Source organism: Xenopus laevis, chromosome 1L (assembly GCF_017654675.1).
Source record: "Xenopus laevis strain J_2021 chromosome 1L, Xenopus_laevis_v10.1, whole genome shotgun sequence".
Classification (NCBI taxonomy): domain Eukaryota; kingdom Metazoa; phylum Chordata; class Amphibia; order Anura; family Pipidae; genus Xenopus; species Xenopus laevis.
Genome location: NC_054371.1, coordinates 27,551,319 through 27,695,497, shown reverse-complemented (window position 1 = coordinate 27,695,497; position 144,179 = coordinate 27,551,319). Strand labels below are relative to the sequence as shown.

The window sequence follows — 144,179 nt, the reverse complement described above, 5'->3', positions numbered from 1 at the left end:
CCACATCAGCAATAGGAACCCAAGCACCCTCTTCTGGTACAAAATACATTTGTTAGGTATTGTTTTGCTCTTTACTTTCTTTATTCTGTCTCCGGCTATAAAACGGCATTAGCTGATAAGGCAAACACCGGCCTATTACCGAAACTCATTCATGTATTGCACCTCAAGGAATTCAAGTTTTCATTTGCAAAACTGAGAAATATCCAGTTGCTGGCGATTCTTGTGGATCAGCACAGCTGCTAGATGCAGAATGAGTTGGCTTAGATCAGTTTTGCAGAGCTGATATGTCTCTGGCCAACTAAGATGATTCCATCCCCACATCAAGGTTTTTATGTGTGATATAAGTAAATTGAACACGCAGTATTGTATTATATTAAGAGCCTAATTAGCCGGGAGCTGATCATTGAAAATTGATCTATTCCGTGGAATGAATATGGAAGTGGGAGAATCAAGTGCCTCCAATTTTCATTTACGTAATACAGTTCTGCACAAGCTCTTCATGTCTCCTGTGGTTTTGTATGAACGTGCAAACTAATTTATTCTGTTTCTCGCTGATTTTCTAAATCTGAAAATCATTCTGAGTTATTTAGCAATTCACCAGTTTATGAAGAACAGCCGCCGCCTTCACTATGGAACTAGGGTATTTTCTGACATTGTTTGCATAGAAGATGCCTGCTTCTACCCATCATTGTTGGCTAAGCCAAGCCTATTGTTTTCAGTTGAATGTTGGATCGTAAATATTCATGACATGGGACAGTAAGCTCTACAAAGTAATTCTTCCCAGTGTTCCCCATATATATATATGGTATATTTGCTGTATGCTGTTAGTATTACTCTAAAGCAGTGATCCCCAACCAGTAGCTCGTGAGTAACATGTTGTTCTCCAACCCCTTGGATGTTGCTCTCAGGGTCCTCAAATCACGTGCTTATTTTTGAATTCCAAGCTTGAAAGCAAGTTTTAATTGCATAAAAACTAAGTATACTGCCAAGTTGAGCCTCTTGTAGGCTGCCAGTCCACAAAGGGGCTACCAAATAGCCAATTATAGACTTTATTTGACACCCCAAGGGACTTTTTTCATGCTTGCGTTGCTCCCCAACTCTTTTTACATTTGAATGTGGCTCACAAGTAAAAAAGGTTTGGAACCCCTGCTCTAAAGCTTCATAGATATTTGCTGCAAGAGCTTCCAGTCCTACATACTGTATCTTGGACTATTTTTAGCCATAGCATGAGTGCCTTCTGTTCTGCATAAGGTGTGTGTATATATTCATATTGGTTGTGTCTTTAATGGGTTGTTCACCTTTAAATTAACATTTAGTATGATGTAGAGGGTGATATTCTGAGACAATTTGCAATTAGTTTGAGTTATTTAGCTTTTTATTCAGCAGCTCTCCTGTTTACTATTTCAGCAAGCTGGACGCTAGTCCAAATTACCCTAGCAACCATGCATTGATTTGAATAATATAAGAATAAGAGCCTGGGATATCAATAGGGGAGGCCCTGAATAGAAATTTGAGAAATAAAGAGTAGCCATTAAAATAAGGGGCCTATTTATCTTCTGTGTAAAAGGGGAATGAAGCATTACCGGCGATGTTGCCATTAGCAATTAGCAATTTGATTTCATTAGAAAATTAAAGCAAATATTTGAATGGTTGCTTCAAGCAACATCGCCAGTAATGCTTCACTCCACTTTTAACACAGCACAATGAATAGACCCCTAAATGTGTAACCTTAGGGCAGAGACACACGTGAAGATTCGGGTAGATTAGTCGTCCAGTGACAAATCGCCTCTTCTTCGAGTAACTAATCTCCCCGAACTGCCTTCCCACCGAGTAGAATCTAAATTGATGGTGGGATGGCACTCGCAGAGTTTCGTTTTCCTAAGTTGCCTGAAGTTTCCTCGTGAGGCAACTTCGGGCGACTTCGGAAAACAAAGCGATCCGAGTGCCATCCCGCCGGCAATTTAGATTCTAGCCGGCGGAAAGGCAGTTCGGGGAGATTAGTCACCGGGCGACTAAATCCCCCCTGAATCTCCACGTGTGTCTCTGCCCTTATAGAGCATTTCCTTTTAGATGGGGTCAGTGACCCCCCATGTGAAAGCTGGAAAGAGTCAGAAGAAAAAGGTAAATAACTCAAACACTATAAAAAATAAAAATGAAGAACAGCTGAAAAGTTGTTTAGAATTAGCCATTCTATAACATACTAAAAGTTAATTTAAAGCTGAATCATCCCTTTAAATTAAAAGCATTGGGCACAAAAAAAAAAATGACATTATCCGAAGACTGAGTCAGCTGAAAGGAGAGAAGTCAAGGAAAACATAAGGGCACATGGTGGAAATTCTTCCCCTGTGCTTCCTTCTTTCATTCTTTCTTTCTTCGGTTTGATAAGAAGGGGGTTGGAATAGTACCCAAGCATATTGTTTTAATTGAATTGTGATGATACATTTTCATTTTACTGATTATAGCCTGTGACCATGCAGTTATAGACACTACGAGGCAGAACAATGTGATTTATTCTGAGCCTTTGCTGTTGGATTTTTACATCTCCTTGTACAGTCCTGAATAATAACACAGCTACACCAAAGGATTTCAAGAATTCCCTTTAATAGTAATGTTCTATAACCTTCACTGCTAGTGGAATGTAGAGAAATCATAAAGACAAGCATTTTTTGACCGCATATTACTGCCAGCACAAATTCTTTTCACCTGTTTCACACCCTTTCCTCCCCAGTCTTTGTATGTGGAAGCAATAAAGAAATACCAAGAAGAGAAAGTGTGGTCACATCTAATTGACTCATGGCAAGCACACGCTCAACACGTTCAAGATTTTAATCAGGGATTTGACTTGACAGTGGACATCCATCAGTGGTTTAATGGCCCAACGGTTACTAAACAGGACCATGGGGATTAGTAAGTGTTCTTCTGCCGTGACAAAGATTGATATCATTCTCAAAATAACATATAATTGAACTCTGTTGATACCCTTGATATTAGGTGGGTACAGGATAATGAGATGATTCACCTCAGTGGCCTTGGATAATCAATACGTGAAACATTAAGAAGGAATGTAATACATGGCAGTAACATGAAAGGTGAGCAATGTGCAACCAAGATCTACACAGATGATAAGTCCTTATTTCTTTGAGTCTAAAGATAGGGGAACTTAGAATCACTGGTGGCCTTAGTGAACTGAAGATGTAGACCTATCCCTAAAGGCCCCCATACACGGGCCGATAAAAGCTGCTGACAGACCGAGTCGGCAGCTTATTGGCCTATTTTTATGGGGCCATCCGACAGGCTTCCCAGATCGATATCTGACCAAAAGTTGGGCAGATGTCGATCGGTTAAGAGTAAAAAATCCTGTTGGATAGTGGCCGCATCTGTTCATTGATGCGGTATCGCCTCCATTCTGATCCGAACGCGGGCCCTAGGGCATATCTGGTGACACCGCAAAACGAGCAGATCTCCCTGTGTATGGCCACCTTTATAGTCTCTGCTTGTGGGGTGTCCCTGGGAAGTTATAACTCTTTGTCACAAAGGATGAAGACCTGCTTCAAAGAAGAACAATGGCAAGATACCCTTTCATTCAGTGCCTGGGCTTTGGGCAATATCTGAATAGCCTCAGGTTGGATGTTGGGATAAATAATGGGGAATGAGAAAGTCTGTTTGTCCACATCACAAATAAAGATGGACCTGTTTGGAGTCTTCACTTTTTGTTGGGGGTAGACTTTATCAATCTTCTTCTGCAGCTTTCCAGGTTGGCTTAATTATCATAGAAACCAAACTGGGATTTGATGGCCAGGATGCAGTATGAATAGGAGAGGATTTTAATGGATAAGTAAAGCTTAATTGAAGACGTAGGCTAGAAATGTTGTATTATGTTTTGAGCTTCTGTACCAGCCCAAGGCAACCACAACCCTTTAGCAGTAAAGATCTGTGTCTCCAAAGATGCCCCAGTAGCTCCCCATCTTCTTTTCTGCTGATTCACTGCACATGCTCTGTGCTGCTGTCATTTACTGAGCTTAGGGACCCACTCACATTATACAGTACACATAGAATAGAAATGTCACAATATAAGGCTGATTAGTAATTAATACCGATAATTACTACATGGCAGCACAGAAACAAGTGCAATTAGCATCAGAATTTAATAATAAGTTTTGTATATTACAGACCAACCTCATTTTCTGCTGGATAATTTGCAACGACCCCTAAGCTTAGCTTCTCAACAGCGGCTCAGTGAGCGTCGCGGACACTTTCCAAGATGGTGACCCCCTGTGACAAGTTTGAAGTCCTGGATCATTGCTGCTATTGACAAGCTGAAACTTTAGATTGGTGCAATAAGTGCAGTATATAAAATAAGGCATTTATAGCCATATTAATTTTTAGGGTTTAGTTCTCCTTTAATAGGAATATAACTAATATCAATAACAATAGAAATCTATAAATATATCATTTCTGGTTGCTAGGCAATGTTGGCCAGATAGCAGTTAGAAAAAAAAAATATTTCAACACCACGAAAAAGAAAAAAAAAGCACCAAGTGCAAACTGCCTCGCACTATCCACATCAAGTTGATTCTATGATTCTCTTATAAAGGGACATTTCAACTTGTTGGAAAACATCTGATTTCTATTTCTCTACCCTGTTCCTTGTTTGGACAATACCAATTCCCCGGCCGCGACTACATCACCTGTATAAGAATGTCGGCTAATCAATATTTCATCTGGTGTCGGCATGTACAAAGCAGCCACTGCACTGGGTGCCCTTGACCAACAGACAAAGACGCAGAAGTGATTACGCTCTAAATGCACATTCATACATTCCTAATGTTGACTTTTCCTTTTTGCAGCTCTGCCAGTGACCATGGTAATCGCTTCTGACAGATACAGTATAAACATACTTTTCACCCACAAGAAATCCTTTGCATTATGGTTGCAGTTACCCTTGAGGAATTTTTCAGCAGAAGCTTTTTTTGTTCATCCCCAAAGACAAGAGAGAGACGTATAAACGAGTGGCTGTGATTAATACGCAGAGTGTTGGAGTCAGAGCATATCTGGTTATTTCCTATGAATACTCCATAGCTGATGTTCAGGGGAAGGTTTTCCATCTTCCTTCAGTACAGACCCCCCATCACTTGCACCCGACTTCCCCCTGCTTGCACTCTGAGCAAGTCTTGTTTTACATTAATTAATTTTCAGAGTTAACATGTTCTTACATGTAAACAGGAATTAAATATCATTTGTGGCTCTCCATGCACTTCTACATCACTGGCTACAGTGTACCCAGCAACAGTAATGCTAAGCTCTGTTTTATTATATGTGGATCTTGCTGGTACCATTGCAGGAACTTGCCGTTACACCGGCATAAATGAACACATTACGGGTAGCCTTCCCCCTCCAGTTCCAGAGGGATAGCTTTATAAATGTGTGTGTGTTTAACATGTCAGTTGCTCTCACATTCCCAGCTGTTCCCCAGAGGCACTTTCATTCAGAAACAATAAGGCAGCGGCTACAAAACACTTACAGGTGAATGGCAGCAAATGAACCAGTGTATGAAATGAGAATCAGCTAACATGCATTTTATTGCAAGAAGAGAGCGACCCATATCCCATGCGGAGACCTGTCAGCCTATTTCCATGCAAAATGGGATGAGTGGTGAGAATAGCCAGTCTCTTAGCGTGGAACAGCCCTATACACATACTGCAGATGATACTTTGCACTGGACAAGAATATGGTTAATAAGGTAAATGTCAGTAATCTTCTACAAGACCAAACCATTCTGCTGCCCATGGTTTTCCGTTTTTCATGCTAAATTTATACCGACGTGGAGGCTGTGGGAGTGCTCCAAGGCTCATTCAAGTTTAATGAAAGTGCTTCTGGTCCAGTGCAGACCATTACGGCTCTAACAGATGAGAGTTTGATCATTTGGCTCTTTTATATGTTCCCCCACAAGGCAACACTTTTCCTATAGTGTCTGTACTCGTTGTGCCGCATAGAACTATTAAACCCAGGTGGAAGGCATAAAAAAGCCACTGCAGGGGAACAACACGTATCTATAAGCCCTTAGTGGTACAGGTGTTGGGGTGCCTAGCCTACTTTCCTGCAGAGTTATTCTAAAATACAGAACTGTGGAGGACTCCAATGCTCATCCAAGTGCCAAATATCTGTCAGAACTAGCACAAACAAAAACGGATACTAAAAATTAGTACATTCCCTGGTTTACAAATGAAAAGTACACACCCCAAAATATCATAGTAAAAATATTCGTAGTGCTCTTCTGAGACCTAGACATAGAATCCAACATACTCGCTATTTTGCATTGTTTTATTTCAGGGTGTTTGGTCCCCTTAAATTCTCAGTGAATACATTTTGAAAAATGTACTACAGTTGTCCTTAATATTTATTTGGGGTAATTTCTATAAGCTCCCTGACTGTACAGGTATTCAACCTGTTATCCAGAATGCTCTGGATCTGGGGTTAATGGATCCTTCTGTAATTTGGATCGTCATACCTTAAGTCTACTAGAAAATCATGTAAACATGAAATAAACCAAATAGGCTGGTTTTGCTTCTAGTAAGCATTTATTATATCTTAGGGGCAGATTCACTAAAGGGTGAATTGTCGCCAGCGACCGCTTCACACACATCGCACCACTTTGCCAGGCGCTACCACTACGCTAATTCACTAATATGCCAAGTTGCACCCTGGGTGCCGAATGCTGGTGACTTTTTTCTAGCGTTACTTCGGCAGAGCGGGCATTTCATGGCGAAGATGCACTAGCCTTCGTTTCTGCCTAGTGAGAATTTGCTAGTGATCTTGCGCTTAGGTCGAGATCGGGTAATTTAAAGTTGTATGGACGTCTTTATTATAAATGTTGCTGCAAATACTTGAAGTCACCACTTTTTATTACACATGTCCAGGGAACCTTAATAAAGACAAGAGAGTTAATATAATGCCCTACACATGAGCCCACTGTAAAACGAATGTTCCAAATGTTATGAAATTTCTGGAGAAATCCGGTTCCCCAAAAAATGTTTGTTAGGACTTTTGCAGGCAATCCCGCTTCAAAAAAGGAAAAGTCACCAGCGTTTTTGGAACTTTAATGCATTTTTCCGCATACAGGATATGATGTAAGAGACAGAAGATTGAGGAAGATGTAGATTCTTTTTAGCACTTTACCTGGTCTGGAGTGGCAAAGTCAACTCTGGCGAGAGAGGTAACGTTCAGTAAAATCCGCACTTTACTGAATTTGCGGAGTAATCACCTTTCGCCAGAGCGAAAAGTCGCCTGGCGATAGAGTACGAACACTAGCAATGGTCTCTTTTGCTAGAAAATTGGTGCCTGCGCCTGTTATTGAATTGGCGATGTACCCGCGGGTGGCAACGCTGGTGAATTGTCTCTAGCGTTAGCCACTTCGTCCTTTAATGAATCTGCCCCTTAGTATGGATCAAGTACAATTTACTGTTTTATTATTACAGACAAAATGGAAATTCAGTCTATAGGAGATGCCTTCCTGTAATTTGGAGCTTTCTAGATAATGGGATTCTGGATAATGAATCTCATACCTGTATTGGTTGTACAGACTGATGATTCCTTGTTTTGGCTTTTTCTAGAGAAGGATCTTTGAATCCTTTTGAAAGGAGGGGGTATTCAAGAACATATGCCATTAATGATATCAGAGTACATTTTAAGTTTTGTTTGTGCTTCAAACAGATAGAAGTTTGGTCTGTCTTTAGAGGCAAATAGGGCCGCACCATATGGGGGTTACCTGGATTTGGATATGGTGACTTTTATGAACATAAACCTGTGACTAAAACCCTTTGTGTTTAAAAATGCATGTGCTTGCAGAGGATGGGAGACTGGCAGAACACAGAGATTAGGAATGCGCATTGCTCCAAGCTATGAATCAGTTTTATGGTCTCAGAAGCAATAAGGACAAGAGGGTTCATTTACAAATAGAGAGCAAAGTGCTAAGGGGGAAGTGTAATAAAATTTGCAAACAGAACAAATTTACGAATAAAGCTTTGCATGTCATAATGTATTACTCTTCATTAGGCTTTTACTGCATTGCGAATCTTAAAGGGCATGTAAAGTCTAAAATAGAATAAGGCTAGAAATGCTGTATTTTGTATACGAAATATAAACATGAACTTACTGCACCACAAGCCTAATCAAAGAAATTATTTCTGCTTTCAAAGTTGGCTACAGGGGGTCACCATCTTTTACTTTGTTAAACATCTTTGCAAGACTAAGACTGTGCACATGCTCAGTGTGGTCTGGGCTGCTTAGGGATCGTCATAAACAAAGCTGCTTGAGTTCTGCATGGCTGGGAAGTAAAGAGGGGCTCCCCCTGCTGTTCATAAGTATGATTGTTTCCCTGCTCAGCAGTTAGGGACCGTCTGACAATTCCTATCCACAGCAGTAAATGAAGGGAGAATTTCACTGCACACAGTCAGGTTTCTTATAAAAACGGGACACATTTTTTAATTAAAGTATATTGGAGAAAGGTTTCTTTTTCATTGAAGAAAGTAAAAATGGGATTTTATTTTTTTGCCTTTACATGCCCTTTAACTGCACATTGGGAACCTTTAAGACCTGCTTTACACCTTAGTGGCAGCACATGGACTAGAAAAGAGCCCCAAGGAGAATATTTCACATCTCTCCACTACATAAAGGTCCTGCCCTATACAATACAGAGGGAAATTGACTCTGTCTATCTCTCGCTGCCAGCGGTGGAGTAATTGCGAGTTAGTGAGATGTAGACGCTCTCCCGCTTGCTTCTCCATTTCCATACATTTCCCTCTTGTAGGAAACCTGGAAGCTTTCAGACTTGCTTCATTTCTCTTGACATTTTTATTGGAAAACATGCATGATGGTTCTCTGTTCACTGATGCACAGCAATCACTTGTAATACATGTGACATTCAAAACTATTGCAGGCTGCTGTATTGAAACCATAAAGAATACATATAATATGCTGGACCAGTGGAGAGAGTAAGAACAGAGACGAGAGCTTTCTGCCAGTGCTGGAATACTGATTTGCTGTTGAAAAATCTATTCCACCATAAATCTCTATAAATCTACAAAACAGGTCATAAGATCTAAGATCAAGGACCGGTAAGACCTGGGAATGAAAATGCCCTGAAATATAATGTTCACTTAATCTGCCCCTGTTGAAATTCTGCACCATTCATACACCGCAATCTATTTCATTTAACAACGCCTGCAGTTCCACGACTCAAGGCTGTGAAAGGGATAAGCCACAGATGATATATGTATTATTGAAGGTTCCATTTATCTCAACAGACCAGGTGGGGCTTTATTTAAAGAGATGGCTTGTGAGCAAACATGCTGCAAAATACAAAAAAAAATTAGGTTAAAAATTAGAAAGAAAATTTGCTCCAAAGCAAATAGTTTACATCTACAAAACAGAAGTTCATTTTAGCCCCCCATCAAATGAATAATTATTTTACTTTTGAATATGACGTAATGGTCCTTTATCAAAGCAAATATGTAGTTTCTGTGATCACAATGGTTCTTGTTCTTTTGCCTAAAATTCAGCAATTTTTCCCATAAAGCCAAGTGAGGCTGCATGAGGAGTTGCATTAGTTGCAAAGGCTCCCAGTGTGTCAAAGTGAATGTAGGAATGTAGGTGCACGTGGCAGCAAATCAAATGCGAGATGTGCCTAATGTTTTAGATTCTTTTGGCTCAGGTCTGTTGCACCTATGGATGCAAACTGATGTGGGAACCCTGGAACTAGCGCTGTGTTCAGGGTAGGGTAGCTGCAGGGTTCCATATCTGGCAATTCAGCAGAAGAGGCAGGATGGATACAATGTAAGTGCGAGGAACGTGTTTGGGTGCAGGTACCTTTAATGAATGATTTCAATAAAGGCCATATTTGCATTCATTTTGGTGTAACTGCGATTGTGGCTGCGTTCATAAATGAGACCTAAAGTGTCTTAAAACACAAGGTCAGACTGGGCCTGCGGGACACTGGGAAAAAACCTGTGGGCTCCGCCAACCCAGACCTGCTCTACACCCTAGGTGCTGCACTCGTAGCTCCCCCCAGGTCCTGATTGCAGGCACAAGATAAAATAAGGTATGCATGGGGGCGGTAGGGGGCTGCAGCTGGGGTCGGGGCCCAGAGGCTGTGGGGGGTGAGCTGGCCCCTGAGGTGGCAGCCTTAGTATGCCCAGAAACCTCAGGTACATCCTGAATATATATATATGTACACATATAACTATATATACCAATATTTATTTTAGTATCAAAATAACCTATGATATTATGCTTGTCCAAGAAATCATCCAAGCCTCTTAAAGGGCATGTAAAGGCAAAAAAATAAAATCCCATTTTTACATTCTTTAATGAAAAAGAAATGTAGCACACCCTTGAGTGTACTTTTGCTGTGTATTAAGGCTGTGTGTGACCAGGCTAACACTGCTTGTAGTGTGCCCCAGACCCCCAGTGTACCCGTGCAACTCCCTGCAACTCCCGGTACCTGGTGTGGATAAATGCAGCAGTAGATTCAGCCAGACAAGTCCTTTGCAGTAAATTATAACTGGTTTATTAACAGAACACCGGCAAGATCATAGGTTACAGTACTTTGATGTTCACTGGCAGTTATAGAGTCGCCTCCAACAACAATATTCCCTCCGGGGGGGGGGGTAGAAGATGCAACAGACGGAGTAGAAATCAATATAGATCAGTAACAATAGACTTGGGAAATAGTTACCACTCTCACTGGCACTATCCTTATGGTTGAGCACTAAGGCATGGGTTTCTCAGCCTGGGGTCTTGTATCTTGGCACCGGACTTGATCCTCACCTCACCCACTGTATTCAGCCTGGGATCTTGGGTCTTGGTATCCTATCTGGTCCTCAACTCATCCACTGTAGTCCCTGCACTAGTGGTTCAAATACCACGGGGTCCTAACCCCACTATTTCTCCTCGTTGGAGCCACGTCTGCTCTCTAGCTACCCTGGGCTAACTTTCACTCCTAGAGCGACTATTACTGTAGTACTATCCCTATCTCACGCTTAACTAACTTTTCCGGCAGATCTGGACCTGTAGTACCTCACACTGAGGCAAAGTCCCAGGACAGACCCAGACCGCATGGTGCTAAACCCTTTTATATTATCAAACAGTGCCATCTAGTGGACAATTCCCAGGTACTAGTGTGGACCCAGCTAGGGACATAGCTGCCTGAGTTAACTAAAGGACCCTTAGGTGTCCAAATACTAAAGAGGAATGCCTGAGATAACTACACCCAAATCTCAGGGTCTCTACATTCTCCCCCCACTTAGAAACGTCAACGTCCCCGTTGACAAACTAAACAGTTACTCTCAAGTGCACAATAAATCACATTTTAAATAACATTTACTATTTGTACATCACGCTTCAACAGCCTCTCCAGAGGACTGCCCATGGTACAATGGATCCTGTAAACAAAATATTGCAAACATGCATTTTTCCTGAGCACTGTATCAATACTTAAATGCAACCTCTTACTGGGTCCACGGCCGTGGCCCTAAATCCTATTACCTCGGGATTAACCCTACTATTACCAACACTGTACTTAAATCAGGTATTCACATTTCTTTTATTTATGCACTTAGGAGGGAAAAAGGGAATTGGGATTTTAGGACAAGTGTCCCTTAACTATTTACAGTCTCTGGGTTGTTTGCCAAAGTCCTCCTTCCAGGTGGGTGCGATTCACCCCGAGAGTGGCTAAAAATAAAGAACCCACTACAGAGTCCAACATGGTTTCAGTCATGCTGCAGGTCAAACCTGAGTCTCTGTTCTTTATGTGTCCTGACTCCAGGGGAAGCCTCCCCAACTTGAAGTGTCTCAAACCAGAGATGAATAACAAAAATAAAACTCCATTCCTTGAAGTCACTTGGGAAAAAAAATAAAAATGCAACAAAAGACCTCCAGTGGTCAACTTTAACTTTTTTACTGTGGGTGGTTACTTCACCCTGCCCCCCACAACAGAAAACAGCACCCTCCTGGGTGTGACTCCTAGCACGAGGCTACAAATGATAAGTCCCACAGATGCCGGCTTAAATCATGTAGGTGAACCGCATCTTAGTGTCCTCGTAACTGATATAATATTTGGGGTGCGGCTTCTCCACAGTGCCCCCTTCTGGAACGGAAACATCCACGCTGAAATAACGTGGAGTAGGGTTTCTCTTCCCACAGCTGTGGACAGCATGGTGCAAAATAGTGCGTCCCCACCACCACTCATTCTCCAGGGACCGTACAAAGCTCCAGGCAGCTGCACGCCTGGCTTGATCAGGGTGGGAAAGAGTATTTCCGATTGTCTTCTCTTTCGCCACAATCTCCTCCACCACCCACTCATCTAGATTTTCCTCCACCTGCTCGTAAACCCACAGCGGTGCGTAGGGCATATAATACCCCCATTTCCTGTACACACGGAAGTTTATGACCCGCTGTACCCGGGAAACCCTGCAGAAAATCTCAGGATTGGCTCGGCCGTGTACTACCCAGAAGTGTTTCTCTTCAGCCCGGGTAATTTTCTTAGGGGCCCAGAAACTATGGGGCAATTTGAACAGAGGCCTGTCGGTGGCTCCATCATCTTCCGCCTCATCCACTGTTCCCTCCTTGCCGCTTGACGCACCCTGAGTGACCCCTCTGCTGGGCATATCTGCTCCCTTGCGGGCCCATCCCTCTTTGCTGCTAGCCTCGGGGTATGGGGGGGGTCCTTCCCTCACGGGTGGCTCTTGGGGGCCCCGGCTGGGGATATTGACACTTACCCCCTCTGGGCGGTTGGAGCGGCGGGAAGGTGGGCATCGTTCCTCGCGGGTGGCATCCTCCCTGCTCCCTTTTGGCGCCGAATTCTGCACGTCAGATTGGCTAATACCCCACCTCCTGGTGTCAGAGGGGGTTGGGCTAAACAGGGTGGTACTGCAGACAATTAGGGCCACGTCACTCACACTTGTTTCGCGCCTTTCTCTGGCGCCAATTTACACGATCCTGATTGGTTCTTCCCACCAATCTGGAAAGGTGGGCACACAACTTTCCAGTCAGCCCTCTCCTTAAGGCAACAGTAAATTTAGGGCGGTCGGAACTCAGGCTGCTAACTGCGCTAGGCCAAGATGCCTTTTTCCTCTCTGGTCCGGCACTGCAGCGCCTGTCACACTTTTCTCTCACAGCAATGAGTTCAATAAAGATGATCCCGGACGAGCCCCCAAATGTAGCACACCCTTGAGTGTACTTTTGCTGTGTATTAAGGCTGTGTGTGACCAGGCTAACACTGCTTGTAGTGTGCCCCAGACCCCCAGTGTACCCGTGCAACTCCCTGCAACTCCCGGTACCTGGTGTGGATAAATGCAGCAGTAGATTCAGCCAGACAAGTCCTTTGCAGTAAATTATAACTGGTTTATTAACAGAACACCGGCAAGATCATAGGTTACAGTACTTTGATGTTCACTGGCAGTTATAGAGTCGCCTCCAACAACAATATTCCCTCCGGGGGGGGGTAGAAGATGCAACAGACGGAGTAGAAATCAATATAGATCAGTAACAATAGACTTGGGAAATAGTTACCACTCTCACTGGCACTATCCTTATGGTTGAGCACTAAGGCATGGGTTTCTCAGCCTGGGGTCTTGTATCTTGGCACCGGACTTGATCCTCACCTCACCCACTGTATTCAGCCTGGGATCTTGGGTCTTGGTATCCTATCTGGTCCTCAACTCATCCACTGTAGGGATGTAGCGAACGTCGGAAAAAAAGTTCGCGAACATATTCGCGAACTTGCGCAAAAACGCGAGCGGTTCGCGAACGGTTCGCGAACCCCATAGACTTCAATGGGAAGGCGAACTTTAACATCTAGAAAAGACATTTCTGGCCAGAAAAATGATTTTAAAGTTGTTTAAAGGGTGCAACGACCTGGACAGTGGCATGCCAGAGGGGGATCAAGGGCAAAAATGTATCTGAAAAATCTGCCTGTGTGTGCTTGGAAGAGATAGTGTAGGGGGAGAGCTGTTAGTGATTTCAGGGACAGATGATAGTAAGTTTGCTGGCTAGTAATCTGCTTGATACTGCTCTGTATTGGAGGGACAGAAGTCTGCAGGGATTTGAGGGACATTTTAGCTTAGGTAGCTTTGCTGGCTAGTAATCTACTGTTCTCTTTAAACAACTGCCATACGTTGACCTTGTAGGCATTGTTTGCCCAGTTTTTTTGGACGCAGCCACTGAAGCACAGTTGCCAGAAAAAATATGCCATATAAATGCTGAAAATAGTAATTTTTCGCCATACGTTGACCTTGTAGACATTGTTTGCCCAGTTTTTTTGGTTGCAGCCACTGAAGCACAGTTGCCAGAAAAAATATGCCATATAAATGCTGAAAATAGTCATTTTTTGCCATACGTTGACCTTGTAGGCATTGTTTGCCCAGTTTTTTTGGTCGCAGCCACTGAAGCACAGTTGCCAGAAAAAATATGCCATATAAATGCTGAAAATAGTCATTTTTTGCCATATACGTTGAGTCAACGTATGGCAAAAAATGACTATTTTCAGCATTTATATGGCATATTTTTTCTGGCAACTGTGCTTCAGTGGCTGCGACCAAAAAAACTGGGCAAACAATGCCTACAAGGTCAACGTATGGCAAAAAATGACTATTTTCAGCATTTATATGGCATATTTTTTCTGGCAACTGTGCTTCAGTGGCTGCAACCAAAAAAACTGGGCAAACAATGTCTACAAGGTCAACGTATGGCGAAAAATTACTATTTTCAGCATTTATATGGCATATTTTTTCTGGCAACTGTGCTTCAGTGGCTGCGTCCAAAAAAACTGGGCAAATAATGCCTACAAGGTCAACGTATACACTACTACAGCGGTGGATACGGATTACGTAAAATATATGAATGCTGCTTGAAAAAAAGTAACTCAAGTGGTTTTTCTAGAGACGATAATATTATCAATATTTAGACAAAATGTGAACAAGGTCACACAGCTCGATGGCGGGTTGAAGAAAACACTGTGCAAATAATGCCTACAAGGTCAACGTATACACTACTACAGCGGTGGATACGGATTACGTAAAATATATGAATGCTGCTTGAAAAAAGTAACTCAAGTGGTTTTTCTAGAGACGATAATATTATCAATATTTAGACAAAATGTGAACAAGGTCACACAGCTCGATGGCGGGTTGAAGAAAACAGTGTGCAAATAATGCCTACAAGGTCAACGTATACACTACTACAGCGGTGGATACGGATTACGTAAAATATATGAATGCTGCTTGAAAAAAAGTAACTCAAGTGGTTTTTCTAGAGACGATAATATTATCAATATTTAGACAAAATGTGAACAAGCTCACACAGCTCGATGGCGGGTTGAAGAAAACACTGTGCAAATAATGCCTACAAGGCCAACGTATACACTACTACAGCGGTGGATACGGATTACGTAAAATATATGAATGCTGCTTGAAAAAAGTGACTCCGGTGTTTTTTCTGGAGACGGTAATATTATGGATATTTAGACAGAATGGGAACAAGGTCACACAGCTCGATGGCGGGTTGAAGAAAACAGTGTGCAAATAATGCCTACAAGGCCAACGTATACACTACTACAGCGGTGGATACGGATTACGTAAAATATATTATGGCTGCTTGAAAAAAGTGACTCCGGTGTTTTTTCTGGAGACGGTAATATTATGGATATTTAGACAGAATGTGAACAAGGTCACACAGCTCGATGGCGGGTTGAAGAAAACAGTGTGCAAATAATGCCTACAGGGCAAATAATGCCTAAAAGGTCAACTTATACACTACTACAGCGGTAGTAAAATAAAAAAAAGTAAAATAAAAAAAAATGAATATTAAAAAAAAAAATTAAAGTTGGTGCTGCTGAACTACTAGGAGCAGCAGATTAGCACACCAGTCCCACTCCCCAACACTGCTAGACTAATAGCACTGGGCTCTTATAGTAGTAGTAGTAGTAGTAGTAGTAAAACAACAAAAAAATAAATAAAAGCAGTCCTTACAAGGACTACTGTTATTGCAGCAGTCAGCAGATGAGATCAGAAGCAGGACAGCTGCCCACTGCAGCTACATACAGAGCACTGCAGTAGAAGGTAGATTACTAGCCAGCAAAGCTACCTAAGCTTAAATGTCCCTCAAACCCCTGCAGACTTCTGTCCCTCCAATAACAGAGCAGTATCAAAACGATTACTAGCCAGCAAACTTTCAACTGTCCCTGAAATCACTAACAGGCAGCAGCTCTCTCCCTACACTATCTCTTCAGCACACACAGGCAGAGTGAAAAAACGCTGCAGGGCTTCGGTTTTTATAGGGAAGGGGAGTGGTCCAGGGGAGAGCTTCCTGATTGGCTGCCATGTACCTGCTGGTCTGGGGTGAGAGGGCAAAAAAAAGCGCCAACAATGGCGAACCCAAAATGGCGAACGTCGCTGCACTAGTGGTTCAAATACCACGGGGTCCTAACCCCACTATTTCTCCTCGTTGGAGCCACGTCTGCTCTCTAGCTACCCTGGGCTAACTTTCACTCCTAGAGCGACTATTACTGTAGTACTATCCCTATCTCACGCTTAACTAACTTTTCCGGCAGATCTGGACCTGTAGTACCTCACACTGAGGCAAAGTCCCAGGACAGACCCAGACCGCATGGTGCTAAACCCTTTTATATTATCAAACAGTGCCATCTAGTGGACAATTCCCAGGTACTAGTGTGGACCCAGCTAGGGACATAGCTGCCTGAGTTAACTAAAGGACCCTTAGGTGTCCAAATACTAAAGAGGAATGCCTGAGATAACTACACCCAAATCTCTAACTGTTTGTCCAGGGTTTCCAGGGGTATGTGCTTTAAGTATTTCCTGTAGAAATCTTCATACAGGAGGGTCACTTGAGCACCAGTATCTAGAAGGGCTTCAGCATAGATGCCTTCAATCTGTACAGGGACAATAGGTGATGGACCCACCAAGCCCTTCGGTAGCTTGGGTTCAGGCCCTCTCTTTAGCCTGTCCATATGACTTTGCTTGTGTCTGACAGGCAGGGGTTGACTTTTCACTATCTGCACAGACTTGGGCACTTTACTGCTTTTCTGGATCCGGTGTGAGCAACTCTTGAATGGGCTCTTCATTGAGGGCCCCTGAAGCTTCCCTGCTGCTTTTGGTGGTGTCTTGCTTGCTCTTCCTTTTGAGGTGCATTCTCTCTGGAAATGACCTTCCCCTCCACAGCAGTAACAAATAGCTGGGCCAGTCAACCTCCAGTCTTGGGAAACATTGGGCTGTTCAGCTGGTCCCACTGGGACTTCTATATTTAGCTCTTTTTGTACCGGAGGCATGCCCGATTGTGAGACCACCTTTGTCATTAGCTCAGCCAGCTTGTTGACTGTCTGTTCTAACTGGGCGATCCTTTGGTTGGTGTCCACAGCATTTACCAACCCAACTCCAGCGATAAGCTTGGTCACCGGGTCTGCCATAGTTCCCTTAGCTGCTAGCGTGGCTTCTTCTTCCCGAACCCACTTGATCAGATCAATGTAGCGGGTGGTCCCCCCAGCTCCTCGGGTTCTCAATTTGATCACAATAGGGTCTAGTGGCTGAGCCCCTTGGAGGATTTGCTTCACTCTCACTTGATCCACTTCTTTAGAGTCTATGCCTTTCTTTAGTAAGATTTGGTGAATAATCTTATCAAGGCGTCGGATGTAATCAGATAATTTCTCTCCCTCCCACTGGTAAGTGTGCTTCAACTGGTAGTGGAGATCCTCTACATCCTCAACTCTGCCAAACACTGTTTGAAGGGCAGCAAGGTAATCATATGCCGTGCAATCTTGCTGACTCAGCTTTAAATTCCTCACTGCTTCAGATGCAGCACCTCTTAGACACTCTGCTATTCGCTGCTTCTTTTGTGCCTCTGGTATGTCCCACTCATCAAGGGCCTGTAATGCCTGATCCATCCAGACTTCATATTCCTCTTCACCCATGGGCAATGGTTGTACCCCTGAGAAGATCTTCAGTTTTCGGTAGCCTGCACCAATATGGGCACCATTACCCTGATTACACTTAGCCATGAATTCTCCCATGGCTGTAAAGAACTCGGGCCCAATCATAGCCACAGGTGATGGGGCAGGTGGCACTTCCAGTGCAGCAGGACTTTCCACAGCTCGGTACTCAGTGTGGGCAAGTTCAGGTAGCACAATCTGAGCTTTGTTACCTTCATCACCCACCTCAACTGTGTCAGTTACAACAAGAGAAGTGACTTGGCAATCCCACTGTAGTAACACCTGGAGATGCCCCATGTGCTCCTCTCTTTGCAGCTTTACAATGCAGCATCTGTTCTGTGGTGCTAGGCGGTCTAACAGTCTGTAGATCTGCTCTGATGAGAATTTTGTGACAGGCAATAGTAAAGCAGTACAATGGGAAGGATCCACACCCGCTACCTTGCACCATTTAGTAACATCACTTGGCTCCATCTTGCTGGTTAGAGGGAGACTGGGAGTAGAAAGCTAGTAATCCCGGACGAGCCCCCAAGTGTAGCGCACCCGTAGGTGTTGGCAGTAGTCTATATGAGTCTGCTTTTCTTAACCAGGTGACACCCCAAGGCCCCAGTAACCAGGCAAACAAGATGGCAGTGCAACAGGCACAACCTGACTTTATTAAACAGCTGCAGCTGTAAGAGATGATTGGTTAGAAATAAAACAATAATATGACAATTAGTACTCTGCTAACACTGTAGTAAATATGACAATTTAACAAAGACAACCCCTGTAAGACCCTTCAAACCCTGGTGTGCACACCTAAGTCCTGAAACAGTTGTGTACCGATGGGGGGCCCCCTTACTGAGTTGAAAGAACTGGATGGGCTGCAAATAGCACAGCAGTCTAAATGAATGGCAAATTCCACCTTAGGTTGCTGCTGAACTGTGCAACTGAATTATCTCCCTGGATGTAACCACAATAAAAAAACTGGTGATGTGTCCCTTGGTAAGGGTATAGATGGTGCAATGCTGTCAGCTCTCCTTGCACAATATGTCTCACCCTCCAATGGACTAGCAGGATAATGTCTGTTTTATAACTCCCAAAGTTCCTTAAACTGGTAGCACAAGGGTTAATAACTTACAGTTGACAAGGAACCTTGCTTTTCTCCACACTGTGGCTTTCTCCTTATCAAGATGGCTGACTGTTGTACTCCTGGATCACAATGGTGCTGACAACAAAACTTCCTCCAGGGAACAGCAGCAAACAGCTTCAAGCAGGCTGCACACTGCAGTGTTCTCCCCTTGCAGGTTAATAGCAGTCTCTCTCTCTGGCTGGTCACTCAGCAGGCTGGAACACAAACCCAGTCTCTAGATCTCTCAGCACATCTCTCCATGCTGGCTGGTCTCTCCTCCTCCTGTTCCAGGCCCTGGTTCCTCTTCCTGTTCCTGGCTGAGAGGGCAGGGCACAGACTGTCTCCTTTATCATTGGCTGGAGAAAATCCCTTCCTTCCTGCAGTCTGAAGCATTAACTAGTTCCTCTGTACTGTAGTGGAAGGCACGGGGGGACTACATTACCCAGCAGTCTTACAGGTGCAAATATTAAGTGTGCTACAGAAACCTATCTCCAATATACTTTAATTAAAAAATGTGTACCGTATTTATAAGAAACCTGACTGTATGCAGTGAAATTCTCCCTTCATTTACTGCTGTGGATAGGAATTGTCAGACGGTCCCTAACTGCTCTGCAGGGAAACAATCATACTTATGAACTGCAGGGGGAGCCCCCGCCTTACTTCACAGCCATGCAGAACTCAAGCAGCTTTGTTTATGATGATCCCTAAGCAGCCCAGACCCCACTGAGCATGTGCACAGTCTTAGTCTTGCATAGATGTTTAACAAAGTTACAAGATGGTGACCCCCTGTGGCCAACTTTGAAAGCATAAATCATTTGTTTGATTAGGCTTGTGGAGCAGTAAGTTCATGTTTATATTTAGTATACAAAATACAGCATTTCTAGCCTTATTCTATTTTAGACTTTACATGTCCTTTAATTAGGGATGCACCGAAATTCAGGATTTAGTTCAATATTCAGCCAGGATTCGGCCATTTTAAGCAGAATTCGGCTCAACCAAATGATCCGAATCCGAATCCTTTAAATCATGTGACTTTTTTTCACAAAACATGGTTCTCTTTTTCCCTCCGCTTCACTGATTTGCATATGCAAATTGGGGTTCGGATTTGGCCGAAGGATTTGGGATTTTGGCCGAACTCAAAATAGGGGATTTAGTGCAGTGCATTCCACAACCTCACTGTCCTGACTGTGAAGAACCCCCTACGTTGCTTCAAATGAAAGTTCTTTTCTTCTAGTCTAAAGGGGCGGCCTCTGGTGCGGTGATACTTTCTTTTTTCCTCACTATAATGTCTTCTAATGTACATGTAAAGAGTAATCACTTCCCCTGTGCCTCTCACTGTAAATAGAACGCAAGCAAAGTGTTATGTAATAAATATTCCTCTGCAGTACATTGTTTCCTTTCTTAGCAGCACGTTATACCTGAAGTGATTGAATCCCACATACTGGGTGAGATGTATTGCCACAGCTACAGAAACAAGATGTTCTCCTGGGCTCCTGTACTTCATCTGTTTACATGCAGCTATTAATTCAGTTTATACAGTTGGCTGTTATCCATCTTGCTGAAATATTTTCTTTCTATGTATGTATGATAGAATATTCTTGAGCCTACCTTCAATTTGTTAAAATAGAGATCTAGTTGCCCTACTTTGTAATAATAATACAAACCAGAAGGCTATAGGGTACATTCAGTTTAGCAGTACAGGTATGGGATCCGTTATCCAGAATCCCGGTATCCAGACGGAAATGCCATTTCCCATAGACTCAGTTTTATCCAAATATTTAAAAATGATTTCCTTTTCCCTAATAATAAATTGGATTGGAAGCAAAACCAGCCTATTGGATTTATTTGATGTTTACATGAATTTCTAGTAGACTTAAGGTATGAAGATTAACTTTACAGAAAGATCTGTTATCCGGAAAACCCCAGGTCCCGAGCATTCTAGATAACAAATCCCACACCCGTATATACTTTGGGGGATCCAGATGAGTAGGACTGTCACAGCTTCCCAAAGATCATACAGATTTACTGGTTGTTATGCTGTAAATTCCTTGCAGATCCAACAGTATACTGCAGACAAAGTTTACTCTGATATAATACTACTCATATACAGGTATGGAATCCATCATCTGAAAACCTGTTATCCAGAAAGCTCAGAATTACAGGAAGGCCATTTCCCATAGATTCTGTTATAAGCAAATAATAAAACAGTAGCTTGTACTTGATCCCAGATAATATATAATTAATCTAAGCAAAAAATCCTATTGAGTTTATTGAATGCTTACATGATTTTTTAGTAGACTTAGGGGCAGATTTATAAAGGGTTGAATTTCGAAGTTGAAAATACTTCGAAATTCGACCATCGCATTGAATTACTTCGAATATCGAAGTCAAAGTTTTTTTTCATCTAATTTGGCCATTAGTGGTCGAAGTAAAATCATTCGATCGAACGATTAAATTGTTCGAATCGAGCGATTTGAAGGATTTCAGCGATCGATCGAACGATTTTTCTTTGACTTTAAAAAACTTGTCTAGAAGGTCCCCACAGGCTAACATAGCACTGGAAGTCAAATTGAAGTCTAAATTTTTTTAAAGAGACAGTACTTCGATTATTGAATGGTTGAATATTCAAAGTATTTTACTTCGAATCTAATTCAAAGTCGTAGTATCCTATCCGATGGTCGAAGTATCCAAAAAAATTACTTTGAATTTCACATTTTTTAACTTAGAAAATTCACTTTGACCCTTGATAAATCTGCCCCCTAAAGTATAAAGATCCACATTACAGAAATATCCCTGCCATCTCCCATAGACTCAATTTTATCCAAATCCAAATAATCACAATTTTTAAAAACGATTTCCTTTTTCTCTGTAATAATAAAACAGTACTTTGTACTTGATCTTGGTACTTTGTACATGACTTGATTAACTGGCTGTTATGCTGTGGATTCCTTGGACATCCTACAGTATACTGCAGTCAAAGTATACTCTGATTTAATACTACTCATATACAGGTATGGGATCTATTAAATAAAAACATGTTACCCAGAAAGCTCAGAATTACAGGAAGGCCATTTCCCATAGAGTCCGTGATAAGCAAATAATAAAACAGTAGCTTGTACTTGATCCCAACTAAGATATAATTAATCCTTATTGGAGGCAAAACCAGCCTATTGGGTTTATTTAATGTTTATATGATTTTGTATGGAGATCCAAATTACTAAAATATCCCTTATCTGGAAAACCAGAGGTCCTGAGCATTCTGGATGATAGGTCCCATATCTGTACAATGGCAGATGAAAGAAGGACCTTTCTTTAAGATTAGAGGGCTCATTTACAACCACAGTCCATAAATCCTGCACATCCATCCTTCCTCTTTTGGTGAATTGTGTGAACCCGGGAGCTATCGCCACTCTAAATGCTTCAATAACTCCAGGGTCCCCACAGCAGGTTGTGTCATCAGGGGCCACAGACTTTCATTTTAACACTGAATGCAGGAAGTGCCATAATCCCGTACACAATCACATTAATATTAAACATTGGTTGCACTTGGGGCAGGAGGATTATGCTTAAAAGAAAAAACATGGTGTCCTGAATCTAAAATTTCACTTTGCACACTGCACTTGCTTTTGTAAATGAGCCCACTGGTTGTTCATGACCCGGACAAATAGACTGGTGCCAGTTTGATTGTCACTTCTGGGCCTGCTGTCGCCTAATGGAGCAGACTTGATGCCACATCTACCCCTCAGACTCTTACGCCAGGTGATTGAACCGGCTCAAGAGAAGGGTGGCAGCCTTACCTTACCAACACCTTACCTAGGACTATAAGTTCTTCTGTTTTGGACATTGCTTTGCACATTCTATTTACAATCTTTCTCAATATTTAATTAGAACTATGTCATATTTCCAATTCATAATTACAGTTAAACAAGTAGGTACAGCACAGCTAGAGAGAACACAACAGGCAGTAATAGTGACAATATATGTTATTTGCTGCTAATAAATACATTTACACCCTTGACAAAAGTCAGTAAGAATGCGGAGGATGAAAAGGGTATTTGTAGTAAGAGGAAGGTGGGTGGCAAAGTGCATCATAAAGGTGCCGAAGGGGAAGCTAAATAAAATGAAAGTGAAGGTAAAGAGGCAATAATGCTAAAAACACATCACTGATATAGTGTATATAAATAGTGTATGTATGTATGTATATATATATATATATATATATATAACTTTATTTGTAAAGCTACAGTATGTTAAAGGGCACCTGTTGGGTAAAAATGTTGTCCCCAACAAAAGGTGCAGGCTAATAGAGCCCACATTCCGGTTGGGGATAACAGTAATTTTTTTTAAAAATGCCCCCCCCCCCCCGCGCCAGCACTATGCCATGTCGTCACACGCATGTGCATAATGAGCAATTCGGGGCAGCTTTTCATTATGAGCATGCGAGTGACATGGCTGCTCGCACCGGGAGCTCCCTCGCGGTACGGGTAGCGTAGCGCTGGTGGGGGGCATTTTTTTTTTAAAAAAAATGACAGTTATCCCCAACCAGAATGCAGGCACTATTAGCCCGCACCTTTGGTTGGGGATAACATTTTTACCGAACAGGTGTCCTTTAAGGAGCCACAGCGCTGTAAAGTGCATAAAAGTATTTAAAAAAATAAATATATATATATATATATATAAAAGTATACACGGGGAAGACAAATCACATAATAAATATATGCAGAATCATACTAGGACAAGGAGCTTAAGTGCTATATGGTAAGAGACATGGTGGGAAGGAGGTCCCTGCCCCGTAGAGCTTACAGTCTAAGTGGATAGGAGGCTAACATATAGGTACAAATTGGAGATAAAAAAGGGCACAAGGTAAGGCATAGTCAGTAGGCATAGGACTAGCTAGACTAATGTTCTAGTGGTCCAAAAGGTAGACTCTTAGTTTTTTCTTGAAGAGATAGAGAGAGGATTCCTTACGGAGGAATTCAGGGATGGAATTTCAGAGGTAAGGAGCAGCAATATAGAGACGAGAGGTGGCAGTGGATGTGTATAGTGTGAAGAGAAGGTGGCTCTGAGATCCATGACCTTGAGACAATTATTTGTAAATCTATCTATCTATCTATCTATCTCTCTCTCTCTCTCTCTCTCTCTCTCTCTCTCTCTCTCTCTCTCTCTCTCTCTCTCTCTCTCTCTCTCTCTCTCTCTCTCTCTCTCTCTCTCTCTCTCTCTCTCTCTCTCTCCCTCCCTCTCTCTCTCTCTCTCTCTCTCTCTCTATCTATCTATCATCAGCTACCATCTCTTGCAAGAGAGAATGGGGTTAAAGAAAAAAAATCTTCAGTATTTACATTATATTTGTTCAAACTTTGGTTCCCCATTTGATGAGCTGCCAATTCCAGTATCCAAAAAAATAAAATTAAAAAAGAGATGATATTTTGAGGAGTTGGTGGTTAGTTAAGCCTCCCAGTGGGCAGGGGTTCTGCGAAAGTCCCCTATGACATAAAATAAATCACTCTGCAAAAAACAGATCTTCAAACATTCTGGAGAATAGAATGTCTCTAATTCTTCCTTTTTTTTGGGGGGGGGGGTTAATGCAAATGCATGTAGCACATGGGTGGTTGAGAAAAGAGTTTAAAATAAAATGACATAATAATACTGAGTATGAATAACAATCACTGCACTGTTTATTATGGCTTTTATATGAAAAAAAAAAATTTGTATACATTTGCATAGACCTTGGCCAGACAAACAGTTATACAACTGTAATATCTGCTATTAGCTATAGTACATACATGGTTAGGTTGCTGGCAAGTCACAATAACTTCATCCATTCCCTGCTGGCGGGAACATCCTTATTTCCCATTTCCTAAAGTATCTGGAAAAACTCATGTGGAATAGCACTGGCACTCTGTACAGTTTGATAAAAACTTTATCAGCAAAGGCAGCGGAATGGCAAAGCATTATCTTAAACTGTATTTTTCCATGCTCACTGCTTCAGGCATAAAAATCTCCTTTTTTTAACTCCATGCTTGTTTACTTCATGAAATAAGGTCAATAAATACTTTGGTCTGCTCCATTACATTGACTTGCTGGAACGGCTCTACATTCTCTTTCCATCTAACGGAATAACAAAAGGTTTTTTTCCAAGGTTGAAACCTCTCACCCAATCACATTTCTGTAAAAAAAGAAAAAAAGCAGCAGGGACAGAAAATGACAAAGCAGGGTTGTCTGCATGGGCGGACAATATAGTTCTGGCATTTAGTCAGCCTTGGTTTTAACCTGTATAGTATAGTACAAAGCCATACATAAGTCTAAAGTTCTATATCTACTCCCCATCTACATGTTTAATAATAGAATAAGCCATGCTCTCAAAGTAGGGCTCAATTCAATTCATAAGACAAATTAGAGCAGGGGTCTCCAATCTGCTTTAAATTTACCCGTGAGCCACATTCAAATGTAAGAAGAGTTGGGGAGCAGCACAAGCATGAAAAAGTTCCTGAGGATACCAAATAAATAATAAGATTGTTTATTTTTGTATATGTATAAGATATGTGGATTGACAGCCTACCAGAGGCGCTGTTTGGGCATAAACTAAACCAAGGGGCACATTTACTAAGCTCGAGTAAAGGATTAGAACAAAAAATACTTCGAATTTCGAAGTATTTTTTTGGCTACTTCGATCCTTCGAATATGACTTTGACTTCGAAACGAACGATTCTAAAAATCGTTCGACTATTCGACCATTCGATAGTCGAAGTACTGTCTCTTTAAAAAAAACTTTGACCACCTACTTCGCCACCTAAAACCTACCGAGCACCAATGTTGGCCTATGGGGAAGGTCCCCATAGGCTTTTCTAGCAATTTCTGATCGAAGGAAAATTGTTCGTTTGTTTGATTGAACGATTTCTCCTTCAATGGTTCGATCGAACGAATTTCGGTAAATCCTTCGACTTCGATATTCGAAGTCGAAGGATTTAACTTCGATGGTCGAATATCGAGGGTTAATTAACCCTCGATATTCGACCCATAGTAAATGTGCCCCCAAATGTTGCCTCTAAGACAGGGAATTAAAAATAAGCACCTGCTTTGAGGCCGCTTGGATCAACATCCAAGGGGTTAATGAGTAACATGTTTCTCACATACCACTGGTGGGGGATCACTGAATTAGAGTCTAAGCAACAGATGCAGAAGCAATTTAACATTCAAGACCTCTATAGGAGCCAGTGGGAGCAGGTATTAACTCCTTCCCCAAAATCAAGGCAGTCACCAGAAGTCTGGCATGGTTTAATATGATACAGTTGCAATGACTACGGCTACAGTGTATAAATTCCCTAAGTGGGCTAAGGAGCACATTGACCTTCAACTCCCTGTGTCCAACTATATAATGGCAAGCATTGAATATGTAGAACTAGAACTACCCTTTGCTTCTAAATTCAGTCCCAAAATTCCTCTTTCAGCTCCATGCTGCTCTTACCTTCTGATTTCCCTTCATTAGAGCTCGTGGCCGTGCTGCTTCACTAGCAACTCCAGTTGTCCTCATCTTGCTTATTCATTATGTGCCATCGTAATTCATGTTTTCATACACCATGCGGAGAATTGCGAGAACCAACAGAAACTTTTGCCATGGGAAAGTATGAAGGAAAGCAATTTTCAAGATGGGGCATCTTTGAAGCTCATCATCGCTGCAGCTATGCTTGAAAGTGGAATTCAGAGCAATATTTAAAGGCCCTTTGGTTGTTGCATGGTCCTCCTAGAATTTCTATAACTTTTTTCTATGGCATCTTGTAATGGTCGATCCCTTGTATGCTGTAATGGCTTATTTTTACATTTGCCTGTAAAAATGTTAAATTTTTACAAAGACAAATGTCCATATAAAACATATACTAAAAGCCTTGAAATACAACTAGCAGTCTCATATTTAAAATATGTATGTATATATTTACATTTTTTTCGCATAGCCACAGTATCCCTCAAGCAACAAATATTTACGTCATAGACATAGACTTATCTGAAGCTGTGCTAGTCGTCTGTGCTCCCTATGTTCCCCGAATGCCTTCTCCCAATAAGATATTTATACCGCTCCACGTTTGCAGCAGGAAATTAGGGTCATATTGGTGTGAATAATATGTAAATGGTAATGGAATATAGATTGTATGCTGAAGCAGCTGCAATTGAGAATTTGTAGGTGTGTAATTACATAGCCAAAGTGTCAATCTTCTTTCCCTGCTCAATGAAGGATGTCAAATAAGGTTCATGAAAGTGGGAGCACCGCCGGGCTTCATTTCTAGGTGCACGAGGAAGGCTGTAATTGAGGAAATCGCAATGTTTATGGATGTGCTACTGCTCATTTGACTATGTAAAAAAAATCTTATTAGGTATTTCAACTAAAATCAGTGCATCAAGACAAATGGTCTTCACGAGTATCTGCCATTCATCTTGCCTAATTGTTCATCTGTGTTTAGCATGAGAATGTGCCTGGCAAGCTCATGAGTTCAAAAGTATCTCCCTCAAACTGTTAATAGAACAGGATCCTGACTGACAAAAAATGGAATATACAAGATTCCTCATTGTCTCCATTTCTGTCATCTGCTATCAGCTTTTCCCCTCCTCCTAAGACTTCTGCTTGGCTCTAGTTGTTACTAAGGGACATATTTATAAAGCGGTGAAGAAGGAATATTTCCAGCTTAGTCACGCTCCAGTCAATAAAGGAATTGCCTATTATAAAGCATCAAAAAGTTGCTGTCAAAAGTAAAATAGTCGACGTTTGACTGGAAACTTCATGGAGGCAGCAAAATGTTACTGAAATTCCACCGTTCAAAGACTTCAATTACAGCATTTTCGACAGGGAGGTAAATGTTTCATTCTTTTTCAGTTTTTGTAAAAGGAGATCTTTAACCTCGTGTAGTATGTTATTTCACTGAGTCATTGAAAAATACCATGTTGATCAGCTTTATCAAAGTGCATAAATGAGAAAACCAGCAAATTAAAGAAAGACTTTGATCAATTTTAACCACTACTCCAATGTGATAAATAAGGCCACAAATACCCCATTCTCATTCTTTACCAATTTCAAAACTGAGTTGAGGTGTATCAGTTTTAAAATGAGCTTAAAGTTGTTGTAATCGCCGTGAGCAGACATTCTAAACTCACAGTCATTGACAACAGCTGGAGATTTCAAAATAATTATATTATTGGTCAGTTTCTTGCCCAATCACCAACAACATAGATGGCAGTGGTCAGCTTTTATTTGTGTGCGGCAGACCAGTGGAAAAGAGTAAGAAAATATACGTTTCCGCCAAATCCATATTCTCTAGTTATTATTGGATCTTTGAGCTGTTTTAATTAAATAGCTTGTTTTAAATTATCAGGGCAGAAAAATCACCTGAAAACAAGGGTTCATAAGTCTAATCCTGAAGAGAATCCTGGATCATCAAGTCCATCTACAGTCCAAATTCTTAAAAAAGCTAAATGTGTTATTTTAGTAATGCTATAGTATTAAATACTGTAAATCTGAGCACATGGCAGAACTGAATCCGAATGCCATTTATCATATGAAATTGCCTTGCCCCTGGGCAGTTACCCACGACAACCAATCAGATTGCTGCATTCATCGTTCTACTTGCAGCTGTCTTTAAAAACCTAATCACTGATTGGTTCATATAGGTAACTGCCCATGGGCAAATTCGCCCAGTGTTAATAAATGAGCCTCAATGACTTTGAGACTAAAAGTTGACAACTTTTCTTTTGCTGAATACTATTGTGTGATTTTGATAATTAGTATATACAAATTAGGGTTCTGATTCGGTATTGGATTTTAAATCTTTTATGGTGAATTCAGTATTAGCAAAAATCCTAAAATTGTGAATTTAGTGCATGCTTATTTAAATGATTATACTTATTACTTATACTGTACATATTACTTTATACTTATTTATATGATTATCAATACTTCACATTTGGGCTAACATTTAGTATAATAATAGTAGAGAATGATATTCTGAGACAATTTGCAAATGGTTTTCATTTTTTATTATGTTTTTTAGGTGGGGTCAATGACCCCCATTTAGATATGGAAAAAGTTTCTTTGATTGGGCCATTCTATAACATACTAAAAGTTTCCTTAAAGGTAAACCACACCTTAATGAAATTAATAATATAAACTCCCATCTCATAAAAACAGATTTTTTGCACTAGCTAGTGCTAATTGGACCCTCAACAAGTGCATAGAAGTCTGTAGTATGAATGGGCTTCAAGCATCCCCCCAAAATGAAAGACTTACCCATAATTTAATCTACTAGATCAGTGCTGTCCAACTTCTGTGGTGCTGAGAGCCAGAATTTTTCTGGCCTATGTGGTGGAGGGCCGATAATGGAAGCCAGTGTTGGCCACTCCCTGTTTTTAAACACACCCACTTTAAACCACACCCACTTTAAACCACACCCATGTTACCACAAACATTTTAAGACCATATCCACATTAATGGTGGTAGCACACCCAAAAAAAATCTAAATGGTTCTTGCTCACTGCAGGGATATCACTCATCTCTCATATGTGAAAAATATAAGTCATATTTAAACATACCCATAAATCTATATGCCTTCTCCTCCCCTGTGGATAACACAGCAACCCCCAGCACATGATTAAACACATAAGGGCCCCTAACAATTTCCAAAGGCTAACAACCACCCAGAAAAAACTCTACCAGGCTCACGTCGGGCAGGCAGAGTATGGCACACATGTGGAACACAGGACAAGCAGAGTATGGCACACACAGGGAGCATAGGACAGGCAGAGTATGGCACACACAGGGAGCATTGGGCAAGCAACGTATGGCACATACAGGGAGCATAAGACAGGCAGAGTGTGGCACACACATGGAGTATAGGGCATGCAGAGTATGGCACACACAGGCAATATAGGACAGGCAGAATATGGCACACACAGGCAACATAGGATAGGCAGAGTATGGCATGCACAGGGAGCATAGGGCAAGGAGAGTATGGCACACACAGGCAGCATAGGGCAGGCAGAATATGGCACACACAAAGAGCACAGGGCAGGCAGATTATGGCACACACAGGAGGCACAGGACAAGCAGATAATGGCACACACAGGCAACATAGGGCAGACAGAGTATGGCACACACAGGGAGCATAGGGCAGGCAGAGTATGGTACACGCAGGCAACAGTATTGTACAATGCTCATAGTCTGAATTTGAGGTGTATTCAATGTAGGGCCAGTTAGTTAGTACTGATACCACACAAGGTAAGCAGTCAGAGCATGACTTTCATGTGGGGGGCCACACAAGGGGGTCTCAGGCTAGATGCTGCCCTTGGCCAGCCAGTTGGACAGCTCTGAACTAGAAAAACTTTACAGCATTTCATTACCCATTGAAAGCAGCTTCACAATGAGGTCCTGACCTGCAGAATTTACAGATTGTGTTTCTTGAAGTAATGGGAGATCTTTTGGTGCTGGTGCCTAACGAAACATGGATCTTCCATCCCAAGATAATTGCCTTGATTCAGATTATGAAACATCAAACACAAACCAATAGTAAATTGACCATTCTTCTATTTTTACAGATAATGAAACCCCGTGGAAAAGACCATGGAGCTCCTCCATGCCTTTATTATAATTAATATAAATGGGTGCCTTTTCTTTGTGTACAGTAGAACTCAACTAGCTAAACTAAGGAATGGGGTTCCCAAGGGGAAAAAAGAGAAGCAGTTACTATATATCATGTGCAGTTCATCTGATTCTGGGAACCTGCATTTTCTTAGTGCACTCGCTGGAATACTGTTCTGCAGAAGTCTAACCGACAAGTTAAGAATTACAATATTACTTTATCCCATAACCCCAGGCACTGTGTGTGTTTGCTACCGGCACACTCTCCAATGTGACTCTGTGTTCTTTAGAAAAGCCTGAAGCTGATATTTGATAATACTGAATCAGTATGGAGATGAGAGGCAGGCAAGGCAAGAGGCAGTGCAGCAAATTGTTGGATAGTTGTGGGTCTCTGCTGCCTGTTGAGATGCCTAAGGCCAGATATGGGCAGAAGGAATGGGTCCTAATACCATGAGATGCTTCCAACACTCCCTGTGGCTCTGTGGTGTCAGTTGTAATTGTGCTTTTTAAATTTCTTTCATGGATCTTTCATGGACAGGACATGCTGAGCAGACACTAATCCTCAGAATACCTTAAATATACTGTATGTATAGAGGTGTCAAGCAACAAATCCAATTAGATGAATATCTTTATTGTCATTGCCTTTCAAAGCACGCAGCTCCCAGTGGCATCACTATTGTCAAACGTTTGGAAACAGATCCGCACACACTCGAGATTATGCAGTCGGGGAGTAGACCCCTTTTATAATGCCAGCAGAAATTCAATGTTTCATCCTGATGAAGGGAGGGTGTTCCCCCCGAAATGTTGAATTTCTGGTGGCATAATAAAAGGGGTCTAATCCCAGACTACTTCATGTCGAGTGTGGGTGGATCTGTTTCCAAACGTTTGTTGTTGCTAGGGGACCCGGCCGGACCAACGGAGGACCAGCACCACCATTGCAGTATTGGTGAATTACAGGTGTGCGGCAGAAAATTACATTGCAGAACTATTGTCTGACACTCAGTCCTTAAAGGAACAGTAACACCAAAAATTAAAAAGTGTTTTTAAGGAATGACAATATAATATACTGTTACCCTGCACTGCGAAACCTGGTGTGTTTACTTCAGAAACACTACTATAGTTTATATAAACAAGCTGCTGTGTAGCCATGGGGGCAGCCATTCAAGCACAGGATACACAGTAGATAACAGATATGAAGAATCCCGCTATATACTACAGGGCTTATGTGTAGTGATGGGTGAATAAATTGACCAGGCATGGATTTGCGGCGAATGTCCAAGTTTCGCGTTGGCTAATGCTTTCCTGAAACTGCTGTGAAAAGTCCCCTGCGTCCAAAATAATTTGTTGCACGTCAGAAATAATCTGTCATGCGCCCAAAATTGACACGAGCATAAAAATTGTTGCACCTCAAAAAAATTTGGGACGCCCATTGGCTTCAATGCATTTGAATGAAGACAATAATCGCGTGTAAAATTGACACTCATGTCAAAATGGTCATGCGTCAGAATTATTTTGATGCCCATTGACTGTTCCTTAAATCATAGGCTAGAGAGTTGCCCCAAACACAACAGGCTACACGGATGCAACTTTCAAAGGTAATGCAAATAAAGATATTGATTTTACCCTGAGTTGCTTCTTGATGCTTCTCTGTATGTATTGGAGGTAGGAATGCCTCTTTTTTGACTCTACACCAGTGATGCCCAACCAGTGACTCATGAGCAACATGTTTCTCACCAACTCCTTGGATGTTGCTCCCAGTGGGCTCAAAGCAGGTGCTTGTTTTTTAATTCCTGACTTGGAGGCAAGTTTTGATTGTATAAAAAACAGGTGTACTGCCAAACAGAACCTCCTGTAGGCTGCCAGTCCACATAGGGGCTCAATTATAGCCCATATTTGGCACCCCCAGGAACTTTAAGCATGCTGCTCTCCTACTGGTTTTACATTTGAATGTGGATCAGAGGTAAAAAAAATGTTTGGGGACCTCTGCTTTACACCGTACAAAAGATGCAGATCCATTTTGGTGAGTCTACATTGCTAGATTATTGTTGATTTGTTTTCTTATTATTGCAACCATTCAACACTTTACCCTTGTCTCTCTCTCAATATATTAATCACCTATAAAGTGTTACTGAGAACTAATTATGTAGGGGAAATTAAAGCAACACAGTCAGTAATCCATAAAGCACTTACCCTTCTGCCTGACCCAGTATGATCGACAAAGCTGCCAATCCCTATTTCTGAAGGTGAAATGACAGCGGAGCAGACAATCACCCTTTCATTCCCATATACTAGGCACCTTGAGTATCTAATACTACCAACACCAGTTTATGTTGGGGAAATGATAGCAGAGTAGACAATAACGCTGTGACTTTTTTCAGCATTCTCACAAAGCAAACAAGGAACAAGGATAAGAAACAATTAGAATGAACCATAAAGTTTGTGTCAAGGTTAACGTTGAGTGAGTAAGGGGTATGTTTGGAAAAAAATATGCTACATGTGCTTTGATTATCCGAATATCTTGATATTATGACGTAGAAGGACAAGAATTCTTAACCTTTGAGTTGGGACCTAACACTGGGTCTCCATAATCCCCCTTAATAATGTAAACTTTCCTAAAATAGAAAGTACTACTAATTAGAATAAGTTGCTTGACTTGTTCTAAACCAATTTTTTGGTCATGAAACGAATTCCCTAAGTGAACATGGATACCCAGAGAAAGTCGGTTAAAGGAGAACTAAAGTTTTACTAAAGAAGTAGCTAGAAATGTTGTACATTATGTTTTGGGCTTCTGTACCAGCCCAAGGCAACCACAGCCCTTTAGCAGTAAAGATCTGTGTCTCCAAAGATGCCCCAGTAGCTCCCCATCTTCTTTTCTGCTGATTCACTGCACATGCTCTGTGCTGCTGTCACTTACTGAGCTTAGGGACCCACTCACAATATACAGTACACATAGAATAGAAATGTCACAATATAAGGCTGATTAGTAATTAATACAGATAATTACTACATGGCAGCACAGAACCAGTGCAATTAGCATCAGAATTTAATAATCAGCCCTGTAGCATCAGCTTATATTACAGACCATCCTCATTTTCTGCTGGATAATTAGTGACAAGCCCTAAGCTTAGCTTCTCAACAGCCAATCAGAGCCCACTGAGCATGTGAGTGTCACAGACACTTTCCAAGATGGTGACCCCCTGTGACAAGTTTGAAGTCCTGGATCATTGCTGCTAATGACAAGCTGAAACTTTAGGCTGGTGCAATAAGTTCATTATATAAAATATAGAGTTTTTAGCCATATTAATTTTTAGAGTTTAGTTCTCCTTTAAGCAACACCGTGTTGCTTAATTAGAATTGGAACTTGAACGTGCCAGCTACAGTCTGGTGCATAAAATGCCAGTACATAAAAAATAAATCAGGATTAAAAAATGATTGTTATAGTCAGCAATCGCCTCTCTGATTTAACAAAGTTACCTCCATGCTCTGAGGACAGTAATAATCCTGAATGAGCTGCCAGTTTCTGCTCTACAGATGCACCGTATTGTATCTCTCATCCCTTTAATACCTTATACCTAATTGTCCCCTGAGGACATCACTGCTCTAACTACAACTAAGCAGAAAGGCAACAGCCAATACTGACATTCTTTTTTTTGTGTTGCTTAATGATCCACCTTTTTTTTCTGAGATTCTTTTTATTGTGTTGCCTAATGAGCCACCTTTTTTTTTCTATCATCTCCAGTTGTCCTTTACAGGGAATTTGGCAAGCTCGGCTATTATTTTATTTCTCTATCCCTGATGTAAGAAGACACTGTGACTGAGTTATAGGAAAGTGCTGAAACATTATATTGATATTTCTGATGAATAAATGCAATATAGAGGAGAAAAATATGATAGCCTCATACGAGATATTAGAAGATGAGCTAATGACTTCTTTACATTTAATCTTAAAGTAGCCCCTGTTTCATATTTGCCCTGCTCATTTATTATGGTGTATAGTTGCGTTAATGACAATTATCTGGCAAGTGCATGGAGCTCATTTATCAATCTGTCAGACACAAGTAGGCGCAACGTTATAACCCTTAGGTCTCATCTATAGAGTACTTGCATCTGTGGAGTTTGGGGTGCAGAGCGCTGTTGGACACAGGGGGTCCTGAATTAATTCCTGCTATAGGCATGTGCAAAGTGCAAAGAAATCAGGATACTTTGCACCTAATGTTTGCACTTTCTACATTTTGCAGAACCTTTGTTCTTTCAGTTCTCCATTTCAAGTGTCATTAAGTACAGATGGTGTTTTACTATATACGAATGAAAGAGGTGCTAAAACGTCATGTACTAAATATTGGTGGAGCAACACTTCGCCAAGAGTAGATTCGACAGATCAACGCTAATTCACGAAAATCTGAAGTTGCTTCCAGGGTTCCGAACACTTGCGAAGTTGCGCTAGCGATAATATAATAAGCAGTTAGAAGTTACGCTAGCGATGCCTAATTAGCATATGGCGTGAAGTTAAAGTACAATGGACGTATATGTTGCAGTCCAGGGAACCTCAATAAAAGAAAATAAAGTTGTTATATTGCCCTACACATGTGCCCAGTATATAGTTTATGTGCCATATGTTAGGAAATGTAGGGGGGAAGGAGGGAACCCCAAAAAAATCTTCCGATCTTTTTCAGCCTATCACCCTGTAAAAAGTAAAGGACGCCAGCGTTTTTTGGGACTTAGAAAAATTTTCAACTATTTTTTGAGGAAGTCCTATCTACTCTATTGCACTTTACCTGGTCTGAGGATGTGAAGGCAAGTCTGGCGCAAGAGGTAACGTTCAGTAAAATCCGCATCTTAGTGAATTTGCGTAGTTACGTCCATTCGCCAGAGGGAAAATTAGCCAGGCATTAGAGTGTGCCAGCGTTAGTCACTTCACCCTTTAGTAAATGTGTCCCTAAGTATCATTTGTTTGCTTTACTTGGAATTCCAAAGGTCCAAAAGATTTTTTAGTAACCCCACTTCCCAAAGGACAGCAGTTAAAAGTATATTAAAAAACAAATCAGACCACTGCCGAGGCCACTATCTCCAACACTGGAATCAAGAGAACGAACAAACTCAGCATTTCATTGATAAATATGACTATGAAGATTTTAATTTTAATTCATTGATTAATGCATGCAGAAGCCCAATGAATCTCCCACCATCTAAGATTGGTGGCACAAGATTGATGGGAGAAATGTGTTGTACGCAGGGACCTTGTTTATATAGTTACTGTACAAACCAATTTATTTGCTGCCAGTCATTCACATCCTGAGAAATTGCAGTTTTTTAACAATTACGACATGTCAGATGTTAACAGCCGGTTTGACAGAAGGTCCTCCTTGTGATAACATTTACTCATAGCCATTGAGCCTACCTAGTATTATAGGTCCATGATATTAGGCCCATGGAACACCTGCCCTGCTGGTCCTGCAAATCCCAATCAGCTGCTTTAAAAATCCCTCTTATGATAATACAGGTATGGGACTTGTTATACATAATGCTCAGGACCTGGGGTTTTCCAGATAACTGATCTTTCATAATTTGGATCTTTATACTTTAAAGGGATACTGTCATGGGAAAATAATTTTTTTTCAAAATGAATCAGTTAATAGTGCTGCTCCAGCAGAATTCTGCACTGAAATCCATTTCTCAAAAGAGCAAACTGATTTTTTTATATTCAGTTTTGAAATCTGACATGGGGCTAGACATATTGTCAATTTCCCAGCTGCCCCAAGTCATGTGACTTGTGCTCTGATAAACTTCGATCACTCTTTACTGCTGTACTGCAAGTTGGAGTGATATCACCCCCCTCCCTTTTCCCCCCCAGCAGCCAAACAAAAGAACAATGGGAAGGTAACCAGATAACAGCTCCCTAAAGGTGGCCATAGACGTAACAATTACGATCTTTCTTGGAAAAGATCTTTCCAAGAAAGATCGTTCATTTCAATACACACGTGTAGAGCTGAATTGTCAGATATACAGGTAGATATATGGGAAGAAACAATAGAATTCTACTTGTATCTGACGATTCAGCACTAACAATGGGAAATGTTTGGGTCCCTTTAAAGGCACCCGATCAAAATTTTCCGTCCAGCCCGATCGGTGAGCCGACCGATATCCAAGTCTTCTGCCGATATCGGTCGGCTCTTTTTCCACCATACACGCAACAAATTTAGGTCAAAAATTCGTTTTGTACGATATTATCTGTGCGTCTATGGCCACATTAACACAAGATAACAGCTGCCTGGTAGATCTAAGAACAACACTCAATAGTAAAAACTCATGTCTCACTGAGACACATTCAGTTACATTGAGAAGGAAAAACAGCAGCCTGCCAGAAAGCATTTCTCTCCTAAAGTGCAGGCACAAGCCACATGACCAGGGGCAGCTGGGAAATTGACAAAATGTCTAGCCCCATGTCAGATTTCAAAATTGAATATAAAAAATCTGTTTGCTCTTTTGAGAAATGGATTTCAGTGCAGAATTCTGCTGGAGTAGCACTATTAACTGGTGTGTTTTGAAAAAAACATGTTTTCCGACGACAGGATCCCTTTAAGATCTACTAGAAAATCATGTAAATATTAAATAAACCCAATAGGCTGGTTTTGCTTCCAATAAGGATTAATTATATCTTAGTTGGGATCAAGTACAAGCTGGAGTGTATGGGACACGGCCTTGCTGCAATTCGGAGCTTTCTGGATAACGGGTTTCCGGATAACGAATCCCATACATTTATTTCAAATTGAGCCTGCTGTGACAGTAATGGTAAAAAGTGAATATCCCACATTTATAAGTAGGTTAACTCTGTAATTAATTTTTTCATATATAGATTGGCAGGTATGAGAGCCTAGCTTATTCTGCGCATGGGACCTTCTCACTGTGTATATTTATATTTCTGTGCGTGACTGATGGCGCCATTACTTTTATGTGCGTGATTGATGGCGCCGTTACTAGTGATGGGCGAATTTGTCCCGTTTCACGAAATTCGAGAAAAATTTGCAAAACGGGGATTTTGGTCAAAACGGGCGCCGACATCAAAATTGATGCAGACGCCCATTAAAGTCAATGGGTGTCCGTTTATTGTCGCCGACATCTAAATCAGAACGGCAGCGAAAAAACTGTGACGCCGGAGTCAAAACCGCCGCCATCTGATCCAAAGAGGGACCAGACAGGGATGCCCTCTTTCACCATTGCTTTTCAACATTGCGCTAGACCCCCTCCTAAAACATCTATTGAATAGTGATATCTTCAAAGGTATACCATTAGGCACACAAAGACTCAAACTAATAGCATATGCAGACGACATCCTTCTATTTATACACAAACCACAAACCGAACTACCCTATATTCTAAAAAAGATAGAAACATTTGGCACTATAGCAGGATTTAAAATCAACTTAGATAAATCGGAAGCACTGCGTCTACAACATACCTCCCCTGCAGACTGGAACACCTCCTTCCCATTTAAAAAAGCGAAAACACACATTAAATTTCTCGGGATCCAATTACCACAACGCCATCAGGACCTCTACAACCTAAACATTAGGCATACAATAGACCAGATAGAACAAGAAACCCGCAAATGGATTAACACAAACTTGTCATTCGCGGGCAGACTCCACTTAATAAAGATGATTGCATTTCCCAAACTTCTCTACAAACTACAACTACTACCATATAGGATACTATCCACGGATATCAGAAGATTACAACACATAATTAGAACATTCATATGGAATAAAAAAAGACCCAGAATCAATCTTTTTAAACTTCAACTACAACAACATGAAGGAGGACTTAATTTCCCAAATGTAATAGAATACAACGATGCTGCCCTTCTCCGATTTGCAGGTGACTGGCTCCACCATAGAAACGTTTTCACCACTATTTCCTTAGATGACACACTCTCAGAGGGAATATCACTTAACTGTCTACTACACACACCTCTCAAAGATATCCCAAAAAACATGAAAGATAATCCACTATTTATCCACACATACAATACCTGGCACAAAATTCGGAAAAAAATCAACATCTCTCAATTCAACTCCATACACTTGACCTGGATGGGGAATAAAAACTTCACTCCTGGTCGCTCCAATACTGTCTTTAACATATGGCAAACGCGTGGCCTACAAAACATAAAAGATATGGTCACGGACAAATTCACCTTACTAACTACCTCTAACCTAATACAAAAATACCCATTCCTGCAACCCCATCAATTCGCATTGCTACAAATAACCCACTTCGCTACTCAGCACCTGAACAAACTCACTGAAAAAGACAAAAATAATCCCCTAGACTCCCTTTGGCTGAGACAAGACGCAGTTAAATCAACATCCCAAATCTACAGACAAATCAGGATGGCCCTAGATATTGACCAATCCACTTTCAACTTTACAAAATGGAAAACGGTAATCCCACTATCAGAGAATGAAGACATCTTAAACTACCACACACACGTCATGAAAAGTCTGCCCGCCAGCACATACCAAGAGATGGCACTACAAATATTACATCAAACTTATCTCACACCTGTAAAGAGGTTCCACATCGGAACTGCCACCTCGGACAGATGCTTAAAATGTGGTGCTGACAGAGCAGATTTAATTCACTGTTTATGGTCTTGTCCACAAATCAAAATATTCTGGGAGGAAATCGCCAGCTATTGGGAATCTATATCCGGGAAAAAGATGCCCATCACAGCCGCATGGGCCATATTCAGCAAATTCCCGTCAGACATACAATCCCCCAAACCGGGAAAAATCCTAGCTGTACGCCTAGCCGCAGCAGCCAGAAAGGCCATACTCCACAACTGGCTATCTCAATCCCCCCCACCCATATCTCTAGTTTTACAAAAGCTGCAACACATTTTCCACATGGATTGGATTGAAACCCTCACGGACAAAGAAAAACACACAGAAAAATTTATTAACACATGGTCAACATACATAGACACACTACCACCAACCACCAGACAACTAACAATACAGACTTTTCAACACACTACCTGGTATGAAACTGAACTGCTATGCGGATCTGCATCTGTCCATGAGGCTGAACAACTGTTCATCACCTCAGTAAGTCAAAGCTTAACGGAACCCCCCAGGAGTCACCGTCTCAATAGAATATTATTGAGTCAACCATCAAACCTGCAAAATACCGATTTATGATTTAGTACTGCCACCTACATGGAAAAGGACTACGGTTGTATGATATGATTGCATAAGGGAACCAAAGATACAATTGTTGGTCATTCTGGTAATACCTAATATCTTTACCTAATCATGACATGTGAAGTCACAACTCTACTACCTCACTTGACTTTTATTTTGTTCTACTTGTGTTTTTTCTTTTTTTTGTTTTGTTGTTATTTACATTATTTTACCTGCAATATGCCATTTAACATGTAACGCATATAAATAAATAAAAAAACATTATTGAAAAAAAAAAAAAACCGCCGCCAGTGTCCAATTTTTTCGATGCCTGCTAATTTTCGCCAGCAAATTTTCTCAGCAAATTCACAAATTTATTCGACGGCAGCGAAACGGGCAAATTCGCTGTAAATTTGCGCCGGCCGAATATATTCGCCCATCACTAGCCATTACTACCCACTGTACATATCTGAGACAGAGACAGCAGGGCAGAGACAGCAGTAGAGAGACCGCAATCAGTTTACTACTATGGAAGAGATGACATTGGCTATATCTGCTAAAACTTGTTACTTGTTTTTAGGTCTTAAAGTAAATGTAAACCTTCAAAACCAGTTCATGTAAAATTCTAGTTTAAAGATGTTATCACTCTTGTATACCGCTAATATAATACATTTGCAACAAGATCACAACCTGCTGGTCATTTCAGCTGACGGTTTGGGATTGTATACCTCACAACTGTCGCGATTTTAGAGGGACAGTCCCTCTTTTGACAGCTCAACCTGCAGTCCCTCGTTTGTATTGGAAAGTCCAGTTTTTCTCTGCACTGAACAGCCAGAAAAAGAAACAAAGTTTCTAACTTAATTGGCTTTTGGCAGAGCCCAGAACAGCCACAGTAAGTTACTTTTGTAACAATTTCTAGATAAGCAAATTAGTAACAATATGAGATAACAGGTCCCTTGGGAGAAGTTAGACACAGCTTAAAGGGCAATTCACCTTCATTAGCAAAACTGTAATAACTGGAAAAAAACCACAGAAATATGTTCAAACTTTCATAACCTGCTAAAATTTGTAAAGTGAACATGGTAATTAGGGGGTGTGGTCACAAAAAATGGGCGTGATCAAAAAATTGACGCACTACACACGGCAACCTTTTTGTCCCTGTTTTTATTTCCAAAATGTTGGGAGGTATGGATTGTAGCACTAGTCCTGATAAAGGCCTGGAGGGCTTGAAACCTTGCCTTTTCTTGTTTATGTTTAGGGCTAAATAAACCCTTTGCGACACTTTAACTTTTGCAGTATTCTGCTGGTTTGCTTTTTACACAAGAAAGATTCCTGGGTCTGCGAGGCATTTATCAAAGGGGGTTAACCTTTAAGTTAACTTTTAGGGGCAGATTTATCAAGGGTCGAATCTCAAAGTAATGAACTTCGAAATTCAAATAAAAAAAGACAAATTAAATTTATTTTAAAAAATCTAAGTTTTTTTGCGGGTGAATAGGCTGTATTCAATCGTTCAAATCGAGGTAACATCAAATTCAATTGAATTTGATTAGAAGTATTTGCAAAAGAAAAACTTTGATGTCCACCAATTGACTCCAAATAAGTTCTAGGAGGTCCCCCATAGGCTAAAACAGCAATTCTGCAGGTTTTATATTGCAAATGATAGGCATAAGTTTTAAAGAGACAGTACATGATATATTTCGATATTCGAATTTTCGATTTTTTTTCAAATTCAAATCAAATTTGGACTATTCCGTAGTCAGAGTACACAAAAATAGCTTGAAATTCAAATTTTTTTACTTCGAGTTTTCAATAAAACTGCTCCATAGTATGTTATAGAATGGCCAATTCTAAGCAATTTCAATCGTTTTTTATTATTTCTTTTTTATAGTTTTTGTATTATTTGCTTTTTTTTTTTTTTTTACTTTTTCCAGCTTTCGAATGGGGATTCACTGATCCCATCTAAAAAAACAAATGCTCTGTAAGGCTACAAATGTAGTGTTATTGTTACTTTTAATTACTCATCTTTCTATTCAGGCCTCTCCTATTCATATTCCAGCCTCTTAATCAAATCAATGCATGGTTACTAGAGTAATTTGGGCCCTAGCAACCCAATTGCTAACTGGAGAGCTGCTGAATTAAAAGCTAAATAACTCAAAAACCACAAATAATAAAAAATGATAAAAAATGAAAACCAATTGCAAATGGTCTCAGAATATCAGTTTCTACATCATACTAAAAGTTTGTTTAAAGGTGAACAACCCCTTTAAGCAAGCATTTTTTACAGTCACCAGCCACACATAGGGTTGCCATCTGGCCGGTAAAAATGATGGTTGATCCCAATGTTATTAATAGGGAAAAAAGATAAATAGATAGGAAGGCCGGTATTTTTTTCCAAGAAAAGGTGGCAACCCTAGCCACACATTAGCATTATTTGTTTTCTTGTCACCCTTTAGTTAACTGAAGAGGCACAACTGAATATTTTTGGTGAAAGGTGGCAGCAAATAGAAAATGACTTTAGTAAATAACTTCTCAAGCTTGCCTGCATGTGGTTTTATAAATGACCCCTGCAGATGATTATCATGCCTGGATCATGCTGATATAGTAGTGTTCAGGGATATATATTGTGCCTGAGCAATGGCTCTCTCTCTGATGTTACCTTCCAGCCCCACTGAAGGAAGAGCAGCTCTGCATGTCACCTGTTCCTTCATTCATTTATTCCATGGGCTCCCGTTGGGTCCGCTTAGTATGCAGCGCACAGGGCTGGCACATCATTTCAGAAATATTTCAGATCTCATGGTGAATGAATGACTGGCATGTAGAATATTTCCCATGCACAGTACATAGTTGCTCAGTAGGTAAAGTCATCATTTTAACATTTGTATCTCTAAAAAAAAAACACGTTTTTTCACCAAGGTTTGCTTCCTTTATCTGCAGGGACAAGAACCCTGTCTTTTTGAGTTTAAAATGTGCCACGGTGCCTGACATTTGATAAAGCCCAACTCCATTCAGAACCCCAGGCCCTCCCCTTGCTTTTGAACTTATTTAATTCTTATCTTAACCTCAGTTCTATTCTGTTTACTTCCAAAAAATTTCCCAACGGCCGCAGTCTGACGGTCTATGACTAATATCTTCTGATTTTTAAGCAGCTGTGACTGAGAAAAAAAAATGGAAATACAATCAAGGCGAGGGAATACTTCAGAACTGCTTTAGAATAGTTCATTTTACTTTTGCTTAAAACAACTGCATTAGTCCAGCTAAAGGAACTCTGGAAAGCACCGATGTCTTTTCATATACAGGGGCCAAAAGCAATAAAGCTGGGCCCAAATAAATAGTTCAGCTATAGCTGAATTGTGATATATATATATATATATATATATATATATATATATATATATATATATATATATATATATATACAGGTAAGGGGTCTGTTATCCAGAATGCTTGGGACCTGGCAGTTTCTGGATACAAGGTCTTTCCATAACATGGATCTCCATACTTAGTCTACTGAAAAATAACTGAAACATTAAATAAATCCTTATTGTGGCTGTTTTTGCCACAATAAGGATTAATTATATCTATTTAATCTATTTATATATATTTAAACACACCTACATGTGTTTAAAGGAGAACTAAAGCCTAACTAAAGAAGTAGCTAGAAATGTTGTACATTATGTTTTGTACTTCTGTACCAGCCCAAGGCAACCACAGCCCTTTAGAAGTAAAGATCTGTGTCTCCAAAGATGCCCCAGTAGCTCCCCATCTTCTTTTCTTCTGATTCACTGCACATGCTCTGTGCTGCTGTCACTTACTGAGCTTAGGGACCCACTCACAATATACAGTACACATAGAATAGAAATGTCACAATATAAGGCTGATTAGTAATTAATACAGATAATTACTACATGGCAGCACAGAAACCAGTGCAATTAGCATCAGAATTTAATAATCAGCCCTGTAGCATCAGTTTATATTACAGACCAACCTCATTTTCTGCTGGATAATTAGTGACGAGCCCTAAGCTTAGCTTCTCAACAGCTGCTCAGAGCCCACTGAGCATGTGAGTGTCACAGACACTTTCCAAGATGGTGACCCCCTGTGACAAGTTTGAAGTCCTGGATCATTGCTGCTATTGACAAGCTGAAACTTTAGGCTGGTGCAATAAGTTCAGTATATGAAATATGACATTTTTAGCCATATTAATTTTTAGGGTTTAGTTCTCCTTTAAGCAGCTAGAAATGGCCCCTCTGTATAATAATATAATACATATTGATAAATGTGGGCCTATGTCAGTGATCAAGGGAGTAACTCAACTTGCAGATCTGATTAAGGTAACACATTAGGGAATTGGGAAGATTGAGGCTTTACCCTGGAGGTGGTCTTGTTTTACATCGGTATGAGAAAATGATGGTGCAGATACGTTGTAGTAAACTACTCCTGCTTGTCCATTATCTGTGCAAGAAACGGCAATTATTGGATTACGACAGAGAAAAATGTCCATGCAGGGTTGCAGTCGGGCCCCAGGCAACACAGGAATCCAGGATAATAACTGTGTAGAAGGGGTATCATACCTGTGCCCTTCCAGCTGGTATAATAAGATACAGAACTGCATCTGTTGGGGCTGGACATTTACTTTGGTCAAGTGAAATCTTGTTCATATTGAGTTTTGTACCGTTTGCCCCACAGAGGGAGCGCATGTGTATTGTAACACGACAACCTGTAATTTTGATGTGCGAGGTTTAGTCAATTGAATGAAAATGGAATTATTTCCCTGACAAGTAAATAGCTGGAGACAAACATGTCACAGCAGGGAACAGACAGGCTTCAGGCTGGTAAAACATTACAGCTCATGCTGACAAATGACTTTTATTTGTGGTATGTTTCCCTGCCGTGTAGAAGCAGCAGCCTGAGAATTCCCTACATGCGGCTCCACGCGTCACTTTCAATCTACACATTTCCCATTCTGGGTATGAGCTTTGCTGAAACTTTTCCCCAGTGCCAGGACTGTGAGGGCAGAGACACACGTGGATATTCGGGGGGTTTAGTCGCCCGGTGACAAATCGCCTCTTCTTCAGGCTACTAATCTCCCCGCAATGCCTTCCCTCAGGCTAGAATCTAAATCACCAGCGGGATGGCATCCGGAGTGCTTCGTTTTCTGAAGTCGCCCGAAGAAGCCGGCGGGAGGGCATTTATTGGAGATTAGTTGCCCGAAGAAGAGAGAATCTTATCAAACTGGAATATATTTTTAAGTAAATATTGCCCTTTTACGCCTCTCCCCTCCCTACCTCCCTCCCCTCTATCGCTCATCCCAACTTGCCTCCCTCCCCTGCTCTTACTCTTCCCCTTCATTGTCCTCCCCTCCTTCCCTCCCCTCTGTTGATGAGCACTTTCACTCGCGCACACGCAGGGGGCTGGGTTAGCTGACTGGGTTGCCTATGGCGCCCGGTCGACTTGACCCGGCCCTGAGTTCCCATGCCTGTAGAGGTGTAAGAACAGGGTTGGACTGGGCCGGAGGGACACTGGGAAAAAACCTGGTGGGTCCCCCGCTCTTGTGGGCCCTGCTGGCCCAGATCCACACCCTGTGGTTATTCTTCTTGTCATGAATGCGCTTGCGCACTTGCACACACACGCGCACTTGCACACACTCGCAGAGCGGGCAACAGAGCACAGCGGCGGGGGCCCTGAGACTGAAGCCCTGGTGAGACTCGGGCCCCCCAGTCTGACCCTGTGTAAGAACCTCTCAATAACCCTCTCAATATGGTTATAATAACGAGCGGAGCTCTTTATCGTTTCTATAGCTCAGAACTTTTTATAGCTCAGAATGTATGAGCCTCATGAAGTCTACTCTACTAGGCAAATCAATCCCAAAAGCAAGAGAAAGTTAAACGGGGAATTGTGAGAATGTCTTCCCTTACAGAAAGTCTTAATCCTACAGTAGTGGCAGCTTTGTATTGTTCCTACCTAAGTCCATCCCTCCAGCTCAGAAATAATCAATAGCCCCAAATTACCGAAACATCCATGAATTGAAATCCCTTAGACATAATGTACGTCCTAATAAGATGACTTAGTTATTTTAGTACTGCCTGTTCCCTAAGCTATTCAATTAATTCCATTTACTACATTGTTACTTATAGTATCTGATGACAGCCCTTGTCTCACAAATACGGGAGCTAATAAGAATTAATATGGGGCGTGGTATTGCAAGTATTGTTAGCGTTTCATGAGTATAATAGGAAGCAACTGTTGAAAAGATGATAAAGTTTCCATTTTATAAGCAAGAAAAACAATAATTCTGAAGAAGAAGAATTACATTGCTTCTATTATTATACATCGCCTCTAGAAGCAGGGAGTATAATTACCTCCCTAAGCAAAGGCAGTGGACCTGGGTGGGGTTGAAATAAATCTATAGTATTCCTCATACGTCCATATTTGCCATACTGACCATTAAAGGGCATGTAAAGTCTAAAATAGAATAAGGCTAGAAATGCTGTATTTTGTATACTAAATATAAACATGAACTTACTGCACCACAAGCCTAATCAAACAAATAATTTATGCTTTCAAAGTTGGCTACAGGGGGTCACCATCTTGTAACTTTGTTATACATCTTTGCAAGACTAAGACTGTGCACATGCTCAGTGTGGTCTGGGCTGCTTAGGGATCGTCATAAACAAAGCTGATTGAGTTCTGCATGGCTGGGAAGTAAGGTGGGGGCTCCCCCTGCTGTTCATAAGTATGATTGTTTCCCTGCTCAGCAGTTAGGGACGTCTGACAATTCCTATCCACAGCAGTAAATGAAGGGAGAATTTCACTGCATACAGTCAGGTTTCTTATAAAAACGGTACACATTTTTCATTAAAGAAAGTAAAAATGGGATTTTATTTTTTTGCCTTTACATGCCCTTTAAGTATTTATTAACATCTGTAGTTAACGGAGAAATCGGCGCATTCGCTTATAGTCATTATTATTTTTCAGCAACAGACGTGTTCAAGGACTTGTACTGTATATAAGAGTGACAGAGACAAGCCCAGAGATCTTTACAAGATATGACTGGAATGTTTAAAAAAATTATAATTTCAAGATAATAATAATAATGCACAGGACTTAGCTCATGCCTGTTGGTTCTTGGTGTTACACTGCTCCCTAGTGGCTGTAGAATGACAGATATGGGCAGGCAGTTACAATAAAATAAGCAAAAAGAAAAGTATAAAAAAATGTCTGCACAGAATTTTTAGATATGATTTTTGGCTCAGAATAAGATGCAAGTATGTAGGGACAACACAATAACACGAAGACATAAACACTTCATGCACTGCACTTAATGATTAAAGGGGTAGTTGATATTCAAATTAACTTTTAGTATGATGTAGACAGTGATATTCTGAGTCAATTTGCAATTGGTTTTAATTTTTTATTATTTGTGGTTTTTGAGTTATTTCACTTTTTATTCAGCAGCTCTCCAGTTTGCAGTTTCAGCAATCTGGTTGCTATTGTCCAAATTACCCTAGCAACCATGCATTGATTTGAATAAGGGACTGGAATATGAATAGGAGAGGCCTTTATAAAAAATATGAGTAATAAAAAGTAGCAATAACAATACATTTGTAACCTTACATTTGTTTTTAGATGGGGTCAGTGACCTCCATTTGAAAGCTGGAAAGGGTCAGAAGAAGAAGGCAAATAATTCAAAAACTATAGAGAAGAAAAATGAAGGCCTGTTGAAAAGTTGCTTAGAATTAGACATTCTATAACATACTAAAAGTTAACTTAAAGTTGAACCACCTCTTGCTTCTTATAGTATTTGAGTTAGTGCTGAGTGGGAGAACGAGTCACCTTGTGACTTCACTGATCAAACAAACCAAGCAGTTAGTGATATGGAATGTTCAACTGGCCAACGGTATAATGGAATTTTTTGATTTGCAAACACTATTCATTTATTATAATAAAAGTACTGTATTTGTAAAGAATCAGCATTTTATAAAACCCTGTGCAATTTAATTTATTTGCTGTCCAGTCATTTAATTGGGAAAGGTGGTCTTTGGCCTCATCTGAATTATGCTGGGAAATCTGGAATTAATTCGAGAGATCACCTTGGATTAAATCTGGCCTTGTACAGTGTGTCTTCTGACTTTGGTCAGTATTCTGAGATTCAGATTTTTCAGAACATTATACTGGCCTTCAGGTTGGGGGTGGCAATGGCTTCATTTGGGGGCAGGGCATGACATCATGGGTGGATAGGGTGGGCAGATGGGTGGATAGGGTGGGCAGATGGGTGGCCAGGGTGAGCATATGGGTGGCCAGGGTGGGCAGATGGGTGGATAGGGTGGGCAGATGGGTGGATAGGGTGGGCAGATCGGTGGCCAGGGTGAGCATATGGGTGGCCAGGGTGGGCAGATGGGTGGATAGGGTGGGCAGATGGGTGACCAGGGTGAGCAGGTGGGTGGATAGGGTGGGCAGATGGGTGGCCAGGGTGAGCATATGGGTGGCCAGATGGGTGGCCAGGGTGAGCAGATGGGTGGATAGGGTGGGTAGATGGGTGGATAGGGTGGGCAGATGGGTGGCCAGGGTGAGCAGATGGGGGGATAGGGTGGGCAGATGGGTGGATAGGGTGGGCAGATGGGTGGCCAGCGTGGATAGATGGGTGGATAGGGTGGGCAGATGGGTGGCCAGGGTGAGCATATGGGTGGCCAGGGTGGGCAGATGGGTGGATAGGGTGGGCAGATGGGTGGATAGGGTGGGCAGATGGGTGGATAGGGTGGGCAGATCGGTGGCCAGGGTGAGCATATGGGTGGCCAGGGTGGGCAGATGGGTGGATAGGGTGGGCAGATGGGTGACCAGGGTGAGCAGGTGGGTGGATAGGGTGGGCAGATGGGTGGCCAGGGTGAGCATATGGGTGGCCAGATGGGTGGCCAGGGTGAGCAGATGGGTGGATAGGGTGGGTAGATGGGTGGATAGGGTGGGCAGATGGGTGGCCAGGGTGAGCAGATGGGGGGATAGGGTGGGCAGATGGGTGGATAGGGTGGGCAGATGGGTGGCCAGCGTGGATAGATGGGTGGATAGGGTGGGCAGATGGGTGGCCAGGGTGAGCATATGGGTGGCCAGGGTGGGCAAATGGGTGGATAGGGTGGGCAGATGGGTGGATAGGGTGGGCAGATCGGTGGCCAGGGTGAGCATATGGGTGGCCAGGGTGGGCAGATGGGTGGATAGGGTGGGCAGATGGGTGGATAGGGTGGGCAGATGGGTGGATAGGGTGGGCAGATCGGTGGCCAGGGTGAGCATATGGGTGGCCAGGGTGGGCAAATGGGTGGATAGGGTGGGCAGATGGGTGGATAGGGTGGGCAGATCGGTGGCCAGGGTGAGCATATGGGTGGCCAGGGTGGGCAGATGGGTGGATAGGGTGGGCAGATGGGTGGATAGGGTGGGCAGATCGGTGGCCAGGGTGAGCATATGGGTGGCCAGGGTGGGCAGATGGGTGGATAGGGTGGGCAGATGGGTGATCAGGGTGAGCAGGTGGGTGGATAGGGTGGGCAGATGGGTGGCCAGGGTGAGCATATGGGTGGCCAGATGGGTGGCCAGGGTGAGCAGATGGGTGGATAGGGTGGGTAGATGGGTGGATAGGGTGGGCAGATGGGTGGCCAGGGTGAGCAGATGGGTGGATAGGGTGGGCAGATGGGTGGATACGGTGGGCAGATGGGTGGCCAGCGTGGATAGATGGGTGGATAGGGTGGGCAGATGGGTGGCCAGCGTGGAGAGATGGGTAACCAGGGTGGGTAAAGGGGCAGAGCAGAGTCAGTCCTTTTCTTAAAAGGGGAATTGGGCAGCGGAGAAGGTGAGAGAAGGGAGGCAGGCATTTATAGGTTATTACAAATGTACAGGCAAGTGCATTACTAGAAAATTTGTAATACTGACCCCGGTCCTAGATGTGATTTACCCACTAGGCTGGTCAAATACTGACCAGTTGGCGACACTACTTGTCTAAAGCTGGTGATACATGTGCTGATATAAGCTGCCGAGAGACCAAGTCGGCAGCATATTGGGCAGTGTATGGGGCCCTCCGATGGGCTTCCCCAATTGATATCCAAAAATGGCCCTAGGGCCCACAATCGGATCAGCCCGATATCTCCCACCTCAAGGTAGGCATACGAGCGAGCCTCTGAGTGGCATCCCAGGACTGCCCCTCTAAAGCCGTCACCCTAGGCACAAAGCCCTTCAGTTAATCAGCCATGCTTTTCATGAGCAGGAACTGTAAATCCAGTTGAGTTTATAACATGAAAACTCTTTTGAAGTCTATGGGAAAAAACTGGAACTGAATTTGGAGAAAAAGTTTTTCTCCTTGAATCCCGTCCATGATTTCATGGTTTTCACTTGATAAAACAGGAGATAACCTTTTCTTACTGAATTGAATCTGGCCCTATACTTCATTTCTTTTTATTCAGTGAAATGCCAGAATTGGTCAAGAGGCTAAATACGTTTTTCCCAACACCGTCCAGAATAACAAACCTACGTTCTTCTCAGTACATCATGCGCACTTGATACGGAACATAGGAAAACAAAGCAAAAAGGACAATTAGCTGTTTGCACTATCACGGGTTTGGTAATGTAAGATGCACAGACAACATAATGGGAGCACAGCTCGGACTTTTGTTGGCCAAAGGAAACCAGAAACTGGGAAAAAGATATCCCTCATTGTGCAAAGATTGTGCTTCCTATGTCGTGAATGTAACAGATCAGGTTACTATACATTCTTTGAGCTCATTACCTTCAAAGGATTACATGGCTCCTACCAAAACATTGGGTTATGGTATTCATTGCTGGAGAGCAGAATTCAATACCAAGTGAAATCGCTTTGCATGAAGCATTCATATTTTACCTCTGTATTTGGGCACAGCAGGTCAAGCCAGGAATGAAGGGTACTGATTAGGCTCATGCCTCTACATTTCTTGCTACCATGCTCAAAGTTCAAAAAAGATGTGAAATTCGCCATGGGTTAAATTTATAAGCTATAAGGAATCAGTATAGGACAGAGAGGAGTTTGACAGCTTCAAACACACTTTGCAGAATTGACCCATTGATTTGGTTTAATAAAATGTGTCAGTTCAATAAGCGCAGTTAATCCCTATGAAACTATTTGAACTATTTTAGTAAATCTACCCTCATCTGTGATACCCACAATACAACATTTTCTCAAGAGTAATTGTTTTCAAGGCAAACTGGCACAAAATGTGCATTAAATACTGGAGGCATAACAATTGGCAACAGTTAGGGCACAACTTGTGGCTGTGGTGTATATGGCAGTACATGGATGAGCCATGGACCAGTAGTTGCATGCCTTTTAATTGCATCTGGCTCTTCTACAAAATTCAGTGTGCACAGGCACAATAGGATGGCACAGCAGTTGATCATGTGTTTGGTACAGGACTCCCTGTCCCTGGTTGCTATGTCTTGCGCATCGTGTACAATAGAGGGCACAACCAGTAGTCTGGCCCACTGTCTGGCAGACCCATACCTAACTTGGTCCAGCTGACCCCAACCCAGACCAGCCTACCTTCATTCCCCCTACCTGCTACCTGACTCTACCTGCCACAAAATTGTGATATCACTGTGTATCATAAGGGATGTCACTCTGGGAAGCAATTAAACCAGGTCAGAAATAAATATGTTCTTCCTTTCCAAATGAGGGCCTGCGCTTTACCAAGGTATCCATGAAGTGTACCCATGTGTAGCAGCCATGTGTAGTACCCATGTGTTCAGCGGGTACCCAACCCGATGCAGGAATCCATCCCAAAGCACAAATCTATATGAACAATGGATATGTGTATCTAGAAGACCACCAGCACCTATTCCATATGAAAAAATGTTGGGAGTTTTCATAAACTGCACTCATGGAACACAGAGTTGATTGTGATAAACTGTGTAGTTGCTTTTATGACTTCATTGCTAATAACATTCTTTATTTAAATTTTGTTTCTACAGAGACAAGAAGGGATTCAGGATATATATATATATATATCATATATATATATATATATAATAAGTTGTTTCATCTCACACAGGCTTTATCATAAAGCACATCATGCTTATTCACACCTTCAGCTGCATTGCTAACATGATGATAAAAGTCATATATGCCGTCATAAAAAAGAAAGCATTAAGTGGAGAAGCAGTCAAACAGAATAGCTGATTGTCTTCCTACGCAAAATGAGATTGTTTGTTTTTATCATCATATACAGTATAACCAGAAAATGTGAACCGATCGTATTAAAATAATTCACTTTCTTTCTTTTCACTCTTACTGTTTATTAGGGATGCACCGAATCCGAATCCTTTGTGAAAGATTCGTCCGAATACCAAACCGAATCCGAATCCTTATTTGCATATGCATATTTGCTTATACAATTATGGTCGGAAAAGGAAAAAATGGGGAAATTTTTTTTACTACCTTGTTTTGTGACGAAAAGTCACATGAATTCCACCCCTAATTGACATATGCAAATTAGGATTCAGATTCGGTTCGGACAGGCACAAGAATTCGGTCGAATACAAATCCTGCTGAACAAGGCCGAATCCTGACCGAATCCCGAACTGAATACTGGATTCAGTGCATCCCTACTGTTTATTCTTATTCATTAAATTGTTTGTCCCGCTGTTTGCATTACTAGGGGCCCATTTATTAAACTGTGATTTTTTTTCTGGTGGAGGTTTTAAAAGGGAAAATTCTAATTTTTAGAGGAATAAAACATGAATTTTTAGAGATTTATTATACCCAAAAGCTGCTAAAAATCTGAATTTGAAAATACTCCATCTCAAACCTGTCGAGGTCATGTAGACGTCAATGGCTGATGTCCTGAAGTTGTTTTTTGACATTGTGATCTCCTCTGGATAGTCCGATTAAGTTGGAGTTTTTGGCAGATAATCCAAAAAAGTCGAGTTTTCAGAGCGTCAACCGTACGATATGAATTAATGCTTGATATATTTCGCTCTGACTTTTTCGAGAAAAATTATTGATAAATGAGTTCAATTCATGGAAGGGAGTTTGACCGACTTTGTTTTAAGAAAAAAATGACATTAATTTGAGTTTTAGTAAATAGGCCCCTAATGTATGAAGGTACAACACTGAATATACTCTAACATGTATGGTTTCTGTCATATGGCTCTGGGAGATAATAAATAAAAATCCACAGCACCATTGTTTGCCATGGCAAGCCAGTATAGAAGAAAGAGGAGCACATGTAAGACTACCAGCAATAGCTAAACAGAGGTCAAAAACACCCAAATCTTGAACTGTTGTAAATGGTGGTCTTGCCACATCTATTAAAACAGTAATGAAGAGACAGTTCTGCTTTAACAAATGGGTTATATCTAGATTTAAAGTCAAATAATTAAAAAAAACAATAAACAATGAACATTTAACGCTAAAAAACAAATAAACATTAAAAATAATGAAGCTAAAGATCCTAGTAGAAACCTTATGATGTAAAGGTAATCAAATACACAAAAGGGGTTATTTATTAAAGTCCGATTTTCTCTTATTGGCCTTTTAAAGGGGAAAAACACAATTGTTTTGTGAAAAAAAACTCAAATGTTTCACGATTTATTAAACCCCGAGGGTGTTCAAAGTCTGAATGAAAAAGTAGCCCAACTCAGACCTGCCGAGTTCATGTAGAAATCAATGGCAGATGTCCAGAAGATATAATGATTTGGGCTGGGTTTTCTGAAAAAGTTGTTGTATTCGGGCATCAAATCCGAAAAAGTCACAGTATTCAGGCATCAAATCTGAAAAATTGGTGGTATTCGGGCATCAAGTTGCAGTATTCTGATTTTTTCATGATTTTATTGAGTTTTTTCCCCAAACAAGAAATTTTCGGGAAATGTATTGATAAACAATGGGGAAAAATCCATGCGGATTTGGTCGGAGTAGTTTTCAGAAAATTCTAAGAAATTATCGGATTTTGATAAATAACCCCCTGTTTCTGCTCTCTCTCCCAGTCATTTAGACACAATTTAGCAAGCTCCAGTGGGCGTGGGGTGCTAAGGAGCTCTGTCTTTAGTGTCCTAATCACACCTGAGTTTTAATATATTTTCAATAATTTTTTTAATGAATTCATTTTAAATTCTTTTTGAATTAATTTATGGTTGTCTAGAATAAAGCAATCTGTAAGTAGACTTTTAAAGGTGTTACTTAAATCACAGCGGTTTCAAATATTGAAGATTACTGGAGGGTTGTGAGGCTCAATTACAAAGTGATTTTTGCTCTGCGCTTGGCAACATGGATGCAAGTTTTTGGGCTCCTTTGCTGTTAGCCCAAGCCTTAAACCTCTCTCAATGAGATCAACAAAGCAGAACTAATCCATTCTACATTATACTGCAGGTGAGTTTTTATTTATATGTCTCCACCAGTGTACCTAACCATTTATAGAATTAAAGAAAGAAAAGAAGAGTATATAAGCAGAGAACAACAAGAATCTCTATAGATATGAATAGTTCTAGTGAATAAAGACAGATTTGTAAAAAGAGTCCCTGCCATAAAGTAGCGGATTGGCTTTCAGTTATACCTGGCACACACAGTAATACTCTACGGATCTGACCTAATGCCCTATATTAGACACAGTCTTCATCACTATTCTACAGTACTGCTGTCATAACCCAAATTCCTATTTTGGCTCAGCTTTATATTTTATATTTTACAATACACGTCAAAAAGGGAGTAGACGGAATGCATTCTGTAGAATATTGAAAACGGTAGAGCAATATCAACCAAAATAATCCATGGCGAAAATCCATAAACAGATACTTCCAGTCCGTTATCATACTGGGGTCGGCATCCAAAGGCCGGGGGAATCCAAAGCTAAAAAGAAATGCAAATTTGATTATTTTGGGAACAGTGAGATGAATTTTACTTAACAGAAAAAAGGCACACATTGAGGGAAAAGGTGATAGTCTAGGAAAAATATGGTACAATTGGAGTCTCTCCAAATGTTTACAGGTTCAGTAGAAACCCCTACCCACACAGACACAACCAACCAACACATCTTAAAGGGGTTGTTCACCTTTAAGTTAAAATTTTTATGATGTAGGGGCTTATATTCTGAGACAATTTGCATTTGGTTTTAATTTTTAATAACTTGTGGTTTTTATTTAGCTTTTAATTCAGCAGCTCTTCAAAGTGCCTTTGAAAAAGCAATTTGCGAAACGCGCGTCGGCTTCTTACTTTTATACAAACGGTTCATACCATTTTAGCCAAAACCTTAGGGGGGTTCTTTTTAACTACTTTTTTGGAAAGCGATATACAGTGGTGTGAAAAACTATTTGCCCCCTTCCTGATTTCTTATTCTTTTGCATGTTTGTCACACAAAATGTTTCTGATCATCAAACACATTTAATTATTAGTCAAAGATAACACAAGTAAACACAAAATGCAGTTTTTAAATGAGGGTTTTTATTACTTAGGGAGAAAAGAAATCCAAACCTGTGTGAAAAAGTAATTGCCCCCTGAACCTAATAACTGGTTGGGCCACACTTAGCAGCAATAACTGCAATCAAGCGTTTGCGATAACTTACAGCGAGTCTTTTACAGCGCTCTGGAGGAATTTTGGCCCACTCATCTTTGCAGAATTGTTGTAATTCAGCTTTATTTGAGGGTTTTCTAGCATGAAGCGCCTTTTTAAGGTCATGCCACAACATCCCAATAGGATTCAGGTCAGGACTTTGACTAGGCCACTCCAAAGTCTTCATTTTGTTTTTCTTCAGCCATTCAGAGGTGGATTTGCTGGTGTGTTTTGGGTCATTGTCCTGCTGCAGCACCCAAGATCACTTCAGCTTGAGTTGACGAACAGATGGCCGGACATTCTCCTTCAGGATTTTTTGGTAGACAGTAGAATTCATGTAGACATCCAAAGGAAGGACGGCACTCCAATACTAGGAATAAATATTTATTCCAAACACATACAAGGATCCAACGCCCTACGCGTTTCGGGAATCACTCCCTTAATCATAGGCATGCATCTTGGACCAAACAGACAGATTATATACACAACGTCAATAGTGACCCCTACTGGGCCCAATGTAGTAATACAAGTTAAAAACATATGTGCTTTATTAACCATTAAAATCAGTCTGCTGAAGGTCAAAACCTCGTTTTCCATATTAAAAAAACTAACAATCCTTCTAAGAATGTGTGAAAATATATGAAATTAATTATCTGCTCTGGAGAATGGGTAACTGGTAATAAATACTTGATAACTTATCATCCGTAAGGAAAAGGTAAACCTTTACGGTAAAAGTGGGTTTCAGGATATATGTCTGTAGCATAATACATATGGGTGTAGAGAAACATTGTAATCAAAAAGTAATAAACAAGTGGTAAATGAGGAAAGTATAAAGAGATAGGACATAAGTTAAAGGTAGAAGGGGTGGAGAGGGATATATATTTTTATTTTTATTTTTAGGGCTAGAACCCAGTCCAGTTAATGGCCCCAGCACCCTAATATAAATATAATAAATCATGTCTGGTGTTCAGACCATTCGGTAACCTAGTCTCCATTTTTAGGATCCAAAATGCCTCTCTCAAATTTAGTAGATGCTCAGCATCTCCACCCCTAAGGGGTAGTTTCACCTGTTCAATGACTTTCACTGACAGGTCACGGATTCCTTTTTTCGAGCATATGGCAAAGTGTTTCCCCACGGGGGTCCCTTCGTCCTTATTCTCAATCGATCTAATGTGTTCACGTATCCTTTCTTTAAAACTACGGGTAGTGCGGCCCACATATTGCTTATTGCAACTCAAACATTCCAATAGATAAACTACGTTCTTGGTGTTGCAATTAAAAAAGCCGTTGCTTTGGAACACACTACCCGTTGCACTAGATCTGAAAGTTGTCCCCGTGGAGATAACTTTACAGGTTTTACAGATGTTGGCCCCGCACCTATAGCTGCCCTTAGTAGACAGCCAATTACCTCTGTGGCTTTTGCGACCTGTAGCCACTAGACTCGGCGCCAGCATTCTCCCTAGAGTGGGTGCTTTCCTTGAAACGCATTTGACATTGGTGGCAGATAGAACGCCTGACAATTTTTCATCATTAAGCAGTACTGGAAGATATCTTCTAACAACATTACAGATTTTCCCAAACTCCTCACTGTACTCTGTAATAAAGAATATATCATTATCGTTCCCTTTAGCATTCAGTGCCCGATTTGAACTAGCCAAGGTATATGAGCCTTCATTCATGCCAATTTTGCTCGCTTTGTCACATGATGTTTTTATCATCTCCTTGGTATATCCGCGCCTCAGTAATCTATGTCCCAAAAGCTTCGACTGTTCGTTAAAGGTGGTATCCTTACTGCAATTCCTCCTATATCTAACAAACTGACTATAAGGTATACCCCGTATAGTGTGTTTCGGGTGACAGCTATTAGCCCTTAAAATCGTGTTCCCCGCTGTGGGTTTCCTAAAAATATTTGATTCAATTTTTCCTGTGGAAGCATCACCTTCCAGTGTGAGGTCCAAAAAATGGATCTCTGATTTGTTGTGATCAAGTGAAAATTGGAGATTGTGTGAATTAGTGTTCAGGTGGACGTGAAAATCATTGATCAACTCCTCCGGTCCATTCCAGATGAACAGGAGGTCGTCAATGTAGCGACCATACCAAATTATGTGCTCACGATAGGGATTTTAGGGATAGTAGAATTCATGGTTCCATCTATCACAGCAAGTCTTCCAGGTCCTGAAGCAGCAAAACAACCCCAGACCATCACACTACCACTAACATATTTTACTGTTGGTATGATGTTCTTTTTCTGAAATGCTGTGTTACTTTTACGCCAGATGTAACGGGACGCGCACCTTCCAAAAAGTTCAACTTTTGTCTCGTCGGTCCACAAGGTATTTTCCCAAAAGTCTTGGCAATCATTGAGATGTTTTTTAGCAAAATTGAGACGAGCCTTAATGTTCTTTTTGCTTAAAAGTGGTTTGCACCTTGGAAATCTGCCATGCAGGCCGTTTTTGCCCAGTCTCTTTCTTATGGTGGAGTCGTGAACACTGACCTTAATTGAGGCAAGTGAGGCCTGCAGTTCTTTAGATGTTGTCCTGGGGTCTTTTGTGGCCTCTCGGATGAGTTGTCTCTGGGGTAATTTTGGTCGGCCGGCCACTCCTGGGAAGGTTCACCACTGTTCCATGTTTTTGCCATTTGTGGATAATGGCTCTCACTGTGGTTCGCTGGAGTCCCAAAGCTTTAGAAATGGCTTTATAACCTTTGAAATTGAACTCAGGTGTGATAAACCACAGTTAAGTTATTTTTTAACAAGGGGGGCAATCACTTTTTCACACAGGCCCATGTAGATTTGGAGTTTTTTTTCTCCCTTAATAACGTAAACCTTCATTTAAAAACTGCATTTTGTGTTCAATTATGTTATCTTTGACTAATAGTTAACGGTTTTTGATGAGCAGAAACATTTAAGTGTGACAAACATGCAAAAGAATAAGAAATCAGGAAGGGGGCAAATAGTTTTTCACACCACTGTAGCTGCTCCTTCTTTTTAGCCCTGACTAAGGAGATCTTATCTTTACTCTTACAACCTGTTCTCACTATAAGTGCTCTGGGATTTGTGGTTTTATAGAAAGTTAGCTCTCAACTACCGCTAGATAAGGTTAAATTTGAGACCACAGTCCCAGAAGCACTGACTTCTCCCTCTTTGTGGGGTCCCGTAGTTAGCCTAATGATCAGTTAGATTACACGGGACTTCTCCACCCATCTTTATTTCCTTTTCTTACTTTTCTCACAAAATCAGAGCTACCAAATTCCTGTTTTTATAAAAATTGATGAATTGGGCATCTTAATTAACTTTTTTTGGCACTGTAGCACTCCGTTATTGGAATATCAATTATTTATTAACTCCTTATTGTTCACAATTGAATTAAGAACTGGGAATGACTTACAAATGAATGTATATAGCAATTAATTGTAAATCTATTTTATTTATTTATTCACCAATCAATTTAGCACTGAATCACTTTATAAAAATCCGTATACTTAATTGTTTAAAAGCCTCAACAGAGGTTAATTAATTAATTTTAGCACTTTATAGAAGTAATTATTTGGTGAGAATAAGGAATACAGAAGGAGCCAACTGATTTAAGTGTTAAGCACAATACATACATTTGGATTTTAGTAAATAACCCCCTAAAAGTTAACTTAAAGGTAAACCACCCCTTTAACAGTAACATCAGCAAAATGCTTCCACCTCATAATTGTACCCTAGAGACCCATTATAGTCACTCATACAAAAAAAGCAGGTAATAACACCAGAACATTTTATGGTCTCTATCACTCTATTTCTGGAGGGGAAATGACAGCAGAGCAGAGAGTTACACTTCCAGGGTTTGAAAGCAATTTGGTTGCTATAGATAACTTGACCGGAAGCAAAATTTCCCCATTATCACTTGACCCCCTAGCGCAGTGGTTATCAGACATTTTTATGCCCCCTTGAAGGTCAAGAATTTGGTACAGTTCCCCCATAAAAAGGTCACATCTATTGCAAAATATTGGTGTATCAGTCATTCAATCACAGTTCAAACACCCCAAATATCACCAAACTGGACTTCAAGCTGAGATTTTTAGGTGCATCAAGGAGAGCAAATCATAACCCTAACTGGAAATAGAGGGGGAACCTCAGAGTTTGAGCACCACTGCCTTTGGGTACATCTGTAGCTGATCTTCCACATGAGTTTTATAAAAAGTAGCAATAAAAATACACACGTCATATGATAAAGCCACGTGTTATAACTGAATTGTATTTCTGGGAGCCCTAAAAGACAGACTACTAAATATCCCTGTATTTGCTAACAGCCTTTAATCAGAAACTCCTATGAATATAATCTGTGCACATTTCCAGCATTCTCCTATGTACACACTCTGCAATCTACCCAGGTAGATAAACTGGCATTTGCATGCAATACTTACGGAAACATTGCAGAGAAACAAGAAGATTGTAAGGTTTTTCAGTATCACTTTCCTGAATCTTGGCGAGTCTTGCAGTTTGTTGCTGCTTGTTGGGTTATCTGGTGGCTGAAGTGACTTTGTCTTGTCTTTTTCATTGCCATTATCAGTAGGGTTATTCTTGGCATTGTATTCTGAAGAATTCTTCTCTACAATGTTGTCCTCTAATATATTTCCAATATATCCATCTTTGTCTTTTTCCTCCTTGACTTCTTCAGTAAAGGCTTCTATGGCTGTGTGGTTTTCAAATAACATGGCTTCACTCGGAAATATGGGTATGGGTATCTCTATGTCATCCAATATATGGTGCTCATCCTCACAGTAAAGATAGTCAATGATAAAAATGTTCTGAACATACTTTTGTATGATCACCAAAACCGAGTATGGCAGATTAAACCAAGTGTACATCTGATAGCTTCCAGCAAACATTAATGCCAAGATGGCTCCCCATGATGTAATCCAAGATCCAGAAGCAGCACATACTAGAAGATTGGCATCCAGCTTTATAGAAGGGCTGTGGCCTTGCACTGTAGGCTTATTTTCCATTTTATAAAGTATCAGGCCAATGACTGAAGCTAAACTCATTGCAAAGAGCACAATGATTGAGTACCAATAGTAAATCGTTAGAGCGGATTCACTGCTAGTTTTTGAGCGTCCGATCCGGGAAATATATATAAAAGCTGCTCCAATTGTCACTGCTAGCACAACAAGTCCCAAAATAGTACCAATGGCCACGCCATGTAGATTGAAGCTTCTTTTATTCCCATGATGCTTCATATGGTTCCCAACATTCTTCCACAGAACATAGAGCATTGCAGATGCTAAAATATGGTACTCAATGTTGAATGGGTAAATGTAATATATTCCTTTGGAGAATTCATGGCATATTCCAGTGGTGCAGTTGCACAATGGTTTTATCTCATCTGTAAAATAAATTTAAAAAACATACTTTAGACCAACAAATTGGTTAGTAGTTTACTAACCCATAGCAACCAATCAAACGTTTACTTTCAACCAGCAATTTCTACATACTGACTAGTGCTAGGACTGGTGCAAACTTTGCATTATTTGTTACATTATCATAAAGTATACAACTCTTATTTCACTACCAACACCCATGGATCTATATTCATCAAGTATTCTTATTAATAATCAGGGTTACGATCACTAATAGTGCAAAGACACTAGGGCAGATTCACTAAAGTATGAAGTGGCGGAAGCTAGAGACAATTTGCCAGAAATCCCATCCACAGGGACATCGCCAATTTACTAACAGGCGTAGAGTACAATTCGCTAGCGAACGAGATCGTTGCAAATTCACTAAGATGCAAATTTTACTGAATGTTACCTCTTTCGCCACCTCAGACCAAGCGAACTGATAAAGCCAAGCTTAATCTTCCTCAATCTTATGTCAGTGACATCATACCTGTATGCCGGAAATGCATTAAAGTTGTAAAAAACGCTGGCGACTTTTACTTTTTTTAAGCAGGATTGCCTTCAAAAATCCGAACTATTTTTTTTACAAATATTTGAGGGGCATGCCACATTTGTATTCAGTTGTGCTCATGTCTAGGGCATTAGAGGATCTCTTTTATCTTTATTTTGCTTCCTTGGAGATTTGTAATAAAAAGTGGCCACTTAAAGCATTTGCACCAACATCTCTAATAAAGTCATATTTATGACCTATAAGTACCCGCCCTATTCAAATCGACCTAAGCGTAAGAGTACTTATGACGTTTCGCTAGGCAGAAATGAACGTTAGCGAAAATTCTCTATAAAATGCTCGTTAGCGAAAATTCACTTTCGGGGGTTGAGACGCAACCGCATTTTAGTGAATAAGCGTAGAGGTGGGAAGCGTGGCGAAGTGGTCACTGGCGAAAATTCAACCTTTAGTGAATTTGCCCTACTGTTCCTTTATACAGGAGTTAGTCCAGCTTCAATAGAGACATTGCATTATTCCTAGCTGCTAGACACAAGCATTATGTCACTCTACAGTAATGGATCTACTCATGGGGTAAGGATCACCTTACAGGAGCGGTTTCATCATCATGTCTGTATGGCAGAAGGGATGGTTGACCTCAAACTGCAATGAGGAATGGCCATACAAATAATGTTTTTTAAAACAACCGGTGACTTCCAACGAAAACAGTTTAATGCTCCCAGGTGATAAAGAACTTTTTTTCTTTTTGCTTAAGGATAAACTCATAAACAAATGGACACATCTATAGATATCTTCTTAGTCTATCACATCAGAACTTCAGCTTTATGCATCATCATCTTTTTGTGTGCTCTGTACAAAGGATTACTCGTATTCTATTCATTGACTTGAAGGTTTGTTTTCACCTATTCATATGGTTTGTATGGCGGATTTATTCTACCATAATAGGTGTTCGGTGATATCTTGATTATATCCTGTTACTCCAGTCAATGGTCATCGCTCTGAAAACCTTGTGACTAAGTGGCACTGACCAAATGTGAGTTTATCCAAATATTCTTCCATTGTGAGAGGCCGCTGTTTCAAATTGCAGATGACGGGGGCTAATTTAAAATTAGGCAAGGATCTAAATACAAAAAAAATGGTTGGTTTCTTAAAGGGGTTGATCACCTTTAAGTTAACTTTATAGAATGGCTAATTCTAATCAACTTTACAATTGGCCTTCATTTTTTCTTTTTTGATATTTTTGAATTATTTGCCTGCTTCTTTTGACTCTTTCCAGCTTTCAGATGGGGGTCGCTGACCCCATGTAAAAACCAAATGCTCTGTAAGGCTACACATGAATTATTATTGCTACTTTTTATTACTCATCTTTCTAATCAGGCCTCACCTATTCATATTCCAGTTTCTTATTCAAATTAATGCATGGTTGCTAGGGTAATCTGGACCCTAGCAACCAGATAGCTGAAACGGCAAACTGGAAAGCTGATGAATAGAAAGTTAAATAACTCAAAGTCCACAAATAATAAACAATTAAAACCAATTGAAAATTGTCTCAGAATATCACTCTCTACACCAGTGATCCCCAACCAGTAGCTCGTGAGAAACATGTTACTCACCAACCCCTTGGATGTTGCTCCCAGTGGCCTCAAAACAGGTGCTTATTTTTGAATTCCAGGCTTGGACACAAGTTTTGGTTGTGTAAAAAACAGATATACTGACAAACAGAGCCTCAATGTAGGTTGACAATCCACATACGGGCTATCAAATAGCCAATCACAGCCCTTATTTGGCACTCCAGGAACATTTTTCATTCTAGTGTTGCTCCCCAACTCCTTTTACTTCTGAATGTTGCTCACGGGTTTAAAAGGTTGGGGATTCCTGCTCTACATTATACTAAATGTTAATTTAACGGCGAACAGCCACCTACTTATACTATACATGGAGCTAACTCACCAACAGATATATTTACAAAACCAAGAGATGAGAGTCTTCCCAGATGCTCTATCAGTTGATGTTTTGATTCTGTTGTTACCGCACTCGCCCACAGAAGTAAATTGGTAAAGACTGAGTGAATCAGTCCAAACCTATAAAAAAACAGAGACAATTATTGACCATCACTAGAACAGAAAGCAAATATATCAAAAACATATCTGAGGATATCTGAGGCTGAGGGTGTAGCAAATATGTCATTAACTAAAAGGTTAATTGTGAAGTTACTCTGATTGCTATTTTTTTATCTTTTCACTCAATAAAAGGGAACTGATGTAGGAAAATAAAAGATATACAGGATAGCCAATTCTCTTGAGGTTGGAAGAAGGAAGAAAAGTTTAGGCTAATAGTATACAGTAAATGCTAATATGAAAAATAAAGTTGAAATTTTGAGGTGTTGCGATTGTGAATTTAATGAGAACTCAAATAAATTACAAATCATGGTTTTACATTATGTTTTAGAAAAGACCATCAAAGAGTCCATTTACTTTCTAAACTGCGTAAATTACCATAGGTTTTTAAAAAGGCTATTGCAAGTAGATATTTAAAAAATTCCAGACTGAAAGTAAAAACTTTATCCAAAGTCTAGCTCAGTGATCCCCAACCAGCCAACATGTTGCTCTCCAGCCCCTTAGATGTTGCTCCCAGTATCCTCATAGAAGGTGCTTATTTTTGAATTCCAGGCTTGGATGCAAGGTTTTAAAAACCAGGTGCACTGCCAAACAAAGCCTCAATGTAGGTTGACAATCCACATAGGGGCTACCAAATGGCCAATCGCAGCCCTTATTTGGCACCCAAGAACATTTTTCATTCTAGTGTTGCTCCCCAACTCCTTTTTCTTCTCAAAGTTGCTCACGAGTTCAAAAGGTTGGGGATCCCTGGTCTAGCTACTAAGAGTCTATGGGGCAAATTCACTAAGCACCGAAGCGCCTAACGCTAGCGTGAATTCGCTAGCGTTAGGCATTTTGGTTACTTCGCGGATTCACTAACGAACGCTGGCATAACTTCGCTAGTGTTACTTCGCACTCTTACGCCTGGCGAAGTTGCGCAACGGACGTAACTACGCAAATTCACTAACGCGCGCATTGTACTGAACGTTACCTTTTACACCCGATTCCTTCACCACCTCAGACCAGGCGAAGCGCAATAGAGTAGATAGGGATTTCTTCAAACAAAGTTAAAAAATTTTCTAAGTCCCAAAAAACGCTGGCGTGTTTTCTATATTATGGGTGATAGGCTGAAAAAGATCGAAAAAATTTTTGGGGCTCCCCTCCTTCCCCCCTACATTTCCTGACTCATGGCAACTTAACTATACAGTGGGCACATGTGTAGGGCAAAATAAAAAATTTTTTTGATGTTTTGAAGGTTTCCCAGGCATTTGTAGTGCTGATACGTATTCCTCCATTGAAATTTGAATTTGGTGCCGTATGCAAATTAACCATCGCTAACGTAACTTCGCTTCGCTTAGCGAATCAACGCTAGCGCAACTTTGCAGCCTTACGCTACCCCTGAGCGCAACTTCGGATTTTAGTGAATTTGTGGAGTGCCGGCGAAACTACGCCTGGCGAAGTGCGGCGAAGTTACGCCTGGCGCAACTACGAATCTTAGTGAATGTCCCACTATGAGCGAAAAGCATATAGCTGAAAACTTTTTTTATTTAGATTGGTAAAGATTGTTGATGTACAGGTATAGGATCTGTTATCGTGAAACCTGTTATCCAGAAAGCTCCAAATTCAGGGAAGGCTGTCTCGCATAGACTCCATTTTATCCAAATAATTCAAAATTTTTTAAAAAACATTTCCTTTTTCATTGTAATAATAAAACAGCATCTTGTACTTCATTACTTAAGTACTTAGGAGGCAGAACAATCCTTTTGATTTTAATTAATGTTTAAATGAGTTTTAGTATGGAGATCCAAATTACGGAAAGATCTACGGAAATCCCAGGACCCGAGCATTCTGCATGACAGGTCCCATACCTGTATTTCGAATGAGGCTGTGGCTGTGTCTGGATTCCAGTGGTTACCAATGATGGTTTACAAAATGTTGAATTCCAAACTTAGTTTTACCAGATCTGTAAAAAAAAATTTAAATGTAGGCTAATTGCTGTTTTAAGGATCCCTTCTCTGAAATAGTCTCATCTGCACAATTAAAAAATGGAAATTGATAGTTTACATTTGTCACTAATTCAAATTTAGTCTAAATTCTAAATTCTAGTGTCATAAAAAGCAAAAGCACAGCTTGTATAACCTGGCATACTCTATTAACCATGGGAAATGTCAAAAACTGAACCTTATTGCTGTTTTAATAAATACACAAACTGATGAAAAAAGATATATATCGGTGTATAGCTTCTTCGACTAAAAATATTTATGTTATAATTATAGAAGAAAAAGCGAAAATATGTTTTATGCACCAAGCTTGAAAGGGTACACCTTTATGAGTTAAGCAGGTATGCTGTGTATATAGTAAATAAAATTGATTTATGTATGCCCCTCCATTATAATTTTTTTATTGATAACAAGTTACCCGAGTCACTAATCACTTTCCCTCAGTTCATTATTTATTATATCTACCCCATGTGATTAAGGTACATACATAAACTAACATACCCTTTTATTATAATTTATTATATATAATAATACATTAAGGGGGTTATTTATCAAAGGTTGAATTTTGAGTTTTTTAGTCCTCGCATGAACTCACAACTCGAATGGTTTCTAATTTAAAGTAATACTGTTATGGGAAAAACAAAAATTTCAAAACGCATCAGTTAATAGTGCTGCTCCAGCAGAATTCTGCACTGAAATCCGTTTCTCAAGATTTTTTTATATTTAATTTTGAAATCTGACATGGGGCTAGACATATTGTCAGTTTCCCAGCTGCCCCAGTCATGTGACTTGTGCTCTGATAAACTTCAGTCACTCTTTACTGTACTGCAACCCCCCTCCCTCCCCCCCAGCAGCCTAACAACAGAACAATGGGAAGGTAACCAGATAGCAGCTCCCTAACACAAGATAACAGCTCCCTGGTAGATATAAGAACAGCACTCAATAGTAAAATCCTGGTCCCACTGTGAAACATTCAGTTACATTGAGTAGGAGAAACAACAGCCTGCCAGAAAGCAGTTCCATCCTAAAGTGCTGGCTCTTTCTGAAAGCACATGACCAGGCAAAATGACCTGAGATGCACCTACTCACCAATATTACAACTTAACAAAAATACACTTGTTGGTTCAGGAATAAAATTTTATATTGTAGAGTGAATTATTTGCAGTATAAACAGTGTAATTTAGAAATAAAAACTACATCATAAAATCATGACAGAATCCCTTTAAGAAAAACTTCAAAACTCAAACCTGAAAACTTGAATTAATTGAGTTTTCGGTGGGAAAAAGCTCGAATTGCTTGAATTGATTGATTATTAGATCTACCAGGCAGCTCTTATCTTTTGTTAAGGAGCTGCTATCTAGTTACCTTCCCATTGTTCTGTTGTTAGGCTGCTGGGGGGGGGGGGAAGGGAGGGGGTGATATCACTCCAACTTGCAGTACAGAAGAGTGACTGAAGTTTATCAGAGCACAAGTCACATGACTGGGGGCAGCTGGGAAACTGAAAATATGTCTATCCCCGTGTCAGATTTCAAAATTAAATATAAAGAAATCTGTTTGCTCTTTTGAGAAATGGATTCCAGTGCAGAATTCTGTTGGAGCAGCACTTTTAACTGATGCTTTTTGAAAAATATTTTTTTCCCATGACAGAATCCCTTTAATGTTGATCTTCATACCTACTACTAGACAATCATGTGAATAATAAGGCTGGTTTTGCGTCCAATAAAGATTAATTCTATCTTAGTTTGAATCAAGTACAAGGTACTGTTTTATTATTCCAGAGGAAATCATTTTTAAAAAATTGAATTATTTGGATAAAATGGAGTCTATGGGAGGCAGCCTTTCCATAATTCAGAGCTTTCTGGATAATGGGTTTCCAGATAACATGATCCAGATTTTAGGACTTAATAATGAATGCATACATACTTACAGAATATATTTTTACTTGTATGCAAGAAAGTTAGCAAATAGTATACTGGTTTAAAGAGAAATTCTAAAGGAATTATCATCTATACATTTTTTCCAGGTTTGTGTTCGATAAATTAAATCTAAATGTTATGCATTAAAATATTTCCATGGTACTTACTATTAACATTTACAGCACCCTGTTCTTAAAATTGCATTGTATTTTGAATGAAAACCACAGATCCAGAGCATTCTGGATAATAGGTCCCATACCTGTACCATATACAGTATATACTACACTTCAATGTTGTCCAGAACTCACACTAAGGGGGTTATTTACTAAACTCTGAATGTAAAAATCACGAACAAGTCGTGATTTTTTTTTACAATTGATTTTTTTTTACAATTGATTTTTTTTTACAATTTTTTGGAATTTATTTAAACCCCAAGAATGGAAAAGTCAGAATCAGAAAATCCAGCATCTCAGACCTGTTGAGGTTGCATATAAGTCAATGGGAGAAGTCCATACGAAAAGAAATTGTTGGCTCTAATCTCTCTCAATTCACAAAGCTATTATCAAAAAAGCATCGAAGTATAATCTTGCTTAAAAAACATTCTGTGACGGAAAAACAGCCACTAGGTAATTCTCACCGAGTAGAAAGAATGACCTGGGTGTCCAAACCCCAGGTCCGTCACTTAAAAGATAACCAATTAAACTTCAATATTGAAAAAGGTCAGCAGAGCTTACACTCACCAAATTGGCCAGGTGGCCCGGGTGCCGTGCCCCGAACCCGTAGCTTAGGCAATATAAATCATCCGAAATAATTGTGCACGCACTCCTGCAGCCAAGGCAATTGAGGTTAAAACTTGTTGCTTTATTCCATCATGTTAAAAGATATGCGTCCTAACGCGTTTCGTAGCAAACGATACGTAATCATAGGCACTTGTTAACAAACAGCCGTTACAGATATTTAAACTTAATTGAAGGAAATGACGTCCGAACTGACCTTACATAAGGTTCTTTCTACGGACTCAAATGTAAAACAATTAACCCTTAACAATCAGGAAATAGAAAAAGCTACCACTACAAAATATTTTTATCTTGATAATTTCGTACTTTTCAGATACATCAAATTTGCTCAAAACTGACTGGTACATGTCTGTTATAATAAAAGTTACACTTTTTACATAAATACAAATTTAATACAAATTTAATATAATATAAAATATAATGTAAAAAAACGACATGTTTTTGGTTCTCAGGATTACAAGATTCACTCGGAAAGAGTTACTATTTATACGTAAGTTACATTGTTTCCATCTAGTGTGGACTGATAAGAATGTTATGCTACTGTAGCCCTCAAAACATCAGCGTATGGGCGTAAAAATGTATTTTATGTTCTTATCTAAGCAACTCATAGATACATCAGACTGAGTCCATTGTCAGCCAGGGGAGATCAAACAATATTAATTAAAGATTCAAAATTGGAATTACTTAAAACTGTCTTAGTATCCCACTCACCTTTGTATTAATACGACTATTAAATTACTTGATAATTCACGTGTCAAGTATAGCACGCAATATCAAACCGGAGGTTTAACCCTCTCGGTTGCCTGGTATCCAGTGTAAAAATCCAGTATGCTTCTCTATACCGAAGCTTTGAGATCTTATCGCCACCTCTCGATGTTTGGTAAATCTTCTCGATTCCCTGGATCTTAAGATTGTTAATGTCACAATCGTTGCATTCTAAAAAATGCCTTGATACAGTTGTGCTGTTACTACGAGACTCAATGCTATAAATATGTTCACGCCTCCTGCATTTTAAGTTTCTAGACGTACTCCCCACATATTGAATGTTACATTTCTTGCATGTTAACAAATACACCACATAAGTGGTGTTGCAATTAATGTAACATTTGTTGTGATATATAGTAGTCGTGCTGTTGCTAACAAACTCAGAAGATTTCTCCATATGGTTACATGTTACACAGCGAGTCGCCCCACATCGATAGGTTCCAACTCTATTTAACCAAGTTCTGGGACTATTTACTTTTTCACATACATCGCTGGGTGACAAAATGTTCCCAAGTGTTCTAGCACATCGAGTTACAAACCTACACCCATTCTCCATCACTTTCCGCAATTTATCATCTCCATTCAAAACTGGTAAATATTTTTGCACTATTTTCTTAATCTTGCAAAATTGCCTACTATAGGTAGTGATGAACATGGGTGAGGTACATTGTGCAGATTTTTCAAGAGTTTTCGTTCTGTTTAACAGTGTATGTCTATTCTCTCTCAGTGCTCTAACAAAAGCTGTTTCCAGAAGTGGTAAAGAATAACCACGGGCCAAGAATCGATCTCTTAATTCTATTGATTGTGACAGAAACTCTGTTTCTGTACTACAGTTTCTTCTCAGATGCTGAAATTGCCCAATGGGTACTGCTTTGAAGACATGTCTTGGATGGCAAGAATCTGCCCTTAACAAGGAATTACCTGCAGATTCTTTCCTATATACGGTGCTAACTATTTCACAGGAACTGCTCGTGAGTTTCAAATCTAAAAAATCTATGGTGGTATGATCAAAAGAAAAAGTGAACTTTAAAATGCAATCGTTGCAATTCAAATCGTCTACAAAAATTGTGACTTAGAGCCTCTCCAGACAAACAAAAGGTCGTCCACATACCTCTTATATAATTTAACAAAGTGAACCCCTGCAATTTTTCCTCCAAACAGGTCGACCTCTTCCCACCAACCCATATATAAATTAGCATAGGTTGGCGCGAACTTCGCACCCATTGAGGTACCACATGTTTGGAGATAGAAGGTACGATCAAAAGTGAAAAAATTGTGTGCAAAGCACTTATGATAAAATCTATAATTTCAATATTATAATTACTATATCCCTGTAAATGATAATGCACTGCTTCTATTCCTTGTCCATGTGGTATATTGGAATATAAATGGGAGAAGTCCCAATGATTTTTTGATATGCGCTGGGTTTTGTGCAATACCCCAACGTTTTTGGAGTTTTCAGGCAAAAATCTGAGTTTTCGGATGAAAAATCTGAAAAAATCATGAAAATCAGATAAAGAATCCAAAAAAATCGTGAAAATCAGATTTTTTTTCACGCAAAGCAAATTTTTGCGGAAAATTTAATAATAAATAAGTGTAAAAAACCCGAGGGGATATGATAGGAGATTGTAGCAGAAAATATTGAGATAAATTCGGACTTTGATAAATAACCCCCGAAGAGAAAATGCATCATCTACCATGAGGGATGTTAGAACAGATGTGTAAGTTAACAATACAAAAATATCCTCGGACACATTGTTAGGTTTTATGGTATTGTATTGAAGCATCTTTATGATTAACTTTATTTTTTTTAATACATGTAGATCGTATTACATTGATCATATTGAATTATTTATAGATTTATTATATTTTTTAAGACAAGGATATACCCCGTATAATAAACTTGTCATAGAATCATAAAATTATTATTAAAAAATGAAAATGTTTTCACTAAAAAGATAGTATTCTTTAAAAGAACTGCAGCTGGTTCTAAAGGATATGTTCATAGGTAAATAGGACTTTCTGTTTTTGGAATCATGCTAGTTTTTAGAATGCAGAATGCTGTTTGTCTCTGAAATACAGTACATTTCTTTCCTAGAATATGTTTGCTAGAAGAAGAATTGAAAGATTTCTTTATTTTATTCATAGCTTTATTCATAGCCATCATTGCTTCAGGTAGGAATGTTTCCAAATTTTGGGAATTCAATTGAATTTTAAGATTGTGTCTTCTAGAATTACATTTATGCAATGGGTATGGGATTCTTTTTCCATAAACCCATTATCCAGAAATTACGGAAAGGCTGTCTCCTATAGACACCATTTTATCCAAATAATCCAAATTTGGAAAAATGATTTCCTTTTTCTCTGTAATAATAAAACAGTAGCTTGTACTTGATCCCAACTAAGATATAATTAATCCTTATTGGAAGCAACACCAGCCTATTGGGTTTATTTAATTTTTAATTATGAAAAGATCCATTATCTGGAAAACCCCAGGTCCCGAGCATACTAGATAACAGGTCCCATACCTGTATCTTTTCACATATGGTCATCAGTATTGTTTGTGTTATGCTTTTCTTTTTTTAACAGACCAAACAATCAGGGGGTTATTTACTAAAACTTGATTTTTTCTGGTCTGGCTTTTTGGGGCAAAAACTGAAAAATTTGTGACTTTCAGGTGACAACCTGAAAAAATTGAGCGACTCGGGAGTAAAGTCTGAAAAATGCATATGATTCAAGTTTTCTCTCGATTTCATTGAATTTTTTCCTGACCTGAGTTTTTCCAGTTGTTTTATTGATAAATAAGATAAAATCATGGATGGGAGTTGGTTGAGCTTGGTTTATAAAAATATGAGATAAATTCGGGTTTTAGTAAATAACTCCCTCAAAGTCATGGAGTATCCCAGTGTATCTCTACCACAAAAAAAACATATAAAATTATTTAGGGGCAGATTTATCAAAGGTCGAATTTCGAAGTGAAATATACTTCGGAATTCGACCATCGAATGGCTATACTTTGACTTCGAATATCGAAGTCGAAGTTTTTTTTACCGAATTTGACCGTTTTGCGGTCGAAGTAAAATCGTTCGAAACGAACGATTCGAACGATTTCATCGATCGATCTAACGATTTTACTTTGACTACAAAAAACTTAGAAAAATGCATTAGAAGGCCCCCATAGGCTAACTTCGGCAGGTTTAATTTGGCGAACTATTGAAGTCAAAGTTTTTTTAAAGAGACAGTACTTCGACTATCGAATATTCGAATATTCAAACTATTTTACTTCGAATCGAATTCGAAGTAAAGTCGAAGCCGTAGTATCCTATTCGATGGTCAAGTATCCAAAAAATTACTTCGAATTTCGAATTTTTTTAATTTGAAAATTCCCTCGAATTCACTTCAACCCTTCATAAATCTGCCCCTTATTTTTCTAAAACAAACAAAAGTCAAACAGGTATAAAAAATAAAAAAGTCTAGTTTTTTTCACGTAAAATTCAAGTTTTTGCCCCAAAAAGCAAGATCAGAAAAATATTGAGTTTTAGTAACTCACCCCCCCAATGTATGACCTAAATAAAAAAGTATTATTTACAAGAACTGTAGTTGGCTGTTAAAGATATGTAAAGGTAAACGAGACTTTCTATTTATGGAATCACACCAGTGTTCAATTCAGAGTACTGCCATTGTCTCAGACAGACAGTACGTTCTCAGATGGTGGATCTCTTTTCACTGACGTTTCTTAAAAAAATCATTCAAAAGCTTTCCCTTTGCATTCACTAGTTTAAGAATTTTCCATTCGTCATTACTTACTTCGAGTGGGAAGGTGTCTGAATTTCATAAACAGAACTGAATATAAAAGGCTGCATCTTCTAGAATTACATGGAGGCAGCGGCACAATCACTCGGAACAAACTATCGTTTTACATATCGCCATGCATCCGTTTAAAACAGGGGTGTCCAAACTTTTGGCTCGCAGGGCCACATTGGAAAAAGAAAAATTGTCTGGGGCCACATATGAAATACACAGACACGTTTGATTTGTAAAAGTAAAGGAAATACACAGAAAAGAACTACAATGCCAGTTGGATAACCAGATGGAGCATATATGACACCTGGATATTAAATAGACTTATTATTATATTATTATTGCTAACTGGACAATGGGCAGAGCCCCCCCTCCTCCTATATCCTTTGTGACATGACGTTTCCTCGGGAACCAAGTTGGGCCGCATTTGGCCCTCGGGCCGCAGTTTGGACACCCCTGGTTTAAAAAGAAAAAAGGTACTCGAATTCACGGAGAATAGAGACTGAAGCATTGCAGCCTCCTTCATAATGCAGGTTTGGGACCTGTAATACAGAATGCTCAGGGCCTGGATTCTTACGGATAAGGGATCTATCTGTAATCTGGATCTCCAACAATTTGCCATGCGGATCGCGGCAACATTTTTTGGACCACGCCAATTTTAGTGGCCACACCCCCTAATGACTATGTCCATTTTACAAAATTTGGCAGGGTATGAAAGTTTGAACACATTTCTGTGGTTTTTATGTGTTATTACAGTTTTGATAATGAAGGTGAATTGCCCTTTAAGCTGCAAGTCACAGAAAGTCAGGACATTTCAGGTGGTTCACCTTTAACGTAACTTTAAGTACATTATAGAATGGCCAATTCTAAGCAACTTTTCATTTAGTCTTCATTATTTACTTTTTATAGTTATTTAATTATTTGCCGTCTTTTTCTGACTCTTTGCAGCTTTCAAATGGGGGTCACTGACATGTATAGTTATTGCTTTTTTTTTATTACTCATCTTTCTATTGAGTCTCTCTATAATTTTATTCCAGTCTCTTATTCAAATCAATACATGGTTGCTAGGGTCATTTGGGCTGAAACTGCAAACTGGAGAGATGCTGAATAAAAATCGAAATAACTCAAAAACCACAAATAAAAAAATGAAAACCAATTGCAAATTGTCTCAGAATATCACACTCTACATCATACTAAAAGTTAACTGAAAGGGGAACAACCCCTTTAAGGGATCTAAAACTTTTCAAAAAATGTTAAAAACAAACCCTGAAAACTCTTGAATAAAAAAAAAAACGGCTTGAATTTTACCTAGGTCAACTCTCACGCAAAAAATGTGAATTGCTGCAAAAATTTGAACGTTCATATATATATATAAAAGTGTTTTTATTATTAAAAATGATTTGTGCGGAATCTCTTCGAGATTTTAGTTAAAAATGTACTTGCAACACTACTGAGCTTGACTGAGGAAGACGTGCTCCTTATTCTACTGGGATAAGAATTTCGTATGCAAAGTAAGCACAGACCAATTATCTGGACATTCAGCGACTATCCATAATGGACCCTTATTCAACTTTTTATTCAGCCGCTCTCCAGTTTGCAATTTCAGCATTCTGGTTGTTAGGGTCCAAATGACCCTAGCAACCATGCATGAAATTGAATAAGAGACTGGAATATGAATAGGAGAGGCCTGAATAGAAAGATGAATAATAAAAAGTAACAATAACAATACATTTGTAGCCTTACAGAGCATTTGTTTTTTAGATGGGGTCAGTGACCCCCATTTGAAAGTTGGAAAGAGTCAGAAGAAGAAGGGAAATAACTGAAAGATGAACTACCCCTTTAAAGCTCTAGGGGGCAGATTTATCAAGGGTCGAAGTGAATTCGAGGGAATTTTCTAAGTAAAAAATTCGAAATTTGAAGTAATTTTTTTGAAACTTTGACCATCGAATAGGATACTACGACTTCGAATTTGAATCGTTCGAATATTCGACCATTCGATAATCGAAGTACTGGCTCTTTAAAAAAACTTTGATTTCAATACTTCGCCAAATTAAACCTGCCGAAGTGCTATGTTAGCCTATGGGGACCTTCTAGAGCAGTTTTCTACTTTTTTTAAGTCTAAGTAAAATCGCTCGATCGATTGCTAAAATCCTTCGAATCTAAGGATTTAATCATTCCATCGTTCGATTTTACTTCGACCGCAGAATAGCCAAATTTGATGAAAAAAAGTTCGATTCGATATTCAAAGTATTTTAATTTGATGGTCGAATTTCGAAGTATTTTTAACTTCGAAATTCGACCCTTGATAAATCTGCCCCTAGGTGTACTATGCAATTAATTCAGTAGGCCAGAGGCAAATGGGTATTAACCTGAGTAGAAATCAGCATATTTAGTTAAAAAAAATATGAAATCATGAGCTGATCTTTTGTTTTCCCAAGTGTGAGCAGATCAGGGTTTTCAGTGCATTTGGTCCTTGGGCTCATGGACAGGGGACCATTAATAGTGTTTGCATACGGTAAGAATGGAACTCGCTGCAGAATTTGGGTGTTTAAACCATATACTGTAGATAGACCAAATATTTTTCTACCTTGAACACCCTTTAGTATTGTTTATGATTTCTGATTCGGCTTAGGGTGGGAATAAGTGGCAACTCCGGTGCTCAGATGGATTCCCTATTTTCCCAAGGACCCGGGGGTGGCATCTTCCACAATGGCACAGGGCAGAATAAACTATAAATACATGCTTGTGACCTCAGTCAATGTTACTTGCTGCCTTATAAATAATTAATTGAGCACTTATGAGATATTGACCAGGAAAGGAGAGGTGTAAATAATTCACTTGTCACCTTTGTGTATCTGTTTCAACTGGGGTTGTGGCAGGTTCCATTGGTATTATGGGAATATTCATCTTGCACTTTTTTTTTACAGCTGCTTGACTCAAATATTGGGGTTGTTTATGTTCTGTTGCCCTTAACAACAAAATGAAGGTGCGTTCTATTGTTTTTATTTTCTTTTAGCGAAGCATCCTCTAGGGACCTTGCCTGGTTTATCCTATTAGATTGCATACTGTACTTGTCCTTAGCATGTATCAATTCAATTCATGAGTTTGTCCAACAGTGGACTCAAGAGAACCAAGATAAAGATTCACATTACTGAGAATGCAGGCGTGGTTAGTTACATATGACAGGGTTAGGGTTTCCTCTTTAGGCAGTTCTCTATTCATGTTTTGGACCTTTTCCCATTGCAGAAACAATACAAATTCACAAATTCACAACAATACAAATTTAAAAAGTCGTCTAGTTGAGCTATTACTTTAGTTACATAGTTAAATCAGGTTGAAAAAGGACAAAGTTCATCAAGTTCAACCCCTCCAAATGAAAACCCAGCATCCATACACACACCCCTCCATATCTTCACATAAATTCTATATACCCATATCTATACTAACTATAGAGCTTAGTATCACAATAGCCTTTGATATTATGTCTATCCAACAAATCATCCAAGCCATTCTTAAAGGCATTAACTGAATCAGCCATCACTAATGATAGGTGAATCTGCCTCATTTCTCTTCACCGAACAATTTGTGAAACGGCGAAAAAAATTTGCGAAATGGTGAACAAAAATTTGCGAAACGGTGAAAATTCGCACATTGAAGTCAATGGCCCTCAAAATAATTTTGCGGCGCGGCAATTATGATGCAACTATTTTGTCCGAATGCAGTAAAGTCGAGCGCCGAACCATGGAAATTTACCGCAAATCCATGCCTAGCAAATTTATTCGCCCATCACTAGCCATCCCAAAATCAACCGGCAGCGCATTCAACCAACCTCACTGTCCTCACTGTTAAGAACCCCCTACGCTGCTTTGTTGCTAGTTGTTTTAATACACCGTAGTAAAAATAAAATATGTAGTCATTTTAAAAACAGTGCACAGCCTGGATGGAAGACAAGCTATAGAGCAGACCTACTAACTTACAAAAGATGTGTTTCCATGGCTTTCTCTTTCTTCACCAGGCCAACAATTTCATTTTTCCTTTTCATTTTAATTTTACTAATACTGGTGTCAAATTTTTCTCATGCAATCAAATGCAATCAAATGCAATCAAAATGTTTTCTCGCAAAGCTCAAGTTTTTCAGAAAAACTGGCTAAATTTGTATATACCTAATATACCAGGGGGCAAACAGGCAACAATTTTAGTCATAGATTATAGTGGTTAACCTTAAAGTGATGCTGAAATTTTTCAGTGAAGTGAAGCGCCCCAAATTCGCCCATCACTAGTGGATAGACCTATTCTTGAAAACTTTTTACCTGGTCATCACTTTTTTTATTTCTTATGTTTTTCTTAACTATTACGTTTTTATTTTGCTTCTCATCACTTTTTTATTTCTTATGTTTTATGTAATTAATACGTGTTTTTATTTTGCTTCTCCTTCTAGCCCAAACCACCTGGTTCCACAGACTGAACAAGTTTCTATTTGTGTTATCCTTTGTGTATATAAATATACATTAGAGAATGTTAGATCATTAATGACAGTCCCATCCCCACTGAAGCTTACAGGTCCCTATCACATTCACACACAAAAAAGGGTAATTTTCATCAGGATCTGGATGTTTTTGGAGGTATTCCATAAGAGTACAGAGACATACCTCCCAACTGTCCCTTTTTCGGAGGGACAGTCCCTCTTTTGACAGCTCAACCCGCAGTCCCTCATTTGTACTGGAAAGTCCCTCTTTTCTCTGCACTGAACAGCCAGAAAAAGAAACAAAGTTTCTCACTTAATTGGCTTTTAGCAGAGAGCCAAGAACAGGTAACAGGTGCAAATAAGATACTTTGTAACAATTTTGAGACACAAAAACACAGTTTAGATAAGGAGAAATATTTTCAAACTTTCATAACCTGCCAAATTTTGTAAAACAAACATGGTAAGTAGGGGGTGTGGCCACAGAAAGGGGTGTGGTCAAAAAATTGCTGTGCTACGTGCGGGAAAAAAATTTTTGTCCCTCTTTTTACTTCCAAAATGTTGGGAGGTATGCAGAGATATAGTTTATATAAACAAGCTGCTGTGTAGCAATGGCTGAAATTGAAAAAAGTCTATATGGCACAGGTTAAATAGTGGATAACAAATAACACCATTATGTTCTACAGAGATAATCTGCTGTGTAACCTGAGCCTTTTCTCCTTTGAATGGTACACAGCTGCTTATTTATATAAACTATAGTAATGTTTCTGAAGCAAACACACCAGTTTTACTAGTGCAGGGCAACACTGCATTATATTTATATTACTTTAAAACACTTTAATTTTTTGATGTTACTGTTCATTTCAGGTTGTCTTAGCATAACTGCGCCTATATTGCACTATTTAACATGATGTGGTCTAGCAGTTGGATAGTTTTACAATGTCAAGAACTCAAACAATAGTATTTGCTAATTCCCCATCCCACATAATAATAGCTACATAATAACAACATTGTTGAAAAGTTTTAAAATGATTAAAAATTTTTTAAAAAAGATTTAAAAACTCCAAAGGACAAAAATAATATCTAACATAAATATTTATATAAAACAGACTCTGTTCTAAGGTACTGTATTACAAGGGAAAACAACTCTTTTTGGAGGTTGCTAGGTAGGGTCCTAGGACACCAGGAAGTAACAACACATTACATATTACATATTTTACTACAGGGTTGGGACATTTTATGCAGAATGCTTGGGACCTGTGGTTTTCCAGATAAGGGGTCTTACCATAATGTGGATCTCCATTCCTGTCCAGTGCTGTCCAATGGGTGGCCCGCGACCCCCCACATGAAATTCTGCCTGCTGTGACTACTTGTGTAAGATTTAAAAGGTATCAGTACTGAGATTAACTGGGCCCTGCATTGTTTACACCTCAAATAACTCCTCCCCCTGCAGTGTTTATAACTGCAACACCTCTATTGTTCACACCCTTAAAGCCATTACTGTTAACTTGGTCACACTCAGACAAAGACCAGACTGAAAGTGCCCACATTGTTCACCTGGTCACACCTCATACAAACTGCTGGAGGGACACCAGCATTGCGTCACTGTATATAGCACAATATGAACTATTCATATCCTGATAGGTCCTGATAGGTTTCCCAGTCTCCTGCTGTGTTCTGCCGGCTGTATACTCCCTATGTGTGCCATACTCTGCCTGCCCTATGCTCCCTGTGTGTGTGCCATACTCTGCCTGCCCTATGCTCCCTGTGTGTGCCATACTCTGCCTGCCCATTGCTCCCTGTGTGTGCCATACTCTGCCTGCCCTATGCTCCCTGTGTGTGCCATACTCTGCCTGCCCTATGCTCCCTGTGTGTGCCATACTTTGCCTGCCCTATGCTCCTTGTATGTGCCCTACTCTGCCTGCCCTACACTCCCTGTTGGACTTGAGCCTGGTTGTTCTGGGAGTTTGTTAGCATTTGGAAATTGTTGTTAGGGCCCCTAAGGTGTTTAGTCATGTGCTGGGGGGCTGTGTTATTCACAGGGGAGGAGGAGGCATATGGATTTTTGAGTATGTTTTAATATGATGATTTAATATTTCACATATGAGTGATGCATGAGCACCAACCATTTGGTTTTTTGGTGTGCTACCACCATTTATACGGTCTTACAAGTTCTTGGTAACTTAAGTGTGGTTTAAAGTGGGTGTGGTTTAAAAACAGGGAGTGGTCAACACTGGCTTCCATTATCGGCCCTCCACCACATAGGCCAGAAAAATTCCGTCCCACAATACTATGGAAGTTGGACAGCACTGCCTTAAGTCTACTAGAAATCATTTAAATATTAAATAAACCCAATAGGGTTGTTTTTCCTGCAATAAGAATTAATTAAATCATAGGTGGGATAAAGTACAAGGTTTTGTTTTTTTATTGCAAAGTCAAAGGCAATCATTTTTTAAACATGTGAATTTTTTAAAATGGGGTCTGTGGGAGAAGGCCTTCCTGTAATTAGTAGCTTTCTGGATAATGGATTTCCGAATAATGGATCTCATACCTGTATATAAAATAGGGCAGCGTTTTCCTTATTGTGTTTTGTCCTAGAAAGTGGACAATATCTGAATGTCTAGTAAGGTTTGCATTAAAGAGGTTGGCATATACCTCTTGCCATATGTTATACAGCTCTTTTATATTCAAAAGTTATTGAAAATAAATTTGGCAGTGCAAAGTTTTCTAAAGGTCTGATCACACTGTACCAACCAATCAGAAGGTAGCTTTTACTGATCCCTTTTTATTATATTTCCCCAAAAGCATATCAAATGCAATACTACTTTTTACCAGATCGGAGACTACAATGAAATATTATCATACGATTTGAATAAATGTGTTGCTAAGATTTTTAGATTTATATGGAATAATAAGACTCCTAGGGTTAGCCGAACAGTGTTGTATAGATCCACGTCACAGGGAGGGTTGGGCTTACCTAATCTTAGGTGGTATTATTTAGCAGCTCCACTCTCCCAACTTCCAGATTTACATAATACTATTTCACCCCCCCCCCATACGATGCATCCAATTACTTATGGCTATCTAAAGCTCATAGGCCGAAACAAATTAGCTCCTGTCTTCGGCATTCTCTGTCGCTGTGGGATAACTCCCTAGCTCAACATGCCCTATTGACATTATATACTCCAGCAGCTTCAATATTAGGAAACCCATTATTTCCACTAGGGACTTCTAAAAATCAGTTCTCATGGTGGATCCATAAAAATTTTATTACGGTGAAGTCCCTAATTACACCTAGAGGACCTTACACCTTGGAAGGTCTTAAAGATAATTTTAATCTGCCGGAATCTGAGAGCTTTCGTGCGCTTCAAATTCTCCATTTTATAAGCACATGTTGGAAAATAGACCCACCCTATGAGAAACTTAATTCCTTTTATGAAAAATGGTGTATAGGGGGAACGTCACAGAGAGGAGCTATTTCTCACTTATATAGGCAATTTAATACTCCACCCGACTCCTAGAAGTGAAATATATAAAGGCATGGGAAACAGATATTGGGCGTTCTCTCACTGAGCAGGAATGGTTGAATACATGGGATAATAATTGGAGAAGTTCCATCAATACAGTTATGTTGGAAGCAGGATACAAAGTATTGTTTAGATGGTACATGACTCCTGCTCGGATAGCTAGGATTTACCCACATGCCAATGGCAATTGTTATAGAGGTTGCAACCTCATAGGCACTATGTACCACATTTGGTGGACTTGTCCGAGGGCAGTGAGGTATTGGATTAGGATCTTTACCATGATCTTCTCAGTTTTAGGCATCAATTTGAAAAGGGACCCATATGTTGCTCTTCTCGGAGTGGTCCCTGATGGGATATCTAAGTTCCAAAATTGCTTGTTAAATAATATCTTACTAGCATCCAAGCAAATTATTGCTAAATCATGGAAATTACCATACTTAAAAGTGGAATGGGTTAAAGCTAAATTAGATTGGATTTTTACTAATGAGAAGTTGACTAGCATTCATTTAGATAAGTATCATTCCTTCTGCTTAACTTGGCAACCTTGGATAGATTATCAGTATAATGGATCTTTTCACAATTACCTCTTACCTTTATAATATCTCGTGGATGGGGGTGCGTTCTGGGTGATCTGGGTGATCTGGGCTGTTGGACGATTAATGTGGTCCAAGCTTTATTAGCTTTTCTTTTCCTTGGAAGTGGGCTTAAAGGGCATGTAAAGTCTAAAATAGAATAAGGCTAGAAATGCTGTATTTTGTATACTAAATATAAACATGAACTTACTGCACCACAAGCCTAATCAAACAAATAATTTATGCTTTCAAAGTTGGCTACAGGGGGTCACCATCTTGGAACTTTGTTAAACATCTTTGCAAGACTAAGACTGTGCACATGCTCAGTGTGGTCTGGGCTGCTTAGGGATCATCATAAACAAAGCTGCTTGAGTTCTGCATGGCTGGGAAGTAAGGCGGGGGCTCCCCCTGCTGTTCATAAGTATGATTGTTTCCATCTGACAATTCCTATCCACAACATTAAATGAAGGGAGAATTTCACTGCATACAGTCAGGTTTCTTATAAAAACAGTACACATTTTTTAATTAAAGTATATTGGAGATAGGTTTCTTTTTCATTAAAGAAAGTAAAAATGGGATTTTATTTTTTGCCTTTACATGCCCTTTAATGGGTAAAAATTTAGGACTAGGTCAATTCTGTCCATATAGCTGGCAATATGATACCAGGAGTCTCAGGGTTTTTACTTTTTTTTTTCTTTGTATTTGTTTTTCTTTTTCTTATTTTTTTTAGATTTAGCTTATGGTTATTGTTTTTTTGTTATTTTAATTTCCTGAAAAATTGTGTCAAGAGATTGTTAACAAATCATAATGTGATATGATATTGCCTATGCCTTGTGAATTTTGTACTGTATTTTCTTGCTGAAACATTAATAAAAATATTGAGAAAGAAATATTATCATACACTCATATGTGCTTCTGATAAGACCCTGAAATGAAATGGAATAATGTTTGAACAAAGCAACCTCATGATGCAGATTTGAGTTCTACAAGAAATGGTTTTTCATGAAAAAGTTGATGCAAACCCTCGAAGGCCATATGTATGAAACAAATGATCAGCGGCAAAATAAAACTACATTTAGGATCAATATTTAAAAAATGCTGCTTTTACCTCTCAAGAGTTTTGTAGGACTTGATGACATCTTGTGAATGGAACCAAAGGAAATACACCTGCAAGAGAACAAACTTTGTAAGAATTTTCTTCTTATGAGCATTGGAGGAGTTATTTGTTTCCTGATTTAAATCACATTATATAGTTCATCAAATCTCTATAATACATGGAGTGATATGTGTTGGACAATTTGTGCATGGGTAGAGAGAGCATCAAAGAAGTGAAGCTCAGGCCAACTAAAGCTGATCATACATGAGAAGATAAAAGTCACCTCCAGATCAATTTGACAGCTCATGCTGGGGGCCCTCTGAGAGGCCAACCAAATTTAAAAAAAAACATTGAGTGAGGTCCACTTTGTAGAAATTGGTTCCAATGAAACAATAAACTACAAAAAGGGATGGTGCGCAAGGCCAGTATGAGTACAACCAAAATAAATACAATTTCAAAGGTTGCAGAAAAAGTGATATAAACAGGAGGGCATACTCACAGTTCACCCCAGTCCAAGGGTGCATGCATATAGTAACACAACCATTAATGTGAGTTCCTCCAAAAAGTAAGGCAGCAAATAAAAAAATACAAAATATTTATTGGGACATATTAGGAAAAGGCCTTACTTTTTGGAGGAACTCACATTTATGGTTGTGTTCCATTGAAACAGGCCTTATTTGGCCCATCATATTGGTAGCCAAATCTTTGCCAAACAAGCAGAATTTCAATGTATGACCACTTTAAGGCTTCCCTTTATATCCTGGGAATAGTAGACCTGAAAAAAACACCTGAAAGATACAGGGGCCACCCAACTGCATTTTACTATTCATTCAAGGCTAAATCTCACGTGATCCATAAGCTTCGCCTTGTATTTTACCTATACATTTGAAGTCATTTTCAACTGCAGTTAAGCAGAAACATTTAGGAAAAAGAGTCCTCTCTTAAATCACTGAATTTATTGATTGAATTTATTAATTTCCAGTTACAGTAACTATCCCCACTTGATATCCAAAAATATTAGAAGAAAGAACGTTTGAAATATTTTGCTATTGTTTTGCAATGTAACATTGTTTTGCTTATGTTCTCTTTATTACATTGTCCCCAAAAATCTATATATATTAGTACATTTGTCTTCATACACTGCTGCGCAAGTCAGGCAATCAAAGTAAGCAAGATTAGAGGAGACAATGAGGAGAATAGAGGCAGACAGGGAATGACCCTTGGGGCAGGGGATTCATCTGGTAGCTTCTAGCGATGAATCTAACTTTAATGTCTTGTTATATTATATAAAATACATATTTAACCAACCAACTGCCAGCTGCCACAGCTGTCAGTTTGCAGCACAAACTGCAACATACAGTATGTTGCTGTCAAAGTATTTACAGAATTCTATAAAAAAAGAAGGGTCAAAAAGAGTCAACCAAAAGTAAACAACACATCACATCACTCTGTTTAATAGTCATTTTGGAATTAATCTGGTGACATGCAAGACCCCTTAAAAACAAAGATGGAAACGTGCTTATTTAGGTGGTTGAGTGAACTACCAATATTGTGGGTGCCATTGATACCTATTCAGCAAGTAATAATAGAAATGGACAATACAGATCCAGAGTAGCTGAAATAAATCACATGCAAAGCAGCTTTCACAATCATTGTCATCATAATATTCTCTTGGGTTTTATAAACTAGCCTCTAAGAGACTGAATTAGACCAGTTTGGTTTTAATCCCCATCCTGGTGTTCAGCCCAACTTGAAACTGATTGGAGGGCTGTACTCATGTCTTAAAAATCTCTCCAGGAAATTATTTATCCTGCAAGGTAGATAACGCATCTCCTACTGTCTAACGTAGAGGTTGTCAAACTATGGGGCTGAACCACCTAGGAAGCCCAGGTTAAAACCAACTAGGTTAATGTTTGGGCCAGTAATTATTTGCTCTTGTTGATATACCTGAAACTATAGCTGAATGATTACTGTATATATGTAAGTTAAACAGAGGCTAAGCAAATTTTAGATGGAATAATCACGTTGCCCCTTCTTTCTGAGAACCTCAAATCTAGAGGTAACTGAGATAGAAGATACAGATTAGGTGAGGATGATTCTTACTACATACCTAGACACACCTGCCTACACAAATAAATATTAATAAACATACACACATATATATGTTCACTTTTACAACAGCTTTTAGTATGCTATAAAAAGTGATATTCTGAGACAATTGCAATTGGTTTTCGTGTTTTATTAATTGTGGTTTTTGAGTTATTTAGCTTTTTATTCAGCAGCTCTCCAGTTTACATCTGGTGTATGAGACTGGAATATGAATAGGAGAGGGACTGAATAGAAAGATGAGTAATGAAAAGTAGCAATAACAATACAGTAAATGCCTTACAGAGTATTTGTTTTTTAGATGGAATCAGTGACCCCCATTTGAAAGCTGAAAGAAAAAAAAAAATAACTATAAACTATAAAAAAGAAAAAAATGGCAGCCAATTGAAAAGTTTATTAAAATTAGCCATTCTATATTTTAATGTCTTCTCTTAACTGTGGACAACAGTCTTTGCTAAGCCTGTATCTGTCATTTTTGGATTTTTGGATTTTATCCAAGTTAAAAAGATTCTGTGACTAAAGGTTTACAGTTCCATTGTACTTAACTTATTCATTGGGTTCCTAGCAGACCCTTCCCCTTTCTCAGCTTTAATAATGGCTTCAGTTCAAATTCTATGTATGCTGAACACAATACCAGACCAGAACAGAAGAGGCATGCATTGACATTCACAAAGGTGTATTGTCATTATTTTCCTATTCTATTTGTTTGCCAAGTGAAATGCAATCACTTACACAAGTTCTCTGTTGCCAAGTGGACAACACCTCTCCCACCAGACACTGGGGCGGCTGGATCAACATAGATTTTATTTATAGTAAATCCTGAAATTGTTGTGAGAAACAAGGTGCATGCATGGACCCTTATTATCCTCCATATTTATAGCAATGCTGTATTCTACAGAGAAGATAATCATTCATATGAGTCTTTGCTTCAGTTTGGGATACAATCCGAGGGTACTGGCCCATGGAATGTTTGTCACCTGAGCTTAATCTCCCTCAGTGCGGGCAACAAAGCATCCAAAGTTTTCTTTCTACCGGCATTAAAGTAAATCGCATTGTTTAGTGAGGACCTCAAAATGTCCCAATGTACAATTATACTAAATCTGGCAATATACCTTAAGGTCTAATTGTTTGGAGAGCTCTCCAAACAACCAACCCTCTCACCAGTTTAGCTACCCATGCCAAATCAAGTTGATCTGATAGTTGGTCAGTGATCAGATTATACTGAAGGCTGGTCATACATACCTGTTTTGTGAGGTCCTCAAATAACTGGATATCTGCCCGATTTAGGCAGCCATGCACTGGGTCATATTGGGCGATCTGATTGTTTGTCTTGGGGCTATTAATTGAATCATACTGTGGGCATAGACAAGTCAGGCAAGCACCACATCAACCCACTGATGCAGCCTTCTTCTGATGGGATTTTCAAACTTGTCCAGTTTTTGGCTAGATATTGCTTAGGCAGGTCATCAGGAGGGCCTAATACACAGGCCAATAAGATGCAGATTTAGCGTGGACAGGCCAAATCAGCCTATGTATGCCCACCTTAATTTCTCTGTAACTGTCCCATTAACACTATATTCAATATCACAAGTAGTGATGGGCGAATTTCTCCAGTTTCGCTTCGTTGAAAAATTCACAAATTTCCTGCGAAATTCGTGAAATGGAGAGAAATTTGTGAAAGTCGAAAATTGATGCCTGCGTCAATTCTGGATGCGCGTCCAAACAGTCGCTCGCGTCAATTTTGCTGCCGGCATTAAAGTCAGTGGGCATCCGAATAGTATTGACACATGGCGATTTTGACGTAGGCGACTTTTCAGGCGCGCGTTCAAAATTTTTTGACGCATGCGAATTTTCGCATTCAAGGCCTTTTCAAGGCCTTTTCAAATTCAAGGCCTTCAATGCTAGGACTCATGGACACACATATATATAGGAGTAGAAGAATATTGCTGGGATATCAGAGTGGTGTCACTCAGGATGGAGGAACTGCCATAATGGGCAGGAGACCCTACCAAATAGAAAGGAGTTTGGAGTCCCATCAGTGGAACCTTGCACTGTGAATTATGGGTTTCTTCCTCTGATCGGGCATATTGATTTTAGCACTCTCAACTTACAGAAAGCCTTAGTTCTAAAAGTAGGGCTGTGTAAAATTCTTTAGGAAAAAACTAAATATATTTATACATAGAATATTCCCAATTTCCCTGTAAATACCTGAAAAGATGTGTGAATAAAATGAGCTACTGGATAAACAGCATCGGCCAATGGCATACAGTCTCGATAGCCAACAAAGTAGCCCAGATTCAAGGCGTCCATTGCAGTTGTGGTCAGGGCAAAGAAAGAAATACCACCTGCAAAAAATAAAGAACATCAATGTGTGCTTCGAATTAATGCCTAGGTCATCCAAATTAATATCTGTTAAAAGTAACAAATGGGATTCCGATTAGAGAGTGCGCCAAGCAAGAGGGCCCTTAGAATGAGGAATATAATTTTTTATGCTATTCCTCATCATAGGCCTATCAAAGATACAATGTATACTATTTAGACAGACTTCTTCCAGTTTTAGCTTGCAGCTAAAATCTGTGCCAGTGGCGTAACTAGATATTTCTGGGCCCCATAGCAATCTTTCAGCAATCTTTCAGTTTTGGGCCCCAAAATATTGGTAAGTTGACCGATTCTTACAAGATATATTACATTTGCAACCACAGAGTTTGCTTCCTCTGTAGTTAGGACACTGCCCTGTGTTGTAAATCTACATTTAAAGGGCATGTAAAGGCAAAAAATAAGATTTTTACTTTCTTTAATGAAAAAGAAACCTATCTCCAATATATTTTAATTAAAAAATGTGTACCGTTTTTATAAGAAACCTGACTGTATGCAGTGAAATTCTCCCTTCATTTACTGCTGTGGATAGGAATTGTCAGACGGTCCCTAACTGCTGAGCAGGGAAACAATCATACTTATGAACAGCAGGGGGAGCCCCGCCTTACTTCCCAGCCATGCAGAACTCAAGCAGCTTTGTTTATGACGATCCCTAAGCAGCTCAGACCACACTGAGCATGTGCACAGTCTTAGTCTTGCAAAGGTGTTTAATACAGAAAAAGAAATTTTTATCAGCTCAGGTAGTCCTATATCTAATTATTGAAAACGGGAAAAAGAAAGGAACAAAAAGTTCTCTAAATGTGCATTGAATGAAGATTCAAAGAAAGGTGAGAACAATCTTTTGACTCATTTGAGCTCACCCTTAAACTCTTTTGACCCAGGTGTATAAAGAACCCCGGGTCCTGCACATGAATTCAATCCCGCAATTGACTCAATCACGGCTTAATATGGAAAAAGCACTCACCGAACGTGCAGGGTGGCCCGGGTGCATCGCCCCGAACCCGTAGCTGGGGTGAGTGAGGAAATATGCAGAAAAACGGCAAGCACTCCTGGAGCCACTCGTAGGTAAAAACAGCTTTTATTCAGTCGGTTAAAACATGGAATCCTGACGCGTTTCGTATCTTACCGATACGTAGTCATAGGCATAATGAACAGAGCAACATATCGGCTTATTTAAGTTACTAAACCGGAAATGACATGTAAGATGACACTATATTTAAATCTCCATAGGTTTCTTTAGGTTTCTTTAACCATTTCACACGAAATGGTTAAAGAAACCTATGGAGATTTAAATATAGTGTCATCTTACATGTCATTTCCGGTTTAGTAACTTAAATAAGCCGATATGTTACTCTGTTCATTATGCCTATGACTACGTATCGGTAAGATACGAAACGCGTCAGGATTCCATGTTTTAACCGACTGAATAAAAGCTGTTTTTACCTACGAGTGGCTCCAGGAGTGCTTGCCGTTTTTCTGCATATTGCAAAGATGTTTAACAAAGTTACAAAATGGTGACCCCCTGTAGCCAACTTTGAAAGCATAAATTATTTGTTTGATTAGGCTTGTGGTGCAGTAAGTTCATGTTTATATTTAGTATACAAAATACAGCATTTCTAGCCTTATTCTATTTTAGACTTTACATGCCCTTTAATGGAAACTTTAGTTCTCATATAAAGCAAACAAAATGTGGTTGGAAGCTACATAAATATACTTGTAGTTCCTTTATGAGTCTGCAGGTCTCTCCTCACTGATATTAATATGGACAAAAAGATATGAATAAATATCCACTAATTTGCCCAGGTCATGTTGTCAAGTGGTGGACCCAACTGTGGTCCCTCAAATATGGTCTGTCCATGACCCAAAGCTGCCCATAGTCACCAAAAAATCCACAGGTGGCTGCTAGTACTACATGGCTAACTTCACCAGATAGTAAATGATCAAACTTTAAGCCTTTTAAGCAAATTAGTCCAATTTTTCTGTAAGAACATACTGTATAGATTTGCAGACAAAGAAGGTTATTTATCAAAGTCCGAATGCCAAAAACTTGAAAAATTCAAATTTTTCATGATTTATTAAACCCCAAGACTGCAAAAAGTCTGTATACGAAAATCCAGCATCTCAGAGCTGCTAATATATGCTATATAAGATATGAGAGGTCCCTATCCTACTTGGAAGTTTGTGTGGTCTGAGCTGGAATTAGCCCGAAAATCTGGCTATTTCAGACTTTTCAGGCAAAATTCCAAAAGATTCAGGCTTTTCGGGAAAAAGCCTGAAAAAAATCAAACGATTAGGGAAACAATTCCGAAAAAAAACTATGATTTGGATTTTTTTCTCTATTTTTTCCGTGTTTGTCCTATTAAATGGTGCTTTTTAAATAATAAATAAGGTCCAATTGTTGATTCTAGTTTGGTCGGACTTTTTTTATTTAAATAGTCAGAAAAATTCAGATTTTGATAAATAAGACCCCCAAGTTAGTTAATGCTGAGCACTGTATTCTCGGTTGGTCTCTGAATTTAGTCTTAGAGGAAATGCTTGAAACACAAAACACATCAGATTTATTGCTCCTGTTATACCAGGCTGAACTGCAACCTAGTAGAATAATACAGTAAGGGGCACATTTACTAAAGATCGAATATCGAGGGTTAATTAACCCTCGATATTCTATAGTCGATTTAAAATCCTTCGACTTCGAATATCGATTTTATGCAAATACTTCGATAGATCGATCGAAGTAAAAATCGTTCGATCGAACGATTAAATCCTTCGAATCGAACGATTCGAAGGATTTTAATTCATCGATCGAACAATTTTTATTCGATCCAAAATTGCTAGGAAAGCCTATGGGGACCTTCCCCATAGGCTAACATTGAATTCGGTAGGTTTTAGGTGGCGAACTAGGGGGTCGAAGTTTTTTTTAAAGAGACAGTACTTCGATTATCGAATGGTCGAATAGTCGAATGATTTTTAGTTTGAATCGTTCGAATCGAAGTCGAAGTCATAGTCGAAGGTCGAAGTAGCCCATTCGATGGTCGAAGTAGCCAAAAAAATCATTCGAAATTCGAAGTTTTTTTTTATTCGAATCCTTCACTCGAACTTAGTAAATGGGCCCCTAAGTAACGAATGGATAGGATGTATCTGCTTCCCGAATAATGAGCAACATCTATGATGGATTATGGGTTCTCTAAGCTTATCTACAGGCATCAGGCGCCGGGGACAAAGCTTTCCCAGATCAGAAAGATAAGAAATAACAGAGACATATATCTTCTCAGTAATATTGTCACTCTATTTCTGTGCTGGCATTCCTTATGGAATTGTCTCCCTGAATCAGTGGTACAGGCTGATACATTAGATAGCTTTAAGAAGGGGTTGGATGGTGTTTAGCAAGTGAGGGAATACAGGGATATGGGAGATAGCTCATAGCACAAGTTGATCCAGGGACTGGTCCCATTGCCATTTTGGAGTCAAGAAGGAATTTTTCCCCCTCTGAGGCAAATTGGAGAGGCTTCAAATGGGTTTTTGCCTTCCTCTGGATCAACTGGCAGTTAGGCAGGTTATATACAGACTTAAGGTTGAACTTGATGGACGTGTGTCTTTTTTCAACCTAAATTACTATGTTACTATGTATGCCAGGACACATCCCTCTGAACCTGAAATTTTGAAAAAAGAAAACACTAATATATTTTAATATTTCATCGCAATGTGCTGTTTTATGTCAAAATGGTCCAATATTGCACGTAGTTTGGGCCATATTCCTTCAAATAAAAAATGAATTGGAAAAAAACACATGCCCACAAATGACATTAGAATAAGATTCACATAGCCCTGTTGCTTAGCAAATGAGTTGCAAATGTAATTCTCAGCCCCTTGAGACGTTATTGTGTTAATCTTGATGCTGTTAATAATGTCCCAGTGTGTGCAATGATAAAGCTCTTGAATGTATCTCTTTATTGAAAGGTCAGATGAACTTATGTTCCATCAGGTGGTTTCTTTCCATTTCTCTCCGACTGAACTCAAGGCTTCATTTCAACTGCCCTAGTATCCATCCATAGATCTTTAAGTAATGGGATTCTAACGCAAACCATTTGAAGTAGAGCTTAAAGGGGAACTATCGCGAAGATGAAAATTTGATTTTCCGCTTATACTGTATCAGGACTAAAAATGAATAACATGGTCACTCTTCCATTAATTTCCCATTACTCCCCCATTGTTCCAAGGATTTCATAGAAACTAATAAGCATTCACTTCTTCAGCTTAAAGGGGGACTATAGCGAAAATGAGAATTTAATATAAGCTTCATCATACCGAAATAAGAAACTTTCTAAATACAATCAATTAAATATTCTGTGCCATTTCTGAAATAATCACTTTGGGGCACATTTACTAACCTCGAGTGAAGAATTCGAATGATAAAAAATTCGAATTTCGAAGTATTTTTTTGGGTACTTTGACCATCGAATGGGCCAAATTCGATCGAACTCGTTCGAATCGAATGATTCGAAAGATTCGAAGTAAAAATCGTTCAACTATTCGACCATTCGATAGTCGAAGTACTGTCTCTTTAAAAAATACTTCGACTTCATACTTTGCCACTTTAAACCTACCGAGCTGCAATGTTAGCCTATCGGGACCTTCCCAGCACATTTCTACGTTTTTTTTGATCGAATAAAAATCATTCGATCGATCGATTAAAATCCTTCAAATCGTTTGATTCGAAGGATTTAATCGTTCAAACGATTTTTATTCGATCGATCGAAGTATTTGCGCTAAATCCTTCGAATTCGAATATCGAATTCGAAGGATTTTTACTTCGAGGGTCGAATTCGAGGGTTTATTAACCCTCGAAATTCGACCCTTGATAAATCTGCCCCTCAATGATCAAACAACTGGTTGATCTGGCAAAGGGGTATGTAGCGTATGTCTTTCTCTAGATCAGTTTGCAGAAGATGAACTTCATAGGCTTGTGTTTTATTTATAGATCTCTTTCTGGCATATATACGACTAATTCACTTTTATAAACACTATACTTAAAGGGGTTGTTCACCTTTAAATTAACTTTGGTATGATGTAGAGAGTGATATTCTGAGTCAATTTGCAATTGGTTTTTATTTTTATAATTTGTGGTTTTTGAGTTATTTAGCTTTTTATTCAGCAGCTCTCCAGTTTGCAATTTCAAGCAAGCTGGTTGCTAGGGTCCAAATTTGAATAGGAGACTGGAATATGAATAGGAGAGGCCTGAATAGAAAGATGAGTAATAAAAAGTAACAATACATTTGACAGAGCATTTGTTTTTTATGTGGGGACCCTCCCATCCCCCCCCCATTTAAAAATTGTAAAGAGTTAGAAGCAAAAAGGCAAATGATCCAAAAAAACTATAAAGAGAAAAAATGAAGGGCAATTGAAAAGTTGCTAGGAATAGGGCATTCTTCTATAACACACTAAGGGGCGGATTTATCAAGGGTCGAATTTTAAAGTAATGGGAGATTTTTTTTTACTCCAATAACTTCTAAATTCGAATAAAAAAATGACCAACCGAAATTTATAAAAAAAAATCTGTTTTTTTTTTTGCTGGTGAATAGGCTGTCTTCCATCGTTCGAATCGAAGTAAGATCATATGCGATCCAATTAGATTCGAAGTATTTTCCTAAAAAAACGATTTTTCAAAGTCCACCAATTGAATTGGATTTTCTAATTTTTTTCACATTCGAATCTAATTTGGCCTATTCCCTAGTCAATGTACACAAAAATAGCTCGAATTTCTATTTTTTTTTTTTAATTCGAATTTTCAATTCAACCCTTGATAAATCAGCTCCTAAAAGTTAACTTAAAGTCAACATTATAAAAAAAAATTACTATTAGTTCTCAATTGAACAAGCTATTTTATTTAAGATATTATATATGCTCTCTCGATCTTAAAGTGGCAGTATAATTTTAAATTTAAAGCTGCCTATATGAAAGTGTAATGCAGCCTTCATATGAATAATGTAGAATGTAGAATATAGTAATTTTGTTTTTTTTACCACCTTCTCTTTTGCAACAAATCACTAATCATTTGAGCTGCCCCCCCCCTGTAAATAAGCAGGAGCTTTAACAGAGACAAATAAAGATAATGCAATAATAGAAACTACTTAGCCTTTAATTGTATATCTAACAACAAGATACTTACACCTTAACCACCGGGCTCCGGCGTGCACATCTTTCTCCTTCTGACCGGACTTCTTGGTGGAATTCCTGAGGATGTACCAGAGCATCCACAAGACCTGGATCAGCATTGGGATGATCAGGAATATCTTCAGGTCCTTTTCACTCACCCCAACAACTTGGATGGAACAAGCCAGCAGCAGGAAAAGGCCAATGATAAAAAAATTGATGCCATACTGACTACTGGAAACTTCGGAATGTTTGTAAATTTCTTCCAGAATCTCTTGTTCCATTTCCAGTTCTAGCTCCGGGGGCAAAGGCAGGTCACATACGGATCCCAGGGATTTTTCTTGCGGAATGGATTCTACTGTATTCTGCATTTTGGCAATCTTGATCACATACAGGAGAAACACCTGCAATATAGAGAGGCATTATGACATTTTTAGCGTTTTTCTTTTTGCAGCCCGTCCCTAAAAATCACAGTAATACATGGACATGAAATGAAAAATTAGTTTACAGTCAGAAAAGGCTCATGTCTTCAATTAAAAGCTGAAAACATGGACAGCTCCCGACAACTCTGCATAAATTACATAAAAAAAGACTCATTTATTAAAAATAGAAGAAATGTTTAAAAAAGACACCTACAGACTGTGCTTTGCCCTAGAAGAAATGAGACACTATTTCTCCAGAGTCTTTGCAGTTATGACAAGTCTGACTTACGCTTGATTTGCAATTGATGTTAAATAGGAGTGCTGGGAAACGTCAGCCGGGTGACTTCACTTGCAGGGGATAGGGTTGCACTCACACACTTCCATGCCTCGTCGTGAGAAGAGAATCTTTTTTTTTTCATTTGCTTTGTGAGTGTAATTAGCATACACAGGACTAGATAGAATTGCTGCAATCTGTTCTATAGAATGGGTGTCTCCATCCGCTAGGTTCCCCTTTTATTTCTGACAAATATAGAAAAGTAAAAAAGGTGGTTCACCTTTAAATTAACATTTAGTATATTATAGAATGGGCAGTTATAAGCAACTTTTCAATTGGTCTTCATAATTTATTCTTTATAGCTTTTCAATTATTTGCCTTCTTCTTCTGACTCTTTCCAGCTTTCTAATGGGGGGGGGTCACTGACCCCATCTAAAAACAAATGCTCTGTAAGGCTACAAATGTATTGTTATTGCTACTTTTTAATTGCTCGTCTTTCTAGTCAGACCCTCTCCTATTCATATTCCAGTCTCTTATTCAAATCAGTGCATGGTTGCTAGGAAAATTTGGACTCTTAAAGGAGAACTAAAGCTTAACTAAAGAAGAAGCTGGAAATGTTGTACATTATGTTTTGAGCTTCTGTACCAACCCAAGGAAACCACAGCCCTTTAGCAGTAAAGATCTGTGTCTCCAAAGATGCCCCAGTAGCTCCCCATCTTCTTTTCTGCTGATTCACTGCACATGCTCTGTGCTGCTGTCACTTACTGAGCTTAGGGACCCACTCACAATATACAGTACACATAGAATAGAAATGTCACAATATAAGGCTGATTAGTAATTAATACAGATAATTACTACATGGCAGCACAGAAACCAGTGCAATTAGCATCAGAATTTAATAATCAGCCCTGTAGCATCAGTTTATATTACAGACCAACCTCATTTTCTGCTTGATAATTAGTGACGACCCCTAAGCTTAGCTTCTCAACAGCTGCTCAGAGCCCACTGAGCATGTGAGTGTCACAGACACTTTCCAAGATGGTGACCCCCTGTGACAAGTTTGAAGTCCTGGATCATTGCTGCTATTGAGAAGCTGAAACTTTAGGCTGGTGCAATAAGTTCATTATATAAAATATGGCATTTTTAGCCATATTAATTTTTAGGGTTTAGTTCTCCTTTAATGCTCACTCCCTGGCAGGGGCAGTACTGCACTTACCCAGCATGCATTCTGTATTTTGGAGTACAGAGACCTGCTGCTAGGTTTCAAGGTGCAGTTTGCAAATGAACAAGGGTTGCACCAGATTTTTTCACTTTGCACCTTGCTGGGCTTGATTAATGACCTCCAATCCTGCATGTTGGGAGACCAAAGGCTAAAACTTGGAGTCTGTAGATCCTCAGATTTAATATAGATGAGTTATAAAAAGTAGCAATAACAATCATTTTGTATCAAACATTGCAAAAATTGGTGCACAATGCCAGTAATTGTACCATTATTAATCAAAAAAGAAGTGTCCAAAGCAAATAATAAAAGGGGGGGGGGGAATACTCACAGTTCACCCCAGTCCATGGGTGCAAAAAATCTGAAATAGCAAAACAATCACAATCATTTTGTAGCCTTACAGATCATTTGTTTTTAAGATTGGGTCAGTGACCCCCATTTGAAAGCTGGAAAGAAAAAGAAGTTAAATCATTAAAAAAGTATAAAAAAGAAAAATATTAAAACCAATTGAAAAGTTGCTTAGACTTAGCCATTCTATAACATACGAAAAATTAACTTAAAGGGGTTGTCCACTTTTAAATTAAATATTAATATGATGTAGAGAGTGATATTCTGAGACAATTTGCAATTGGTTTTCATTTTTTATTATATGTAGTTTTTGAGTTATTTAGCTTTTTATTCAGCAGCTCTCCATTTGGCAATTTCAAAAAGTTGCTTAGAACTGTCCATTCTATAAAATACTAAAAGTTCCCTTAAAGGTGAACCACCCCTTTAAGTGACACATTGACCAGTGGGCTGATTGGTAGGATTACTAGGCGGATATGTGGGCCCATGCAGTTCTGTATAAAAAACCTTTAACTCTTTAACTGCACCAGTTATCGACTGCTTGAGGTTGATCTGCCAATTGGGTGCAGTCAATGCTCAGATGATCATACTTTTTGGTCAGAAATGTAATCGCAGAACCCAAGTAAAATCTCCTTCTCTTGCAAAATTCCCTCTTCTCAGAAAAGCCTGCGTGGGAAGCACAGATAATCCCTCCAGGGATAATGTAGTAATGATAAGCCAGTATAAGAAGCCATGACCATGGTTAATTACTTGTCTCTTAGCACATTAGAATATGTCTTTGTACAAAGGGTTTTTTAATTTCTTAAAGGGATACTGTCATGGGAAAACATGTTTTTTTTTCAAAAATGCATCAGTTAATAGTGCTGCTCCAGCAGAATTCTGCACTGAAATCCATTTTTCAAAAGAGCAAACTGATTTTTTTTATATTTAACTTTGAAATCTGACATGGGGCTAGACATATTGTCAGTTTCCAAGCTGCCCCAGTCATGTAACTTGTGCTCTGATAAACTTTAGTCTCTCTTTACTGCTGTACTGCAAATTTGAGTTATATAACCCCCTTATAGGGTTGCCACCTTTTCTGCCAGTGCGGAGGCGGGGGGGCGGGCTGTGACATCAGGGGCATGGCCATGACACAGCGATCGGCGATTGGTCGATCGTCATGTCAATCATGCGGAATGCGGAAGTTTTGACCCGGACAGCCCGGTAATTTGAAGGGCAGGTGGCAACCCTACCCCCTCACTCCCCCCCCAGCAGCCTAACAACAGAACAATGGGAAGGTAACCTGATAGCAGCTCCCTAACACAAGATAACAGCTGCCTGATAGATAGATAGATAGATAGATAGATAGATAGATAGATAGATAGATAGATAGATAGATAGATAGAAGAACAGCACTCAATAGTAAAATTCAGGTCCCACTGCAACATATTCAGTTACATTGAGTAGGAGAAACAACAGCCTGCCAGAAAGCAGTTCCATCCTAAAGTGCTGGCTCTTTCTGAAAGCACATGACCAGGCAAAATGACCTGAGATGCACCTACTCACCAATATTACAACTAAAAGGAATGACATTGTACATGTTAGAGTGAATTATTTGCAGTGTAAACAGTGTAATTTAGAAATAAAAACTATACCATAAAAATCATGACAGAATCCCTTTAAGCTTTTTGAAGGGATAGTTTACCTTTATATTACCTTTTGGCACAATATTAAGATAATTTACAATTAGTCTTCCTTTTTCAATTCTTACTGTAATTTTATTGCTTAGCTTTTTTATTCCGCAGCTGAACAGTTTGGAGCAGCATTTTAGTTACCAGGGTCCAGTTTACCCCAGTGACCAGGCAGTGTTTTGAATGCAAAACTGGAATATGAATAAAAAGGAACCTGATACAATAACAATACAATTGTTGCTTCAGAAAGCATTGGTTTTCTTTGTCTGCCGAGCTCAGTGACCTCCCATTTGAAAGCTGGAAATAGGCAGAAGAGGATGACAAATATTTCATTGAGATCAAAATCAAGTCTCTATGAATAGAGTTATTGCAATACAGGTGAATTGTGTTTTATAGTTATTTAGGCATCTTGGGTTCCTTTACCATGGAGCTTACAATCTAAACATGATGCAAGAGTCATAGTGACTTATCCAAGGCCAATGTATTTCAATTTATTAGAGGTCGACCATTTAGTTATGGGTATTTGCAGATCTAACTTAGGTTTTATTTACTGGTACATATACATTTAGATTTGGGTCTTATGAAGCCTGGAAGCTTCCACCCTCTATATTAATTAATTAATAACCATCACTGTCTGTTATATCCATGCCCATCACTCATATTGGTGCTATAATCGAATGTCTGTCTGTGCTGTCATATTTCTGGTGTGAACAAAGACCAGGAACTAGTAAATAAGAATTTGTTGCATAGGGATGCTGTGGAAGTTTGCCCTAATAACACACAAATCTTATTTGGATAAACCAGAAATAGCCAACCAACGGCACTCCAGCTGCATACCTCCCAACATTATGGAAATAAAAAGAGGGACAAAAAAAATTGCTGCTCGTTGCAATTGACCATTTTTGTGGCCACACCCCCTAATTACCATGTTCATTTTACAAAATTTGGCAGGTTATGAAAGTTTGAACATATTTCTGTGCTTTTTTTCAGTTATTACAGTTTTGCTAATGAAGGTGAATTCCCCTTTAGGGCAGAGACAGACAGTCAGATTGGGGGAGATTAGTCTCCCAGCGACAAATCTAATCTCCCCGAACTGCCTTCGACTGTAAATCGCCGGCGGGATGGCACTCAGCGCACTTCGTTTTCCGAATTTGCCCGAAGTTGCCTTAGAAGGAAACTTTGGCGACTTCGGAAAACTTAGTGCTCCGAGCGCCATCCCCCGGCGATTTACATTCTAGCCAGCGGGAAGGCAGGAGAAGGCAGTTCAAGGAGATTAGTCGCTCTGATGAAGAGGAGATTTGTCGCTGGGCGACTAATCTCCCCAAATCTGAACGTGTGTCTCTCTGATGTGAGAGTCTAACTTTTCCCAAGGGACCTCCTTATCTAAATTACTTATTTGCTTATCTCAAAATTGTTACAAAGTATCTTATTTCCACCTGTTAGCTGTTCTGGGCTCTCTGCCAAAAGCCAATTAAATTAGAAACTTTGTTTCTTTTTCTGTCTGTTCAGTGCAGAGAAAGTCAGGACTTTCCAGTACAAGCACGGGACTGCGGTTTGAGCTGTCAGAAACGGGACTGTCCCACTGAAACAGGACAGTTGGGAGGTATGCTGCTGCTGATGCTGCGCTACAGACCATTGTGCTACATGTATTTCTGAGCATATATTGCCACCAAGTGGCTCTCACAGTGAAATGTAATTTCAAGGAATATGACTGTACTCAAAATGTATGTAGACAGTGGGGATAATTAACTAAGTGCAGTGCAAAAAAATGGTGCAAGTTAGCACTCTGCCCTTCCTATTGCTGATCTCTGTTCTGCAGTATGGAGCAGAGAGACATGCATTCCCACTATGAATACACTATGAATACATTGCTGCCTGCATTCTGCACTGATGGATTTATGATTCCCTTTAGGCTCCGTTTGCCCCTGCTGCAAGTTCATAGTGAATAAGCCCATGACTAAGTGCCCCTGGGGCACGAAACACATAGGGGCAGATTTACTAAAGGGCAAAATGGGCATCTCTTAAATTCGCCAGAAATCTAATCCGCAGGGACATCACTAATTTACTAACAGGTGTAGAGGACAAACCGCTAGCAAAAGAGTACATGAGTAACGATTCGCCACGTGAATTTTAGTTACTGGGAATGATTGTTACTAAAGTGCGAATTTTCCATAACGTTACCCCTTTCGCCAGAGTTTCCTTCGCCACCTTAGACCTGGCGAACTGATACGATGAAGCTTCATCCTCCTCATTCTTCTGACATCATATCCTGTATGCCGAAGTCATAGAAAAAAAGAAAAAAACCCTGGTTTTTTTTCATATTTTAAAGTGGAATCGTGTTCGAAAGTTTTAACTGTTGAATGTATTTTTTTAATATTTTTTTTTTTAACAATTTGAGGGACATGCCACATTTGTTTAGGGTGGGCTCATGTCTAGGGGATCTCTTTTGCCTTTATTTTGCTTCCTTGGACATTTGAAATAGGAAGTGGCCACTTCAAGCATTTGCACCAACATCTCTAATAGACATATATACGACCTATAAGTACCCACCCTATTCAAATTGACCTAAGCGTAAGTGTACTAACGATACTTGATAGTGCAGGTGCAGACTGTGATTTGAAATTGGCCCAAAATATATTCTATTATTATTATTGTGTGATTCATGCGAGCAACAGGGTGTGGCAATATATAGACTATAGGGGTTTACAACTTTAAAGGCAGTGTGCAAAGAAATGGGCACAATGCCCTCAGTTGCAGACAAGGAGGCTCATTTATTAACGCAGCGCAGCGCTAAAAAGAGCGCAGAGGTCTGATATGTGCCCAGAGCATGCGAGTATTTATTAATGTTACGCACAACCCTGCAAGATACCTTAAAAAGTGCGATTGTGCGCTGTTGTAGACGCAGGCAGTTGAGATGGCGCGGAACTGCGTCTCAGTTGTCGCAATGCTTATAATAAATTGTGCGCTCTTGAAATCCGCAAAGGTAAGGCTTAGTTGTGCGCATGTATGAACGCACATCTTATATGTGTTGCGCTACCTATCGCGCACATTGCGTTCAATGTGCCCCACCTGCGTTTATTTTTACGCAAATATTTCTTTGCTTCCAAAGGTTTTTCGGCATCCTGGAACTCTTAAAGGAACCTTGGTCTCTTTTAAAATGTTGGGGGCGAGACCTGGTTGCTCGTTCTCCTTTGAGTTATCTTTTAGTTTAACATTTGGTTAGTGGTTATCATTTTCCATTAGTTGTAGAGTTTGTTTTAATTAGCTTTTTATTTAGCAGTTCTCTTGTTTGCAGTTTTAGCAATGTGTTTGCTAGGGTCCAAATTACCCTAGCAAACATGCATTGATTTCAGTAATAGATTCACATATGAAAAGGTTAGGCTTTCAATAGAAACTGGAGTAATAGACACAGCACCATTTGTCATCTGAAAAACAAACATCCCCACCAACAGGCAGCAGACACTAATTGCCAGAACCCAATTTAGCAGTATTGCCCTGCACACATAAGTAAAATTGACATTCAATCAACATTAATCGCAAAAATGCGAACAAACTAGCGCAGCTATTTTGAAGAGCGTTACTATTACGCCACCAAGAGGCTGTCGTAAAAATTGTGGTGCTGTTGTGTGTGGGCGCAAATGTGCGAATATATAGACGCAACTCTGTGACGGACGCAGTACAAGCGCATTGTAGCCACGCCCCCAGACACGCCCCTCTCAAACACGGCATAGTTTGCGACATAAATGCCCAATCTTTTGCGCAAAGCGCATAAAAAAAGCCATCGCAAAAGCTAAGTGATAAGCGCAATAACACGCAAATATATTTGCGGTGTCGCTTGTGATGGCGCAGTCAAATTTTGCGTCCAATTATGCGCTGCGCTGCGTTAATAAATGAGCCTCAATGTCTTCATTCAACAGGGGGAGGCACATTTCTCCCAAGTATAAGGATGTCTTATACTTTGTCATTTTTTATTTTGGGTGGATTTTGGCCCTTCATTTCTTGATTTATTTTGGAGTTGAGTAAGGATAAAGGTTCTCCTGTATCCCCCAGTTTTCTCTCCCTTCTTGACATGGGTTACTAGACCTGGGCAAAATTGTGCCTTTTATTTCATTAAATAAAAGTTTCTGAGTAGTGAGATCCCCTGTAATTCTCTGCTATACTGATTCGTTTCTTCTTTAATTACATTGAAGGCACAGGTCAGTGTAAAAATAGAAACTGTGTAAATAAATAGGCTGTGCAAAATCAACAATGTTTCTAATATAATTAGTTAGCCAAAAATGTAATGTATAAAGGCTGGAGTGACTGGATGTGTAACATAATAGCCAGAACACTACTTCCTGCTTAGTCAGTTAGTCAGTGGGGAACATTTGGGACATAACTGTCCATTGAGTTTGCAATTGATCATTGGCAAGAAGCTCAGATTCAAAAGCAAACGGTTATGACCCTCAAGTCACTAATTGGTTACTGCCTGGTACCCAATCAGTGCACACCAAGGGGCACATTTACTAAGGGTCGAATTTCGAAGTTAAAAAACTTCGAAATTCGACCATCGAATTTGAGACTTCGATAGTCCAAGTATTTTTTCGATCGAAATGGCCATTTTCGATCTAAGTAAAAATCGTTCGATTAAATCATTCGAATCGAACCATTCGAACGATTTTACAAAAAAATACTTTGACTACTCAAAACTTAGCCAAACACTCAGAAAGGTTAAAGGAGGTCCTCCATAGGCAAAACAGCAATTCGGCAGGTTTAAGGTGGCGAAGTGTCGAAGTCAAAGTTTATTTAAAGAGACAGTACTTCGATTTTCGAATGGTCGAATTTGAGAAGTATTTGCAATTCGAATCGAATTTTGGCCTATTCGATGGTCAAAGTACCCAAAAATTACTTCTTTTATGAATTCGAAAATTCACTTTGACCGTTAGTAAATGGGCCCCCAAGAGAGCAGCAAAGTAGGAAGTAGTGTTCTGGCTATTATGTTACACATCCAGTCACTCCAGCCTTTATACATTACATTTTTGGCTAACTATATTGAAAACAAGTTTTATTTTGCACAGCCTATCTATTTACCCGGTTTTTATTTTTATACTGAACAATTCCTTTAACTGAGTCAGTTTGTTTAAAAACCAGGCCCAGGGCTCACCAAGGCAGATAGGCCACCAGTTGCCCTCTCATTGACTATAACTTTTCAGTGAAGCATCTCCAAGAAATGGCAGACCCCTTAATATGAAAAGCTCTGCATTATTTCATTTTTAATAAGTAATTATATACAAGGCTCCCCACCATACACATTTGTCAAGTGTGAAGGCTGGCTACAGGAACATACTAAAGGAAATATTGTCCAAGCCCACCACTGCCTTATAGCAGCCTGCATTCCCATGTATACATAAAGGAGAAACAATGTCAGTGAATGGTTTTCCTTTTATAATAATTGTTACAAAGAAAGAGATGTTAGTACCACACTCTGGCCAAAATATGTAAGCTCATGCTCATTACATTTCCTTGTGCAGTATATATATTGTATAAAGTGGAGCTGTGTGTGTTATTTAGGGGCACAGCTAGCTTCACAAGTGTAAATGAAACATCCTCCACAGATATGTGAAAACATTTTTATGTGAGCCATTTAGTACTGGTTCCACAAATAATGCAGAAACAAGTGTGCACCCCACTCCACAGCCCATATGACTTCCAAACTGTGGGCAGCCTCACTGTTTACTTTAATAAGGTTAAATTGGCATCCAGGAAAGGGGATCATGTAGATGTCATGCATTTTGTTAGTGTTGGTTTAATGGGTCAAACAATAAGAATGAAGAACTGTCTTCTTCCTCACAGCAGCCAAACAATTCTATTAGTGTTGTAAAAAGCCTTGCGACACCCTAAATAAAAATATAGGGAAAGGGTCAGGAGGGGTTGACCAAACCTGGGTCAGAAGGGCATATATATATATCAGGGGGTGAAAGTGAGAGATTCCCTCAGCTGAAATGTGGAGAGTAGTGATGTGTGGGTCAGGAAAAACTCAACCCTCTCCCAACCCTAACCTGCAAAATGTTGTCGTTTTAGGACCTGCACCCAACCCGTACCCATGTCATCTTGCTCTGTATGCTACTTCTGTGGGCGCCTCTGGTTCCAAGACAGGGAATCTTCGGGAGACGTGTACTTTTCCAGTCTGACCCACTACCAACCCTAACCCACGTTTGACCAAATTAGACCCAAACCCACCCAACCAGCAGTCAACTCGTAATTCACCATGGGTTTCGGTTCAACCCACACATCGCTAGTGGAGAGCTCTATTGCAGACACCTATACACTTTCTCAATAACTGAAATTCCCCAAAAGGAAACTTTCAGGTTAGTAACAACGAATAAGTGTAAATATCAGTGATATGCATACAGTGGGCACAATGGACTTGTTCTATGATTTATTGGCACCCTGTCAGTACTCGGTTACATTTATATAAAGATACATCTGTACAGTAAATCCACAGCCGTGCCAGGCATACTGCTTATACACACAGTATCATTACAAGCAAGAACAAACAAGTGCCAGGAACTGCAATGACAAGACATCAGACAAACTGCCGTAACATCAGACCAGCTGTCTGCTGCTACACCCATATAGGCACTGTACATTTTAGTTGCGGTTATTATTACATTTATATATATTATATATATATCACCAACATTTTATGCAGCGTTGTACATTAGATTATTGATTGACTGCACAATTCATCAACATACTATATATAAGTGTATATTTACATTTGTGTATGGATATGCTGAAATGTGATATATACATGTATACTGTATATATATATATATATATATATATATATATATATATATATATATATATATATATATATATATATATATATATATATGTAGGTATATTTACATACATGTGTATAAATATGCTGAATCTCAAATCATGAATATAACTGGATTAAATCAAACCTATCAAATAAAACCTGAAAATCAAACATAAATTCAAGAAAATTCAAGTTTTACACCAAATCTGCTGCTTCAGAACCACAATTGCAGAAAGTCTCAAATATCAGTGGATCTATAGTTTTTTCAGTGCCTGGGGTCTATTTCCAGCCAGAGGGGAGGAATTGCTGCTGTGAGAGCACAGGAATCGCTGCAGGATCTTAAGGTAATGGGAAGATCACCTGTAACACCAGTGATCCCCAGCCAGTGGCTCATGAGCAACATGTTGGTCACCAACCCCTTGGATGTTGCTTTCAGTGGCCTCAAAACAGTTGCTTATTTTTGTATTCCAGGCTTGGAGGCAAGTTTGGTTGCATGAAAAGCAGATGTACTGCCAAACAGAGTCTCCTGTAGGCTGTCAGTCCACATAGGGACTACCAAATAGCCAATCGAAACCCTTAGGGGTATATTTATCAAAGAGTGAAGTTAATAGTGAAGTTCCGCCAGTAGAGTGAAATTCCACCACTCTCCATTCATTTCTATGGGATTTTTAAAGGCGTATTTATCAAAGGGTGAACTTTCACCCATTGATAAATACGTCTTTCAAAATCCCATAGAAATGATTTCAGAGCTGTGGAATTTCACTCTAATGGCGGAACTTCCCTCTTTGATAAATTTACCCCTTATTTGGTATCACTAGGAACGTTTTGCATGCATTTGTTGCTCTCCAACTCTTTTTACATTTGAATGTAGCTCATGGGTAAAAAAGGTTGGGGATCCCCATGCAGCACTGAAGTCTGCCCAGGTCTGTCCAGGTGTTACCATAAAAGCTTGAAAGGCTAGAAGATGCTCAGTCGCAGACTATTTCAGGACCTTTGGAGTGGGTTGATCCATAGTCAACTCAGAAGCTAATACCTGCCTGAACATCAGTGATCTCTAATAAGGCCTAATCTGGAGTATGCAGTGCAGTTTTGGGCACAGGTCCTTAAGAGAGATATAAATGAGCTGGAGAGAGTGCAGAGATTAAGGGGCACATTTACAAAGCTCGAGTGAAGGATTCGAATTAAAAAAACTTCGAATTTCGAAGTGTTTTTTGGGCTACTTCGACCATCGAATGGGCTACTTCGACTTCGAATCGAACGATTCGAACTAAAAATCGTTCGACTATTCGACCATTCGATAGTCGAAGTACTGTCTCTTTAAGAAAAACTTCAACCCCCTACTTCGGCAGCTAAAAGCTACCGAAGTCAATGTTAGCCTATGGGGAAAGTCCCCATAGGCTTGCCTGAGATTTTTTGATCGAAGGATATTCCTTCGATCGTTGGATTAAAATCCTTCGAATCGTTCGATTTTAGTTCCTAGTCGAATATCGAGGGTTAATTAACCCTCGATATTCGACCCTTCATACATCTGCCCCTAAGTGCAACTAAATTGGTTAGAGGGACGGAAGACTTAAATTATGAGGGTAGTATGTCAAGGTTGGGGTTGTCTCTCCTGGAAAAAAGGCGCTTGCGAGGGGACATGATTACACTTTACAAGTACATTAGAGGACATTATAGACAAATAGCAGGGGACCTTTTTACCCATAAAGTGGATCACCGTACCAGAGGCCTCCCCTTTAGACTAGAAGAAAATAACTTTCATTTGAAGCAACGTAGGGGGTTCTTCACAGTGAGGACAGTGAGATTGCGGAATGCACTGCTGGGTGATGGCTGATTCTATCACAATTTGGGTGACTTCTTGGACAAGCATAATATCTCTGACTATACGGATCTCAAGATCTACACATTGTTTTGTACACAATGGGGTAGATTCATAGAACCTCAATATGGGGAATCCTAAATGATCACCAACAATTCCAATTTTATCTTATTTACTAAACACTTTAAGTGCTCTATAAGTTCATAAATGTATCAAAGCAAATCAGTGTGTTTATAGGGCGCCCAAACACTGGAATGATTTACACACTGGAAATCGTAGGTCTAGTATTTAGATACTAAGGGGCATATTTATCAAAGAGTGAAGTTCCGCCACTAGAGTGAAATTCCGCCACTCTCCATTCATTTCTATGGGATTTTTATAGGCGTATTTATCAAAGGGTGAACTTTCACTTCACCCATTGATAAATATGCCTTTCAAAATCCCATAGAAATGAATGGAGAGCTGCGGAATTTCACTCTAGTGGCGGAACTTCACTCTTTGATAAATTTACCCCTATGGGTTACTGGAGAGAGTGGAAAATGTTTGCCCCATTACTACAACTCCCTTAGATTAGATAAGTGGCACACACACATTATAATGTTTGGCAGCAGATGGAGAAAGCCGGACACAAAATAATCCCTCCTAAGGAATAACACTTTGCTTGTCCTTTCACCTTTGTCTTAAATATTCCATCTGAAGATTCCAAGTGGACAATAATGAAAGAAAGATACGATTACAATCTCTTTTATGCAGAGAAAATGCATTTACAATTCACTAGCAGATTAATAAATACAAATAGCAAACAATAAATATTTGTTGAAAGTAGCATCTATTAGCTTCCATTGTGTTCAATTGTGGCATCACTTATTTTAACAGGTGACCACTGCCCCAGGTGTAGAAAAAAAATAAATCCCGGATGTTCAATATATGCCCTCTAGTGGCTGTTGACCAAAAATCTACTGGTTTCCCATAATGCCATGCCTGCAGGACACCGTACAGATAACTGAACAGAGACTGATCTGCTGGATCTGATTGAAAGCGGGCTGTTATACACAATAACTATTATATGTCAATGGCTGTCATTGTAAAAAGATTAAAATGAATTTATTATAATATGCATATCATTAAAAATAATATGGGGGCGCACTGTACACTAGCCAATATAATGACATACGATATGGTGGAATTGTCTTCATTATTAAAGTATTATCTGGAATGTAATTTAGAAACATAACATACATTGTGATTGGGAACATGTGAGGCCTACTAATGACTGCATTCAGGCAGCAAAAACCCAGGTATCGGAAAGCACCTTTCAACACACCATTAAGCGTCTGCAGGTAAATGTTACACCACATTAATATTATTAACAAGTAACCATCAATAAGGTCCAAAAATCCTTTTTTTCCTCTCTCTTCATTTATTGTTGGTATTAGGCTTTGCAATAAACCTCAAACAGGGAAGATGCAGAATGCATGCGGTAGAAGATGGAGAAAGGCATGGCAAGATTGACAACGGTAATCCAGGGTTCGAAACCAAAAACAATTTCCTCCAATCCATTGTCATACTGAGGCCGGCATCCAAAGGCTGGAGGGATCCAGAGCTAGGAACAAAAGGGACAAGTAAGGAATCAGTTCAGTTTTCATTTCTCATGGGTCACACCTATGATAAAGTAACCTAAATACTAGTCAAATAGTAATAATTAATAAGCATTGCTGAACAGCGATGACAAAAGAAATCAACAGCCCTAGTATAATAATGTGATATTTACCCAGGATGCACCAATTTGCCAGTGACTTTTCTCTGTCTAACATTACAACTATTTAAAAAGAAAACTCCCTTTGGCAACGGTTGAAACTCCTACGTTCCATTTACAATGCATAGCCTTCAGATATGAACATTATCTTGGTCACGAGTCAAACTATATATATCTATATAGGATTCGCTTTGGTCATAGGAATAAAAGGAATAAAAACTTAAAGGAACTACTATCACCTACTGAACCGGTAAGTAAATATAATAGCTTGCCGAAGGGAATACAGAAAATGCGATCATTTAAATGCGGAAATTGTGTAATGTGCAACACACTCATCATAGGGGATAGATTCTCTCATCCACATACAGGAAGGACTTACTCTATAAGACATAGACTCAGTTGTACATCACGCAATGTTGTCTGTATAATTTTAAGTGTCCTCGTGGACTCGTTTATTGTGGCAAACGAAAAAGACAGTTAAGAAAAATAATAAGTATGCATTGATCGACAATCAGAGCCGCATTGGACCTAAGCAAAATGAAAAGGATATATCGAAGCAGCCTGTGGCGCAACATTGGTTGCAGGTTTAACATCCGGCATCATCCTTCAAGTGTATCCCTATTGACTGTATTCCAGGTCAATATCAATATTGATCGCATGTTATTACAATGAGAGGCCTTTTGGACTTTTGAATTAAATTGTGTGGCCCCTAGGGGTCTGAATAGTGCCTTAGAATTTAATTGCTTAATATCTACAGGTTGAAGTATACAATACACTAGTGGGGAGGGATGATGTGTATACCCTTTTTGTAAGCTTGCTCTATATCTGAACCCTATGGGGTAAATAAACTAACCTCCAAAAATTCGCCAGTTATGGCTTCGCTCACAGTGCAACACTTCGCCATGCGTAGATTCGCCATGACAACACTAATTCGCTAAAATCCAAAGTTGCGTCCAGGGTGCCGAACGCTGGTAAAGTTGCACTAGCGTTACTGTCCCAAGCGAAGTTGCGCTAGCGTTGCCTAATTTGCATACGCGGGAAGTTAAAATTGAATGGACGTATATGTTGCAGCAAATACATTACACTACACAAGCCCGGGAAATCTTAATAAAAGAATAATGTTGTTATATTGCCCTACACGTGTGCCCAGTGTATAGTTCCTGTGCCATAAAGGAAATGTAGAGGGGAAGCCGGTTACCCCAAAAAAATTTACGCTCTTTTTCAGCCTTTCACCCTGAAAAAGAAAAAGACGCCAGTGTTTTTTGGGACTTAGAAAAATTGTCAACTATTTTTTGAGGAACTCTGAGGTGGCGAAGGCAAGTCTGGCGCAAGAGGTAACGTTCTACTTTAAGTTAACTTTTACTATGTCGTACAATGCCCTATTGCCTGTTACTTTTTATTCTCTCTCTTTCTATGTAGGTCCTCTCCTTTTAATATTACCGATTTTGCCACTGCCTGGTTGGTAGGTTAAATAAGATAGCAACCAGATAGCTGCTGAAATACCAGACTGGCGAGCTGAGGAACAAAAACCTAAATAACTGACAAGTATAAAAAAATAAAATGACGGCCACTTACAAATTATCTCAGAATATTAATTCCTATATAATTTCAAAAGTTAATTTAAAGGTGAACAACCCCATTTAAATGTAGCATTGGCGAGGGGGGCCTGTGGGGTGTTGGGCCTGGGAGGGCAGACCCCTGATGGACCCTACCATTCCGATGCTGCCCACGCAGCACAGGTAGATTTTTGGTTGTAAAATGCCTTTGTGCCCCTTAGTGCACTTTTGAATCTTCTTTCACATGAACTACTATGCTTAACTAGTCTATAGATCGTTTGGTTTATTGGCATGGATGTATTTATAACAACTACATCTCATTTGCAGCCTTTGAACCAGCAAAAGATATTTTTAGGCACCTAAAAGTAAACTGCTTGTGTGACAGTGATCTGTATAAATGTATTGAACCCAACTGCAGTTACAAGCTTGGCTCCTCCATGGATGTATAAATACTATGGTACTAGGCAAGGGTGACCTGAACTCCACTTTTGTTTGCACTTGTGCAGGAAATCTATGTCCCGACACATAAGACAGGATATGCTCGTAGCTGAATCTGAAATGAAATTTACTGTAGAAACACTGATGTCAGCAATACTCTTGCTACACATAATCCATGGCAAGGCTGCCTAATCTCTTCCCAGCAGTTAAGAGATTCTCTGGATTCTTTGACTTAAAATAGATAGACTGTAGATAAATGTGAGATTTCACATCCTACAATATTTAGAATTGCCCCCTGCAATTATACCTAATGTAGGCAATTAAATTACATTTTTATTATAATACACCTAACACTTGAGTATATTACTGTTAATATATTTCTGGAAAGAAAGTACATAATTATCTTTCAGGTGTACAGTGTTACTGGATGTTTTGTTGCAGCACTTACTATATAACAGAGGCCTGAAAATCTCTTATTAGTAGGCTGTCACTGCTGTGCATGACATGGGAGAAAGAGTGAAGATTAAGGGGCTGATTCATTAAGGGTCGAATATCGAGGGTTAATTAACCCTCGATATTCGACTAGGAATTGAAATCCTTCAACTTCGAATATCGAAGTCGAAGGATTTAGCGCAAATTCTGCGATCGTACGATCGAAGGATTATTCCTTCGATCGAACGATTAAATCCTTTGAATCGAACGATTCGAAGGATTTTAATCCAACGATCGAAGGAATATCCTTCGATCAAAAAAACTTAGGAAAGCCTATGGGGACGTTCCCCATAGGCTAACATTGACTTCGGTAGCTTTTAGCTGGCCAACTAGGGGGTCGAAGTTTTTTTTAAAAAGACAGTACTTCGACTATCGAATGGTCGAATAGTCGAACGATTTTTAGTTTGAATCCTTCGATTCGAAGTCGTAGTCGTAGTCGAAGGTCGAAGTAGCCCATTCGATGGTTGAAGTAGCCCAAAAAATACTCCGAAATTCAACGTTTTTTTACTTCGAATCCTTCACTCGAATTTAGTGAATCGGCCCCTAAGGGTTAGCACCTTTATTTTGAACCTTGCACCAATGTACTGAGTGTACAAACAAAGAAGAATTAAGCGGCCCTCAAAGAAACGCTGCTTTATTGTGTACAGCAAAACAGGAATCTATCAACCTGATGCTTTTCAGGATACCAACAAAACACACATATAAGAAGACTATGTTTTTTTTTATATACTTACTGAAATATTGCAGAGGAACAAAAATGCTGCAATGTTTTTCAAGACTCTTCTCTTTTTGTTGAGTTTTTCCTGTCTGGTGGTGTGAATTGAAACCTTACATGGCGTTAGTCTAATGGAGTTATTATTGTCTTGATTCCTCTGTTCCTCTGCGCGGTCTTCAGCAATGGGCACGTCTGAATTGGAAATATAAGGAAACTCTTTGTTGCAGATGGTCACAGAGTCGCTGAAAACGTCATACGAAGAGGAGGCAAGGGAAAGAGTGCTTCGTGTGGATACAGTAAAGATTCTTTCAATAGATCTGTCATCTGTTGGTTCTTCCTCTTTGCGATGTATGCATTCGATTATGAATAAATTCTGAATGTATTTTTCTATTATGACCAGTATGGAGTAGGGCAAATTATACCACGTGTATTCTGGATGGGTCTCTGCACAGATGATGGCTAATATGGATCCCCAAGATATAAGCCAAGAGCCACATGCAGAGCCAACTAAAAGATCCGAGTCCAGTTTCTTAGCAGGACTCTCGCTGTCATCCAGTGACTTATTTTCCAGTCGGTATATAATAAGGCCAATGATAGCCGACGTGCACATAAGAGTTAACACTGTAATAGCATAAAGGTAAAACATATTAAGCGCTAGCTCACTCTTCCTCTTTGAACGTCCAATTTGGATGAGGTATACCACCAGAACTGCAACTGTTGTGGTTAGAACAATCAGACCCAAAATTGTACCAATGGTTATGCCATGGAATTTAAAATGGATTTTCTGCTGTTGATGGTGCTTCACTGTACGCCCGATATTCTTCCACAAGACATATAGCATGGTGGAGGCCAGAATATGGTACTCTATTGTAAATGGATAGAGGTAGTAAATTCCTTGTGAAAATATGGAACATACACTGGAGGTGCAGTTGCATTCAGGAGTATGGTGGTCTACAAAAGAGAGGTATTATAAACCAGTTAGGAAAATGATATAATTACATAGCCCAGATCAAGTAAAAATAGTTGCATGTGGCAAAGGTTCAAATACAAGAAAGTTATACTAATAGTAAAACAAGTCAACATACAGGGAAATTGTGCTGGGTAGACTTCCTATCACATTATCATTGTATCTTATTTCATCAATGACACTTTTTGGTGTCCCTCCCTGTCTAACTTCCTCCACTTAAATCTGTTCACTTTTGGAGTCCTTTGGAGTTTGAGGAGGACTCTCTGACTTTCTGAATCTCGCACTCTTTGAGCACCCATTAAATGTATCCACACTTATTCAGTCCCTCCTTAAATACTCTAAAAGTAACTGTAGATCTGCCTCTCTAACATCTCATTCCCAATCCCAAAACAAGATTATTAACATGAAGTTGCTCTTTCCTTTGCTCTCAACTATTATGGGTAGAGTTTCAAGATTTTGGAACATTCTTAGTGGGATTTGCTTCCATTCAGCCAAAAGAACATTTAGTGAGGTTGGATCAAGTCTGACTTGCACATGGTGATGTTAGGTTTGTTTGCCATAGATATCCCACAGTCCATACAAATCGTTCTGCTTACTTTGCTTCCAGAGACTGGAATTCAGTAGTAGGTGTTCGAACTGAAGGCAGAGGACAAAGTTGTGAGGCTACGTTTGGCTGTGTAGTTTCCATCTAACTGCAAAAAGTAATCTACCTGAACTGACCAGATGAAAGTAACATTGTGTCCTAGATGTTGCCATTCTCCTCTAATATTTACACCTCGATGCAATGCAACTCAACCCAACACTTAGCAAATTGCTATTCCCTAGCTGACTCCATCCACCCACCTACATACTGTACATCTTATAACTTTCCAGGAAGCTACCACTATGGAATGATTACAGAAACAAAGTGCACTGTGCAGACTGATAAAAACGATGGGCCTGGGATCCTCCATGAAGTTTCCATAAAGTTCAATATATACCAAAACACATTTTTCTTCGGCACACCACTTACTTTCTTTCCATAGGGTGCATTCAACTCCTCAGGCTAATTCTAAGCCAATTTCTCATACATGAATTCCCATAGGGAGGAAGCACACCAGACACTTGGCTTTGCCTTTTAGAACATTTATTCCAGCAGAGTAGGCACAAGCTTTTGGGGTCAACCCCTTCCTCAGGTCCAATCTGAGGAAGGGGTTGACCACGAAAGCTTGTGCCTACTCTGCTGGAATAAATGTTCCCTATGGGAATTCCTGTTTCCAGAAAGTTACCACAAGGGGGAGCAACAAAGGCAAAAAAAAACAACCTAAAACCATAGTGAAAACTAATGAAAATAAGTGAATAGACCAGAACAGCAAGTGGAGCATAAAAATTAGACCATGAAAGCAAAAAAGAGAATGGAGAAGAGGAGAGCAAAAGAAAATGGAACAGTGAAAAAAGTGAAGAAGATGGAGAATAACATTAGAAAAATGGGAAGAGGGTTGATAATAAAAGGGCACAGGGACAATATACATCTGTCTCCCTGTTCTACAAATGGAGCACAATTACTAGTAATCCCTCAATTGCCATTCATACCTATTGTGATGTTGGAAAATCCAAGGGTGATCAGCCTCTCCTTGTGTTCATTTAGCTCGTGCTTTGATTCCGTTAGAATTCCGTTTGACCAGAGGAGGAGATTTGTAAACACAGCATGGATCAAACCAAACCTGAAACACAGATCATGGGCTGCATGGTCATATTAGGAACCCATTAAGACAAATAATAACTAGAATATGATGTTCCTATTATATGGATGTGCAAAGTTTGTGACCATAGTCTGCTATGTAAATTAGTAGACATCTTCATATATCACATATATTTATAAGCAGACATACATTATCTTTAATAGAATATATACTACATATACAGGTATAGGATCCATTATCCGGAAACCCATTATCCAGAAACTTCCAAATTACGGAATTAACATCTCCCATAGACTCCATTATAATCAAATAATCCAAATTTTAAAAATTATTTCCCTTTTCACTGTAATAATAAAACAGTAGCTTGTACTTGATCCCAACTAAGATATAATTGAACCTTATTGGAAGCAAAAACAGTCTATTGGGTTTATTAAATGTTTATATAATTTTCTAGTAGACTTAAGGTATGAAGATCCAAATTACAGAAAGATCCGTTATCCGGAAAGCCCCAGGTCCCGAGCACTCTGGATAACAGGTCCCATACCTGTACTGTATTGCAATGACATTCTGAATTTGTAGATATTTCTACAGTGCAACCTATATATGTATTACATAAAGGGGCACATTTACTTAGCACGAGTGAAGGATTAGAATAAAAAATACTTCGAATTTGGAAGTATTTTTTTCGCTACTTCGACCATCGAATTGGCTACTTCGACCTTCGACTACGATTTCGAATCAAATGATTTGAACTTAAAATCGTTCGACTATTCCACCATTCGATAGTCGAAGTACTGTATCTTTAAAAAAAACTTCGACCACCTACTTTGCGACCTAAAATCTACCGAACATCAATGTTAGCCTATGGGGAAGTTCCCCATAGGCTTTCCAGCCAATTTCTCTTCGAAGAAAAATCATTCAAAGGATTTAATTTTTCCTTCAATCGTTCGATCGTACTAAATGCGGTAAATCCTTCGACTTCGATATTCGAAGTCGAAGTCGAATGTTTTACTTCGACGGTCGAATATCCAGGGTTAATTAACCCTCGATATTTGACCCTAAGTATATGTGCCCCATAGTGTATGTTTAACAGGATCTATACTTGACAGGTAAGAGGTATAAATGTGCTTTCAAGTTCAACCCCATATTATGCCAACCCAAATCCATCCATCTAACTGAACCGGTTTGTAATAGTCTTTTAATCTTCTGTCATTACAAAGCTTATATAGTAAAACTGACGTAGGCATTTTTGTGCTTATATTGGCTAAGATTAGAATCTAAATGATTCATAGTGGTAATTTACACCTGATTTATATTGATCCTGGTTGATCTGATAATCTCTAAAGCAAGATGTGTAACAGTAGAAATGAGAAATGAGAAATAGAAATCAGCAGGGAGAACAGAACAATTGCTGGCGTATGAAGGCAGAAAAACTGCAAATAATAAGGGTTTTTTTCAAGGTGATCAGTTTATAGTGCAACACAGTCATGGTAAGAGGAAGATGATACAGATATGGGATCCTTTATCCGGAAACACGTTATCCAGAAAGCTCCGAATTACGGAAAGGCCGTCTCCCATAGACTCCATTATAATGAAATAATCCAAAATTTTAAAAATGATTTCCTTTTTCTTTGTGATGATAAAACAGTACCTTGTACTTGATTCAAACTAAGATATAATGAATCCTTATTGGAAGCAAAACCAGCCTGTTGGGTTTATTTAATGTCTACATGATTTTCTAGTAGACTTAAGGTATGAAGATCAAATTTACGGAAAGATCCAGGTCCAGACCTGGATAAAAGGTCCCATACCTGTATCAGAATGGACTGCATGTCTGCTGCAGGAATAACTACACAACACCTAAAAATTGAAGGTCATTAGTCTGTAGGAAGGGCTTCTCTATGCTGTACCTCAGATTGAGTGATGCCATTGATGGATTGTTTTGCAAACTAACAACAAAAATCCAGATAAGTGGCCTGTTGGCTGTTACGTGCATGAAAATCTGGCATTGTGCAATTTCTTACAACACACAACCCATCCTAAAGATGCAATCCTGTGCATTAGACAATTGATCCACAGAGCTTTCATTTTAGCAAGGTAACCATGAAATACTTGGTCTCACTCCCTGTTTAAATTGCTCTGACTCCATGTATTGAGTGATAATCAGTTGCCAGGGAGACAATAACACTAGCCATCTACAGAGATTAATTATACATCTAGAAAAAAAGTTTAGCTTGCATTTTCACTAGAAATATAGAGGCTAAATTGCACTTGCTGTTGTCAGCAGCCAACATTCAGCAATTACTTTTCAAAAGTCTACTGACTTGACCGGCCCAGGGGTTATGCAAGTCAGTTAAGTTGTTCCACTTCCATTTGTCCCATTCTGTACATGGGGGCATTAATGTCCTGAAAGAGAGCCTTCCCCAAACGATTCCCCAAATCATGGAATGGTCAAGAATGGCATTGTACTCTGTAGCTTTAAAGAAGAACTAAACCCTAAACATGAATATGGCTAAAAATGCCATGTTTTATATGGTGAACTTATTGCACCAGTCTAAAGTTTGTCAATAGCAGCAATGATCCAGGACTTCAAACTTGTCACAGGGGGTCACCATCTTTGAAAGTGTCTGTGACACTCACATGCTCAGTGGGCTCAGCCTTATATTGTGACATTTCTATTCTATGTGTACTGTATATTGTGAGTGGGTCCCTAAGCTCAGTAAGTAACAGCAGCACAGAGCATGTGCAGTGAATCAGCAGAAACAGTGTCGGACTTGTTCCCCCGACCTGTTCCCCCGCCATCCCAGACCTGTTCCCCCAATGCCCTATACAGAAATAATTCTGCGCAGCCTGACCGCACATTCTGCACATGTGCTTGCAGCACGCAGAGTCCGCGCATGCACAAATATCGCAGTGCACGCGCCAGGCCAGGGAGTCAGAGGTCTGGAGGGGGTCGCTGGGGACTGTCAAGAGGGCCCTTCCTTTGCAGCCCTGGTGGGCCCCCAAGGCTCCAGTCCGATCCTGAGCAGAAAAGAAGATGAGGAGCTACTGGGGCATCTTTGGAGACATAGATCTTCCCTGCTAAAGTGATATGGTTTCAACTGCCCTTTATCAGCTGACCATGTTAAACAGAGTAATCTTCTTCTAAACTCTGACAATTAATATGACAGGGTACAAGGTGGTCATTTCATAAGTCCGTAGCACTTATTAATGATAAGGAACTTGGTCTGACTATCACATTCATCATTTTCTTTACCTCACTCTTCTTGATTATCCAGATTATGGAAAGACCCTTTATTCCGAAGACCCAATGTTTTAAACATTCAAGACAATAATTTTTGGTTAGGACTAACCTTTAAAGGAGAAGGAAAGGCTTTGTACCCTTGGGGGTGCCAGTGTTAGGCATCCCCAAGTGATTGTATTGACTTACCTGGAAGCCCAGGCCGGTGCTCCTATCAGCAGAAAACTGCACCGGCCCGGGGTTATACCAGTGAGCACCACGGAGCGATCCTCCTCCAGCTTCCTCTTTCCTTCACACGGCTGCGCAATCTCAGTACAATAGAAAGCCGAAATTTAACTAAAAAGTCGGCTACTTCATTTAACTGCACGTGCATCTGCCCCGCGGAAATTTGAAGAAAGAAGACACCGGAAGAGGATGGCTCCGTGGTGCTCACTGGTATAACCCTGGGCCGGTGCAGTTTTCTGCTGATAGGAGCACCGGCCTGGGGTTTCAGGTAAGTAAATACATTCACTTGGGGGTGACTAACATTTGGCACCCCCAGGTGTACGAAGCCTTTCCTTCTCCTTTTAAATATGATTAGAAAACGGAGGGACAATGAGCAGAGATGTCTTAACCAACTGGGTCATAATTAAACGTGGAGAACCAAAGGGATCATCACCCACCAAAGATGTATAGATGATAAGACACTGATAAATTAGATTTCACTGTACCTTTCAAGTGTTTTAAATGACTGAATGATGTCCTTGGCATGAAACCACAAGAAGTAAACCTAGAATAAAAGAAAAGAGCAAAGGGCTATGTTATATGAAAAGATACAAATGATATTTTGGGTAATCAAACAACAATACTATAAATCAACAAATGTCCAGCCCACTTACAGTACCTGTCCATTGCTCACTCGCCTGTAGTTTTGATGGTGTCATTTTTGAAAATTGAGTGAGTAGAATCCATTGCAAATGCCTAAAGTTGTTTTTTTTAATCATTTTTATTTTTCAATAAAAACAGAAGGTGCACAAATGTGTTTCTGAAAAGATGATTGCATATAGACACTCACGTCAAGACTTCCGAAACATTCAGCATGCAGAGAATAAATGGAAATAAGGAAAAGCAGATAAAGTAACATGTTCTGTGACAGCACATACAATACAGTCAGGGAAAGTAAAAATACAGACAACAAAATGAAATGGTAATTTCACAAACAGTCTCAGGTAAGGGCCCCATATTTTTCTAAAGAATCTGACCCAGTATCTGACTATTAACTAAAAGGGTACATTATAGAAAACTTTTCAATTTGATTTCAATTATGTTTTGGTAAATAAGTTAAAGCATGCCCACTTGGATCTCCATATGTTGCAAAGTCCCACATTTCTTAGGGGCCGATTCACTAAGGGTCGAATATCGAGGGTTAGTTAACCCTCGATATTCGACTAGAAATTAAAATCCTTCGACTTCGAATATCGAAGTCGAAGGATTTAGCGCAGATAGTACGATCGAACGATCGAAGGATTATTCCTTCGATCGAACGATAAAATCCTTCGAATCGAACGATTTAAATCCAACGATCATAGGAATATCCTTCGATCAAAAAAAGTTAGGCAAGCCTATGGGGACCTTCCCCATAGGCTAACATTGACTTCAGTAGCTTTTAGATGGCGAACTAGGGGGTCGAAGTTTTTTTTAAAGAGACAGTACTTCGACTATCGAATGGTCGAATATTCGAACGATTTTTACTTCGAATCCTTCGATTCGAAGTCTTAGTCGAAGGTCGAAGTAGCCCATTCGATGGTCGAAGTAGCCCAAAAAAAACTTAGAAATTCGACGTTTTTTTACTTCGAATCCTTCACTCAAAGTTAGTGAATCGGCCCATTAATGTCTCCATCTGTGTTTTAATGGGTGCATAAGTCACTTGTCTTCTTCCAAGTTGATTATTTGATCTAAGATAATGATCTAGATCAGTAGAATGTGTATCTGTGACAGTTTCCATGTGTTGGGATTAAGTCACACTGAGCAATTTTGATGATTAAACACAAAGAAAAGAGACTCAAAGCCAGCCAAATCATTAGCGTTAAATACTAGTATGTGTCAGCCTATAGGTAAATGCAACTGTCGGGATCATCAGTTTTAGAGAGGAGGTGTCTAATTGGCATATGATTCAAACTGGGTATAGGTGTCTTTCTGTCAATATCGAAAATATATATATGCAAATGCCGCTTCTTGGTATATAGAGGGCATAATCAAATGAAGAAATAAGAGTACCGGTGATTACTTTTTTCTTTAACTCCTACTAACTCAAGCTATGGAATCTTGCACTTTTTTTTTTGCACTTTGCACTGCGTTTTTGTAAATCAGCTCAGATGTCAAGTAGTGAAAGTTTGCCTTGAAACTATATAACCATGCATAGCTAAACGTGTGTTTAAAGGAGAACTAAAGCCTAACTAAAGAAGTAGGCTAGAAATGTTGTACATTATATTTGAGGTTTCTGTACCAGCCCAAGGCAACCACAGCCCTTTAGCAGTAAAGATCTGTGTCTCCAAAGATGCCCCAGTAGCTCCCCATCTTCTTTTCTGCTGATTCACTGCACATGCTCTGTGCTGCTGTTACTTACTGAGCTTAGGGACCCACTCACAATATACAGTACACATAGAATAGAAATGTCACAATATAAGGCTGATTAGTAATTAATACAGATAATTACTACATGACAGCACAGAAACCAGTGCAATTAGCATCAGAATTTATTAATCAGCCCTGTAGCATCAGCTTATATTACAGACCAACCTCATTTTCTGCTGGATAATTAGTGACGACCCCTAAGCTTAGCTTCTCAACAGCTGCTCAGAGCCCACTGAGCATGTGAGTGTCACAGTCACTTTCCAAGATGGTGACCCCCTGTGACAAGTCTGAAGTCCTGGATCATTGCTGCTATTGACAAGCTGAAACTTTAGCCTCGTGCAATAAGTTCAGTATATAAAATATAGCATTTTTAGTCATATTCATTTTTAGGGTTTAGTTCTCCTATAAGCATGGGAGCTGATAAAACTGCACCAGTCAAGCCCATGTTTAAGTGTCTGTGGGTACAGACCCATATTGTGTATTCTCAAGAAAACTATGCATTTAAGTGCTTTAAAGGTGGCTATACACTGCTGTGACAAATAAAAAAAAATAAAGGCTGATCAGAAGGATACTGTACAATCATAATTGATCAGATCTGCAATTTACATCCATTATGGAGCTACCAACAATGTGTACTGGCAAATAAAATGTTCCCTTTGGACTGTGATCAACAGGAATGCAAGATGGTCTGCTTTCAGCAATACCTGCTCAATTAAAACTGTCTAAAAATGTCCAATCTTAGCATATAAAGCCAATTTAACAGATTCACAGCACCATCTTAAAGGAGAAGGAAAGCTACGAAGACATTTTATTGCCAATAGATTAGCTGCAGTAGTGCAAGCTAGAATGCTATATTTATTCTGTAGAATGTTTTACCTTACCTGAGTAAAAATCTCTAGAAACTCTCTGTTTGTTTAGGATAGGAGATGCAGTATTAACGTGGTGTGACATCACTTCCTGCCTGAGTCTCTCCCTGCTCTGGGCTCAGATTACAGTAGAGAAAGGAGGGGGGGAGGAAGAGGAGCAAACTGAGCATGCTCATGCCCAGGGCAATGAGGTTTAAACTGAAGGCAGGAAGTCTGATACAGAAGCCCATGTGTACACAATAGAAGGAAAGAAATGCAGTGTTTCTTTTGACAGGGGACTCAGAGCAGCACTACTTTGGGGGTTTACTGGTATATTTAGATGGACCTTTCTGATAAGGCTTACTTAGTTTTAAACTTTCCTTCTCCTTTAATATCCCTGCAAATAATCTGGGAGTAATTACAAATGTGCTCATGTTTTTTAGGTTTTACATTACTGGAGTGATTATATACAGTAGCTCATGTGGCCTTTGCCTATAGGAAGGTGCCCCAGCTCTGTCAGGAAAAAAACCAGGCAGGTAAATGTTAGAAAAACAGCTTTAATTGCCCTCTAATTAGCAGATATCTTGATAACATTTCAAAACTATTCGAAACTGGAAAAGATATTGAACGAAAGTCGAGATAAGACTAGCTCTTGTGCCAAACACCAAAAACATGTGCTGAACTCAAGGATGTGTTTCTATAAGGGGCACTTTAGTTCATTAGCTCCAAAACAATTATAAACAAACCAATCTTAGATTCCTCTGCAAAGAGTGGCTTTCATACTGTGCAACTTTCCCATTTCCCAAAGTATGCCTAAACTTTTACATCAACTGTAATCTTGACAGAAGTTGAAGTCTGAAAGTCAGCTTAAAGGATATCAATCGATATCAATTTTACATTCACTTATTTTTAAGGTTTAGATATTCTTTAAATCTGTTTGGAAGCTGATTGATGCCCTTTTCTGCATGATTTTTATTTTCTTGCGTTCATGTCTTGGAAGATTGGCTACAGTGCCATGGGCCTTAAAATTCTTTCTAAAATTTCACACAGTGAGAACAATTGATTTTGAGTAATTTCCTAGCACTGCACTCTTCTGGACAGAGTTCACTGACATTGTTCCTGGGATCTGTTGGAGACATTCTCTCAGTTTAGGTGTCACAGTCCCAAGTGCTCTACTACCACTGGGACCACTTTGGCCTTCACTTTCCAGGTCATATCTAGTTCCTCTTTCAGGTAGTGTTACTTTTCCAGTTTTTCATACTACTTCTGCTTGATGGCTACATCTATTACCACTATTTTCTGGTTCTTGTCTACTAACTACTAACAATATCTGGTTGATTTGCCAGTATCTGCCTGTCAGACTGGATCTGGAAGTCCCACAGAATCTTAGCCCTATAATTTTCCACGACCTTCTATGGCATCTCCCATCCGGACTTCTATGGCATCTCCTATCTCATCTCGCTGTGCAGATGTTCCTGTAGACAATGCCAGTTACTTTGTTTAGCATATACTGTTCCTGCCTGCATCTTCCACCCTGTCACTATGTGTTGGACTGTATCTGAAGCCTCTATGCACAGTCTGCTCCTTCGGTCTTGTCTTGTCCAGGCTTCTATGGATCTAGTGCTAAGTGTCTGTTCTTGTGCTGCTATAATCAGTGCCTTAGTGTTGTCTTTAAATCCAGCTTTTTCCAGCCACTGGTAGAATTTCCTTTTGTAATCCAACCCAGCTATCTGTCAATGGTATGCAGGGTATTTTGCCATGGCACCTCTGCTTGATCTTTTTTCCTTGACTATTGCTGGCTTTGGATTTCCCTTATCAGTCTGTCTCTGATGTACTCTTGGATGCTCTGGGTTTCACCCAAAAACATCAGACCCTTGCAGCCAGCTTCCAGCTTGTGCACACTCTATTGAGTGTTGTATTTGGGATGGAAACCTCCAAATATTTTGAAGAGCTTCCAGGACTTCACATTGGCTCATTGCCTTGATATATGTCACACTTGATGGCCACTTGTGTTGAGTTGGCTAGTTGGCTTCCAGTGATGTTTTCCACAGTCCCATGGAGTTCTCGAGGAAGACCCTTAGTGTTGATTTTGTATAGTGCCAGGCATTCACAGATCCATGCCTGTGGGATTGAATCATAGGCTTTCCTTTAGTAAATCCAAGCTGTATCTCAACCTTGAGTCTTGGTAAACTACTCTGGGTGGGAGCCTGCTGCTAGTAGCTGGTTCATCTGTGTTGCCAGGCTTTCATGTACTGCCATTAGTTTTATAAGACAGTAGTCGTAGATCATGTTTGGGCAGGTGCTGTCTGGCTTTTAACCCTCTTTTGGATGTCTGCTTCTTTAATGATCACTGGTTGCTGTTCTGGGAGATTACTGTGCAATGTTCTCAGCCACTTTGGGTGTTATTTGTCTTCTCTTTCTCCCATATGTTTCAGTATTGTCCAGTTTCTGTATTTGGTGGCTCCTTTTGTTACATTGTTGTTGCACTGGAGTTGGGAGTATAGGCCTCTGCTTCTCTGGTGTATCTCCTTAGTCTGGTAACCAGTGCTGTAAACCTTTGCTTAGCAGTCTCTAGGGCTTCAGATGAAATCAGGTCATTGTATCCTTTCGGTAATCAGGTCTTATCCTTAATCATCACACCTTCTGTACTTCCACCAGCTAATTGTGGAACTAGTATTTTTATTTTTTATAATACCTTTTTCTCACTTAATACACAAGGAGAATAGAAGTACCCCTAGTAATAACATCACATTTTGGGGGTAGCAAATCATTTTATTAACCTAGGAGAAAGGGATGGGTTGCTGAACATTGACAAAAACTGAAACGTCTCAAGAAAATTTGTCATTTTTAGTTTTTGACAATTCTTCAAACCATAACTCTTCTGATGAGAGCATCTTCCTGGTAAGACTAGAGGTCTAAGGATTTCTAAATCAATTACTGGTAAATAAATTATCTGGTAATATCCCTTCAAAGGCACAAATCATTTTTAGAAGAATCGCCCAAGCATGTTCATACCTACTTCACTTAGGGGCAAATTCATCAAGGGTCGAATATTGAGGGTTAATTAACCATCGATATTCGACTGGGGAATGAAAATCCTTCAACTTCAAATATCGAAGTCGAAGGATTTTGCGTAAATACTCGTTCGAATAATCGAATAATCGTTCGATCAAACAATTAAATCCTTCAAATCGAACGATTAAAAGGATTTTAATCCAACGATCGAAGGATTATCCTTCGACCAAAAAAAGTTAGGCAAGCCTATGGGGACCTTCCCCATAAGCTAACATTGAGCTCGGTAGCTTTTAGGTGGCGAACTAGGGGGTCGAAGTTTTTTCTTAAAGAGACAGTAGTTCGACTATTGAATGGTCGAATAGTTGAAAGATTTTTAGTTCGAATCCTTCGATTCGAAGTCGAAGTCATAGTCGAAGGTCGAAGTAGCCCATTCGATGATCGAAGTAGCCAAAAAAACACTTCGAAATTCGAAGTTTTTTTTCTTCTATTCCTTCACTCGAACTTAATGAATGGGCCCCTAAGTGTGGTTTTATGACACCATACAATATCTAGACATTTTTCTGGTTGTTGAGTTTCCTTATTTACGCAAAATATATATTTTCTATAAAATGCATGCATGGCATCCAGTCTTGCCAGCAGTAAGTAGTAATACTTGTTGAGTAAAAGTCATTAACATCACTTTATGTTTGGAACACAACAAATACTTTATAAAAACCAATGTAAAACTCTGCCTTCTGTCACTAAATGGAGCAAAATCTAATAAAAGCGTAAGCTGGCATTGTGGCAAGACATCATTGAAAACCAACCCTCCCAGCTTTATTTTGCCCTACAGATAATACTTTAGAGCAGACTGTGTCCACAAACTGCTAAAGGTCTGACTCTGTCCTGAAGAAGTCTATGGCAAGGAAACACAGTTAACAAGACCACGCCTACTGCCTAGAGAAGCCTAGCTCCACCCCTCCCCCACACATAAGCAATTCAAATACAACTTTTACAAAAGGAAGAAAGGTATATAATTAAAAAAACATCACTAAAACCCAAGCATTCCTTAAAACCAAAATGGAAAATAAAGCCTGCTTATTAATGGGTTAGATTTTTTCCTTAAAGGTGTAATGTGTCTCTTCTTGTGGGTCTTCTGGCATTTATACACACTTGAACAAAGCGAAAGCCCATCACAATGAGCAGCTACAAGGAAATAATAGTAGGTCTCATCCTTAATGAAAGGAGCTGCTATATGAATATTCACTACCTAACAATTTAGATAAAGAGACTTTTTGACTAAACAATGGTCAATTCATTCTATAAAGGACATCGGAAAAAAACACACAATGCAGGTACTTTAAATGTCGCATCCACTTAATGGCCCCCAATTAAATGTACAAGAGGATTGTAGATGAATGTGAAGGTATGTTATTTGTAAAACTTTAAGAAAATATACAGTTGTAATGCATTCTTTAATGAATCACACCGGACTGGTTCCTACCTGTAGAAGGGTGTGTATCGTATGAGTAACTGGAAAGATTCCTTCGGTTATGGAGAGACACTCTGAATAGCCAATATAATATCCAATTTTGAAAGAATCCAATATAAGGGTGATAACAGCAAACAGTGTGATGCCACCTTCATTATGGAGAAAAAAAGAGAAATATTTATTTACAGTATATTTATATATATTTTTATAGTTTTTGTATTTTCCTCTTTTGATTTGTACTGTAGGACTCTCAGCACAAGCTCTCTCCATTCCTTAAGCAAGGCATTTCCAAAATCAGGCCCAGGGGCCAAATGCGGCCCGTTTTCAAATTTACACCGGCCCTCGGCCTCCATCATGAAATTAATAGTGCGATCAGGAATCACGTAGCCGTGGCAGTAATATTTGGGCACATTAGTGAAATGATCTGCCACTTGATCTATACTGCTGCCTGTGTGCTGAAGGTGTTAGCAATTGACACGAAGTGACCCACTGCACTCGCATACTTCTTTAGCGCTGAAGGTGTCAATAGACATACTGACGTACCAGTACAGTAAACTAAAGAAGTAGGCGAGAGCGTCACTACGTTCCAGTACGTGTCTATTACTAACACCTTCAACACACAGGCAGCAGTATAGACCAAGTGGCAGATCATTTCACTAATGTGCCCAAATATTATTGCTACGGCTAGTGATAGGCGAATTTATTCGCCAGGTGTGAATTCACGAAAATTCAAAAACTAAATGCCGGGCCGTTTTGCAAATTTTGCATTTTGCGAATTTTCATAGTTTTTTTGTATTTCATGGCAATTTTTCGCCAAAGCGAAATTCGCCCATCACTAGCTTCAGCTAATTGATTCCTTGTTTAAATGAGTTGAATGATGTTAATGGTTCAAAGAATGTCAGGCTGAATGGTCGGCCCCCGCACATTTTCACCTCACCAAATCTGGCCCTCGTTGCAAAAAGTTTGGATACCCTTGCGTTAAGGCTCTCTCTTTTTACCCATGAGCCACATTTAAATGTAAAAAGAGTTGGTGAGAGTTAGGGAGCAACAGCATGAAAAAATGTTCTTGGGTGGTGCAAAATAAGGGCTGTGATTGACTATATGGTAGCCCTATGTGAACTGGCAGACTAGAGGAGGCTTTGTTTGGCAGGACACTTCTTTTGCAACCGAAAACCAAAAATAAGCACCTGCTTGGAGACCATTATCATAAGGGTTGGAGTAGTTGCAATCTTTTTTGCTTAGAATAAGAGATTGCAAAACACAATTTTCGAATTATTATGGGGAATAATACCATGAATTACTCCCATCAAGCACAAATCCGGGGAAAGCGAAGGTTAGTGTGGAGCTCATGTACAATTAGGGCAGGTTGTTGTAGGTTCTTGGCACCTTGGGCAGTTTTTGGGCAGTTTTACTGCCCCTATGTCTGAATATGGCTATTCATTCAGGTAGGTAATAGAGCTGATGAAGTAATAAAAACTGTAGTAGCCAGTCTTTGGATGATACAAGGTAGACATCAGCTTTAGTTATGGCCTTGTCTCAGTCACCTGGGTCCAAAGTAGTTGTGGCCCTATTTTGTTTTTTAAAGGAGGCTGGAATAGGGGTGGGATTATGGCAATTAGGTTCCTGTAAAGTCTTCATTGTCATTGGTAGTGGTGAGGAAATTTTTTCGGCAGCCATGGATTTGTGAAAAACATGTTGCAGAGAAAAAAAAATGGAAATAAGAAAATACTCCCATTGACTAATGCATTTGGACTAAAAAGTCACCATAAGAAATATGCCTTTTGACTTTAATGCATTTGGAGCGAGAAAAATTGCCACCGACGTAAAAATTATTTTGACGCCCATTGACTTCAATGCATTTCGCAAATTTTTCGACAGATTCACTCATCACTACTCATTGGCCAATTAAATTTATTCACTGTAATCTGCAGGTGTGAAAAACAGGTCTTAGTTGTATGTATGCAGAGAATTAACGTGGCTTCCCTGGTCTGGACTTAATTTGGTAATAACCTCCCATTGACTTCTATAAAAGCTTTGTGTGTTTTAGTTGCCAAATTCTGAGTTTGGAAAACTTGAATTTGAAAAAAATATGAGATTTGGGGGGGCTGTGCCACAAACTGCATATAAACTGTGTTTTTAATAAACAAATTTAATCAAAACACCCTTGACTAGCAGATGGTTGCTTCCAGTGTGCAATAATTTCTTATACCCACATGTGCCTGGGTATACTAAGCCAATTTCAATAAGAATGGAGCCAACACAAACAAGTGCATTTATTTATAACATAACTTTTTAATCATTATTTATGAAATATATGGAATTTACAGAAGTCATATGAAGGGGTTCATGATTCGATCATGAGCAGACAAAATAAAAGAAAATAGATCGGAGGATGGTTACCATAAACATAGTGATATCAGTAGGTAAATTCAAGAGACTACAGTTTACCCCTATATCTGGCCTGGTGCTGTATTCTTGTGCTGAGCTATTTGGAAGACTTAATTGATTTTACAAACAAAAACAAAAAAACAAGTAGAAATAAATAAACATTAATTTCTTGACATGCACAAATAGGACGTAAGTGCTGATAGTTTGGAGTTTGGGAAGATGAACGGACAGAGTTTTAGGGGTCTCACCACCTATGCATACCTCCCAACTGTCCCTTTTTCAGAGGGACAGTCCCTCTTTTGACAGCTCAACCTGAGGTCCCTCATTTGTACTGGAAAGTCCCTCTTTTCTCTGCACTGAACAGCCAGAAAAAGAAACAAAGTTTCTCACTTAATTGACTTTTGGCAGAGAGGCCAGTACAGCTAACAGGTGCAACTAAGATAAGCTTTATAACAATTTTGAGATGAGAAAATAAGTAATTTTAACAGTTTAGATAAGGAGAAATATTTTCAAATTTTTATAATGAACATGGTAATTACTGGGTGTGGCCACAAAAATGGGTGTGGTCAAAAAAATTGCAGCACTACATGCAGAAAACATTTTTGTCCCTCTTTTTACTTCCAAAATGTTGGGAGGTATGCCTATGGATAATGTCACCTAAAGCAGTTTCTCCACCAGTGGCTCTTTACCACCCCATGTGACACTGCAGTGGCAGAAATAAAACCCACCAAGGTTGCCATCTGTCTGGTTTTCACCCAGACAACCCAGTTTTCTGAAGAGCTTTTAGGTGAAAATGTGCCTGCCCGGATTTCCAAATGAGGAAATTCGGACAGGACTAAATGTAAATGACACAGCGGTCAGCTGATCACCAATCAGACTGTCATAGCCCAATCCCTGTATCAGCACTGCCCCGCCCCCTAACATCACCCATCCCATGCCCAGTATTCAAACAACAGAAGGCAGCAACCTTAAATTCACGTATTACTGCTCACACAGGGGGAATTGCATCCCTGTCATTGCAGCCTTAAACGGTGACAAAAAATGGCAGCAAAGAAACCGCTACTTTAACCTAAACCCAGATTAGTCCAAATAAATGTCAATCCAAAATTGCACAAAAGAAAACATTAAGTAATTTATAAGTAGATTAAGGAGGTTATTTATTAAAATCCGAATGTTAAAATTTTGAGAAATTTGAGTTATTTCTACTAGAAAACTCAAAAGATCCATTTGAAGTTTTTGCCTGGGTTTAGCCAGAAAATGCTACTTTTTCAGGGTTTTCTGGGAAAAAAAAACTACAAAAGTTCGAGAAATTCGGGAAAAACCTGGAAACATTTGAGCGTTTCGGGTTTCCGCTTGATTTTATCGTGTTTTTCCGTGATCCGATTAAATCGGGTGTTTTCATTAATAAATAAGCTAAAATCGGGTCGTGTTTTTTTTTAATGAAATAAAAGATAAATTCGTATTTTTGTTAATCACCCTCTCGGTGTGCAACAATTCTAAAAAAAAAACACATAGCAATAAAACATTTTTAATTTTAATTTAATTCTAAATTTGCTGTAATGAGCTAGCTTGTTTGGAAATAGAAAAACAATAGCAAGGTCTTAAACTGACCCCTAAAAAGATTTATGAGCAATGACTAGTGATGGCTGAATTTGGGGCGTTTCGCTTCGCCTAAAAATTTGCGAATTTCCAGCAAAATTCGCAAAATAGCACCAGCGTCTTGTTTTTGATGCCGGCGTCCATTTTTTCTTTTACGCCGGTGAATTTTAGCGGCGGTTTCGCGAATTTATTCACCGGCGGCAAATCGGGGGAATTTGCCGCAAATTCGCACCTGACGAATAAATTCGCCCATCACTAGCAATGACATCACTAAGGCACAGTTTACTATCAGGCTAATTAACTTCTCTTTAAATGTGTTTTGCCGTTGTGTGATTCGTTTTTCAAATCCTACCATATTCGCTATTATACTGAAGGTGCAGATGACAAATTGTACAAGAAATAGCAACCGATCGGGTCTTTGCTTTCATTTTTTCAAAACTGTAGCAGACTGGTTAAAACTAATCGCAATGTGGCTTTTGGAATTGAACACCTTTCTTTTGTAAATCAGCTATGGGTTTGATGCCTTTTACTAGGGCACTACCCAAAGCCATCATGTTTTCATATTAGCTTAGCCAATAAACAAGTTCACCTTAACCCAGAAACCTAACCCACCTTTTTTGTTTTTATGGATAACATGGTACTACTTAGTACATGGCTCTATTTAGGACTCCTCACACACCTCACTGACCCAGGCGGTCTGTGATAGGGGAATAAGAGTGCAAGCTCTACTGTGACAGTGACCAATGTGGATAAACATTTTCCATAAATTGCTACGTAAAATGTCATAAAAACAGGAATATAGGGCATATAAAAGATAATACAAGTATGGGATCTGTTATCCAGAATGCCCGGGACCTGGAGTTTTCCGCATAATGGATCTTTCCATAATTTGGATCTTTAAGTCTACTAGAAAATCATGTAAACATTAAATAAACCCAATAGGCTAGGTTTGCTTCCAATGAGGATTAATTATATCTAAGTTTGGATCAAGTACAAGTAGGGATGTCGCGGACTGTTCGCCGGCGAACTTGTTCGCGCGAACATCGGCTGTTCGCGCTCGCCGAATGTTCGCGAACGTCGCGCGACGTTCGCCATTTCGGGTTCGCCTTACCTGGCGCTTTTTTTTTACCTCTCACCCCAGACCAGCAGATACATGGCAGCCAATCAGGAAGCTCTCCCTCCTGGACCACCCCCACACCCCCTGGACCACTCCCCTTCCATATATAAACTGAAGCCCTGCAGCGTTTTTTCATTCTGCCTGTGTGTGTTTGCAAGAGCTAGTGTAGGGAGAGAGCTGTTAGTGATTTGAGGGACAGTTGATAGTAAGTTTGCTGGCTAGTAATCTACTTGATACTGCTCTGTATTGTAGGGACAGAACTCTGCAGGGATTTGAGGGACATTTCAGGTTAGGTAGCTTTGCTGGCTAGTAATCTACCTTCTACTGCAGTGCTCTGTATGTAGCTGCTGTGGGCAGCTGTCTGTCCTGCTGCTGATCTCTCATCTGCATCTGTTCTTCAAACCACTGCCACCTAGCTGTGTGAGTTTTTTCACATTCTGTCTAAATATCAATAATAATACCGTCTCCAGAAACACCACCTGAGTGACGTAGTGTGATTTCTGCCCTTTACAGCACAAAATGCAGCGCTGTGTCAACAATGGATTTTTTAGAAACATATTTGCCCTTGATCCCCCTCTGGCATGCCACTGTCCAGGTCGTTGCACCCTTTAAACAACTTTAAAATCATTTTTCTGGCCAGAAATGTCTTTTCTAGCTTTTAAAATTCGCCTTCCCATTGAAGTCTATGGGGTTCGCAACGTTCGCGAACCGTTCGCATTTTTGTCCGGACGTTCGCGAACATGTTCGCGAACTTTTTTTCCGACGTTCGCTACATCCCTAAGTACAAGGTACTGTTTTATTATAGCAGAGAAAAGGGAAATCATTTTTAAAAATTTAGATTATTTTGATATGGGAGATGGCCTTTCTGTAATTCGGAGCTTTCTGGATAACGGGTTATCAGAGAACGAATCTGATACCTGTAATATTGTAGGTGCCCAGTTAAGAATGGATAACTGATGAAGAATGGATGTACTGATGAGAGTTGAGGCAACTTTCCAAGGGTAAATAACTACAAAGTAATGTTCACCCATTTGACTTACAACATCGGAGCATTGACTTATTATATTTTTTCTTGAAATCATACGATAAACTGACTGCTCAGATTCCCCTAATTCCCTCATTGTGGCTCGCATTTATGTGAGTGTTATTATCATACAAGTACAAACTTTACTATAACTTACTGACTACCTGCTAGCTAAACCCAATGGAAAAAAACTTTCAGAGATGGAGTACGTTAACTAGTCATAACAGAAATGGTGACAAATATTTAAAGGATTTAGGGAAGCTAGTTAACTGCTTAATTTGCTGTATTTAAATCTAGAATTAGATTCAACTTGTGCAATCGTCCAAAAGTCACATTCTTGTCTAAAGGCCATATGGCAAATAATGGTATTTATCAGACGTTTTTACTTTCATACTTTTATCTACCGTGATGCTCTCATGATATTATTCTTGCAGAGCATTCCCCGCTGCACTTTTGTATAGGATACAGTCTTGTTCATTTGCTAGAGAACCCCCAAATCCCTACGTCATGCATTTCAGAAATGAAAACATAAAAGATAATGCCGGTACTGGATCAATTAGCCAGAAAATCATTCAAACAGCCCCAAAATACAGGAGGAACATAGAGTATTATTCAAACTATCAATTCCTACGTTTGTTCTTTTGCTGTGTAATAATGAAAAAGTTCCTTTTATTTGATGGTAACTAAATTAAAATAAATTTGGCGGAAAAAAACAATTATATAGGTTTTTTTTAAAATGCTTAAAGGAGAAGGAAACGGAAAAAATATAACCTACACCATTATGTGTGACATCAGGCCACCTCCTGAAACGCCGGATTATTAACTGTAATTTCATAACAGCTTTTGCGCACCAGCGTTTCAAAGTTTTCCCGCAGTTTAAAGGCGCCGCCATTTTCAAATAGGCGCATCATTTCCGCCCTGCACTCCCTCGTTACACCCGTGGCGTCATCTAACGTGCACAGGGAACCCACCGGATTCTAGTGCACATGCGCAGGGCACCACTCCTAACCATTGCGCATGCGTGTGCCCTATTCAGATCAATTTTTGGACAGCAACTAGGGTATGATTTTATATACATGTTTTAAAAAAAAATTTAAAACGATCACAGCACTAATATTGCGGAAGAAACTAATGAGGGAATGTTTGGTGTTACAGATATACGGGGGAATGTAATTAAAGTCACAAAGAGAAAAACAATAAGAATAAAAATCCACATCTCGCAATGTAATATTGTTCCTTAAACTGTTATTGCATTGCGAATTTTAATTTTGAATTAATTGCGTACTCTTAAGAAGTGCTTGAAGGTGTCGATCATAACGACTTTTTCGGTGAGAAGTTTTATTACATTTACTGCGCATTGGTGCAAACTATAACATTCGCAAACGGTCTTCCACTGTCTGAAGTGGTCGCTAAACAGTTTCCGGGTTCGCAGAAGCTATATTAAAATCGTGCAAAGCATAATTTGTTCACGCAAAGGCATAACTTTTCGCATTGCGAATAGTTTCTCCATTACCGACTTTTATTACATTCCCCCGATAGTCTCTTTATTGGCAACGCTTAGAACGGATTTTTGACTTTCCTTTTCCATTAAATGATTTTTACTCGCCTTGGGAAATGGTGCTTCAAATTGAAACCCTACATCCCAGATAATAGATCTGCACCTTAATATTTCAATATATAAAACCAAGTACTATCCTCTAGCAAAAAGCGAACATTTTACTTACATCTGAGCCACCTTGCGCCGGCATCTGTGTCTTTCTCTATGATGGACCGTTGAAGAGACTGACTTCGAAAAATGTACCACAACATCCAGATCATTTGAATCAACATCAAGGTAATGAGATAAGACAACAGGTCTCTGTCTGTAATTCCCACGGCATGGATCGCCCAAGCGAACATCAGCAGGAGTCCAGCCAAAAATATATTGAAGCCATACTGACTGCTCAGTAGCTCCGCGTTCTTCTGCGGGTAATTGTGTATTAAGTTAAACTGCAGTTTCTTTCCCTCTGCTTTTGGCTGCTGCTCTGACACAGACAATACATCAGATTTGTTTTCTTCACTCATCTTTTTTTTTTAATCTGAAATAAAAAAAGTATTTTTTTAAAAAATCACAAATTATCAATTAATTTTAAAATGGTAAATTACTTGTCCAGTTTATATTTAGTACTTAAAAAATAGTTTCAATATTTGCACCAATATTGAATTAAATGAATTGGTGCTAGAATTGAGTGATCCGGCTCATTGCAGTTTCTGCTGTGTATTTGTATTTCATTTCTAATATTAAAATGTCATGATTTAAAAAAAAAAAGTTGTTACACTGGAAAAAAAAAAGATACTAAATGAATGCATTGTATTCAGAAATATAGTGTTCTTACCACATCCACGAATTGCCTGGAGGAATTGCTTAGTTGTTGTGCAGCAGGGAGCAGGGCTACTTGTGCCTACTTGGAATTTCTGCTCACTTTTTTGTTTTGAGCTCTGACTTTGATCCTACTTATAAGAATAGGTTTGCCGTAGACGTCAGAAGGATCCATTCTGCAGGAGGATAGAATTTCAGCAGCGACACCTCAGTTTGCAAGCAAAGGAGGAATTCTCCAGGACCGCACATACAAACTGAAAAATGCTCCTTACTGCCACAGACAGGCTGACTGCTCACTTCTATAGGTAGAGAAATCATTTTACAAGCAGGTTTCATGGTGTTTATTTGCTGGAACTATCACTATTTGGAGTATTTTTACCAAACATCAAAATCTGCTAATTTACTAAAAGGAGAATATGACAAGGTTTGGTGAATAAGAACATTACACTGCATCTCCTGCATCTCCTCTATATTAATATTCCACAGATGTCATTTCAGTGTGACTTAAATTATCTCAGTAATCGTCACCACTACAATTGTATGGGGAAAATACAGTGTTGAATTTTCAACATTGACAACAAGAGTTGTTGGCACTTCCTCTTACAATTTTTTAATATATATATGTGAGAGATGTGAACTGAGAATTGACTTTGGAGATGAGGAGAAAATAAGTCTTTACAATTGTGTTTCACTACAGACATATTAAGGGGGTTATGTATTAAAATAAGAATGTTAAAATCTCTAACATTTCACTGGAAAAAGCAAATTTTTAGAGGAAAAAATGGTGCAAAAAGAAAATAAGTCTTTACAATTGTGTTTCACTACAGACATATTAAGGGGGTTATGTATTAAAATAAGAATGTTAAAATCTCTAACATTTCACTGGAAAACGCAAATTTTTAGAGGGAAAAAAGGGTGCAAAAAGGGCGAATCCGAAAAATTTGCCATCTCAGAACTGTCAAAGTCCTGTATAAGTCAATGGTCGAGACACCTATCTTAATTTGAAGTTTTCGTGGTCTGCACTGGGTTTAGCCCGAAAATCCGAATTTTTGGGGGTTTTCGGGCAATACGGGAAAAAAGCCCCAAAAATTGGAGGAATTCGGGTAAAAGCCCAAAAAATTTGAGCAATTTGGGTTTTCACTCGATTTTATCGAGTTTTTCTGTAATCCAATTAAATTGAGGTTTATTTTATTAATAAAGAAGCTATAATTGGGCATAGGAGTTGGGCGTGTTTTTTTAAATAAACCATAAGATAAATTAGGATTTTAGTAAATGACCCCCATCATTTAGACTGGTATGCGACCTGTTATCCAGAATGATTGGTACCTGGGGTTTTCCAGATAAAGGGTCTTATCCTACTGGATCTTATCAATGTTCAAATTATTTTTAAGTAGACTTAAGGTATAGAGATCCAAATTACAGAAAGATTCCTTATCCGGAAAACCTTAGGTTCCAAGCATTCTGTATAACAGGTCCCATACCTGTATAGCAGAGGCCTGTTTACAGAAACAAGGAGCGGATCTTAGTTGGGAACAAGTACACGGTACAGGTATAGGACCTGTTATCCAGAATGCTCAGGATGTGGGGTTTTCTGGATATGGGTCTTTCCATAATTTAGATCTTTATATCTTAAGTGTTAAAAAAACATGTAAATATTAATTAAACTCAATACAATTGTTTGCCTCTAGTAATGATTAATTATAACTTAGTTGGGGTCAAGTACAAGGTCCTGTTTTATTATTACAGAGAAAAAGGAAATCTTTTTTTAAAAAATTGGATTGTTTAAAGTGCAGATGGCGTTTCTGTAATCAAGAGCTTTCTGGACAAAGGTTTTCCGGATAACAGAACCCATACCTGTAGTGTAAAAAATAATATAGGCGTATATTTCACTTATAGGGGTTGAGCTTTAGGATGTGTTTAAATTATTTAAATAGTGCAACTAACTGCAAGAAATAATTAGCATTGAGGTATACATAGCTATTTACATTAAGGGGCAGATATGAGTTGTGTTTTCGAACAATTCTGGTTTTTTTCCCCCAAAAACTTTATAACCCGACCCTGGAAATAACTTGAATCCGAAAATACACAATCTAAAACCTGTTGAGTCATGTAGAATTCAATGACAGAGTTTCATTGAACCATTTGAAGATATTTGTAGCCTTCATGATGTTTGAGTTTTTTTCGGTGGGTTTCGCTTGAAAAGTCGATCAATTCAAGTTTTTTCTTGCGGAAAACTCTATTTAATTCGGGTTGTTAACCCCAAACTCACTGATTCGGGTTTTTTCTTAAATAAGAAATAATTAGAGTTGTGAGTTCATTTGAGGTCTAAAAAGTTCATATAATTCTCGAATTCGACCTGATTCTGCTAAATAATCTCGTAAAGGGGTTGTTCACCTTTGAGATATCTTTTAGTATGATGTAGTGATATTCTGAGACAATTTGCAATTTGTTTTCATTATTTATTATTTGTGGTTTTTGAGTTATTTAGCTTTTTATTCAGCAGCTCTCCAATTTGCATTTTAAGCAATCTAGGGTCCAAATGACCCTAGCAACCAGGCATTTATTTGAATAGGAGACTGGAATATGAATAGGAGAGGCCTGAATAGAAAAATGAGTAATAAAAAGTAGCAATAACAATACATTTGTAGCCTTACAGAGCATTTGTTTTTTAGAAGGGAGTCAGCGACACCCATTTGAAAGCTGGAAAGAGTCAGAAGAAAAAGGCAAATAACTATAAAAAAATAAATAATGAAGACCAATTGAAAAGTTGCTTAGAATTGGCCATTCTATAACATACTAAAAGTTACCTTAAAGGTGAACCACCCATCTAATGATATAAGCTGCTACAGCTATAAAACAGTCTCTGTGTTGCTGAACTGTTGCATTACCATTTATTTCAGATAAGCTGGAGAGATCCTGTGAATGAGCCCATAACCAATCACACTTGCTGAAGAGCAAAAGAAAAAAGTACATAAATGGCAGCGAGCAGAGGGGAGCCTGGTGAGCAGCAGCTGTACTAGATGCAGAATAAATGTAAAGGAAGGAATGTTAGCAACAAGCAGGGGAGCCACAGAGTTGCTGAACCAGTAAAACAGTATGAATTACAGTATGAAACCTCTGTCACCTCTGAATATTAACACTAACACCAAAGTATTAGTAAGAAATGACTGGTTCTCATTTAGAGACAATATTTAATCTCCACTGCAATCTTAGTAATTACTGCTGAAGCCCTTTATTCTACTGTAAGTTGTGCAACTGCATGCGTGCAACTGCCAGTAAAGCTTAGTCTCTGTAAAATATATTAAGGGCAGAAACACACGCTCAGATTCGGGGAGATAAGTCGCCCAGCGACAAATCCCCTGTTCTTCGACTTTGACTAATCTCCCCGAACTGCCTCCCGCCTGCAATTGTTTTGCGAAGTCGCCCGAAGCTGCCTCACGAGGAAATTTCAGGCGACCTTGGAAAACGAAGTGCTCCGAGTGCCATCCTGCCGGCGATTTAGATTCTAGCCGGCGGGAGGTGGTTCCGGGAGATTAGTCGCCCCCGAAGAAGAGGAGATTTAACTAAATCTCCCCGAATCTGAGCGTGTTTCTCTGCCCTAATGGTTGCTGCAATTTCCCTGTGAAACATCCAAATTAATATCTTCTTGTGCGATCAGCTATTAACTTTGTACACATGATTGTTGAAACAATGCAGGCCCTAAAGGTGGCCATACACGGGCAGATAAAGCTGCCGATATAGGTCGTTTGGACCGATTTGACAGATTATCTGCCCGTGTATGGGGGCTTCCGACGGGTCTTCCCGATCGATATCGATCGGGAAGGTTGGTTTTTTACCCGACCCGTCGGAGCCGCTTGGCGCATCGTAATTCGATCGTTCGGCCATACGGCCAAACGTTCGAATTACCCCCGATATAGCCATGCCGTTAGTGGCATATCGGGGAAAGATCCGCTTGTTTGGCGATGTCACCAAACGAGCGGATCTTTGAGTCTATGGCCACCTTAAGTTTGCCTTCACATTTCATTTCATTTATCCACATATATTGCCCAGCAGCAAATGTGCCCAGTTTTTATAAATAACCCCATTGAGTTTAATTGTGGTTTCAAAAAGTTGCAATACTACATGTATATTTGTATGTGCATAAAATATACATTTGGATAATCAGTAAATCGGATCTTATCATGCATGTGAACATAGAAGTGGTTTTCATGGGCTAAGCCCCATTTGAAAGGAAACATTTGTCCAGAGACCCCCCCATATGATTTTTGTGTTATTCAGCTATAATCTCCAGAATAATTGTATAAACCTTCTGTATGGGCTCCCTAGAAATCCTAACAGACCTAGACGCTAGTGATTTTAGCAGAAAACACCCACCCCAACATCATCTCCCACCACCTAAAATCAAGCCCCACAATTTGGGAACTGTGCAGTGAGTTAGAAACATTTATAAATATTATACAAAGATGGAGTGGCAAAATAATAATGACACAATGTTAGGTACTGTGTCATAAACTCACTACTGCATGCGTTTTATATAGATTATAATACACAAAAGCCATGAATATCGTGTAAATGATATTCTTATAAACGGTGAGTTCTGATGTCATCAGTTATAAACGGTGAGTAGTGATGTCATTTCTGTCACATGATTCACTGAATCTTGTGTATTATAATATATAAAGTACCCCTTGTTGGAAAATATGAGGCTATTAGAAGTTACCTCGGAGTTCCATGACCTGTATGACCTTCGGCCTCGTGTTTTTATATGGTCAAGAAACTCCTCGGTAACTTATAATATCCTCATAATTTACAAGAGGGGGTACTTTATTCACTATTAATTAAAACTCTTCCAATAGTTACAGTTGTAGAACACTTTATGAATTCTGTTAATGTGATTGTTGCATTTCTCCTATTTAAAAAAGGTGCAAGTTAACAATTTAAACCAATATTGATTCAAAGGAGAAGGAAAGACTTTGTGCACTTGGTGGTGCCAAATTTTATGTACTCTCAAGTGATTGTATTGACTTACCTGAAACCCTGGGCCAGTGCTCCTATCAGCAGAAAACTGCACCAGCCCGGGGTTATACCAGTGATCACCACGGAGCCATCCTCTTCTGTCTTTTTCTGCTGATAGGAGCACTGGCCTAGGGTTTCAGGTCAATACAATCACTTGAGAGTACCTAAAATTTGGCACCACCAAGTGCACAAAGTCTTTCCTTCTCCTTTAATAATTTATATGCATGTATACCTATAGATCATCCCAAGGAAAGGCACAGTGAGAAAAGAATCATGAATCATATACGTGGGGGCAAACCAGTACCAGTTTTACCAGAAATACAGAATATATGGTACAGAAATATTAGTGCATGTGATAACCCACTACCTGCCCATTCCCTGACAAAGAGCAGAATAATAATGTTCCACTTTAATACATAATAACAATATCCTAGTGTAGGGTAAGGTTCTGCAAACTATTATGGGTCTTTCACATTGGCCCACTAACATTAATCTACATCTAAATAAAGCAGACCTATAACACCATTCCATAAAACCTGATTACTTTTAATAAGACTATTACACTTAAGACCAAAAGAGTGACTTTGAAAGAGGTAACAATGACATCTCTCTTGGAAAGTATTTTTTGCTGTGTGAGATTCATTAGCAATTCTAAGATCGAGCCTTATTTCTCTTGTTAATTAGTGCAATAATAAACCATCAGACATCCCTTCAACATGCAATATTGACATCAGTCACCAGTGTACTTAAAGAAGTAGTTCACCTTTGAGATAACTTTTAGTATGATGTACAGAGTGATATTCTGAGACAATTTGCAATTGGTTTTCATTTTTTATTATTTGTGGTTTTTTTTAATTATTGAGCTTTTTATCCAGCAGCTCTCCAGTTTGCAATATTGGAAATCTTGGTTTTCATTTTTTTATTATTTGTGGTTTTTGAGTTATTTAGCTTTTTAGCTTGGCAGCTCTCCAGTCTGTAATATTGGCTGGCTGGTTGCTAGTATACAAATGGCCCTAGCAACCATGCATTGATTTGAATAAGAGACTGGAATATGAATAGGAGAGGACCTGAATAGAAAGAGGACTAATACAAAGTAGCAATAACAATAAATGTGTAGCCTTACAGCGTTTTGGATTTGTGATGGGGTCAGTGACCCCCATTTGAAAGCTGGAAAGAATCAGAAGAAGGCAAATAATACAAAAACTATAAAATAGAAACAATGAAGACTGATTGAAAAGTTGCTTATAATTGGCCATTCTATAACATACTAAAAGTTATCTTAAAGATGAACCACCCTTTTAAACATCATAGAAACCATAAAAAAATGGTGCACAGAATGGTGGGTGGTCCCAGCCAAATGAATTCTGGTTGAATTTTGACTGAGGTTTGTCCATGTTTGGAGTTTGTATGTGGTCTTCAGCTTTCTATAGGCAGGGAAATTAAGACTGCAAACTCCACAGAGTAACTGATAACAATCAACGACAATTCCTCCTGGTCATTACAGGTTATTAGTAGAGATGCACCAAATCCAGGATTTTGGTTCGGGATTCTGCCAGGATTCTGTCTTGCTCAGTAGGATTCGGCCGAATCCGAATCTTAATTTAAGGGCAGGGAGCGAAATCACGTGACTTTTTGCCACAAAAGAAGGAAGTAAAAAATGTTTTCCCCTTCCCACCCCTAATTTGCATATGCATATGCAAATTAGAATTCGGTTCGGTATTCAACAGAATCTTTAGAGAAGGATTCGAGGCTTCAGCTGAATCCAAAATAGCGGATTCGGTGCATCCCTAACTATAAGCACAACCATAGCCGTGCCAAGCCGGGCAGGGACCCTAGGCAGCCTGCCCGGTTGCTGGGCCATCTGGGTGCACGCATGCGCGCAAGCTAGACTTTGCGAAAAGACGCTTGTGCGCCTGTGCAAATAGATGCTCACGCGCATGCGCGGAGCGTCGTGCTATCGCGCACAGATGAGCACAAGTGGCCGGTCGGCAAAGAAGGGACTGGATTAGGTTTAGGAGTAAGTATGTGCCTGACGCCCCTCCACCGTTGTGCCCTAGGCATGTGCCTACTCTGCCTACCCCTAGTTCCAGCCCTGAGCACAACAGTTCATTTGAGGAATGATTTACCACATGATAAACAGTTTGAAATGAAACATTATACAAACAGCAAGAAAGAGTGAACACTCTCTCACATTCATACAAAGGAAACACATTTAGAATAACTTCTTTAAAATGAAAAAAAAATCAAATGTCATGATGTGTGTTATGACTTTATCCCATGTCCATTTCTTTTCACCAACTGAAATGAGAAACAAATATATGTGATTGTGATAAAGTGCATTGCACTGAAAAACTGTGCATTTTATAATACAGTCATGGGATCTGTTATCCGGAAACCTGTTATCCAGAAAGCTCCAAATTACGGAACAGCCATCTCCCATTGGTCTCCCTCATTGGCTACATTTTATAGGTCTAGAGGGTAATGGGAAATTTTTTTTTTTTTATTTTGACTGAAGCAACTAACAAAAGAAAAAAGTAAATTTAGACATGGGACCTGTTATTCAAAATGCTCGGAACCCGGGATTTCCGATGAGGGATCTTTCCATAATTTGGATCTCCATGCCTTAATGGGCAGATTTATCAAAGGTCAAATTTCAAATGTATGTGAATTTTTTTTTACTGTAATAAATTCGAATATACTCACAACTCGAATGGGAGGTTATTTAAGAAAAAATGAGAGCGTCTAATATTCAATCGAATTGTCCCGAAAATTCTAATTGAATTTGAATCGAATTCGAATCGAGTTTTCCCTCAAAAAAAAAAACACAAATGTCAGGAAAGCAATTAACATATTCATATGAACGAACCTTTGCTATTGACTTGTACATGAACTCGGCAGGTTTTAGGTGGTGAATATTTCCATACTCAAGGTGTAAAGAATCTCGCATTCAAATTTACATTCAAATTGAGGGATTACATTTTAGGGGCAGATTTATCAAAGGTCGAGGTGAATTTTCGAATTCAAAATATTCGAATTTCAAGCTATTTTGATTCGAATTTGAAAAAAAATGAAAATGCGAATATCGAAATTTATGATGTCGACTTCGACTATTCGCCATCTAAAACCTTCCGAATTGCTGTTTTAGCCTATGGGGGACCTCCTAGAACCCATTTGAAATCAATTGGAATAAGGACCTATTCGATCGAAAATGGCCATATTTGGCCAAAAAAAAACTTCAACTTAATTTCGGTTCGTCTTTTTTTTTAATTCAAATTACGAAGTTTTTCAAATTCGAAATTTGACCCTTGATAAATATGCCCCTTAATGTGTGAGTTTGCCCCTAAGTCTTCTAAAACAAACAGAGTTGTTGAGTCTGAAGCAATTTTCGGTATCTGGAGTTGGAGTCACCAAAAATGTACCACCGCTGACGAATCAAATCACATTTAAGGGCTTCTATGAAGGAGGATATGGAAGAAGCAATTCGGTTTCTAAGAACAATGTTTAATTTTGGATTGTATTTAACAGCTATTCTACAACTATATGGCAGGTTTATTTAATATATAAGTTGTTTTAGGTTTTCCAACTGTTTGGGGCAGATTCACTAAGGGTCGAATTTCGAAGTTAAAAATACTTCGAAATTCGGCCCTCGAATTGAAATCCTTCGACTTCGAATATCGAAGTCGAAGGATTTAGCGCTAAACGTTCGTTCGATCGATCGAAGGATTTTTCGATCGAACGATTAAATCCTTCGAATCGAATGATTCGAAGGATTTTAATCCAACGATCGAAGGAAAATCCTTCGATCAAAAAATCACAGGCAAGCCTATGGGGACCTTCCCCATAGGCTAACATTGACTTCGGTAGGTTTTATCTGCCGAAGTAGGGGGTCGAAGTTTTTTTTAAAGGGAAAGTACTTCGACTATCGAATGGTCGAATAGTCGAACGATTTTTCGTTCGATTCGTTCGATTTCGTTCGATTCGTTCGATTTCGTTCGAATTCGAACGAATTTAACCAATTCGATGGTCGAAGTACCCAAAAAATACTTCGAAATTCGAATTTTTTTCATTCGAATCCTTCACTCGAGCTTAGTGAATCGGCCCCTTTTTGTAGTTTAACTTTGATTTTGGTTTAGAATTATCAAAGGATATGGTTTATATTACAGAGCTTTGGCAGTGAGAAACTATCTTGTATGCTGTGAACTTAACTTCTTTCAATCAACATGAAAAATACATTAGTATATTAAAGCAACAGTAACACCAAAAACTTAAAGCATTTTAAAGTAATTAAAATATAATATACTGCTAGCATGCACTGGGAAAGCTGTTGAATAAAAAGCTTCAGAAAGACTATTATAACAAGTTGCTGTGTGGCCATGGGGGCAGCCATTCAAGCTGGAAAAAAGGAGAAACAGAACAGGTTGAATAGCACATAACAGATAAGCCCTGTCCAATACAATGGTGTTTTATCTGCTATGTAACCTGTGCATTTTATCCTTTTTTCCAGTTTGAATGACTACCCCATGGCTACACAGCAGTTTATTTATAAAAACTATAGTTGTGTTAATGAAGCAAACACACCAACTTTGCTAGTGCAAGTAACACTGACTGAATTATATTTTGGTGTTACTGTTTCTTTAAAAACAGAGGAGTCGGAGATACCATAAACTGAGGAGTCGGAGTCAAAGGATTTATGTACCGACTCCACAGCCCTGATAAGAAATTTAAACATTAATTACACTAGCATGGGACTTGTTAATTAAATTAAACCCACTAATATGGGACCTGTTATTCAGAATGCTCAAGACCTGGGGTTTTCTGGATAAGAGATCTTTCTGTAATTTGGATTTCTATACCTTAAGTCTACTAAAAAGTAATTTAAGGGGGGTGGTTCACCTTTCAGTTAACTTTTAGTATGTTGTAGAATGGCCAATTCTAAACAACTTTTCAACTGGACTTCATTATTTATTTTTTTTAAATGTTTTATCTATGCTTTAACATTATAAGATTGACAGAAACGAGAGAAAGAAACCCATTATTTATTTTTAATCGTTTTTTAATTATTTGCCTTTTTTTTCTAACTCTTTCCAGCTTTAAAATGGGGGTCACTGACCCCATCTAAAAACAAATGCCCTGTAAAGCTACAAATGTATTGTTATTGCTGCTTTTTATTACTCAACCTTTTATTCAGGCTCTCGCCTATTTAAAGTCTGGTCTCTTGTTCAAATCAGGACATGGTTGCTAGGTTAATTTGGACCCTAGCAACCCGATTGCTTGAATGGCAATATGGAGAGCTGTTGAATAAAAAGCTAAACAGTTGCAAATTGTCTCAGAATATCACTCTCTACATTATACTAGAGTTAACACAAAGGTGAACAACCCCTTTAAACATTAAATAAACCCAATAGGCTGGTTTTGCCTCCAATAAGAATTAATTATATCTTAGTTGGGATCAAGTACAAGTTACTGTTTTATTATTACAGAGAAAAAGGGAAATCATTTTTTAAAAACTTCAATTATTTGATTAAAATGCAGTACATGGGAGATGGCCTTCCCATAATATAGCTTTTTCTGGATAATAGATTGCATACCTGAATAAGACAAATTAGACATTCGGCGAATTTGCGTCGGCGTAAAAAAACGGATGCCGGCGTAAAACAAAACGGACACCAGCGTCAAAAACTAGACATTTGCGCCGTTTCACGAATTTCACGGGAAATTCATGCATTTTTCGGCAAAGCAGAACGCCCCAAATTCGCCCATCACTAATGAACACCCGTCGCTATGGGTGGAAGCTGTGCTTGTAATACCTGACTATAGGGCAGTTTATTACAGAGGTGCGAAAATAAAATTACTGATTGATATCATTATTTTATTTACTCGTCTTTTATTTTACTTTGTTTTAGGCAATTTTGACCACACCCACTCCATAGCCATACCCCTAAGCACCACTCTAATTTTACCAAGACACACCCCAGGCATGCCAGTATAAGTGCTGTAATGATTAGCATGCATATTAACCTCAGCTGTGCCGGTATAATTACTATATATAAAAAGAATATGATTCCCAGCTGTGCGAATATAATCACTAAAAGAAATGGAGAATTAGGAAATAAAGTGGATAATGAACATATTTAACCCCAGATGTGCCCGTATAATTTTCACAGAATATGGACCCAGAACCAGGCCTGGATTTGTGCAAAAGCCACCAAGGCCCAGACCTAGGGCGGCAGGATTTTAGGGGGCGTCATGAAGCCCAACCACACCCATATTGGTTCAGAAACAGTGGAGATTCAAGGGAGATTTTTTAAATTTCCCGTGCACCAATACTCATTG

General features: G+C 39.3%; 2 protein-coding genes across 2 annotated transcripts; both read right to left on the bottom strand.

Annotated features, from left to right (window-relative positions):
- Window positions 1-52,700: 52,700 nt before the first annotated feature.
- otop1.2.L (otopetrin-1 gene 2 L homeolog) lies at window positions 52,701-93,688 on the bottom strand. Its single transcript, XM_018268517.2, has 7 exons — window positions 93,632-93,688; window positions 93,012-93,399; window positions 86,678-86,814; window positions 82,376-82,434; window positions 63,282-63,412; window positions 59,855-60,813; window positions 52,701-54,744 (listed from the first exon to the last, which is right to left on the bottom strand). Exons 2-7 carry the CDS (start codon window positions 93,364-93,366, stop codon window positions 54,574-54,576), a joined length of 1,812 nt encoding a protein of 603 aa, XP_018124006.1. The 5' UTR covers window positions 93,367-93,399; window positions 93,632-93,688; the 3' UTR covers window positions 52,701-54,573.
- A 12,393-nt stretch (window positions 93,689-106,081) lies between these two features.
- On the bottom strand, window positions 106,082-132,927 carry otop1.L (otopetrin 1 L homeolog). Its single transcript, XM_018228642.2, has 7 exons — window positions 132,847-132,927; window positions 132,196-132,549; window positions 124,356-124,492; window positions 117,110-117,168; window positions 113,049-113,179; window positions 110,529-111,460; window positions 106,082-107,155 (listed from the first exon to the last, which is right to left on the bottom strand). The coding sequence occupies exons 2-7, from the start codon at window positions 132,533-132,535 to the stop codon at window positions 106,985-106,987; spliced, it is 1,770 nt and encodes a 589-aa protein (XP_018084131.1). The 5' UTR covers window positions 132,536-132,549; window positions 132,847-132,927; the 3' UTR covers window positions 106,082-106,984.
- Between the last annotated feature and the right edge of the window lie 11,252 nt (window positions 132,928-144,179).

Excerpts from the sequence above, each read along its gene's own strand:
- otop1.2.L (XM_018268517.2), bottom strand. The coding sequence starts at position 93,366 with ATGCAGAATACAGTAGAATCCATTCCGCAAGAAAAATCCCTGGGATCC. Across the intron at positions 63,413-82,375 it reads TCCTACAAAACTCTTGAGAG|GTTTGGACTGATTCACTCAG; the intron begins GTAAAAGCAGCA and ends GTTTTTTTATAG. Across the intron at positions 54,745-59,854 it reads TGTTTCTCTGCAATGTTTCC|CTTTGGATTCCCCCGGCCTT; the intron begins GTAAGTATTGCA and ends ATTTCTTTTTAG.
- otop1.L (XM_018228642.2), bottom strand. The coding sequence starts at position 132,535 with ATGAGTGAAGAAAACAAATCTGATGTATTGTCTGTGTCAGAGCAGCAG. Across the intron at positions 117,169-124,355 it reads CGATACACACCCTTCTACAG|GTTTACTTCTTGTGGTTTCA; the intron begins GTAGGAACCAGT and ends CTTTTATTCTAG. Across the intron at positions 107,156-110,528 it reads TGTTCCTCTGCAATATTTCA|CTCTGGATCCCTCCAGCCTT; the intron begins GTAAGTATATAA and ends TTTTGTTCCTAG.